At 42.7% G+C, this 144,179-nt stretch overlaps 1 protein-coding gene and 2 long non-coding RNA genes across 3 annotated transcripts; all 3 read right to left on the minus strand.

Moving 5' to 3' along the window:
- Positions 1-15,220: 15,220 nt before the first annotated feature.
- Positions 15,221-23,097, minus strand: LOC149974778 (uncharacterized). Its single transcript, XR_016488752.1, has 3 exons — positions 22,856-23,097; positions 15,764-15,793; positions 15,221-15,532 (listed from the first exon to the last, which is right to left on the minus strand). It is a non-coding gene; the product is annotated as an uncharacterized LOC149974778 (long non-coding RNA).
- Positions 23,098-25,656: 2,559 nt separating this feature from the next.
- LOC118936767 (uncharacterized) lies at positions 25,657-110,857 on the minus strand. Its single transcript, XR_016488754.1, has 2 exons — positions 110,688-110,857; positions 25,657-27,579 (listed from the first exon to the last, which is right to left on the minus strand). It is a non-coding gene; the product is annotated as an uncharacterized LOC118936767 (long non-coding RNA).
- On the minus strand, positions 86,397-90,447 carry LOC118941399 (CD5 antigen-like). The gene is made up of 6 exons (XM_090211769.1): positions 90,223-90,447; positions 89,489-89,794; positions 89,091-89,363; positions 86,873-87,193; positions 86,653-86,741; positions 86,397-86,531 (listed from the first exon to the last, which is right to left on the minus strand). The coding sequence occupies exons 1-6, from the start codon at positions 90,425-90,427 to the stop codon at positions 86,397-86,399; spliced, it is 1,329 nt and encodes a 442-aa protein (XP_090067895.1). The 5' UTR covers positions 90,428-90,447.
- Positions 110,858-144,179: the final 33,322 nt, after the last annotated feature.

The raw sequence follows: 144,179 nt of genomic DNA on the forward strand, positions 1-144,179 counted from the left end.
GAATATTAACCAATGAGGTGGGTCTTTCCACATTCTACCAACCCAACAGATGTTTATACTATGAACACTTTCAGGTTCATTGAAGTTAAATTCCCAAATAGCCTAAACAGGTTTGGTCATTATCAGGTATTGGAGCGTTGAAAGATGATGCACAACAACGGTTTCTTCCACGAAACCACGACTTCAATAACCACCGCGGTCAAAATAACTGCAAAGTTATTCTCCATCGAAATGACTACCGCTACAATCGACCTGTTCGCAATACATGCGTATTGGATCTGACCTCATTGATCTATCAGTAAGCTGTGTTTACATGTGTATTGGATCTAACCTCATTGATCTGTCAGTAAGCTATGTTTACATGGGTATTGGATCTAACCTCAGTGATCTATCAGTAAGCTATGTTTACATGGGTATCGGATCTAACCTCATTGATCTGTCAGTAAGCTATGTTTACATGGGTATTGGGATCTGACCTCATTGATCTGTCAGTAAGCTATGTTTACATGGGAAATTGGGATCTGACCTCATTGATCTGTCAGTAAGCTATGTTTACATGGGTATTGGGATCTTACCTCATTGATCCAGACAGTCCTCTGAGTAACCCCACTGTCTGAAACGCTCAGCCAGACAGTCGGCTTGTTTGTGATAGTCACTCTGTGTACCACAAAACCTGGCTGTCAACAATTAAAAACAAGAAAACACACGTATTTCTAAATATATATATTTTTAAAAATAGATATTAAAAAAAAAGTAACACTTTTTGTGTTTTGACAAGTAACAATAAATCACTGATATCAATTAGGGGGGACATCAGGTTGTAGGTGCTGTTGAAACTAACACAACTAAAAACACATGGAAATGGGAGATATATTTTACCTCCCTGGTTAGAGGACAAATCAGGTTGTAGGTGCTGTTGAAACTAACACAACTAAAAACACATGGAAATGGGAGATATATTTTACCTCCCTGGTTAGAGGACAACCTGCAGAAGACAGTCAGCTACATTTTGGAGAGATGCATTTACATTTAGAGGTCGTTAAACAAAGGAACACAACACTTATTTTTCATCCCTCATCGATATCATGTTGAAATCATTTGCGTGAGAGTGGGGAGATGAGGTTGTCCTGTTAAAACTAACAGCTCAAAAACCACATGGAATCTGGGAATAATGTGTACATCACTGGTTAGAGGACAACTTGTAGAAAACATCTAGCTACATTTTGATTCAAGTGGGTCACCAATGCTGTAAGTGTAACACAGCTCTTTTTTGTGTTAGTCACTTTCTGTTATATCATATAAATAGCACTCTTTCAATTCAGAGCCTGGATTTTCCCCCTGAGGCTAATATCCATATCATGCAGAAATCAATTGAACAGGGGGCCAACATTTAGTGTTCTACATTGTGACATCATTAAAATACTCCTTCTACCATGTTAAAACATTCTACATTGTGACATCATTAAAATACTCCTTCTACAATGTTAAAACATTCTACATTGTGACATCATTAAAATACTCCTTCTACAATGTTAAAACGTTCTACATTGTGACATCATTAAAATACTCCTACTACAATGTTAAAACATTCTACATTGTGACATCATTAAAATACTCCTTCTACAATGTTAAAACATTCTACATTGTGACATCATTAAAATACTCCTACTACAATGTTAAAACATTCTACATTGTGACATCATTAAAATACTCCTACTACAATGTTAAAACATTCTACATTGTGACATTATTAAATTAGAGTTTTGTTCCATCCAGCCATCTGACTATACACCAGAGAACACACACAGGAGATAAATCTTGTAGCTGTCCATATTGATACAGATACACTAAACCATGATTTAGATGTATTAAGAACAAGTTGATTGACAAAGTCATGAAAAATGGAATTAACCACATTTTGGCAATGATAAAAGACATGCCTCTGGGGTCAAAATGATCCATGTCAGAACTATGGTTCAATGTAAATATGTAGTGGGTCAAAATGATCCATGTCAGAACTATGGTTCAATGTAAATATGTAGTGGGTCTAAATGATCCATGTCAGAACTATGGTTCAATGTAAATATGTAGTGGGTCAAAATGATCCATGTCAGAACTATGGTTCAATGTAAATATGTAGTGGGTCTAAATGATCCATGTCAGAACTATGGTTCAATGTAAATATGTAGTGGGTCTAAATGATCCATGTCAGAACTCTGGTTCAATGTAAATATGTAGTGGGTCTAAATGATCCATGTCAGAACTCTGGTTCAATGTAAATATGTAGTGGGTCTAAATGATCCATGTCAGAACTATGGTTCAATGTAAATATGTAGTGGGTCTAAATGATCCATGTCAGAACTATGGATCAATGTAAATATGTAGTGGGTCTAAATGATCCATGTCAGAACTATGGTTCAATGTAAATATGTAGTGGGTCTAAATGATCCATGTCAGAACTATGGTTCAATGTAAATATATAGTGGGTCTAGAGTTTGTTTTAAATTCTCACTCATTAAACACGAATAAATCAACACGTGCTTCTCTTTGAATGACTTAATACAATATTACACTTTTATGAAATAAATGAAAATAAACTTTTGGTTCCTCAACTGTGTTTCCCCTCCAGTCAGCAGATGACGATGTGTCTTTTTATTTTAATTTAATTTTATATATTTATTTTTTGATTCAAAATACAGACCAACAATTTACATTGTTACATCATACAAAACAGAACTAGTATCAACTAGAAAATACTAAAACACACAAAATATCAATGAAGTAATAAAACATTAACTATTTTAGTGTAGTTGTTATCACTCTGAAAAAATCTATAATGATTCAGGAAAATGTTATTCTTGTTGTTATTCACTAGGGTTAATGTTTTAATAAAATATTTAAATTCAGTCAGAAAAATGTGTCATTTTGGTATAGAATTTTGGAATGATTGTTTGTGTATAAAGTATTTGGCAACAAGAATAAAAAAAATGCACAATCATTTCAATGGTCTTGTTGTCATTGCAATAGTAACATATTATATCCTCCATGTAGAACATGGGCAGTGTTCATAATGGTAACATATTATATCCTCCATGTAAAACATGGGCAGTGTTCATAATGGTAACATATTATATCCTCCATGTAGAACATGGGCAGTGTTCATAATGGTAACATATTATATCCTCCATGTTAAACATGGGCAGTGTTCATAATAGTAACATATTATATCCTCCATGTAGAACATGGGCAGTGTTCATAATGGTAACATATTATATCCTCCATGTAGAACATGGGCAGTGTTCATAATGGTAACATATTATATCCTCCATGTAAAACATGGGCAGTGTTCATAATGGTAACATATTATATCCTCCATGTAAAACATGGGCAGTGTTCATAATGGTAACATATTATATCCTTCATGTAAAACATGGGCAGTGTTCATAATGGTAACATATTATATCCTCCATGTAAAACATGGGCAGTGTTCATAATGGTAACATATTATATCCTCCATGTAAAACATGGGCAGTGTTCATAATGGTAACATATTATATCCTCCATGTAGAACATGGGCAGTGTTCATAATGGTAACATATTATATCCGCCATGTTAAACATGGGCAGTGTTCATAATAGTAACATATTATATCCTCCATGTAAAACATGGGCAGTGTTCATAATGGTAAATAAGTATCTTGCAAGGTTTTCACAAAATGCTGGCACAAATTTACATCAAAGAACAAGTGGGACAGATTCTCACCTTTTTCACAGAAAACACAGATATCATCAACAGCCACACATGTGGACATCATAGAATTACATGGATATATCTGATGTAACATGTTAAAGTGCCCTTCCTTAACGTTGTTTGTTCTACAGTATTTTTAAGGCCTTAACCAGCCACACATGTGGACATCATAGAATGACATGGATATATCTGATGTAACATGTTAAAGTGCCCTTCCTTAACGTTGTTTGTTCTACAGTATTTGTAAGGCCTTAACCAGCCACACATGTGGACATCATAGAATTACATGGATATATCTGATGTAACATGTTAAAGTGCCCTTCCTTAACGTTGTTTGTTCTACAGTATTTGTAAGGCCTTAACCAGCCACACATGTGGACATCATAGAATGACATGGATATATCTGATGTAACATGTTAAAGTGCCCTTCCTTAACGTTGTTTGTTCTACAGTATTTTTAAGGCCTTAACCAGCCACACATGTGGACATCATAGAATTACATGGATATATCTGATGTAACATGTTAAAGTGCCCTTCCTTAACGTTGTTTGTTCTACAGTATTTGTAAGGCCTTAACCAGCCACACATGTGGACATCATAGAATTACATGGATATATCTGATGTAACATGTTAAAGTGCCCTTCCTTAACGTTGTTTGTTCTACAGTATTTGTAAGGCCTTAACCAGCCACACATGTGGACATCATAGAATTACATGGATATATCTGATGTAACATGTTAAAGTGCCCTTCCTTAACGTTGTTTGTTCTACAGTATTTGTAAGGCCTTAACCAGCCACACATGTGGACATCATAGAATGACATGGATATATCTGATGTAACATGTTAAAGTGCCCTTCCTTAACGTTGTTTGTTCTACAGTATTTGTAAGGCCTTAACCAGCCACACATGTGGACATCATAGAATGACATGGATATATCTGATGTAACATGTTAAAGTGCCCTTCCTTAACGTTGTTATTCTACAGTATTTGTAAGGCCTTAACCAGGCACACATGTGGACATCATAGAATTACATGGATATATCTGATGTAACATGTTAAAGTGCCCTTCCTTAACGTTGTTTGTTCTACAGTATTTGTAAGGCCTTAACCAGCCACACATGTGGACATCATAGAATGACATGGATATATCTGATGTAACATGTTAAAGTGCCCTTCCTTAACGTTGTTTGTTCTACAGTATTTGTAAGGCCTTAACCAGGCACACATGTGGACATCATAGAATTACATGGATATATCTGATGTAACATGTTAAAGTGCCCTTCCTTAACATTGTTTGTTCTACAGTATTTGTAAGGCCTTAACCAGGCATGTTTCCAGACAAGGTCAGAAATAATAAACAGGTTCCACAAACACTTTCCTCTCGGTGGAAGTTGGTTTTGTGAACGGAGAATTTGTCTTATATATTTATTACAACAAGATCTCTCAAGTAAGCCCACGCCTTCCAATCTGAGTTCTGGATCAACTTTGAGATCATTACCAAAGATAAGATGAGTTTTCATTAGTGTAGTTAGACCCCTGGGAACGGCTCTGAGTTCTGGATGAACTTTGTGATCATTACCAAAGATAAGATGAGTTTTCATTAGTGTAGTTAGACCCCTGGGAACGGCTTTGAGTTCTGGATAAACCTTGTGATCATTACCAAAGATAAGATGGGTTTTCATTAGTGTAGTTAGGCCCCTGGGAACGGCTCTGAGTTCTGGATCAACTTTGTAATCATTACCAAAGATAAGATGAGTTTTCATTAGTGTAGTTAGACCCCTGGGAACGGCTCTGAGTTCTGGATCAACTTTGTAATCATTACCAAAGATAAGATGAGTTTTCATTAGTGTAGTTAGACCCCTGGGAACGGCTTTGAGTTCTGGATAAGCTTTGTAATCATTACCAAAGATAAGATGAGTTTTCATTAGTGTAGTTAGACCCCTGGGAACGGCTCTGAGTTCTGGATAAGCTTTGTAATCATTACCAAAGATAAGATGAGTTTTCATTAGTGTAGTTAGACCCCTGGGAACGGCTCTGACCACAGAAATAAACTCTCTGAAAGGTATTGGAAACCCTTCCAATGTTATAAATTGTTCATATGTGAGAATATTACCTCTGTTGTCAAAAACATCAAGGACAAAGTCGTTATTCCTCTCATGCCAGCTGGGGTAGAACAATGACTGATTCCGTACAGTCATGTCTGAATTATTCCCCAAAAGAGCTTTATGTGGGGAAAAATGTGCAGGAAACATATTTTAAAGGCCATTAAAGCTTGTTGGTGAAACCTAACTGACTTAGAGAGTTTACTTAGTGTAGAATAGCTTCAGTTATCTGGTGTTGAAAAGTCCCACACCACACCTTACCATCCCATGGGTAACGGCCAAGCAGAACGTCTGAATCGCACACTGGGTGGGCGAGACTACTGGGTTTCCACCCTTCTTCTTGATGTTCGGACACACCTCTAGGCTGCCGGTAGATGTTATGTTTGAAAGTGTGCTGTTGGATGGGGATACAGTAGATGTGGATAAGTAGATCCAGTCTCTGGGTGAATGAAATACCATATTGAATCAGTATTGATTCAACCAGTTGATCTTGAAAGTGTTATTTATGTCACAAAGTCCAACACTTCCAGACCTCCTTCAGCTCTTTTATTAGAGGACTGACTCTTTTAGTTGGTGAGATTTATTTTTCCAGATGAAGTCAAGAAAGGTCTTGTTGATCTCTTTACAAGTAGCAGGATTTACACATAAAGATAATGAGGGGTACACAAAACCAGACAGTCCCTCTGCCTTGGACAGAAGTACTCTCCCAAGTATAGAAAGATCTCTTTGTAGACAATTATTACATATATTTTGTGTTTTCTTAATTTTAGGAGGGAAATTCATGTGTTGTCTGACTAAGTGTTTTTTGACAGATGTATTCCTAAATATTTAACACAGTCCTTTACAGGAATATTTTATATTTCTTTATCATCAGAGTCAAATAAACATAAGATTTCTGTACTATATAAACACTGCTAATACAACAATAGTGCTAGGTGTCTGTACTATATAAACACTGCTAATCCAACAATAGTGCTAGGTGTCTGTACTATATAAACACTGCTAATCCAACAATAGTGTAGGTGTCTGTACTATATAAACACTGCTGATACAACAATACTGCTAGGTGTCTGTACTATATAAACACTGCTAATCCAACAATAGTGTAGGTGTCTGTACTATATAAACACTGCTAATACAACAATAGTGCTAGATGTCTGTACTATATAAACACTGTTAATACAACAATAGTGCTAGGTGTCTGTACTATATAAACACTGTTAATCCAACAATAGTGCTAGATGTCTGTACTATATAAACATTGCTAATCCAACAATAGTGCTAGATGTCTGTACTATATAAACACTGTTAATCCAACAATAGTGCTAGATGTCTGTACTATATAAACACTGCTAATCCAACAATAGTGCTAGGTGTCTGTACTATATAAACACTGTTAATCCAACAATAGTGCTAGGTGTCTGTACTATATAAACACTGTTAATCCAACAATAGTGCTAGATGTCTGTACTATATAAACATTGCTAATCCAACAATAGTGCTAGATGTCTGTACTATATAAACACTGTTAATCCAACAATAGTGCTAGATGTCTGTACTATATAAACACTGTTAATCCAACAATAGTGCTAGATGTCTGTACTATATAAACATTGCTAATCCAACAATAGTGCTAGATGTCTGTACTATATAAACACTGTTAATCCAACAATAGTGCTAGATGTCTGTACTATATAAACACTGCTAATACAACAATAGTGCTAGATGTCTGTACTATATAAACATTGCTAATCCAACAATAGTGCTAGATGTCTGTACTATATAAACACTGCTAATCCAACAATAGTGTAGGTGCCTGTACTATATAAACACTGCTAATCCAACAATAGTGCTAGGTGTCTGTACTATATAAACACTGCTAATCCAACAATAGTGCTAGGTGTCTGTACTATATAAACACTGCTAATACAACAATAGTGCTAGGTGCCTGTACTATATAAACACTGCTAATACAACAATAGTGTAGGTGTCTGTACTATATAAACACTGCTAATCCAACAATAGTGCTAGGTGTCTGTACTATATAAACACTGCTAATCCAACAATAGTGTAGGTGCCTGTACTATATAAACACTGCTAATCCAACACACTTTAATTAAAGGGGAACTACTCTCAAAAATGTACATTTCTTAGATTTTCCCCAAACCTCAAAGTGGTCTCCTGATGTGGTGTAAGTATCTCTGTTATGGATTTAGAACATACAATTGATTGTTTTTCTGTTTAAAAAAAGTCTGACTTTGAGAACACAAACCTGAAATTGAATTTGTGAATTTCTGACTCAGTTTCTCTGTTTCAATAAAAGGTCTACTATTATCCTACTGAACAGTACAGCTTGAGTTGGTCTACTATTATCCTACTGAACAGCACAGCTTGGGTTGGTCTACTATTATCCTACTGAACAGTACAGCTTGGGTTGGTCTACTATGATCCTACTGAATAGTACAGCTTGGGTTGGTCTACTATTATCCTACTGAACAGTACAGCTTGGGTTGGTCTACTATGATCCTACTGAACAGTACAGCTTGGGTTGGTCTACTATTATCCTACTGAACAGTACAGCTTGGGTTGGTCTACTATTATCCTACTGAACAGTACAGCTTGGGTTGGTCTACTATTATCCTACTGAACAGTACAGCTTGGGTTGGTCTACTATTATCCTACTGAACAGTACAGCTTGGGTTGGTCTACTATTATCCTACTGAACAGTACAGCTTGGGTTGGTCTACTATTATCCTACTGAACAGTACAGCTTGGGTTGGTCTACTATTATCCTACTGAACAGTACAGCTTGGGTTGGTCTACTATTATCCTACTGAACAGTACAGCTTGAGTTGGTCTACTATTATCCTACTGAACAGAACAGTTTGGGTTGGCCTGACTGTGAAAGACCAATATGAACAGTACAGCTTGGGTTGGTCTGACTGTGAAAGACCAATATGGGATTTATAGTTTTAGGTCATTCAGAGTGTATCACTGTTTCTCGTGCTTTTCACACAGGGTGCCTTTCTTTCACTGGGCCGTTTGGAAAATGTTTTACTAAATTAGAGTACTGTATACCCACTTCTCCAGGCACCACTACACCACTGACCTACACAACAGCTTTCAACATACCAGTATTTAGTTTGGAAAATGTTTCACTAAATTAGAGTACTGTATACCCACTTCTCCAGGCACCACGACACCACTGACCCACACAACAGCTTTCAACATACCAGTATTTAGTTTGGAAAATGTTTTACTAAATTAGAGTACTGTATACCCACTTCTCCAGGCACCACGACACCACTGACCCACACAACAGCTTTCAACATACCAGTATTTAGTTTGGAAAATGTTTTACTAAATTAGAGTACTGTATACCCACTTCTCCAGGCACCACGACACCACTGACCCACACAACAGCTTTCAACATACCAGTATTTAGTTTGGAAAATGTTTTACTAAATTAGAGTACTGTATACCCACTTCTCCAGGCACCACGACACCACTGACCTACACAACAGCTTTCAACATACCAGTATTCAGTTTGGAAAATGTTTCACTAAATTAGAGTACTGTATACCCACCTCTCCAGGCACCACGACACCACTGACCTACACAACAGCTTTCAACATACCAGTATTCAGTTTGGAAAATGTTTAGCTAAATTAGAGTACTGTATACCCACTTCTCCAGGCACCACGACACCACTGACCTACACAACAGCTTTCAACATACCAGTATTCAGTTTGGAAAATGTTTTACTAAATTAGAGTACTGAATACCCACTTCTCCAGGCACCACTACACCACTGACCTACACAACAGCTTTCAACATACCAGTATTTAGTTTGGAAACTGTCATAAGAAATGCTGGTATAAATTATACAATATTAAAATATTAAATTATCCATTTATTTGTTTCAAACGTCGTTGCAATGCTGTGAAAAACAGTTGTATTGAACTCCAGTGCTACAATAATAGATATTCTCAAATTTGAGCTTGTCCTTGCAGGGGGACTCTTATTTAGATGAAAAATAATAATATATATTTTTTTTTTATTGATTTATTATTATTTATGCTGTTATGCGGTCAGCATATTATCCCGCTGCTAGCAGAACGGTAATATAAGCGTTTAACTTTGAATATTTGTACGGTGTGCCGCGAGGTACAAATTGCACATATGCAAAGAGAAGGATAATATTACGTTCTTTTCACCAGGGGGCGAAAAACGCCAGTTAATATTCCAGAATAGAGCACCACAGAATTTTTGGCTCACTTTTTTTGCTCCATTTGGAAATCAGAGAAGACAGGCTATGTGCCCACAGCCCACAAAATGAGGTGAAAACTGAGATGCACTTCCTAACCTCCTGCCAAATGTATGACCAGTTAATTCATACTGTATGTTGTAGTCTGTCCAAGAGGGGAATCACATAGACTGATCTCAGTTAATTCATTCTGTATGTTGTAGTCTGTCCAAGAGGGGAATCACACAGACTGATCTCAGTTAATTCATACTGTATGTTGTAGTCTGTCCAAGAGGGGAATCACACAGACTGATCTCAGTTAATTCATTCTGTATGTTGTAGTCTGTCCAAGAGGGGAATCACACAGACTGATCTCAGTTAATTCATACTGTATGTTGTAGTCTGTCTAATAATTAAATCACACAAGACTGACAGCCTGTAATTTTATTAAAAACTTTCAGTTGATTACATGGCAGTTTAGAGAGCGACATCATAACAATAATCTACTTCATAATCAATAATCTATTTCATAACATTTATAATCAATAGCATCATTATCTCTATACTACTAACAAAATAACACTAATCTACATCATAATCAATATCATAACGTTTATAATCAATAACATCATGAGAGGTAAACAACAACAAACCCCTTTATTACATTTTTTTTCAAAATACAAAGAATGAACAGATGATTATAATAATACCTGGACTAATAATGGAAACACTTCAAGATAAAGAATCTAAGAGACACTAAATAAGATAAAGAATTTAAGAGACACTAAATAAGATAAAGAATCTCAGAGACACTAAATAAGATAAAGAATCTAAGAGACACTAAATAAGATAAAGAATCTAAGAGACACTAAATAAGATAAAGAATCTAAGAGACACTAAATAAGATAAGGAATCTAAGAGACACTAAATAAGATAAAGAATCTAAGAGACACTAAATAAGATAAAGAATCTAAGAGACACTAAATAAGATTAAGAATCTAAGAGACACTAAATAAGATAAAGAATCTCAGAGACACTAAATGAGATAAAGAATCTAAGAGACACTAAATCAGATAAAGAATCTAAGAGACACTAAATAAGATAAACAATCTAAGAGACACTAAATAAGATAAAGAATCTAAGAGACACTAAATAAGATAAAGAATCTAAGAGACACTAAATAAGATAAAGAATCTAAGAGACACTAAATAAGATAAAGAATCTAAGAGACACTAAATAAGATTAAGAATCTAAGAGACACTAAATAAGATAAAGAATCTCAGAGACACTAAATAAGATAAAGAATCTAAGAGACACTAAATCAGATAGAGAATCTAAGAGACACTAAATAAGATAAAGAATCTAAGAGACACTAAATAAGATAAAGAATCTAAGAGACACAAAATAAGATAAAGACATGAAGACAGAGTCAAAAATAAATACATTCTGGAACACAAACAGACGTAATTGAGCTTCTCTCTTAAAATAATCAAAACCCCATGTTACCCCAAACCCCCATGTTACCCCAAACCCCATGTTACCCCAAACCCCCATATTACCCCAAACCCCATGTTACCCAGAACCCCATGTTACCCCAAACTCCACGTTACCCCAAACCCCATGTTACCCAACCCCATGTTACCCCAAACCCCCATGTTACCCCAAACCCCATGTTACCCAACCCCATGTTACCCCAAACCCCCATGTTACCCCAAACCCCATGTTACCCCAAACCCCCATGTTACCCCAAACCCCATGTTACCCCAAACCCCCATGTTACCCCAAACCCCCATTTTACCCCTACCCCCATGTTACCCCATACCCCCATGTTACCCCAACCCCCCATGTTACCCCAACCCCCCATGTTACCCCAAACCCCATGTTACCCCAACCCCCCATGTTACCCCAAACCCCATGTTACCCCAATCCCCATGTTACCCCAAACCCCCATTTTACCCCATACCCCCATGTTACCCCAAACCCCATGTTACCCCACTCCCCCATGTTACCCCAACCCCCCATGTTACCCCAAACCCCATGTTACCCCAAACCCCATGTTACCCCAAACCCCCATGTTACCCCAAACCCCATGTTACCCCAAACCCCATATTACCCCAAACCCCATGTTACCCCAAACCCCATGTTACCCCAAACCCCATGTTACCCCAAAACCCCATGTTACCCCAAAACCCCATGTTACCCCAAACCCCATGTTACCCAAAACCCCATGTTAACCAAAACCCCATGTTACCCAAAACCTTTGTTACCCAAAACTCCATGTTACCAAAACCCCATGTTACCCAGAACCCCATGTTACCCAGAACCCCATGTTACCCAAAACCCCATGTTACCCAGAACCCCATGTTACCCAAAACCTTTGTTTCCCAAAACCCCATGTTACCCAAAACACCATGTTACCCAAAACACCATGTTACCAAAACCCCATGTTACCCAAACCCCCATCTTATCCAAAACCCCATGTTACCCAAACCCCATGTTACCCAGAACCTTTGTTACCCAAAACCTTTGTTTCCCAAAACCCCATGTTACCCAGAACCACATGTTACCCAGAACGCCATGTTACCCCATGATACCAAAACCCATGTTACCAAAACCAATGTTACCCCATACCACAATTTAGCCAATCCCCATGTTACCCAAAATCCCATGTTTTTCTGCTGGTTTGTCACCACATTTTAAACATCAGTCCACTGCTGACCATAGATTTAAAACGCAAAACTGACCTAAGATCAGCATGTAGGGTCAGCTTCATTCTACTCCTACTCCGTCCCCTGGGCTGCTCTCTCCTCTCCCGGTCCAGCTTCAGCTCTGGAGCTCAAAGAGACCATCTCCATGGCATTGACATAAAGATCCATGCTGCTCACCCTGTTCACTATATTCTGCCTCCTGGTGGGCTAGGGAGACACAGCACCAACAGTCAGACATTTACTCTCTAGTATCTCCATTCTCTCTCCCTCTAGTTTAAATGACTTGTAACGTCTGAGTAAATGTCTTTACCTTGTAGTACAGGTAGGAGGTGATGATTGTTGTCAGTAGAATCAGCAGCACTACAACGTGTCTGATGATGAAGGCTGGCAGAGGAGAGGCTGCAAACAGAAACACCTTTGATGAGGGGACTGATCATCATCACATAGATCTGTGGGAAATCTGTCAATGACAAAGTTATAAGTCTGGTTCATGTTCAGTTACCTGTGATGGTGAGGGAGAGGAGCTCACTCTCAGAGGAGAAGTTATGAGAGAAAACATAATTGTCATAAACACAGCTGTAGTTCCCTTGGTGGGAGTCATCTGCAGCAGGGAAGAGGAAGGCAGCAGAGTGATTGACAGCTGGCTGGGTCTGGGTTCTGTTGGAGCCGGTGAACGTGAGGAGGAAGGAGCCTCCTGGGTACTGTGGCTGAGTGGAGCAGGTGATGGTGAAGCTGTAGCCCCTAAACATCTCGGGCCCCTGGTGGCCCCTGAAGACCCCTCCCATTGAGTCAGTCAGGAAGATATCAGGCTGGACCAGGAGATCTGTAACAATGAAAGAGAACAAGAAAAACCTCTTCAACTAGTTTCCTATAGATATGACAATAACATCAGCATGTAACAGTGCCAGCCACCCTCCCTCACAGGGCAACATGAGTAGTGGGCCTACAGTCACTGAGACAACATATGTTGATATCAGGCTTAAGCAGGACATCTGGAACAAGAGGAGAGAAAAATAAAACGTAGCTCCTCAACTACTTTCCTCATTTAGATATGACAGTAACATGACATGTGACAGTGGTTGTGAGTAGAGACGTTCACTGAGATAACACTCACATACAAAAGCATTCTGGGATATTTAAGTTGTATTTGATTCCTACTTGACAGAGTGATCTATTTAGTAAAGCAGACTGACAAGTTAAACAGTCATCATGAGAGGTGCAGAGGAAGTTGTATGAATGAAGGAAATCAGTTGAATATAATTATAATATGTTGTTATTACCTGAGCAGATCACTGTGATTCCAGGATGGAGATCATAACTTCTGGAACACTCCCTCAGTGAAGACTCAGACCCAGAACAGTAAACTAAAAACCCTCTATTGGTGTTTCCAAGTAGTTCTGAAACAGTGGAACCACAACCCAGCTGTCGACACACTACTGCAGCTACATGCCAGTCCTCAGCTCCCACAATCCTCCACTCTCCCTGGTAGTACCACTCCACTCCACCAGCACAGCGACTGCCTCCTCCCACCAGCCTCACATCATCAGGCTCTGAGAAAAGAAAAGAGAGAGACAGTAATCTTGCTATTTTCTCACTAAAACACACCTATATTGTCTCTCATATTCTTCACTCCAGGTGAGAAACAATGTTGACTGAGTGACAAACTGTTTCTTACCTGAGCAGGTGAGTCCAACAGCATTACCAGGTAGGCAGGTCTTGTTTTCTCTGTCTGAGGTGTCACAGTCCAGGAGAAGGGACTCTTTGCCTTTACACTGGAACTCTTTATCCCAGGTCTGACCCTCACCTTCTCCATAGAGCCCCCCCTGTAGAGCTGCAGGAGCCCCACAGCCAACATCCCTACAGACTACCTCTGCATCCTGCCGGTCAAAGTCAGCTTCACACACTGAGGCCCAGGACTGATTGGACTTCACCTCCACTCTCCCAGAGCAGAGACCAGCTCCATCCACAAGCCGCACAGACTCTGGAGAAAAAGAGTTGGTTGAACATTCAATCAGTTTTGTTGATGACACTGTCAAGGACTGAACACAAATATGTTGGATAAAAGATTGTAGTTTGCTATGTTTGATACTGTAAGAGGTAGAAATGGGTTCTTAGTCACTCATGATCGGGTTGGGAATAACAGGAATAACAGGAGACAGGAATAAGTTCACTTCACTTTATAGAAAATAAACAGCTGGACATCCATCAGGCAGCTTCACTTCAGTACCATCTGAACTACAATGATCTGCCCATGAACATCTCCCATAAACCAATATGACAAACACAAATATAATGTTTAAATACATCTGACATCTCTCCCTCTATTTAAATGAATTAATAACACATAAAACATGATACATGGTAATATTGTATAATGTATAAATAAATCTCTCAATATGACCAGTCTCTTACCTGAACAGGTCACATGACGATAATATTTACCATCACAGACTCCAGGTCCTCCTCTTCTGATGCCACACCATCTAATAGAAGACTCATGTCCACTACATCTAAACATCGTGACTCCTCCTCTTACATCTTCAATCAGAGGTCCTCTAGATTCAGCTACAGGATTCCCACAGTCCAGCTCTCTACACACAACCTTAACCTGTCTCATTATGCTCCACCAACTAGTACATAGACCTGACCACTCTCCTCTGTAGAAGACTTCCACTGTCCCAGAACAGGAAGTGGTCCCATTCACCAGTCTGACTGAGAGTTCAGCTGTAAACAGCAGAGAGGAAAACACAGTGGTGAGGACAGATGATGACAGTGATTCTGTTATTCTAACAGCAGTAATGCTTTGTGGTTGACAAGTATTAGTAGTTCCATAAAACACTACTTGTTATTGGGGTTTAGAATGGTTTGTATGGACACATGAATTTCTCCATGTGGGATAATAAAGTTGACTAATATTGAACTGCTATAATCACTGTAGATTTATACTCTACCTACCTGGTGGACTGACGCTTTGAGCCTGGAGATCTGAGGAGAAAGAGAGAGACAGAGGAGAAAGAGAGAGAAAGATAGGAGAAAGGGAGGAGTCAGAGGAAGAGAGAGAGAGGTTAAATGAACATCAACATGACCTTTCATGATGTGATGGGGAAGACAGGCTTATCGTTGGTATGGTGCAACAACACCCATGTGTACATACACTATATATACAAAAGTATGTGGACACCCCTTCAAATTAGTGGACTCTATTTCAGCCACACCCCTTCTGACAGATGCATAAAATCAAGCGCTCAGCCATGCAATCTCCATAGACAAACATTGTCAGTAGAATTGAGTTAATGAACTCCCCCTCTCTTCTCCTCTTCTCCCCCTCTCTTCTCCTCTTCTCCCCCTCTCTTCTCCTCTCCTCGCCCCTCTCCTCCCACCTCTACTCTTCTCCCCTCCTCTTCTCCTCTTCTCCCCTCCTCTTCTCCTCTTCAACCCCTCTCCTCTTCACCCACCCCCTCTTCTTCCCCCTCTTCTCCCCTCTCGTCTCCCCTTCTCCCACCCCTCTCCTCTTCACCCAACCCCTCTTCTCCCCCTCTCCTCTTCTCCCACCCCCTCTCCTCTTCACCCACCCCCTCTTCTTCCCCCTTCTCCCCCTCTCTCTTCATTTTCTCCCCCCTCTCCTCTTCTCCCCCTTCTCCCCCTCTCTCTTCATTTTCTCCCCCCTCTCCTCTCGTCTTCTCCCCCTCTCTCTTCATTTTCTCCCCCCTCTCCTCTTCTCCCCCTCTCTCTTCATCTTCTCCCCCCTCTCCTCTTCTCCCCCTCTCTCTTAATTGTCTCCCCCCTCTCCTCTCCTCCCCCCACTCCTCTTCTCCCCCTCTCCCTTTCTCCCCCTCCTCCGTTTCGCCACCTCTCTTCTCCCCTTCTCCTCTTCTCCCCCCTCTCCTCTTCTCCCCCCTCTACTCTTCTCCCCCTCTCTTCTCCTCTCTTCCCCCCTCTTCTCTCCTCCTCCCTCTCCTCTTCTCCCCAATTCTACCCCTCCCCTCTCCTCGTCTCACCCCTCTGCTCTTCTCCCCCTCTCCATTTCTCCTCCCTGCTCCCTCTCCTCTTCCCCCCTCTCCTCTTCTCTTCTCCTCCTCTCATCTTCTTCCCCTCCCCTCCCACCTCTGATCTTCTCCCCCTCTCCTCCCTTCTCACCCTCTCTTATCCTCCCTCCCTTCTCCACTTCTTCCCCTTTCCTCTTCTCCTCCCCCTCTCCTCTCCTCCCAGTCTCTCTTCTCCTCTTCTTCCCCTTTCCCCTCCTTTCCTCTCCTCCCCCTCTCTTCTCCTCTTCTCCCCCTCTCCTCCTCTCCTTCTCTTCTCCTCTTCTCTTCTACTCCCCCTCTCCAACTACTACCGGAGGTTTATCCGGGGCTTTGGTCAAGTAGCCAACTACTACCGGAGGTTTATCCAGGGCTTTGGTCAGGTAGCCAACTACTACCGGAGGTTTATCCAGGGCTTTGGTCAGGTAGCCAACTACTACCAGAGGTTTATCCAGGGCTTTGGTCAGGTAGCCAACTACTACCGGAGGTTTATCCAGGGCTTTGGTCAGGTAGCCAACTACTACCGGAGGTTTATACGGGGCTTTGGTCAGGTAGCCAACTACTACCGGAGGTTTATCCAGGGCTTTGGTCAGGTAGCCAACTACTACCGGAGGTTTATCCAGGGCTTTGGTCAGGTAGCCAACTACTACCAGAGGTTTATCCAGGGCTTTGGTCAGGTAGCCAACTACTACCGGAGGTTTATCCGGGGCTTTGGTCAGGTAGCCAACTACTACCGGAGGTTTATCCAGGGCTTTGGTCAGGTAGCGACTCGCATTACCTCACTGCTGAAGGAGGGACCGGAGCGACTGCAGTGGACGGCTGAGGCGGACAGGGCTTTTGGTCACCTGAGGGCTCTGTTTACCTCGGCTCCCCTGCTGGCTCATCCGGATCTGGGATAGGAGCCGTGCTCTCTCAGCGCTCGGGTACACCACTAAAGCTCCGCCCCTGTACTCTCTTTTCGAAGAAGCTCAGCCCGGCGGAGCGAAATTATGATGTGGGGGACCGGGAGCTGTTGGCTGTTGTCAAGGCTCTGAATGCGTGGAGACATTGGCTTGAGGGGGCTAAACACCCTTTTCTCATCTGGACTGACCATCGCAATCTGGAGTACATCCGGGCAGCGAGGAGACTGAACCCTGAGGGCGTTCATGGAACGTCTGGGGCCTCGGTCAGCCAAACCTTCCCCTCCGCCTGCCCTGCCGGAAGCTGGGCCCGTGGATTGTGGGGCCATTCAAAGTCCTGAGTAGAGTGATCGAGGTTTGCTACATGTTACATCTTCCCCCCGATTACCGTATTAACCCCTCGTTCCATGTGTCTCTCCTCAGGCCGGTCGTGGCTGGTCCACTCCAGGAGTCTGAGGTGCAGGTGGTTCCTCCACCCCATCTGGACATCGAGGGGAACCCGGCGTATGCTTTTCAGGCGAAAGGCCTTCAGTACCTCGTGGAGTGGGAGGGGTATGGTCCGGAGGAGAGATGCTGGGTGTCGGTGGAGGACGTTTTGGACCCTTCGTTGCTGTGGGAGTTCCACCATCTCCATCCGGATCGCCCTGGCCTCAAGGGGGCGGTACTGTTACAACTTCCACAGAAGTCCGTCCCGCTCCTTGTTCGGGCAGCGACGCCACCGGCCTTCTAGCCATCGCCAATCCACTTTTCATTTTCCATTTGTTTTGTCTTTGTTTTACACGCCTGGTTCCAATTCCAAATGACATGTTCATTATTTAACCCTCTGTTTTCCCCATGGTTTTTGTGCGGGATTGTTTTATCTATGTTTGGTCTGTTACTGTGGGCTCGGTATTTACGACACGTTATTGGAATATTTGAGTAAAGTTACATGTGTTACTCATCTCTACTGTCCTGACTCCTCTGCACCAGCTACACCCAGAACATTACAGTAGGACTGTGAACAAAGTAGCTGAATTGTCAAAGACAGGTCACCCAAAGACAAGTAATCCAGAACTTTCTCTGGTAAAGAATTACAAATCTACCACTTTCATATAAACCCCTCGATACACAGCAGAACATCTACACTGAATCCATCCACCAAACATCTTGATTTGTTTTAATTAACACTTTTTATGACACTGAAATAACCTTCAACTACAGTATATATGAAGGGATTATTGTCATTGTTACATTATATAGGCTACAGTAAGTTATATTCTTCCATTTTAAATAACAGGTTCTCCCTCCATCTACAATCATCAGGGCTGCTTGCAGATGAACAGAATGTCTTGGAAAGCCAGACCTTTCGACCTCATAGTTCTGTCCAATACATTGTTGATTTTTTAAATATTTATTCTTTCATTACAAGTTGGGATTTAAATTGATGGACATGCCATGACGTCTCAGTGAAAAATGTATTACGGAGTATCTACCATTTCCATTACTATTTATCTCCTCCAGGTGTCCAACCGCGTGTTATGCAGATGTGATGCAGTCGGTGTGTTTGAAGCGTTAGGAAGTAGTTTGGGGCTGTATAAACAGTTAAACCTAGGGTATGGCTAAATGGGGTGTGTAGAAATACAGATAAACCTAGGGTAAGGCTAATTGGGGTGTGTAGAAATACAGATAAACCTAGGGTATGGCTAAATGGGGTGTGTAGAAATACAGATAAACCTAGGGTATGGTTAATTGGGGTGTGTAGAAATACAGATAAACCTAGGGTATGGCTAAATGGGGTGTGTAGAAATACAGATAAACCTAGGGTATGGCTAAATGGGGTGTGTATAAATACAGATAAACCTAGGGTATGGCTAAATGGGGTGTGTATAAATACAGATAAACCTAGGGTATGGCTAAATGGGGTGTGTATAAATACAGATAAACCTAGGGTATGGCTAAATGGGGTGTGTATAAATACAGATAAACCTAGGGTATGGCTAAATGGGGTGTGTAGAAATACAGATAAACCTAGGGTAAGGCTAATTGGGGTGTGTAGAAATACAGATAAACCTAGGGTATGGCTAAATAGGGTGTGTAGAAATACAGATAAACCTAGGGTATGGCTAAATGGGGTGTGTATAAATACAGATAAACCTAGGGTATGGCTAAATGGGGTGTGTATAAATACAGATAAACCTAGGGTATGGCTAAATGGGGTGTGTATAAATACAGATAAACCTAGGGTATGGCTAAATGGGGTGTGTATAAATACAGATAAACCTAGGGTATGGCTAAATGGGGTGTGTATAAATACAGATAAACCTAGGGTATGGCTAAATGGGGTGTGTAGAAATACAGATAAACCTAGGGTATGGTTAAATGGGATGTATATAAATACAGATAAACCTAGGGTATGGCTAAATGGGATGTATATAAATACAGATAAACCTAGGGTATGGCTAAATGGGTTGTGTATAAATACAGATAATTCTAGGGTATGGCTAAATGGGATGTATATAAATACAGATAAACCTAGGGTATGGCTAAATGGGGTGTGTAGAAATACAGATAAACCTAGGGTATGGCTAAATGGGATGTGTAGAAATACAGCTAAACCTAGGGTATGGCTAAATGGGATGTGTAGAAATACAGATAAATCTAGGGTATGGCTAAATGGGTTGTGTAGAAATACAGATAAACCTGGGGTATGGCTAAATGGGTTGTGTAGAAATACAGATAAACCTAGGGTATGGCTAAATGGGATGTGTAGAAATACAGATAAACCTAGGGTATGGCTAAATGGGATGTGTAGAAATACAGATAAACCTAGGGTATGGCTAAATGGGGTGTGTAGAAATACAGATAAACCTAGGGTATGGCTAAATGGGGTGTGTAGAAATACAGCTAAACCTATGGTATGGCTAAATGGGATGTGTATAAATACAGCTAAACCTAGGGTATGGCTAAATGGGGTGTGTAGAAATACAGATAAACCTAGGGTATGGCTAAATGGGATGTGTAGAAATACAGATAAACCTAGGGTATGGCTAAATGGGGTGTGTAGAAATACAGATAAACCTAGGGTATGGCTAAATGGGGTGTGTATAAATACAGATAAACCTAGGGTATGGCTAAATGGGGTGTGTATAAATACAGATAAACCTAGGGTATGGCTAAATGGGGTGTGTAGAAATACAGATAAACCTAGGGTATGGCTAAATGGGTTGTGTATAAATACAGATAAACCTAGGGTATGGCTAAATGGGATGTGTAGAAATACAGATAAACCTAGGGTATGGCTAAATGGGATGTGTAGAAATACAGATAAACCTAGGGTATGGCTAAATGGGGTGTGTATAAATATAGATAAACCTAGGGTATGGCTAAATGGGGTGTGTATAAATACAGATAAACCTGGGGTATGGCTAAATGGGATGTGTATAAATACAGATAAACCTAGGGTATGGCTAAATGGGATGTGTATAAATACAGATAAACCTAGGGTATGGCTAAAAGGGATGTGTATAAATACAGATGAACCTAGGGTATGGCTAAATGGGGTGTGTAGAAATACAGATAAACCTAGGGTATGGCTAAATGGGATGTGTATAAATACAGATAAACCTAGGGTATGGCTAAATGGGATGTGTAGAAATACAGATAAACCTAGGGTATGGCTAAATGGGATGTGTATAAATATAGATAAACCTAGGGTATGGCTAAATGGGATGTGTATAAATACAGATAAACCTAGGGTATGGCTAAATGGGATGTGTATAAATATAGATAAACCTAGGGTATGGCTAAATGGGATGTGTATAAATACAGATGAACCTAGGGTATGGCTAAATGGGGTGTGTAGAAATACAGATGAACCTAGGGTATGGCTAAATGGGGTGTGTAGAAATACAGATAAACCTAGGGTATGGCTAAATGGGGTGTGTATAAATACAGCTAAACCTAGGGTATGGCTAAATGGGGTGTGTATAAATACAGCTAAACCTAGGGTATGGCTAAATGGGGTGTGTAGAAATACAGATAAACCTGGGGTATGGCTAAATGGGATGTGTATAAATACAGATAAACCTAGGGTATGGCTAAATGGGATGTGTATAAATACAGATAAACCTAGGGTATGGCTAAATGGGATGTGTATAAATACAGATGAACCTAGGGTATGGCTAAATGGGGTGTGTAGAAATACAGATAAACCTAGGGTATGGCTAAATGGGATGTGTATAAATACAGATAAACCTAGGGTATGGCTAAATGGGATGTGTAGAAATACAGATAAACCTAGGGTATGGCTAAATGGGATGTGTATAAATATAGATAAACCTAGGGTATGGCTAAATGGGATGTGTATAAATACAGATAAACCTAGGGTATGGCTAAATGGGATGTGTATAAATATAGATAAACCTAGGGTATGGCTAAATGGGATGTGTATAAATACAGATGAACCTAGGGTATGGCTAAATGGGGTGTGTAGAAATACAGATGAACCTAGGGTATGGCTAAATGGGGTGTGTAGAAATACAGATAAACCTAGGGTATGGCTAAATGGGGTGTGTATAAATACAGCTAAACCTAGGGTATGGCTAAATGGGGTGTGTATAAATACAGCTAAACCTAGGGTATGGCTAAATGGGGTGTGTAGAAATACAGATAAACCTAGGGTATGGCTAAATGGGGTGTGTCGAATCCCTCCACCAGTTGAAGCTAATTTACTGTAGTATAAACTCGAAAGTAGTATTTGGAGAACAGCAAAAACTAACAGAAATGTCCCCAGACATTCACTTTTTAACTGTACTAGAATGCTTAAAAGGTCGCAAAATGTTTTATATCGGTTATTGGTATGGTTTCTTTTTGGCAAGGAAAATATTGGATATCGGTATCGGCCAAAAATGTACTATCGGTGCATCCCTAATAATAAGGTTGGTAACAAGATGGAAAATCGTTGTGGAAATCTGTTGCAGCTCAAATCGACTACAACATCCACAATGCAATGCTCTCTGAGTGGGCTGGCTGGCTGGCTAGCTAAATGTATCTACACACAATAATACCAAAGACAATATCAGCATGTGAAGTAGCTGTTAAATCACCTAAACAAACTGTACTATCAATTTAGGAGTCTCCAATCTCACCATGTTCAACCTGCAGATCGATGTGTCTCCCAGAGTGGAGTTTAAATCACATCGGCAGATTTCACGGAGTGAATGGAGTCTACTGGGCACTAGCTCAAAAACCCAACATTAACACGAATTTAGTCAACAAGAAGTACAACATTACTAGTCTTTACCGAGATGTGAGGTAATTAACTTGCTATCTGTAGTATCGTATAGCTTAGGAATCGTGGCATTACGTACTTTCGAAGAAAATAGGCACATTTCTCGACATGATCCACCTCTATGCAGACGACACCATTCTGTATACTTCCGGCCCTTCTTTGGACACTGTGTTAACAACCCTCCAGGCAAGCTTCAATGCCATACAACTCTCCTTCCGTGGCCTCCAACTGCTCTTAAATCCAAAGTTAAATCTAGAATTGGCTTCCTATTTCGCAACAAAGCATCCTTCACTCATGCTGCCAAACATACCCTTGTAAAACTGACCATCCTACCAATCCTCGACTTTGGCGATGTAATTTACAAAATAGCCTCCAATACCCTACTCAACAAACTGGATGCAGTCTATCACAGTGCAATCCGTTTTGTCACCAAAGCCCCATACACTACCCACCATTGCGACCTGTACGCTCTCGTTGGCTGGCCCTCGCTTCATACTCGTCGCCAAACCCACTGGCTCCAAATCTCTCTCCCCTCCACTTCTCCACCCTCCCTTCTCTCTCCACTCCCCTACCTAGACACATGACACCATCTCCCCAGACGCATGACACCATCACAACTTAACTGACATTAGTGCCTGTCCCCAGATGGACAGTTAGCCTACAGTAAAGTACATTTACAGGTGATCACATCATTGTCCTGCTTTGAGACACATTTTTACTGTCTGCTTCCAGTTGTATGTTATTTTACTAACCCTGCAAATTATAATATATCTTACAATATCAAATCATATCTCAGTAACTGTCACAAGTGTATATCAGTATAACAGCATCCTACCTCTGCTCCACAACAGGGTCATCAGTACCACTGCAGGTATCATATCTGTCTCTAACTGGGGCTCCACTGGCGAAACAAGTCTACTGTCATGAAGAGAGGACAGAAGAGTGGAACATACTGCTAGGCTTTTTGACTTGTCTCTCATTACTTCCTTATTTCAATGGTGTGAAAAACTTGTGTTAGATCAGTGGTTGAACTCAGCTAAATACAGCAAACTGATCTCTTCTGAAGAACCCCACAGGAAACTGCTGACAGAGCAGCAAAGTTGCACATACAGTTGAAGTTGGAAGTTTACATACACTTAGGTTGAAGTCATTAAAACACATTTTTCAACCACTCCACAAATGTCTTGTTAACAAACTACAGTTTTGGCAAGTCGGTAAGGACATCTACTTTGTGCATGACACAGGTCATTTTTCCAAAAATTGTTTACGGAGATTATTTCACTTATAATTCACTGTATCACAATTCCAGTGGGTCAGAAGATTACAAACACTAAGTTGACTGCGCCTTTAAACAGCTTGGAAATTTCCAGAAAATGATGTCATGGCTTTAGAAGCTTCTGATAGGCTAATTGACATAATTTGAGTCAATTGGAGGTGTACCTGTTGATGTATTTCAAGGCCTACCTTCAAACTCAGTGCTTCTTTGTTTGACATAATGGGAAAATGTAGACCTCCACAAGTCTGGTTCATCCTTGGAAGCAATTTCCAAACGCCTGAAGGTACCACGTTCATCTGTACAAACAATAATACGCAAGTATAAACACCATGGGACCACGCAGCCGCCATACCGCTCAGGAAGGAGACGTGTTCTGTCTCCTAGTGATAAACGTACTTTGGTGCGAGAAGTGCGAATCAATCCCAGAATAACAGCAAATGACCTTGTGAAGATGCTGGAGGAAACAGGTACAAATGTATCTATATCCACAGTCAAATGAGTCCTATATCGACATAACCTGAATGGCCGCTCAGCAAGGAAGAAGCCACTGCTCCAAAACTGTCATTAAAAAGCCAGACAGTTTGCAAATGCACATGGGGACAAAGATCATACTTTTTGGAGAAATGAGTTCATGAATACACATTAGACATGGGGGGGGGGGGGGGGGTCATGAGTAAAATATCATCAGTGAGGCTTTATACAGGGGTACTGGTACAGAGTCAATGTGGAGGCTATATACAGGGGGTACCAGTACAGAGTCAATGTGGAGGCTATATACAGGGGGTACTGGTACAGAGTCAATGTGGAGGCTATATACAGGGGGTACTGGTACAGAGTCAATGTGGAGGCTATATACAGGGGGTACCGGTACAGAGTCAATGTGGAGGCTATATACAGGGGGTACTGGTACAGAGTCAATGTGGAGGCTATATACAGGGGGTACTGGTACAGAGTCAATGCGGAGGCTATATACAGGGGTACCAGTACAGAGTCAATATGGAGGCTATATACAGGGGTACCAGTACAGAGTCAATGTGGAGGCTATATACAGGGGGTACCGGTACAGAGTCAATGTGGAGGCTATATACAGGGGGTACTGGTACAGAGTCAATGTGCAGGTCACCGGTTAGTTGAATTAATTGAGGTAATATGTAGGTAGAGTTAAAGTGACTATGTATAGATAGTAAACAGAGAGTAGCAGCAGTATGAAAGAGGTCTGGGTAGCCCTTTGATTAGCTGTTCAGGAGTCTTATGGCTTGGGGGTAGAAGCTGTTGAGAAGCCTTTTGGACCTCGACTTGGCGCTCCGGTACCGCTTGGTGAGTGGTAGTGTTGGTTTGTTGCTTACTTTTAACAAATAAGGAATAATCAAAATGTGAATATATAAAATTAAGATATTTTATTTAGAATACAGCTGTTGACAGAAGTCAAAGATCAACATACAACTGATGTCTCTCCTGAGTTGTGAACTAAAGAAAGACAGGATCTTCTATAGATCAAACCTCTTGTTGTCAAACCCTGCATGTGCAGTTTAAAGACCCAGTTATTCTAAACACAAGGTTTCTGAGAACCTGTCTCAGCAGTATGTAAATCTGCCCTGGTTTCAGAGAAAAACAGACAGTCACTCTGTCTCGCTGTCATCCACAGGCCCTTTTCTCACCTCTTCTCACAGACGCGGGTCTGCGGTTTTGGCAGAGAGCTACACACAGAGAGGTCTCAATATTCAGCTATACAGTGAGTATAAGTACAATGACACGTAAGCAAATGAATAACAACATAATCAATAGTGGGGTCTTTAGAAGACCCCCAGAATCAACTTGAACCCTTCAGTAGCAGAGAGAACAGTCCATGACTAGGGTGGCTGGAGTCTTTGACAATATTTAGGACCTTCCTCTGATACCGCCAGATATAGAGGTCCTGGATGGCAGGAAGCTTGGCCCCAGTGATGTTCTGTACTGACCCAGTCACTTGTGCTTCCTGCTTGTAAGCAGCAAACAGGAGGATAGAATGATGGTCAGATTTGCCAAATGGAGGGCGAGGGAGAGCTTTGTACGCGTCTCTGTGTGTGGAGGAAAGGGGGTCTAGAGGGAGAGCTTTGTACGCGTCTCTGTGTGTGGAGGAAAGGGGGTCTACAGTTTTTCCCCCTCTGGTTGCACATTTAACATGCTGGTAGAAATGAGGTAAAAGTGATTTGAGTTTCCCTGCATCCCCGGCCATTAGGAACACCTCTGGATGAGCGGTTTCCTGTTTGCTTACGGTGGTATACAGCTCACTGAGTGGTTTAAGTGCCAGCATCTGTCTGTGGTGGTATTCAGCTCACTGAGTGGTTTAAGTGCCAGCATCTGTCTGTGGTGGTATACAGCTCACTGAGTGGGTTAAGTGCCAGCATCTGTCTGTGGTGGTATTCAGCTCACTGAGTGGTTTAAGTGCCAGCATCTGTCTGTGGTGGTATACAGCTCACTGAGTGGGTTAAGTGCCAGCATCTATCTGTGGTGGTATACAGCTCACTGAGTGGGTTAAGTGCCAGCATCTATCTGTCTGTGGTGGTATACAGCTCACTGAGTGGGTTAAGTGCCAGCATCTGTCTGTGGTGGTATACAGCTCACTGAGTGGGTTAAGTGCCAGCATCTGTCTGTGGTGGTATTCAGCTCACTGAGTGGGTTAAGTGCCAGCATCTATCTGTCTGTGGTGGTATACAGCTCACTGAGTGGGTTAAGTGCCAGCATCTGTCTGTGGTGGTATACAGCTCACTGAGTGGGTTAAGTGCCAGCATCTATCTGTGGTGGTATTCAGCTCACTGAGTGGGTTAAGTGCCAGCATCTATCTGTCTGTGGTGGTATACAGCTCACTGAGTGGGTTAAGTGCCAGCATCTGTCTGTGGTGGTATATTTAAAAAAAAATTGTATTATATTTAACTCGGCAAGTCAGTCAAGAACAAATTCTTATTGACAATGTGTGTGAGTCATGTTCATTGTGTGTGTGGGAGAGAGAGGCATGTTTTCAACTCAGATAAAAAGCACATCATTTCCTCAAACTGTAAACATGAAGCCTTAGTCCTTTACAATATTATCAATCCCCCTTTAATTTGATATGGAGAGTAATTCTGTAGATTGAGAACGGACATGAAGGAGTAGATCTCTCCAATACTCAAATAAAATGCAGCAAAACATGAAATTAACAAGTCATTACAACGTATTTACATTGTGGATAATGTGTGTTGTGTTTTATGTTTCCTTGTCAGCCACCCATCTCTGCTTTGTCAGTCTAGAAAGGCCCAGTGTCTTCTGGGTGAGGCTGTCAGGCAGATCTGAAAGAGAGACACACAAAGTGACAGTACGTATACAGGTCAACAACATGTCTGTGTACATCTGTTGGTGTGACTGAGCATATAAAACAGAATTCTGAATTACAATTTTACAGATTATTATAAAGTTGACTCATCAGTATGCTGCTCTCTCGGGAAATAGAGTGAGGCACCCAGATATGAGGCTAGCGCCGTTAGCATTAGCTAGCTAGCAGAGACAGCATGTTAACTATGAAAGGATCGATCCAGCAACAATGTCGAGGTCAAAAACGAAAGGAACAATCAATCAAAGAAGCAAAATGTCGGTATAGGGAAAAAATTAAGTTGCAATTCAACGGCCCAGACAGGAGACGTATGTGGCAGGGTCTTCAGGCCATCACGGATTACAAAAAGAAAACCAGCCACATCACAGACACTGACATCTTGAGACACCGACATCTTGAGACACCGACATCTTGAGACACCGACATCTTGAGACACCGACGTCTTGAGACACCGACATCTTGCCACCAGACAAGCTAAACACCTTCTTCGCCCGCTTTGAGGATATACAATGCCACCGACACGGCTCGTTACCAAGGACTCCGGGTTCCCCCTCTCCTTCTCTGTGGCCGACGTGAGTAAGACATTTAAACGTGTTAACCCTCGCAGGGCTGCTGGCCTAGACGGCATCCCTAGCCGGGTCCTCAGAGCATGTGCAGACCAGTATAATTTTAAACCGTCCCCTCGCCCATACCCGGGCGCGAACCAGGGACCTTCTGCACACATCAACAGTCACCCTCGAAGCATCGTTACCCATCGCGCCACAAAAGCCGCGGCCCTTGCAGAGCAAGGGGAACTACTACTTCAAGGTCTCAGAGCAAGTGACGTCACTGATTGAAACGCTATTTAGCGCGCACCGCTAACTAAGCTAGCCGTTTCACATCCGTTACACATGAGCAGACCAGCTGGCTGGGGCGTTTACGGACATATTCAATCAATCCCTATCCCAGTCTGCTGTCCCCACGTGCTTCAAGATGGCCACCATTGTTCCTGTTCCCAAGAAAGCTAAGGTAACTGAACTAAATGACTATCGCCCCGTAGCACTCACTTCTGTCATCATGAAGTGCTTTGAGAGACTAGATCATTTCACCTCCACCTTACCTGACACCCTAGACCCACTTCAGTTTGAAGATCGCCCCAACAGGTCCACAGACGATGCAATCGTCATCACACTGCACACTGCCCTATCCCATCAGGACAAGAGGAATACCCATGTAAGACTGCTGTTCATTGACTACAGCTCAGCCTTCAACACCATAGTACCCTCCAAGCTCATCACTAAGCTTAAGGCCCTGGGTCTCAACCCCGCCCTGTGCAATTGGGTCCTGGACATTCTGACAGGTCGCTCCCAGGTGGTGAAGGTAGGAAACAACATCTCTACTTCACTGATCCTCAACACTGTGGCCCCACAAGGGTGCGTGCTCAGCCCCCTCCTGTACTCCCTGTTCACCCATGACTGCGTGGCCTCCAACTCGGTCATCAAGTTTGCAGACGATACAACAGTAGTGGGCTTGATTACAAACAACGACGAGACAGCCTACAGGGAGCAGGTGAGAGCAGGAAAGTGTGGTGAAAAAACCCCCACCTCTCACTCAACGTCAACAAAGCAAAGGAGATGATCGTGGACTTCAGGAAACAGCACAGAGGCGGTAGGGTAGCCTAGTGGGGTGGCAGGGTAGCCTAGTGTTGGACTAGAGTGTTGGACTAGTAACTGGAAGGTTGCAAGTTCAAAACCCCGAGCTGACAAGGTACAAATCTGTCGTTCTACCCCTGAACAGGCAGTTAACCCACTGTTCCTAGGCTGTCATTGAAAATAAGAATTTGTTCTTAACTGACTTGCCTGGTTAAATAAAGGTAAAATAAAGGTTAATCGATGGGACAGTAGCGGAGAAAGTTCCTCGGCGTCACGACATCACGGACAAACTGAAATGGTCCACTGAAGAAATTTGGCTTGTCACCTAAAACCCTCAAAATCTTTACAGATGCACAATCGAGAGCATCCTGTCGGGCTGTATCACCACCTGGTACGGCAACTGGACCGCTCTCAACCATAAGGCTCTCCAGAGCGTAGTGAGGTCTGCACAACGCATCACCGGGGGCAAACTACCTGCCCTCCAGGACACCTACACCACCCAATGTCACAGGGAGGCCATAAAGATCATCAAGTACAACAACCACCCGAGCCACTGCCTGTTCACCCCGCTATCATCCAGAAGGCGAGATCAATACAGGTGCATCAAAGCAGGGACCGAGAGAATGAAAAACAACTTATATCTCAAGGCCATTAGACTGTTAAACAGCCATCACTAACATAGAGAGGCTGCTGTCAACATACAGACTCAAATCTCTGGCCACTTTAATAAATGGATTTAATAAAGGTTTCACTAGTCACTTTAATAATGTTTACATACCCTACATTGCTCATCTCATATGTATAGACTGTACTCTATACCATCTACTGCATCTTGCCCATGCCGTTCGGCCATTGCTCATCCATATATTTATATGTACATATGGGACAGTAGCGGCATCTCTACATTTGTGTGTTAGGTAGTTGCTGAGAAATTGTTTGATTACTTGTCAGATATTACTGCACTGTCGGAACTAGAAGCACAAGCATTTGGCTACACTCACATTAACATCTGATACCATGTGTATGTGACCAGTAACATCTGATACCATGTGTATGTGACCAGTAACATCTGATACCATGTGTATGTGACCAGTAACATCTGATACCATGTGTATGTGACCATTAACATCTGATACCATGTGTATGTGACCAGTAACATCTGATACCATGTGTATGTGACCAGTAACATCTGATACCATGTGTATGTGACCATTAACATCTGATACCATGTGTATGTGACCAGTAACATCTGATACCATGTGTATGTGACCATTAACATCTGATACCATGTGTATGTGACCATTAACATCTGATACCATGTGTATGTGACCAGTAACATCTGATACCATGTGACCAGTAACATCTGATACCATGTGACCAGTAACATCTGATACCATGTGACCAGTAACATCTGATACCATGTGTATGTGACCAGTAACATCTGATACCATGTGTATGTGACCAGTAACATCTGATACCATGTGTATGTGACCAGTAACATCTGATACCATGTGTATGTGACCAGTAACATCTGATACCATGTGTATGTGACCAGTAACATCTGATACCATGTGTATGTGACCAGTAACATCTGATACCATGTGTATGTGACCAGTAACATCTGATACCATGTGTATGTGACCAGTAACATCTGATACCATGTGTATGTGACCAGTAACATCTGATACCATGTGTATGTGACCATTAACATCTGATACCATGTGTATGTGACCAGTAACATCTGATACCATGTGTATGTGACCAGTAACATCTGATACCATGTGTATGTGACCAGTAACATCCGATAACATGTGTATGTGACCAGTAACATCTGATACCATGTGTATGTGACCATTAACATCTGATACCATGTGTATGTGACCATTAACATCTGATACCATGTGTATGTGACCAGTAACATCTGATACCATGTGTATGTGACCATTAACATCTGATACCATGTGTATGTGACCATTAACATCTGATACCATGTGTATGTGACCATTAACATCTGATAACCATGTGTATGTGACCATTAACATCTGATACCATGTGTATGTGACCAGTAACATCTGATACCATGTGTATGTGACCATTAACATCTGATACCATGTGTATGTGACCATTAACATCTGATACCATGTGTATGTGACCATTAACATCTGATACCATGTGTATGTGACCATTAACATCTGATACCATGTGTATGTGACCAGTAACATCTGATACCATGTGTATGTGACCATTAACATCTGATACCATGTGTATGTGACCAGTAACATCTGATACCATGTGTATGTGACCAGTAACATCTGATACCATGTGTATGTGACCAGTAACATCTGATACCATGTGTATGTGACCATTAACATCTGATACCATGTGTATGTGACCAGTAACATCTGATACCATGTGTATGTGACCAGTAACATCTGATACCATGTGTATGTGACCATTAACATCTGATACCATGTGTATGTGACCAGTAACATCTGATACCATGTGTATGTGACCATTAACATCTGATACCATGTGTATGTGACCAGTAACATCTGATACCATGTGTATGTGACCAGTAACATCTGATACCATGTGTATGTGACCAGTAACATCTGATACCATGTGTATGTGACCAGTAACATCTGATACCATGTGTATGTGACCAGTAACATCTGATACCATGTGTATGTGACCAGTAACATCTGATACCATGTGTATGTGACCAGTAACATCTGATACCATGTGTATGTGACCAGTAACATCTGATACCATGTGTATGTGACCAGTAACATCTGATACCATGTGTATGTGACCATTAACATCTTATACCATGTGTATGTGACCATTAACATCTGATACCATGTGTATGTGACCATTAACATCTGATACCATGTGTATGTGACCAGTAACATCTGATACCATGTGTATGTGACCATTAACATCTGATACCATGTGTATGTGACCATTAACATCTGATACCATGTGTATGTGACCATTAACATCTGATAACCATGTGTATGTGACCATTAACATCTGATACCATGTGTATGTGACCATTAACATCTGATAACCATGTGTATGTGACCATTAACATCTGATACCATGTGTATGTGACCAGTAACATCTGATACCATGTGTATGTGACCATTAACATCTGATACCATGTGTATGTGACCAATAACATCTGCTAAACATGTGTATGTGACCATTAACATCTGATACCATGTGTATGTGACCAGTAACATCTGATACCATGTGTATGTGACCAGTAACATCTGATACCATGTGTATGTGACCATTAACATCTGATACCATGTGTATGTGACCAATAACATCTGCTAAACATGTGTATGTGACCATTAACATCTGATACCATGTGTATGTGACCAGTAACATCTGATACCATGTGTATGTGACCAGTAACATCTGATACCATGTGTATGTGACCATTAACATCTGATACCATGTGTATGTGACCAGTAACATCTGATACCATGTGTATGTGACCAGTAACATCTGATACCATGTGTATGTGACCATTAACATCTGATACCATGTGTATGTGACCATTAACAACTGATACCATGTGTATGTGACCAGTAACATCTGATACCATGTGACCATTAACATCTGATACCATGTGTATGTGACCAGTAACATCTGATACCATGTGTATGTGACCAGTAACATCTGATACCATGTGTATGTGACCATTAACATCTGATACCATGTGTATGTGACCATTAACATCTGATACCATGTGTATGTGACCAGTAACATCTGATACCATGTGTATGTGACCAGTAACATCTGATACCATGTGTATGTGACCAGTAACATCTGATACCATGTGTATGTGACCATTAACATCTGATACCATGTGTATGTGACCAGTAACATCTGATACCATGTGTATGTGACCAGTAACATCTGATACCATGTGTATGTGACCAGTAACATCTGATACCATGTGTATGTGACCATTAACATCTGATACCATGTGTATGTGACCAGTAACATCTGATACCATGTGTATGTGACCAGTAACATCTGATACCATGTGTATGTGACCATTAACATCTGATACCATGTGTATGTGACCATTAACATCTGATACCATGTGTATGTGACCATTAACATCTGATACCATGTGTATGTGACCAGTAACATCTGATACCATGTGTATGTGACCATTAACATCTGATACCATGTGTATGTGACCAGTAACATCTGATACCATGTGTATGTGACCAGTAACATCTGATACCATGTGTATGTGACCAGTAACATCTGATACCATGTGTATGTGACCATTAACATCTGATACCATGTGTATGTGACCAGTAACATCTGATACCATGTGTATGTGACCATTAACATCTGATACCATGTGTATGTGACCAGTAACATCTGATACCATGTGTATGTGACCAGTAACATCTGATACCATGTGTATGTGACCATTAACATCTGATACCATGTGTATGTGACCATTAACATCTGATACCATGTGTATGTGACCATTAACATCTGATACCATGTGTACGTGACCATTAACATCTGATACCATGTGTATGTGACCAGTAACATCTGATACCATGTGTATGTGACCAGTAACATCTGATACCATGTGTATGTGACCAGTAACATCTGATACCATGTGTATGTGACCATTAACATCTGATACCATGTGTATGTGACCAGTAACATCTGATACCATGTGTATGTGACCATTAACATCTGATACCATGTGTATGTGACCAGTAACATCTGATACCATGTGTATGTGACCAGTAACATCTGATACCATGTGTATGTGACCATTAACATCTGATACCATGTGTATGTGACCATTAACATCTGATACCATGTGTATGTGACCATTAACATCTGATACCATGTGTACGTGACCATTAACATCTGATACCATGTGTATGTGACCAGTAACATCTGATACCATGTGTATGTGACCATTAACATCTGCTAACCATGTGTATGTGACCATTAACATCTGATACCATGTGTATGTGACCATTAACATCTGATACCATGTGTATGTGACCAGTAACATCTGATACCATGTGTATGTGACCATTAACATCTGCTAACCATGTGTATGTGACCAGTAACATCTGATACCATGTGTATGTGACCAGTAACATCTGATACCATGTGTATGTGACCAGTAACATCTGATACCATGTGACCAGTAACATCTGATACCATGTGACCAGTAACATCTGATACCATGTGTATGTGACCAGTAACATCTGATACCATGTGTATGTGACCATTAACATCTGATACCATGTGTATGTGACCAGTAACATCTGATACCATGTGTATGTGACCATTAACATCTGATACCATGTGTATGTGACCAGTAACATCTGATACCATGTGACCAGTAACATCTGATACCATGTGTATGTGACCAGTAACATCTGATACCATGTGTATGTGACCAGTAACATCTGATACCATGTGTATGTGACCAGTAACATCTGATACCATGTGTATGTGACCAGTAACATCTGATACCATGTATATGTGACCAGTAACATCTGATACCATGTGTATGTGACCAGTAACATCTGATACCATGTGTATGTGACCATTAACATCTGATACCATGTGTATGTGACCATTAACATCTGATACCATGTGTATGTGACCAGTAACATCTGATACCATGTGTATGTGACCAGTAACATCTGATACCATGTGTATGTGACCATTAACATCTGATACCATGTGTATGTGACCATTAACATCTGATACCATGTGTATGTGACCAGTAACATCTGATACCATGTGTATGTGACCAATAACATCTGATACCATGTGTATGTGACCAGTAACATCTGATACCATGTGTATGTGACCAGTAACATCTGATACCATGTGTATGTGACCAGTAACATCTGATACCATGTGTATGTGACCATTAACATCTGATACCATGTGTATGTGACCATTAACATCTGATACCATGTGTATGTGACCAGTAACATCTGATACCATGTGTATGTGACCATTAACATCTGATACCATGTGTATGTGACCATTAACATCTGATACCATGTGTATGTGACCAGTAACATCTGATACCATGTGTATGTGACCAGTAACATCTGATACCATGTGTATGTGACCATTAACATCTGCTAACCATGTGTATGTGACCATTAACATCTGATACCATGTGTATGTGACCATTAACATCTGATACCATGTGTATGTGACCAGTAACATCTGATACCATGTGTATGTGACCATTAACATCTGCTAACCATGTGTATGTGACCAGTAACATCTGATACCATGTGTATGTGACCAGTAACATCTGATACCATGTGTATGTGACCAGTAACATCTGATACCATGTGACCAGTAACATCTGATACCATGTGACCAGTAACATCTGATACCATGTGTATGTGACCAGTAACATCTGATACCATGTGTATGTGACCATTAACATCTGATACCATGTGTATGTGACCAGTAACATCTGATACCATGTGTATGTGACCATTAACATCTGATACCATGTGTATGTGACCAGTAACATCTGATACCATGTGTATGTGACCATTAACATCTGATACCATGTGTATGTGACCAGTAACATCTGATACCATGTGTATGTGACCATTAACATCTGATACCATGTGTATGTGACCAGTAACATCTGATACCATGTGTATGTGACCATTAACATCTGATACCATGTGTATGTGACCAGTAACATCTGATACCATGTGTATGTGACCATTAACATCTGATACCATGTGTATGTGACCAGTAACATCTGATACCATGTGTATGTGACCATTAACATCTGATACCATGTGTATGTGACCATTAACATCTGATACCATGTGTATGTGACCAGTAACATCTGATACCATGTGTATGTGACCATTAACATCTGATACCATGTGTATGTGACCATTAACATCTGATACCATGTGTATGTGACCAGTAACATCTGATACCATGTGTATGTGACCATTAACATCTGATACCATGTGTATGTGACCAGTAACATCTGATACCATGTGTATGTGACCAGTAACATCTGATACCATGTGTATGTGACCAGTAACATCTGATACCATGTGTATGTGACCAGTAACATCTGATACCATGTGTATGTGACCAGTAACATCTGATACCATGTGTATGTGACCATTAACATCTGATACCATGTGTATGTGACCATTGACATCTGATACCATGTGTATGTGACCATTAACATCTGATACCATGTGTATGTGACCATTAACATCTGATACCATGTGTATGTGACCAGTAACATCTGATACCATGTGTATGTGACCATTAACATCTGCTACCATGTGTATGTGACCATTAACATCTGATACCATGTGTATGTGACCAGTAACATCTGATACCATGTGTATGTGACCAATAACATCTGATACCATGTGTATGTGACCAGTAACATCTGATACCATGTGTATGTGACCATTAACATCTGATACCATGTGTATGTGACCATTAACATCTGATACCATGTGTATGTGACCAGTAACATCTGATACCATGTGTATGTGACCATTAACATCTGATACCATGTGTATGTGACCAGTAACATCTGATACCATGTGTATGTGACCAATAACATTTGATACCATGTGTATGTGACCAGTAACATCTGATACCATGTGTATGTGACCATTAACATCTGATACCATGTGTATGTAACCAATAACATCTGATACCATGTGTATGTGACCAGTAACATCTGATACCATGTGTATGAGACCATTAACATCTGATACCATGTGTATGTGACCATTAACATCTGATACCATGTGTATGTGACCAGTAACATCTGATACCATGTGTGTGTGACCATTAACATCTGATACCATGTGTATGTGACCATTAACATCTGATACCATGTGTATGTGACCATTAACATCTGATACCATGTGTATGTGACCATTAACATCTGATACCATGTGTATGTGACCAATAACATCTGATACCATGTGTATGTGACCATTAACATCTGATACCATGTGTATGTGACCAGTAACATCTGATACCATGTGTATGTGACCATTAACATCTGATACCATGTGTATGTGACCAGTAACATCTGATACCATGTGTATGTGACCAGTAACATCTGATACCATGTGTATGTGACCATTAACATCTGATACCATGTGTATGTGACCATTAACATCTGATACCATGTGTATGTGACCAGTAACATCTGATACCATGTGTATGTGACCATTAACATCTGATACCATGTGTATGTGACCATTAACATCTGATACCATGTGTATGTGACCATTAACATCTGATACCATGTGTATGTGACCATTAACATCTGATACCATGTGTATGTGACCAGTAACATCTGATACCATGTGTATGTGACCATTAACATCTGATACCCTGTGTATGTGACCAGTAACATCTGATACCATGTGTATGTGACCAGTAACATCTGATACCATGTGTATGTGACCAGTAACATCTGATACCATGTGTATGTGACCATTAACATCTGATACCATGTGTATGTGACCAGTAACATCTGATACCATGTGTATGTGACCAGTAACATCTGATACCATGTGTATGTGACCATTAACATCTGATACCATGTGTATGTGACCAGTAACATCTGATACCATGTGTATGTGACCATTAACATCTGATACCATGTGTATGTGACCATTAACATCTGATACCATGTGTATGTGACCAGTAACATCTGATACCATGTGACCAGTAACATCTGATACCATGTGACCAGTAACATCTGATACCATGTGACCAGTAACATCTGATATCATGTGTATGTGACCATTAACATCTGATACCATGTGTATGTGACCAGTAACATCTGATACCATGTGTATGTGACCATTAACATCTGATACCATGTGTATGTGACCAGTAACATCTGATACCATGTGTATGTGACCAGTAACATCTGATACCATGTGTATGTGACCAGTAACATCTGATACCATGTGTATGTGACCAGTAACATCTGATACCATGTGTATGTGACCAGTAACATCTGATACCATGTGTATGTGACCAGTAACATCTGATACCATGTGTATGTGACCAGTAACATCTGATACCATGTGTATGTGACCATTAACATCTGATACCATGTGTATGTGACCAGTAACATCTGATACCATGTGTATGTGACCAGTAACATCTGATACCATGTGTATGTGACCAGTAACATCTGATAACATGTGTATGTGACCAGTAACATCTGATACCATGTGTATGTGACCATTAACATCTGATACCATGTGTATGTGACCATTAACATCTGATACCATGTGTATGTGACCAGTAACATCTGATACCATGTGTATGTGACCATTAACATCTGATACCATGTGTATGTGACCATTAACATCTGATACCATGTGTATGTGACCATTAACATCTGATAACCATGTGTATGTGACCATTAACATCTGATACCATGTGTATGTGACCAGTAACATCTGATACCATGTGTATGTGACCATTAACATCTGATACCATGTGTATGTGACCATTAACATCTGATACCATGTGTATGTGACCATTAACATCTGATACCATGTGTATGTGACCATTAACATCTGATACCATGTGTATGTGACCAGTAACATCTGATACCATGTGTATGTGACCATTAACATCTGATACCATGTGTATGTGACCAGTAACATCTGATACCATGTGTATGTGACCAGTAACATCTGATACCATGTGTATGTGACCAGTAACATCTGATACCATGTGTATGTGACCATTAACATCTGATACCATGTGTATGTGACCAGTAACATCTGATACCATGTGTATGTGACCAGTAACATCTGATACCATGTGTATGTGACCATTAACATCTGATACCATGTGTATGTGACCAGTAACATCTGATACCATGTGTATGTGACCATTAACATCTGATACCATGTGTATGTGACCAGTAACATCTGATACCATGTGTATGTGACCAGTAACATCTGATACCATGTGTATGTGACCAGTAACATCTGATACCATGTGTATGTGACCAGTAACATCTGATACCATGTGTATGTGACCAGTAACATCTGATACCATGTGTATGTGACCAGTAACATCTGATACCATGTGTATGTGACCAGTAACATCTGATACCATGTGTATGTGACCAGTAACATCTGATACCATGTGTATGTGACCAGTAACATCTGATACCATGTGTATGTGACCATTAACATCTGATACCATGTGTATGTGACCATTAACATCTGATACCATGTGTATGTGACCATTAACATCTGATACCATGTGTATGTGACCAGTAACATCTGATACCATGTGTATGTGACCATTAACATCTGATACCATGTGTATGTGACCATTAACATCTGATACCATGTGTATGTGACCATTAACATCTGATAACCATGTGTATGTGACCATTAACATCTGATACCATGTGTATGTGACCATTAACATCTGATAACCATGTGTATGTGACCATTAACATCTGATACCATGTGTATGTGACCAGTAACATCTGATACCATGTGTATGTGACCATTAACATCTGATACCATGTGTATGTGACCAATAACATCTGCTAAACATGTGTATGTGACCATTAACATCTGATACCATGTGTATGTGACCAGTAACATCTGATACCATGTGTATGTGACCAGTAACATCTGATACCATGTGTATGTGACCATTAACATCTGATACCATGTGTATGTGACCAATAACATCTGCTAAACATGTGTATGTGACCATTAACATCTGATACCATGTGTATGTGACCAGTAACATCTGATACCATGTGTATGTGACCAGTAACATCTGATACCATGTGTATGTGACCAGTAACATCTGATACCATGTGTATGTGACCAGTAACATCTGATACCATGTGTATGTGACCAGTAACATCTGATACCATGTGTATGTGACCATTAACATCTGATACCATGTGTATGTGACCATTAACAACTGATACCATGTGTATGTGACCAGTAACATCTGATACCATGTGACCATTAACATCTGATACCATGTGTATGTGACCAGTAACATCTGATACCATGTGTATGTGACCAGTAACATCTGATACCATGTGTATGTGACCAGTAACATCTGATACCATGTGTATGTGACCAGTAACATCTGATACCATGTGACCATTAACATCTGATACCATGTGTATGTGACCAGTAACATCTGATACCATGTGACCATTAACATCTGATACCATGTGTATGTGACCAGTAACATCTGATACCATGTGTATGTGACCAGTAACATCTGATACCATGTGTATGTGACCAGTAAAATGTGATTTGATGCAGTGCCTCCACCTAATAAGTAAAGATATATATTGACTGACTTCGGTCTATGGTGGAAAAATGGCTGTTATATTTATCTAGTGTATCTACGTACTTAACTAAAGTCTTATGTTTATCTAGTGTATCTACGTATTTAACTAAAGTCACATGATGTTCTGATGAGACTTGCTCCCTCTGCTAGAACACTTCCCCTTTGTCTACATGACTGACTCTTGGTTCCATATCCTGTTATTTAGCAGTAGACTGAACTAAACTGTGAGAGACGAGCAGGACAAATGGTTGTGGTTCTCTTGAGAAACAGTGTTGAGACATTGAGCGCTGAGAAATGGTGTGACATTTCTCAACAAGACCTCACCACAAAAGTCACAATGTGGAAAGATGAACATTTCTTTACAGAGGAGATTATATATCATTTAATTTATTAGCTTACATCAATTTTTGTTTATCTCAATCCCTCAGTTCCATAGGTCACGGTCAAGCTGAGCTGAGCCAATAGTGGAAGAGGTTACTGGTTGACTGTTGACTATATTCAGTTGACTGTATGTTACTATGTCAGCCCTCTGTCTTTTAACACCTCACTCCCTTTCTCTCACCCCCCCCCCCCCCCCCTCTCTTGTTCTCTCTCTTCCTACCATGTAGCATCAGGACCGTTGATCTTGACTCAAGTAACAGACCTCTAGCATCTACACCCCTCCCTTCTCCTGCTCTAACATAAGACCAATATTAAATATAATATATACTCTCCTTCCTTTACATAGAGACAGATACAATCAATCATTGACACACTGAATATACAACAGTCAGATGCATGACACCATCACCAATGTTCCCTCTAACTTTCTCCGTCACTGAGCAGATTTCAGGTCTGTTGAGCGCAAACTGTAATGTTGTGAAAATTCTGTACAACATCCAGTGTGTGTTTACTGTGAACACTGAGGCTGTACCCCCTTTAAGTTACAGTTCTAACAGTGTGTGTTTACTGTGAACACTGAGGCTGTACCCCCTTTAACTTACAGTTCTAACAGTGTGTGTTTACTGTGAACACTGAGGCTGTACCCCCTTTAAGTTACAGTTAACAGTGGACAAGTGGGCTACTGTGGCTATTTGATCATAATGTAGATCTACCAGAGTGACCTACCATCAAAAACTATGGAAAAAATACATCCCATAACATGTAAACAGCTGTTCTGTCATTCAGTCTACAGTAGCAGCCAATGTGTGGTGTTCAACGTAGACCTACATCCCATAACATGTAAACAGCTGTTCTGTCATTCAGTCTACAGTAGCAGCCAATGTGTGGTGTTCAACGTAGACCTACATCCCATAACATGTAAACAGCTGTTCTGTCATTCAGTCTACAGTAGCAGCCAATGTGTGGTGTTCAACGTAGACCTACATCCCATAACATGTAAACCGCTGTTCTGTCATTCAGTCTACAGTAGCAGCCAATGTGTGGTGTTCAACGTAGACCTACATCCCATAACATGTAAACAGCTGTTCTGTCATTCAGTCTACAGTAGCAGCCAATGTGTGGTGTTCAACGTAGACCTACATCCCATAACATGTAAACAGCTGTTCTGTCATTCAGTCTACAGTAGCAGCCAATGTGTGGTGTTCAACGTAGACCTACATCCCATAACATGTAAACAGCTGTTCTGTCATTCAGTCTACAGTAGCAGCCAATGTGTGGTGTTCAACGTAGACCTACATCCCATAACATGTAAACAGCTGTTCTGTCATTCAGTCTACAGTAGCAGCCAATGTGTGGTGTTCAACGTAGACCTACATCCCATAACATGTAAACAGCTGTTCTGTCATTCAGTCTACAGTAGCAGCCAATGTGTGGTGTTCAACGTAGACCTACATCCCATAACATGTAAACAGCTGTTCTGTCATTCAGTCTACAGTAGCAGCCAATGTGTGGTGTTCAACGTAGACCTACATCCCATAACATGTAAACCGCTGTTCTGTCATTCAGTCTACAGTAGCAGCCAATGTGTGGTGTTCAACGTAGACCTACATCCCATAACATGTAAACAGCTGTTCTGTCATTCAGTCTACAGTAGCAGCCAATGTGTGGTGTTCAACGTAGACCTACATCCCATAACATGTAAACAGCTGTTCTGTCATTCAGTCTACAGTAGCAGCCAATGTGTGGTGTTCAACGTAGACCTACATCCCATAACATGTAAACAGCTGTTCTGTCATTCAGTCTACAGTAGCAGCCAATGTGTGGTGTTCAACGTAGACCTACATCCCATAACATGTAAACAGCTGTTCTGTCATTCAGTCTACAGTAGCAGCCAATGTGTGGTGTTCAACGTAGACCTACATCCCATAACATGTAAACAGCTGTTCTGTCATTCAGTCTACAGTAGCAGCCAATGTGTGGTGTTCAACGTAGACCTACATCCCATAACATGTAAACAGCTGTTCTGTCATTCAGTCTACAGTAGCAGCCAATGTGTGGTGTTCAACGTAGACCTACATTCCATGAGACTTTTGAAAGAAACATGCAGGGCTTGACATGAACCTGTTTATCCACTTATAAATGCAATAGAATCCTACTCCTACAGCTGTAAACACAATCCAGTTCAAAGTAACTGGAACAGATCCATATATGCTTCAATAGAATCCTACTCCGATGCGTTAACTCTAGAACAGTGATGGTGTTAACAGGAGAAACTCTAGAACAGTGATGGTGTTAACAGGATAAACTCTAGAACAGTGATGGTGTTAACAGGGGAAACTCTAGAACAGTGATGGTGTTAACAGGGGAAACTCTAGAACAGTGATGGTGTTAACAGGAGAAACTCTAGAACAGTGATGGTGTTAACAGGGGAAACTCTAGAACAGTGATGGTGTTAACAGGAGAAACTCTAGAACAGTGATGGTGTTAACAGGAGAAACTCTAGAACAGTGATAGTGTTAACAGGGGAAACTCTAGAAACAGTGATGGTGTTAACAGGAGAAACTCTAGAACAGTGATGGTGTTAACAGGAGAAACTCTAGAACAGTGATGGTGTTAACAGGAGAAACTCTAGAACAGTGATGGTGTTAACAGGAGAAACTCTAGAACAGAGATGGTGTTAACAGGTGAAACTCTAGAACAGTGATGGTGTTAACAGGGAAACCTCTAGAACAGAGATGGTGTTAACAGGTGAAACTCTAGAACAGAGATGGTGTTAACAGGGAAACCTCTAGAACAGAGATGTGTTAACAGGAGAAACTCTAGAACAGTGATGGTGTTAACAGGGAAAACTCTAGAACAGAGATGTGTTAACAGGAGAAACTCTAGAACAGTGATAGTGTTAACAGGAGAAACTCTAGAACAGTGATGGTGTTAACAGGAGAAACTCTAGAACAGTGATGGTGTTAACAGGGAAAACTCTAGAACAGTGATGGTGTTAACAGGGAAACCTCTAGAACAGTGATGGTGTTAACAGGAGAAACTCTAGAACAGTGATAGTGTTAACAGGGAAAACTCTAGAACAGTGATGGTGTTAACAGGAGAAACTCTAGAACAGTGATGGTGTTAACAGGGAAACCTCTAGAACAGAGATGGTGTTAACAGGAGAAACTCTAGAACAGTGATGGTGTTAACAGGAGAAACTCTAGAACAGTGATGGTGTTAACAGGGAAAACTCTAGAACAGTGATGGTGTTAACAGGGAAACCTCTAGAACAGAGATGGTGTTAACAGGAGAAACTCTAGAACAGTGATGGTGTTAACAGGGGAAAACTCTAGAACAGTGATGGTGTTAACAGGAGAAACTCTAGAACAGAGATGGTGTTAACAGGGAAAACTCTAGAACAGAGATGGTGTTAACAGGATAAACTCTAGAACAGTGATGGTGTTAACAGGAGAAACTCTAGAACAGTGATGGTGTTAACAGGGAAACCTCTAGAACAGAGATGGTGTTAACAGGAGAAACTCTAGAACAGTGATGGTGTTAACAGGAGAAACTCTAGAACAGTGATGGTGTTAACAGGAGAAACTCTAGAACAGTGATGGTGTTAACAGGAGAAACTCTAGAACAGAGATGGTGTTAACAGGGAAAACTCTAGAACAGTGATGGTGTTAACAGGGAAACCTCTAGAACAGAGATGGTGTTAACAGGGGAAACTCTAGAACAGTGATGGTGTTAACAGGAGAAACTCTAGAACAGTGATGGTGTTAACAGGGAAACCTCTAGAACAGAGATGGTGTTAACAGGAGAAACTCTAGAACAGTGATGGTGTTAACAGGGGAAAACTCTAGAACAGTGATGGTGTTAACAGGAGAAACTCTAGAACAGAGATGGTGTTAACAGGGAAAACTCTAGAACAGAGATGGTGTTAACAGGATAAACTCTAGAACAGTGATGGTGTTAACAGGGAAAACTCTAGAACAGTGATGGTGTTAACAGGGGAAACTCTAGAACAGAGATGGTGTTAACAGGGGAAACTCTAGAACAGAGATGGTGTTAACAGGGGAAACTCTAGAACAGAGATGGTGTTAACAGGGGAAACTCTAGAACAGTGATGGTGTTAACAGGAGAAACTCTAGAACAGTGATGGTGTTAACAGGGGAAACTCTAGAACAGTGATGGTGTTAACAGGAGAAACTCTAGAACAGAGATGGTGTGAACAGGGAAAACTCTAGAACAGTGATGGTGTTAACAGGGGAAACTCTAGAACAGTGATGGTGTTAACAGAGGAAACTCTAGAACAGTGATGTGTTAACAGGGGAAACTCTGGAATAGTGATGGTCTTAACAGGGTAAACTCTAGAACGGTGATGTGTTAACAGGGAAAACTCTAGAACGGTGATGTGTTAACAGGGGAAACTCTAGAACAGTGATGGTGTTAACAGGAGAAACTCTAGAACAGTGATGGTGTTAACAGGATAAACTCTAGAACAGTGATGGTGTGAACAGGGAAAACTCTAGAACAGAGATGGTGTGAACAGGGAAAACTCTAGAACAGTGATAGTGTTAACAGGGAAAACTAGAACGGAGATCTAAAGCGAAGTTTTTTTTTGGATGATTGACAATTAATAACTGTGGCTGTAAATGCTACAAAATCCACCTTCTCCACAATAAGTGTTTCCAGATCACTTGATTGACGTACAACATTTACAACTGGTTGTGGTTCATCCACCTCCATCTCTTCTTCAGAACTGTGGCCTCTTTTCCCTTCAACTCTCTTCATCACCTCCACATAGGAGACTTACTGTACAGCCCTGATCCTTGACTCCTCAACCTCTTTCACCCTAACAGGGAATTCTGGGAATTCAGGAACATGATCCCAGCTGCATTCTCCATAGAGATCAAACAGCTACATTCTCCATATAGGTCAATAATACATAATGTCCAACGGTACGCCAGAGATATCAACATCATACCACTCCAGGTTACTATGACTAGACCATATCAACACCATACCACTCCTGGTTACTATGACTACAAAATATCAACACCATACCACTCCTGGTTACTATGACTGCACCATATCAACACCATACCAACCGGTTGGTGACCAGCTGCTCTAGAAAATTGAACGAAGTTCAATCTCGTGCTTCTCGCTATTGGCTGATTTATCTGCAGCTTAGGGAGAACATTGTGTCACACCCTGATCTGTTTCACCACTCTGCCTGTCCTGACTCTGAGCCCACCTGCCTGACCACTCTGCCTGTCCTGACTCTGAGCCCACCTGCCTGACCGCTCTGCCTGTCCTGACTCTGAGCCCACCTGCCTGACCATTCTGCCTGTCCTGACTCTGAGCCCACCTGCCTGACCACTCTGCCTGTCCTGACTCTGAGCCCACCTGCCTGACCACTCTGCCTGTCCTGACTCTGAGCCCACCTGCCTGACCGCTCTGCCTGTCCTGACTCTGAGCCCACCTGCCTGACCACTCTGCCTGACCACTCTGCCTGTCCTGACTCTGAGCCCACCTGCCTGACCACTCTGCCTGTCCTGACTCTGAGCCCGCCTGCCTGACCACTCTGCCTGTCCTGACTCTGAGCCCGCCTGCCTGACCACTCTGCCTGTCCTGACTCTGAGCCCACCTGCCTGACCCTGAGCCCACCTGCCTGACCACTCTGCCTGTCCTGACTCTGAGCCCACCTGCCTGACCACTCTGCCTGTCCTGACTCTGAGCCCACCTGCCTGACCCTGAGCCCACCTGCCTGACCACTCTGCCTGTCCTGACTCTGAGCCCGCCTGCCTGACCACTCTGCCTGTCCTGACTCTGAGCCCGCCTGCCTGACCACTCTGCCTGTCCTGACTCTGAGCCCACCTGCCTGACCCTGAGCCCACCTGCCTGACCACTCTGCCTGTCCTGACTCTGAGCCCACCTGCCTGACCACTCTGCCTGTCCTGACCCTGAACCCACCTGCCTGACCCTGAGCCCACCTGCCTGACCCTGTCCTGACTCTGAGCCCGCCTGCCTGACCACTCTGCCTGTCCTGACTCTGAGCCCACCTGCCTGACCGCTCTGCCTGTCCTGACTCTGAGCCCACCTGCCTGACCACTCTGCCTGTCCGGACTCTGAGCCCACCTGCCTGACCACTCTGCCTTTCCTGACTCTGAGCCCACCTGCCTGACCACTCTGCCTGTCCTGACTCTGAGCCCACCTGCCTGACCACTCTGCCTGTCCTGACTCTGAGCCCACCTGCCTGACCACTCTGCCTGTCCTGACTCTGAGCCCACCTGCCTGACCACTCTGCCTGTCCTGACTGAGCCCACCTGCCTGACCACTCTGCCTGTCCTGACTCTGAGCCCACCTGCCTGACCACTCTGCCTGTCCTGACTCTGAGCCCACCTGCCTGACCCTGAGCCTGCTTGCTGATCTGTACCTCTGCCCTCCTCTGGATTACAGATCTCTGCCTACCCTTAGGATGCCTGCCGTCCTGTACCTTTGCCCCCTTACTCTGGACTATCGACCCCTCCCTGCCTTGACCTGTCTTTGCCTGAAACCTGTTGTCTGCATTTGGGTCTTACCTTGGTTCTTATAAGACTGACCATCACACCTTAACTGATATTAGTGCCTGTCCGCAGATGGACAGTTAGACTACAGTAAAGTACATTTACAGGTGATCACATCATTGTCCTGCTTTGAGACACATTTTTACTGTCTGCTTCCAGTTGTATGTTATTTTACTAGCCACACAAATTGTAATATATCTTACAATTTCGAATCTTACCTGTGCTCCGGAACAGGATCATCAATATTACTGCAGGTATCATATCGTTCACTAACTGGGGCTCCACTGAGTGAAACAAGTCTACTGTCATGAAGAGAGGACTGAAGAGTGAGAAATACTGCTAGGCTATATGATTTCTATCTCATTACTTCCTTACTTCAATTATGTGGCAAACTGTTAAGCAAATCAGAAGGAAACACTGACATCAGAACAACTCCAAAGGAAACTGCTGACAGAGCAGCAGTTACACATAGTGTCCTATAGTATCTTACCTAATTGTCAGTGACTAACTTGGGAAAGTCACCTCTAACTTTCTGTGTTGTAGAAGCTAGAGGTCTGTTACCCAAGTCAACTCAACAGATATGGTGGTAAATGAGACATGCTATACTGTTTTATTACTTAGAGAATTGTCTGTTGTTAAATGCTAGTTTTATTCCACTGATACAAACTTGTCTTGTGTGACTTAGTGTTAAGTCTGGGCGGACAGCAAAGAGCTGTTTGGGTGTGACCACAGTGTGTGACACATCCTGTTTTTCACAATCTGCAGGGACTCCACTGTGTGGAAATCTGTTAGAAATCATCAATGACATCACATCAACTCACAAGTATCACAGTAGGATAGAAATGAACACTTGGTAGGCTATATTACTTAAACATTCATGGTGGTGACATTAACACTTGGTAGACTATATAACTTCTACATCCATGGGGGTGACATTAACACTTGGTAGACTATATAACTTCTACATCCATGGTAGTGACATTAACACTTGGTAGACTATATAACTTCTACATCCATGGTGGTGACATTAACACTTGGTAGACTATATAACTTCTACATTCATGGTAGTGACATTAACACTTGGTAGACTATATAACTTCTACATCCATGGTAGTGACATTAACACTTGGTAGACTATATAACTTAAACATTCATGGTGGTGACATTAACACTTGGTAGACTATATAACTTCTACATCCATGGTGGTGACATTAACACTTGGTAGACTATATAACTTAAACATTCATGGTGGTGACATTAACACTTGGTAGACTATATAACTTCTACATCCATGGTAGTGACATTAACACTTGGTAGACTATATAACTTCTACATCCATGGTGGTGACATTAACACTTGGTAGACTATATAACTTCTACATCCATGGTAGTGACATTAACACTTGGTAGACTATATAACTTCTACATCCATGGTAGTGACATTAACACTTGGTAGAATATATAACTTAAACATTCATGGTGGTGACATTAACACTTGGTAGACTATATAACTTAAACATCCATGGTAGTGACATTAACACTTGGTAGACTATATAACTTAAACATTCATGGTGGTGACATTAACACTTGGTAGACTATATAACTTAAACATCCATGGTAGTGACATTAACACTTGGTAGACTATATAACTTCTACATTCATGGTAGTGACATTAACACTTGGTAGACTATATAACTTAAACATTCATGGTGGTGACATTAACACTTGGTAGACTATATAACTTCTACATTCATGGTAGTGACATTAACACTTGGTAGACTATATAACTTCTACATTCATGGTAGTGACATTAACACTTGGTAGAATATATAACTTAAACATTCATGGTAGTGACATTAACACTTGGTAGACTATATAACTTCTACATCCATGGGGGTGACATTAACACTTGGTAGGCTATATAACTTAAACATTCATGGTAGTGACATTAACACTTGGTAGACTATATAACTTCTACATCCATGGTGGTGACATTAACACTTGGTAGACTATATAACTTAAACATCCATGGTAGTGACATTAACACTTGGTAGACTATATAACTTCTACATCCATGGTGGTGACATTAACACTTGGTAGACTATATAACTTAAACATTCATGGTAGTGACATTAACACTTGGTAGACTATATAACTTAAACATTCATGTAGTGACATTAACACTTGGTAGACTATATAACTTCTACATCCATGGTGGTGACATTAACACTTGGTAGAATATATAACTTAAACATTCATGGTGGTGACATTAACACTTGGTAGACTATATAACTTAAACATCCATGGTAGTGACATTAACACTTGGTAGACTATATAACTTCTACATCCATGGTAGTGACATTAACACTTGGTAGACTATATAACTTCTACATTCATGGTAGTGACATTAACACTTGGTAGACTATATAACTTCTACATCCATGGTAGTGACATTAACACTTGGTAGACTATATAACTTAAACATTCATGGTAGTGACATTAACACTTGGTAGACTATATAACTTAAACATCCATGGTGGTGACATTAACACTTGGTAGACTATATAACTTAAACATCCATGGTAGTGACATTAACACTTGGTAGACTATATAACTTCTACATCCATGGTAGTGACATTAACACTTGGTAGACTATATAACTTAAACATCCATGGTGGTGACATTAACACTTGGTAGACTATATAACTTCTACATCCATGGTAGTGACATTAACACTTGGTAGACTATATAACTTCTACATTCATGGTGGTGACATTAACACTTGGTAGACTATATAACTTCTACATTCATGGTAGTGACATTAACACTTGGTAGACTATATAACTTCTACATCCATGGTAGTGACATTAACACTTGGTAGACTATATAACTTCTACATCCATGGTAGTGACATCAACACTTGGTAGACTATATAACTTCTACATTCATGGTAGTGACATTAACACTTGGTAGACTATATAACATTCATGGTGGTGATGTCGGGGCAGGTTCCTTGTTCCTTGTCAATCATTTGCTTATTGGTGAAATCAGCAATCAGACAATATCTTTAAGTAAATAAATTGTTCATTTATTAATGTGGTTGCAGACAGAAGTTGACAACGGGAACACAGCATGTATGTTTCAGAGTAAGTTCTGCACCCCACCTAAGGGCACAGCTGATTATATACATGTGATCACTACCTGGTGGTATGATCACCTACGTCAATGTGTGTGTATCAATAAGCTGAGGTTACCTTATAAAGTAACCTGGTACAGTAGCTTCTCTGAATTCATTAGCATTGACCACTGTCACACAATATCAACATGTCAAAACCAGACAGTGGTTACTTCTCTTTATCTAGTTTCAGTCTGACTCAGACCCAGCCTGCAAGCCCACTCTCACAACAGTCAGGGCCTAACCACAAAGACTAATATAGACTCAGACCCAGCCTGCAAGCCCACTCTCACATCAACCAGGGCCTAACCACAAAGACTAATATAGATGGCTTGTACAACGTATAGTGGCAGAGTTTTAGACACATAGAAACAGTATCTATTATAAGGCCTGCAGCAAAACAGATGAATCTTCAAGTCCCCTTAATCACTAATGGGGAGGGTCTTTGGGACCCACCCTCTACAATCACATTAACACTTGGTAGAATATATAACTTAAACATATTGGTTGTTCCTGTTGCGTAGCAACTTCACCAGCTTGTTGTTGTTGTTGTCATGGTTGTTCCTGTTGCGTAGCAACTTCACCAGCTTGTTGTTGTTGTTGTCATGGTTGTCCTGTTGGGTAGCAACTTCACCAGCTTGTTGTTGTTGTCATGGTTGTTCCTGTTGGGTAGCAACTTCACCAGCTTGTTGTTGTTGTTGTCATGGTTGTTCCTGTTGGGTAGCAACTTCACCAGCTTGTTGTTGTTGTTGTCATGGTTGTTCCTGTTGGGTAGCAACTTCACCAGCTTGTTGTTGTTGTCATGGTTGTTCCTGTTGGGTAGCAACTTCACCAGCTTGTTGTTGTTGTTGTCATGGTTGTTCCTGTTGGGTAGCAACTTCACCAGCTTGTTGTTGTTGTTGTTGTCATGGTTGTCCTGTTGGGTAGCAACTTCACCAGCTTGTTGTTGTTGTTGTCATGGTTGTTCCTGTTGGGTAGCAACTTCACCAGCTTGTTGTTGTTGTCATGGTTGTTCCTGTTGGGTAGCAACTTCACCAGCTTGTTGTTGTTGTCATGGTTGTTCCTGTTGGGTAGCAACTTCACCAGCTTGTTGTTGTTGTTGTCATGGTTGTCCTGTTGGGTAGCAACTTCACCAGCTTGTTGTTGTTGTTGTTGTCATGGTTGTCCTGTTGGGTAGCAACTTCACCAGCTTGTTGTTGTTGTTGTCATGGTTGTTCCTGTTGGGTAGCAACTTCACCAGCTTGTTGTTGTTGTTGTCATGGTTGTTCCTGTTGGGTAGCAACTTCACCAGCTTGTTGTTGTTGTTGTCATGGTTGTCCTGTTGGTTAGCAACTTCACCAGCTTGTTGTTGTTGTCATGGTTGTTCCTGTTGCGTAGCAACTTCACCAGCTTGTTGTTGTCATGGTTGTTCCTGTTGGGTAGCAACTTCACCAGCTTGTTGTTGTTGTTGTCATGGTTGTCCTGTTGGGTAGCAACTTCACCAGCTTGTTGTTGTTGTTGTCATGGTTGTTCCTGTTGGGTAGCAACTTCACCAGCTTGTTGTTGTTGTTGTCATGGTTGTTCCTGTTGGGTAGCAACTTCACCAGCTTGTTGTTGTTGTTGTCATGGTTGTTCCTGTTGGGTAGCAACTTCACCAGCTTGTTGTTGTTGTTGTCATGGTTGTTCCTGTTGGGTAGCAACTTCACCAGCTTGTTGTTGTTGTTTTTCTGAAGCATCTTGTGTGATGTTGGTCTTAAGGGGAGAGGGGGAGAGAAGATGGATTCTATTCATATGCTGTACAGCTTCTGAAGAACGTATGGCGCTAGAATGGAGAGGTGAGGAGATCAATAAACAATATATTTAGATTATCTTCACAACTGGACAGTTACAGTACATTTTACCTTAAAGTAAAAACCTAATTGTATATATACTTACCTATATAGACACACTTCCCATGGTTTGACAGTAAAAACCTAGCTACAAAGACTATTTTCCTGACTGTCTCTACTGATGGCCTCTAACAGCAGAATAAAATAAGTGGGATATTTAAACAGCACTGAAACAGAGTAGGTTGCTAGTTGACGATGTGTTGTAAATTGTTTCAATGCCGCCGTCTACAGATCTTCTAATGTATTGTAATACCACATGTACCAATACAGTAGAATAGACAGGGACACTGTGTAATGATACAATGACCCTCCATCCAATGTTCTGCTGCTGTTGTGCAACATTGTGACGCCACTGACATGTTTACAGGTTGCCATGCCGACGAAAGAGAAGGTGTTTTCATTCTGTAACAAGGCCTTCACTTCAGTCTGGATGGCTGGTTGACTGCAGACAGGTTACACAGTATCAGTGGAGGTGTTAGGCTGTTTCTGCTCTCCTCCCAACTACTAATGGAATTGTCCTGCCAATGCAACGTCTGAAAATGTATCCAGTCACTACTGTAAGTCTCTCTGGATAAGAGCGTCTGCTAAATGACTCACATGTTCAATGTGTAACTGACAGTTAGACTTACAGGTTATGTCGTTGTCTTTTGTTTGAATTGTTTACGTGTCCGCTGTGCGGGGGAAATGATAATACAAGCGGAACTACGTAGCTAATTGTAATTGTTGTAACGGGGATCCTTATTGTAGCAACACACTTTTGGAGGGAAGGCAATCCTGCGCTGCGTTAGCTAAGTTTTCATGTCATCGGGTGTAGTTCATAAAGGTTGAAGAGTGTATGTTAGGATGAAGTGTGAATTCATGCCAGGAATAATAAGTGTGAAGTTTGATTTCCTCCCTTCTGTAATAAGCAGCCGTATTTTTTCAAGAGGTATTTTCTCCTTTATTCATGTGTTTAATCTGAACCCGTTATAACGCCGGTTAAACTGTTATGTATGTAGGCACTTCAGAGTTATACCAAGCTAATAAGTCACTCGTAAGATAAGGTTGTAAGAGTGTGCTTAACTGTATTTTTCATTTACTTTTAATCACGGAAGGTGATAATTCTGACTAAAACTACAGAATAAAGCCGCCAGTTAAAATCAAGGAACGGTTGTGCTCGTGGTTACTGAAGGGAGCTACACAATGTAATGTTCAGGTTGACAATATCAATGGAATAGACCAAAGCAGAGCCATGTATTTAGATATGAACAGATATCTCGATGGAGGATAATGTCAGTATTTAGCTACGTTATTAGCTGTTTTGCTCACAAAAGGTGGAACAAAGTGAAACTGTTGATGTCAAAGCCTCAGTTCCGGGAGAGTCGTGGGTGAAACCATTCACCTCAGGAGAAGGGGTGATATAAATAACGTTTCCTTTCATGATGTGTTACTGAATTCATTAAAATATTTGCTGCCATTGTAGTAATGTTGGTAATACGAGAGTTCTTCGGACTTACCATTTTTGTATAATTCTCTTTGAAAGAACAACTAGTGTGTTTTGAGTGCTTCTCCCCTATTTGGGAAGTTGGTCTGCCCGCTCCTCAGTCTGACAGATATTCTGAGAGCAGGTTCGAGTCCTCTTCCTCTGTACATAAAAACTGTTTCAAACTGTATAACACAATAGTGGTTTTGGAAAACTGGTTCACATATCCTAAAGTCAATAGCGAATGTGGCTCTGTAGATATTTATTTAGCCGTTCATGAATTGAAGACCTATTTCAGCCAGTTAACCAAGTTGTTGCTGTCTTAGCTAGCCGTGTTAATGACGAGCTAACGAGCACCGTTGGTCTCTGCACTACAATGTCACGCTAGTTATTACCAGCAGGTGATTTACTAGCAGGTGACTTATTGAAATATTAAGTTAATGTTTATTTTCTTATTACCTTAAAAGGTTTATATAAAAGGGTTGTACTTGTGCTCTGTATTTATGGATTAATATCACTTCACATTGAGGGTTTGAATCAATAACGTTACTGTTGCTCCTATCTAACAGATATCTTGTGTCCTACCTAACCATGTATCACTACTGTTGTTCCTATCTAACAGATATATTGTGTCCTACCTAACCATGTGACACTACTGTTGTTCCTGTCTAACAGATATATTGTGTCCTACCTAACCATGTATCACTACTGTTGTTCCTATCTAACAGATATATTGTGTTCTACCTAACCATGTGTCACTACTGTTGCTCCTATCTAACATATATCTTGTGTTCTACCTAACCATGTATCACTACTGTTGTTCCTATCTAACAGATATATTGTGTCCTACCTAACCATGTGACACTACTGTTGTTCCTATCTAATATATATCTTGTGTCCTACCTAACCAGTGAACGTGTGGCTGTGACCGTCCTGTCAATGTCTGTCATCACTGTTTGTTATCTTTTACTGCAGATAAAAACTGAGTCAACCTGAAGTGTGGGTGTCCGTGTGCCTTTCTTCTGGGGGGCGATGTGAAGTTGGTTCCACCAGGTGCCTGAACTATATAAACACTGCTAATACAACAATAGTGCTAGGTGTCTGTACTATATAAACACTACTAATACAACAATAGTGCTAGGTGTCTGTACTATATAAACACTACTAATACAACAATAGTGCTAGGTGTCTGTACTATATAAACACTGCTAATCCAACAATAGTGCTAGGTGTCTGTATTATATAAACACTGTTAATACAACAATAGTGCTAGGTGTCTGTACTATAGAAACACTGCTAATCCAACAATAGTGCTAGGTGTCTGTACTATATAAACACTGCTAATACAACAATAGTGCTAGATATCTATATAATAGATCTTCTCAAAATTGAGTTCGTCTTTGCAGGGGGACTCTTATTTAGAATAAAATAATCTACTGTTGTGTTGCCAGCATATTATCCTGCTGCCAGCAGAACAGTAATATAGGAGTTTAACCTCAAATATTTGTACGGTGTGCTGCAAGGTACAAACTGCACAAAAATATACAGAGAAGGAGATCAATAAGAGGTTATTTCCACCAGGGGGCAACAAACGCCAGTTAATATTCCAGAATAGAGCCTTAGAATTAATCGGCTCCCTTTGCCAAGTGGTCAATTTGGAGATGCTCCGGCCTGGGCCAGGGATGCGTCCCAAAAGTATTTACTGCTTCCTGAAGTGTGCACTCATTCACTACTCCTCATTAAGTGTAAAAACATTGGAATGGAGAAGACCAGGTTTCCCCAGCCAGGTACCACCACAACAAATACCAATCAGTCAATATATCATCAAATCCTTTATGATGAGACAATTTGACTTCAGGTGTTTCAGTGGTGGTCTGGAACAAAATCCTGCAAAGCCTGTATCTCTCCAGGGTTGGTGGGTGACTGTATCTCTCCAGGTTTGGTGTGTGACTGTATCTCTCCAGGGTTGGTGGGTGACTGTATCTCTCCAGGGTTGGTGACTGCTGGACCCTGATCAGACAGGAGTAGTTGGCTCTGCATTTACACTCACTCACCCACCTATCACCATCAATCACCACACACACACACACACACACACACACACACACACACACACACACACACACACACACACACACCAGGACAACAATACATCATAGTCTATGGAGGATAAATAACTACACACCAGGACAACAATACATCATAGTCTATGGAGGATAAATAACTACACACCAGGACAACAATACATCATAGTCTATGTGGAGGATAAATAACTACACACCAGGACAACAATACATCATAGTCTATGTGGAGGATAAATAACTACACACCAGGACAACAATACATCATAGTCTATGTGGAGGATATCTTCTCTCTTTCTGTTTGTTTGTAGTTTCTCACTGTTTGAATTATGCATCTGTTTGTGAGAGAGCGAGAAACACAGACAGAGAGAGAGACATACAGAAGAGTCCCCTAAGCAAGCTAGACCTGGTGCTCTGTTCACAAACAGACCCGGCAGAGCCCCAGGACAGCAAACACATTAGGCCAACCAAATCATGAGAAAAAAAAAAAATTACTTGACACATTGGAATTAATGATCAAAATCAGAGCAAACTAGAATGCTGTTTAGCCCTAAACAGAGAGTACACAGTGGCAGAATACCTGACCACTATGACTGACCCAAACTTAAGGAAAGCTTTGACTATGAACAGACACAGTGAGCATAGCTTTGCTATTGAGAAAGGCTGCCGTAGGCAGAACTCAAATCAAATGTTATTAGTTTCGAGCCCCTAACGAACAATGCAGATTGAAAAAATATGTACAAGAATAAGAAATGAAAGTAACAAGTAAATAAAGAGCAACAGTAAAATAACAACAGCAGGACTATATACAGGTCAGTACCTGGCTCTCCAGAGAAGACAGGCTATGTGCACACAACCCACAAAATGAGGTGGAAACTGAGATGCACTTCCTAACCTCCTGCCAAATGTATGACCAGTTAATTCATACTGTATGTTTTAGTCTGACCAAGAGGGGAATCACACAGACTGATCTCAGTTAATTCATACTGTATGTTGTAGTCTGTCTAATAATTAAATCACACAAGACTGATATCAGTTAATTCATACTGTATGTTGTAGTCTGTCCAAGAGGGGAATCACACAGACTGACAGCCTGTAATTTTATTAAAAGCATCCAGTTGATTACATGGCAGTTTAGAGAGCAACATCACAACACTAATCTACATCATAATCAATATCATAACATTTATAATCAATAACATCATTATCTCTATACTACTAACAACATAACACTAATCTACATCATAATCAATATCATAACATTTATAATCAATAACATCATTATCTCTATATACTACTAACAACATAACACTAATCTACATCATAATCAATATCATAACATTTATAATCAATAACATCATGGGAGGTAAACAACAACAACAAACCCCTTTATTAAAAAATGTTTAAAAATACAAAGAATGAACAGATGATTATAATAATACCTGGACTAATAATGGAAACACTTCAAGATAAAGAATCTAAGAGACACTAAATAAGATAAAGAATCTAAGAGACACTAAATAAGATAAAGAATCTAAGAGACACTAAATAAGATAAAGAATCTAAGAGACACTAAATAAGGTAAAGAATCTAAGAGACACTAAACAAGATAAAGAATCTAAGAGACACTAAATAAGATAAAGAATCTAAGAGACACTAAATAAGATAAAGAATCTAAGAGACACTAAATAAGATAAAGAATCTAAGAGACTAAATAAGATAAAGAATCTAAGAGACACTAAATAAGATAAAGAATCTAAGAGACTAAATAAGATAAAGAATCTAAGAGACACTAAATAAGATAAAGAATCTAAGAGACACTAAATAAGATAAATAAATGAGGACAAAAGCAAAAAGCAAGATATTCTGGACACAAAACAGACATTACTGAGCTACTTAAAAAACCCCATGTTACCAAAACCCCATGTTACCAAAACCCCATGTTACCCAAATCCCAATGATACCCAAAACCCCATGTTACCCAAAACCCCATGTTACCCAAAACCCCATGTTACCCAAAACTCCATGTTACCCAAAACTCCATGTTACCCAAAACCCCATGTTACCCCAAACCCCATGTTACCCAAAACTCCATGTTACCCAAAACCCCATGTTACCAAAACCCCATGTTACCCAGAACCCCATGTTACCCCAAACCCCATGTTACCCAGAACCCCATGTAACTAAAACCCCATGTTACCCAAAACCCCATGTAACCAAAACTCCTTGTTACCCAAAACCCCATGTAACCAAAACTCCTTGTTACCCAAAACCCCATGTAACCAAAACTCCTTGTTACCCAAAACCCCATGTTACCCAAAACCCCATGTTACCCAAAACCCCATGTTTCTCTGGTGGTAAAAACCAAACTAAATGAATAATGGTGGTTGCAGTCACTCCTTTTAGATTTCTTCCAAGGTTCTAGAAAGATAAACTCATTCTGAACTTGTTATTCAAATTAGAACCACTTCAGGTTTGTCACCACATTTTAAACACCAGTCCACTGCTGACCATCGATTTAAAACACAAAACTGACCTAAGATCAGCATGTAGGGTCATCTTCATTCTCCTCCTACTCCGTCCCCTGGGCTGCTCTCTCCTCTCCCGGTCCAGCTTCAGCTCTGGAGCTCAGAGAGACCATCTCCATGGCATTGACATAAAGATCCATGTTGCTCACCCTGTTCACTCTCTTCTGCCTCTTGGTGGGCTAGGGAGACACAGCACCAACAGTCAGACATATCTCCATTCTCTCTCCCTCCCCCTCACCCTCTCCCTCTAGTTTAAATGACTTGTAACGTCTGAGTAAATGTCTTTACCTTGTAGTACAGGTAGGAGGTGGTGATTGTTGTCAGTAGGATCAGCAGCACTACAACGTGTCTGATGATGAAGGCTGGCAGAGGAGAGGCTGCAAACAGAAACACCTTTGATGAGGGGACTGATCATCATCACATAGATCTGTGGGAAATCTGTCAATGACAAAGTCATAAGTCTGGTTCATGTTCAGTTACCTGTGATGGTGAGGGAGAGGAGCTCGCTCTCAGAGGAGAAGTTATGAGCGAAAACATAATTGTCATAAACACAGCTGTAGTTCCCTTGGTGGGAGTCATCTGCAGCAGGGAAGAGGAAGGCAGCAGAGTGATTGACAGCTAGCTGGGTCTGGGTTCTGGTGGAGCCGGTGAACGTGAGGAGGAAGGAGCCTCCTGGGTACTGTGGCTGAGTGGAGCAGGTGATGGTGAAGCTGTAGCCCCTGAACACCTCGGGCCCCTGGTGGCCCCTGGAGACCCCTCCCATTGAGTCAGCCAGGAAGATGTCAGGCTGGACCAGGAGATCTGTAACAATAAAAGAGAACAAGAAAAACCTCTTCAACTAGTTTCCTATAGATATGACAATAACATCAGCATGTAACAGTGCCAGCCACCCTCCCTCACAGGGCAACATGAGTAGTGGGCCTACAGTCACTGAGACAACATATGTTGATATCAGGCTTAAGCAGGACATCTGGAACAAGAGGAGAGAAAAAGAAAACGTAGCTCCTCAACTACTTTCCTCATTTAGATATGACAATAACATGACATTTGACAGTGGTAGTGAGTAGAGACGTTCACTGAGATAACACTCAAATACAAAAGCATTCTGGGATATTTAAGTTGTATTTGATTCCTACTTGACAGAGTGATCTATTTTGCAAAGCAGACTGACAAGTTAAACAGTCATCATGAGAGGTGCAGAGGAAGTTGTATGAATGAAGGAAATCAGTTGAATATAATTATAATATGTTGTTATTACCTGAGCAGATCACTGTGAGTCCAGGAAGGAGATCATCTGATCTTCCACACTCCCTCAGTGAAGACTCAGGACCATAACAGTAAACTCTAAACCCTCTAGTGGTGATTCCAGGTGGTACTGAAACAGTGGAGCCACAACCCAGCTGTCTACACACTACTGCAGCTACATCCTCCTGCTCCCAGTCTTGAGTTCCCACAGTCCTCCAAGCTCCCTGGTCGTACCCCTCCACTCCACCAGCACAGCGACTGCCTCCTCCCACCAGCCTCACATCATCAGGCTCTGAGAAAAGAAAAGAGAGAGACAGTAATCTTACTATTTCTCACTAAAACACACCTATATTGTCTCTCATATTCTTCACTCCAGGTGAAAAACAATGCTGATTGAGTGACAAACTGTTTCTTACCTGAGCAGGTGAGTCCAACAGCATTACCAGGTAGGCAGGTGTTGTGCTTTCTGTCTGAGGTGTCACAGTCCAGGAGAAGGGACTCATTGCCTTTACACTGGAACTCTTTATCCCAGGTCTGACCCCTACCTCCTCCATAGAGCCCCCCCTGTAGAGCTGCAGGAGCCCCACAGCCAAGCTCCACACAGACTACCTCTGCATCCTGCCGGTCAAAGTCAGCTTCACACACTGAGGCCCAGGACTGATTGGACTTCACCTCCACTCTCCCAGAGCAGAGACCAGCTCCATCCACAAGCCGCACAGACTCTGGAGAAAAAGAGTTGGTTGAACATTCAATCAGTTTTGTTGATGACACTGTCAAGGACTAAACACAAATATGTTGGATAAAAGATTGTAGTTTGCTATGTTTGATACTGTAAGAGGTAGAAATGGGTTCTTAGTCACTCAGGATAGGGTTGGGAATAATGCAGGCAGGAGACAGGAATAAGTTCACTTCACTTTATAGAAAATAAACAGCTGGACATCCATCTGGCAGCTTCACTTCAGTACCATCTGATCTACAAGGTCTGATGCTGTATGTCAGGGTCAGGATGGGCCAAGAGTAGAAAATGTTACTGGTTATGATGACATCATTGTTGAGAAGTCAGTGATCTAAATATATTCTCTCTCCATCTTCCTCTCCACCTCCCTCATTCTCTCTTTGTGACAGTGGTAGAGGGAAGAGACTTTCACTGAGATAACACTCAAATGCAAACGCATTCTGGGATATTTAAGGTGTATTTGATTCCTACTTGACTAAGTGAAATGTTTTGCGAAGCAGATTTACAAGTTAAACAGTCATCATTAGAGATGCAGAGGAAGTTGTATGAATTAATTATAATATCTTGATATTTCCTGATCAGATCACTGTGAGTCCAGGAAGGAGATATAATACATGGACTAAAGTATGTGGAACTCAGCAGTGAGTTTTTCATTCGAGGACAGACAATTCTTACACTCCAAGCACTTCAACACTCGGAGGTCCGTTCTGTGAGATTGTTTGACCTTCCACTTCACGGCTGAGCCGTTGTTGCTCCTAGATGTGCCACTTTGAAAGTCACTGAGATCTTCATTAAGGACATTTTACTGACTGTGTTTGTCTATGTGTTTGTATATGCAGATTGCATGGTTGTGTGCTTGATTTTATACACCTGTGGCTGAAATAGCCAAATAAACTAATGTCCACTTACTTTTGGCCATATAGTGTATCTTGTTAATACCTGAGCAGATTACTGTGAGTTCAGGAAGGAGATCATAACTTCTGGAACACTCCCTCAGTGAAGACTCAGACCCAGAACAGTAAACTCCAAACCCTCTAGTGGTGTTTCCAGGTGGTACTGAAACAGTGGAGCCACAACCCAGCTGTCTACACACTACTGCAGCTACATTCTCCTTGTTCCAGTCAGCTCCCACAATCCTCCACTCTCCCTGGTCGTACCGCTCCACTCCACCAGCACAGCGACTGCCTCCTCCCACCAGCCTCACATCATCAGGCTCTGAGAAAAGAAAAGAGAGAGACAGTAATCTTACTATTTTCTCACTAAAACACACCTATATTGGATCTCATATTCTTCACTCCAGGTGAGAAACAATGTTGACTGAGTGACAAACTGTTTCTTACCTGAGCAGGTGAGTCCAACAGCATTACCAGGTAGGCAGGTGTTGTTTTCTCTGTCTGAGGTGTCACAGTCCAGGAGAAGGGACTCTTTGCCTTTACACTGGAACTCTTTATCCCAGGTCTGACCCTCACCGTCTCCATAGAGCCCCCCCTGTAGAGCTGCAGGAGCCCCACAGCCAACATCTCTACAGACTACCTCTGCATCCTGCCGGTCAAAGTCAGCTTCACACACTGAGGCCCAGGACTGATTGGACTTCACCTCCACTCTCCCAGAGCAGAGACCAGCTCCATCCACAAGCCGCACAGAGTCTGGAGAAAAAGAGTTGGTTGAACATTCAATCAGTTTTGTTGATGACACTGTCAAGGACTAAACACAAATATGTTGGATAAAAGATTGTAGTTTGCTATGTTTGATACTGTAAGAGGTAGAAATGGGTTCTTAGTCACTCAGGATCGGGTTGGGAATAATGCAGGCAGGAGACAGGAATAAGTTCACTTCACTTTATAGAAAATAAACAGCTGGACATCCATCAGGCAGCTTCACTTCAGTACCATCTGAACTACAATGATCTGCCCATGAACATCTCCCATAAACCAATATGACAAACACAAATATAATGTTTAAATACATCTGACATCTCTCCCTCTATTTAAATGAAATAAAAACACATAAAACATGATACATGGTAATATTGTATAATGTATAAATAAATCTCTCAATATGACCAGTCTCTTACCTGAACAGGTCACATGATGATAATATCCACCATCACAGACACCACGTCCACCTATGATGTCACACTGTCTAATAGAAGACTCATTTCCATAGCAACTACTATATAGTGTGACTCCTCTTCTTCCATCTTCAAACAGAGGTCCTCTAGATTCATCTACAGGATTCCCACAACTCAGGTCTCTACACACAACATTAACATCTTTCATGTCCCACAACCTAGAACATAGACCTGACCACTCTCCTTCATTGAAGACTTCCACTGTCCCAGAACAGGAAGTGGTTCCATTCACCAGTCTGACTGAGAGTTCAGCTGTAAACAGCAGAGAGGAAAACACAGTGGTGAGGACAGATGATGACAGTGATTCTGTTATTCTAACAGCAGTAATGCTTTGTGGTTGACAAGTATTAGTAGTTCCATAAAACACTACTTGTTATTGGGTTTTAGAATGGTTTGTATGGACACATGAATTTCTCCATGTGGGATAATAAAGTTGACTAATATTGAACTGCTATAATCACTGTAGATTTATACTCTACCTACCTGGTGAACTGACGCTTTGAGCCTGGAGATCTGAGGAGAAAGAGAGAGAAAGAGACAGAGAGATAGAGAGAAACAAAGGAGAAAGGGAGGAGTCAGAGGAAGAGGTTAAATGAACATCAACATGACCTTTCATGATGTGATGGGGAAGACAGGCATATCGTTGGTATGGTGCAACAACACCCATGTGTACATACACTTTATATACAAAAGTCTGTGGACACCCCTTCAAATTAGTGGATACTATTTCAACCACACCTCTTCCTGCCAGATGCATAAAATCAAGCACTCCGCCATGCAATCTCCATAGACAAACATTGTCAGTAAAATGGCCTTAATGAAGAGCTCAGTGACTTTCAACATGGCAACATCATAGGATGCCACCTTTCCAAGTCAGATGGTCAAATGTCTCCCCTGATAGATTTGCCCCGGTTAGCTGTAAGTGCTGTTATTGTGAAGTGGAAACGTCTAGGAGCAACACCGGCTTTCCTCTGTTGCAACACTCACTAACGAGTTTCAAAACTGCCTCTGGAAGCAACGCCAGCACAAGAACTGTTCATTGGGAGCTTCATGAAATGGGTTTCCATGGCCGACCAGCCTCACACAAGCCTTAGATACAAATGGGAAACGCCAAGCGTCAGTTGGAGTGGTGTAAAGATCTCCGACATTGGACTCCGGAGCTTTGACCACATGTTCTCTGGAGTGATGAATCATGCTTCACCACCTGGCAGTCTGACAGACAAATCTGGGTTTGGCTAATGCCAGGAGAAAACTACCTGCCCGAATGCGTAGTGCCAACTGTAAAGTTTGGTGGAGGACAAATCATGGTTTGGGGATGTTTTTCATGGTTCTTAACGCTACAGCAAACAATTTGATAAAAATATATATTTTTAGTACTCACACATGAATCATATCCTGTTTTCAGGTCATGTGTTGTTTTAAGCCAGCAGTAAAAACACACTGACAGGACAGTTCCTCTTATGGCCACTAGGTGGTAATCTGGTGTCACAGACGCAGGACTGTAGACCAGAAAGAAGCATTGTCCCAATTATCTCTCCTTTCTCCTAATGTGTGCACTTGGTCCCTTCACTGAAATGACTGGTAAACTAAATATGGTAGAAACACATAATTGAACCGCTCTCCTTGAAGTTCTTGATGATCTGATAAATGATTTATTTAGGTGCAATCTTACTGGCAGCAATATCTTGCCTCTTTTTCTGCAAAGCAACGATGACGGCGCGTGTTTCCTTTTAGGTAACCATGGTTGACAGAGGAAGAACAATGATTCCAAGCACCACCCTCCTTTTGAAGCTTCCAGTGTGTTATTTGAACTCAATCAGCATGACAGAGTGATCTCCAGCCTTGTCCTCATCAACACACACCTGTGTTAACGAGAGAATCACTGACATGATGTCAGCTGGTCCTTTTGTGGCAGGGCTGAAATGCAGTGGAAATGTTGTTTTGGGATACATTTGCATGGCAAAGAGGGAATTGAATTAATTGGAAATCATCTGGTCACGCTTCATAACATTCTGGCGTATATGCAAATTGCCATCATACAAACTGAGGCAGCAGACTTTGTGAAAATTCATATTTGTGTCATTCTCAAAACTTTTTTTAGTTAATTACTTATATACATGATTAGCTCAATCAGGTGATATTAATTACGGATAAATTATTTTATAGAATAGCATGTCATAGCAATTATTCCGGCATAGCCAAAGACACGACAACACACACACACACACACACACACACACACACACACACACACACACACACACACACACACACACACACACACACACACACACACACACACACACACACACACACACACACACACACACACACACTGTTACATTGACAATTTACTTATTCTGCTCTGTTCTTCATGTACATATCTACCTCAAATACCTTATTATTATCTATCCTGATGTCTAGTCACTTTACCCTGCCTTCATGTACATATCTACCTCAAATACCTTATTATTATCTATCCTGATGTCTAGTCACTTTACCCTGCCTTCATGTACATATCTACCTCTAATACCTTATTTTTATCTATCCTGATGTCTAGTCACTTTACCCTGCCTTCATGTACATATCTACCTCAAATACCTTATTTTTATCTATCCTGATGCCTAGTCACTTTACCCTGCCTTCATGTACATATCTACCTCAAATACCTTATTATTATCTATCCTGATGTCTAGTCACTTTACCCTGCCTTCATGTACACGTGCATTCAGACCCTTTGTCTTACAGCCTTATTCTAAAATTAATTATATCAAGCTACACACAATACCCCATAATGACAAACAAAATTGTATTTAGATTTTTTTGCTAATTTATTAAATGTAAAAAAACAGAAATATCTTATTAACATAAGTACTCAGACCCTTTGCTATGAGACTCGAAATTGAGCTCAGATGCATCTTGTTTCCATTGATCATCCATGATTTGGAAAGGCACACACCTGTCTATATAAGGTCCCACAGTTCACAGTGCATGTCAGAGTAAAAATCAAGCCATGAGGTTGAAGGAATTGTCCGTAGAACTCTGAGAAAGGATTGTGTCGAGACACGGATCTGGGGAAGGGAACCAAAAAATGTCTGCAGCATTGAAAAGTCCCCATTTAAGTGACTCCATCATTGTTAAATGGAAGTAGTGTGGAACCACCAAGACTCTTCTTAGAGCTGGCCGCCGGCCAAACTGAGCAATCGGGGGAGAAGGGCCCTGGTCAGTGAGATGACCAAGAACCCGATCGTCACCCTGACAGAGCTCCAGTGTTCCTCTGTGGAGATGTGAGAACCTTCCAGAAGGACAATCATCTTTGCAGCACTCCACCAATTAGGTCATTATGGTAGAGTGGCCAGATGGAAGCCACACCTCAGTAAAAGCCACATGGCAGCCGCTTGGAGTTTGACAAAAGGCACATAAAGAATCTCAGACCATGAGAACTGAACTGAATGATGAGCATCATGTCTGGAGGAAGCCTGGCAAGTCAAGTATTATATATCTGTTGTTTATTTTTAATACATTTGCAAACATTTCTAAAAATCATTTTTTTGTTTGTTATTATGGGGAATAGTGATGTTGGTGATGGAGTATAGGGGCGGCAGGTTAGACTAATGGTTAGAGCGTTGGACTAGTAACCAGAAGGTTGCAAGTTCAAATCCCAGAGCTGACAAGGTACAAATCTGTTGTTCTGCCCCTGAACAGGCTGCAACAGAATAAACACTAAAAAACACATCACATTTAAATAGCTGTAATAACTTATCTCTCTGTACACTATTCTGATTAGATGCTATTTAATGCTGAGTTTGGACACAGGTTTCTATAGGAACACTAAGGCACCTGGACCACATATTGAGATGTGCCTTTTGTTAAGTATATCAGTTGTCACATAATGTGACAGTTGTAAGACTGTTAACAAAGTAGCTGAATTGTCAAAGATCGTAGCCCGAGGTCACCCAAAGATAAGTAATCCAGAACTTTCTCTTGTAAAGAATTACAAATCTACCAATTTCATATAAACCCCTCGATACACAGCAGAACACCTACACTGAATCCATCCAACAAACATCCTGATTTGTTTTAATGAACACTTCTTATGACACTAAAATAACCTTCAACTACAGTATATATGAAGGGATTGTTGTCATTGTTACATTATATAGGCTACAGGAAGTTATATTCTTCCATTTTAAATAATTTGAATCCATCCTCCTTTTATGAAAGAAGAACCCTGTTGGAAACCCTTTTTTCTAAGAGTGACATCACAATACCCCATAATGACATCACAATACCCCATAATGACATCACAATACCCCATAACAGCTGAATAACCCTGTTGGAAACCCTTTTTTCTAAGAGTGAATTCAACAAGTTCAACCTGTTCAGGTTCCACCATTTCATTCTGAACTCCAACATGACGTGACATTTTCTAAATTGTTTTCATATTTAAATTAAATATCCTGATTTGTTTAAACTAACACTTTTTATGACACTAAAATAACCTTAAACTACAGTATATATATGAAGGAATTATTGTCTGTTGTGACGTTGTATTAGTTAATGTGGCGACTGCTGCTCATCGAATGATTAACAGGTTATAATTGCGTGATTAAATTAATCAGGAAATGATTAACTCATTAACCTGTGGCACCATGGGAAAATTGTTTTTATTGAGTTTCTATTTCCCAAATGAACTCAAAGAATATCAGAATATCGATTTTACAACAGTCGCTGAACAATCAATTTCCTCTACAGTCTCATTCTGAACGTCGCATAATTCGGGAATCTGCACAAACCCGGGTCTCACCAATGAGTCTGGACCAATTTTAGTTGATTATTTATTTACTAGCAAGCTAAAATGATAATATTGTCAAGATCGTCGTATGAGTGAGACCAAGGCGCAGCATGGGAGGCGTACATTCTCTTTTAATGAATGAAACACTTAACAGAAACAACAAAACCAACAAAACGTGAAGCTATACAAAATAGTGCAGACAGGCATCTAAACATAGTCAAGATCCCACAAAAAAACAAAATGGAAATGGCTGCCTAAATATGATCCCCAATCAGGGACAATGATAAACAGCTGTCTCTGATTGGTAACCATATCAGGCCAACATAGAAATACAAAACCCTAGATGAACAAAACTAACCCTAGATGAACAAAACTAGAATACCCACTCTCGTCACACCCTGACCCAACCAAAATATTTAGAAAAAACAGAGGTCAGGGCGGGACAGTACCCCTCCTCCAAAGTTGCGGACCCCCCACCGCAAACCTGAACCTATAGGGTGAGGGTCCGGGTGGGCATCTACCCTCGGTGGTGGCTCCGGTTCGGGTGTAGCCCCCGCTCCCTACGCTGATCCCTCCGCTTCTGTTGAACTGGACCGTGGATCATCGCCAGTGGCTCTGAACTAGGAACCACCGCTGGAGGCTCTGAACTAGGAACCACCGCTGGAGGCTCTGAACTAGGAACCACCGCTGGAGGCTCTGAACTAGGAACCACCGCTGGAGGCTCTGAACTAGGAACCACCGCTGGAGGCTCTGAACTAGGAACCACCGCTGGAGGCTCTGAACTAGGAACCACCGCTGGAGGCTCTGAACTAGGAACCACCGCTGGAGGCTCTGAACTAGGAACCACCGCTGGAGGCTCTGAACTAGGAACCACCGCTGGAGGCTCTGAACTAGTAACCACCGCTGGAGGCTCTGAACTAGGAACCACCGCTGGAGGCTCTGAACTAGGAACCACCGCTGGAGGCTCTGAACTAGGAACCACCGCTGGAGGCTCCGGACCGCAGAACGTCGCTGGAGAAGCTCTGGACTGGAAACTGTCGCCGGAAGCTCTGGACTGGAAACTGTCGCCGGAAGCTCTGGACTGGGAACTGTCGCCGGAAACTCCTCTATTTGGCATAATATGCTTTCGCCATAAAGCCTTTTTGAAATCTGACACCGTGTTTGGATTAACAAGAAGTTCATCTTAAACCGATGTATAACACTTGTATGTTATTCATTTTTATGATGAGTATTTCTGTTTTTGAATTTGGCGCTCTGCAATTTCACTGGATGATGGCCAGGTGGGACGGTTGCGTCCCACACCCCTTAGAGAGGTTAAACGTAAAACACGTAGTTACATTCTAGCTGCGGGTCCAGTTCCAACACTATGTGTAGGCCTAGCTGAGGTGACCCCGAATCCCAAGTTTCGGCTCGATAGGTCATTCGAAGCCTGAGCAGCGACCTTAATTGGTGCTGAAAATCCACTTTTTCCGAGCTTTGCTACGGTCCGTCTGTATGGGCCGAGGTGGGTTCAATGCACCTAGTCCTGTGACTCTGGGACTTTTGTAAATGTTGTCATTTTCGCATTGGTCAAAATGATTTGAAGTTATTGCAAATGTACAAGGCTGTGTCTCGGTCTGAGAACCTAATAGGGCCACATAACTCACAGTGCACTATCGACTTAACCTCTAGAAAAGGGTTCTAAAGATTCAGAGCTCTAGGTCTGACGGTTCTTTGATAGTTCCAACGAAGAGAACTATTGCAGGCTCTGTGTGTCTCTAAGCCCCTCACTGTCACACCATCCTTGCTGTGTGTGTGTGAGAGTTTTTCTTGGAAATTTGATGGGAGAAATGACTGATTTACAGTTCATGAGGGTTGCCTAATCACACAATTTAAGTTTTGGAAAGATGTGACTTTTTGAACCCTTCAAAACAGCCCCTATGACCCCAATTTAAGGCACTTACGGTTGGCACAGGAAGCTTAAAGTAAACACATATCCTCGTTGGCGTAGGCTTTTACAGAATCCTGAGTTTTAAGTCTTTACGTTAAGAACTGACTGATTTACAGAGGGTTGAATGCAGTGTTTTCACAAATTGCAGGATGGGTATATCAAAACACCTTTAGGGTGAATTTAACCACTTCCGGTTGCTCCAGGAAGCTTAGAATCAACACAGGTAGACCTCATAGTGGCCTGATGGATGGTCATCGAAAACAGGTTCATAAGGCAATGATAACCCACATAGGCTTCAGGTTGAATTTAGGGGAGCAGGCAATGTATTCCAATGGGGAGAGAAGTCATTGCAAACTGTTTGATGTAAACACCCTGTTTTCACTGTTAAGGGTTAATTCCACACGGTCACGGTTAGGCTTGCACAGATCGGGAAGACCTTAGGAACGTTCCTGAGGTTGACTTGTGCTTCTAACCCTAACGTTTCTACCACTGCCACCCAAAAGCACCTGAAATTTAGGCCAGGCTTCATTTTGGGCCTTCTTATTTGCATGGTCGCTGCGGTCAGACTGAGTGAGCTATGGTCAAATGGGGCGTCTCATTGAACTCGGCACGGCCTAGAGACTATGGTGATGCCATTTGTTTCCCTTTCTATGATGATTTAAGCCTCTCCATTTGGGCATTTCAGCACTATTTGATGGTAAAGTTCACATTTCCCCTTTGGGATATGAAGGTGACAATAACATTTTCATGTTGATATCTGTAGAGGCACATGTGACCCTGAATACATGGCAAAAGGAATTTTGAAAATGGCCTGCACAAAAGCAGAGTTAGAGGATAACCTGTACACCCATGTTATCCTTAGGGATAAACTTGGATGTGTCAGGCTACATAAACCGGTGCACGCAGCCAGAATAACTCTGTGGCTAGTCCACCCCAACCTCCCCCCGATAAGCCCATTGAAAATGGCGTGTCTCTGTGTAACCCAGATGCCACAATATGTCCAAAACATCATTAAATCCCTACTAGTCAGGCTTCATTCCGGGCCTGTTATTTGCACGGTCGCTACGGTCAGACAGAGCGAGCTACGGTCAAATGGGGCATCTCCATGAACTTGGCACGGCCTAAAGACTACGGTGATGCCATTTTCCAAAACTTTTAGTGTTGACTTCAGTCTGTAATTTTGATGATGGTTGTTCACTGTTTAAACTTATTGCAAATGTACAAAAGTCAGCCAGCAAGTCAGCGTCCATCAGTCAATAAGATATCATTCTGACACCAAACTGATACAAACTGACACTAATCCCACTTTGTCCAACTCGTTTAAAAGCCAACTATCACATATTTCAGAGCAGGCCCAAAATTCACAGCGCCTTCTGTTTAAACCATAATAAAAAAATAGAACAATTAGTTACATTCTAGTTGCGGGTCCAGTTCTGACATTATGTTTAGGCCTAGCTGAGGCGACCCCGAATTCCGGGTTTCGGCTCGATAAGTCAGCTCCGAAACCCGCCTTAACGGATTAGTCTGAACAGTGACATTAATGGGTGCTGAAAATCCACTTTTTCCAGGATTTGCTACGGGGTCCTTGAATGAGATATCGGACAGAAACGTTAGGGTCCGTCTCTATGGGTCGAGGCGGTTTCAATGCACCTAGTCTTGTGACTCTGGGGCATTTGTAAATGTTGTCATTATTGCGATGGTCAAAATGAATTGAAGTCATTGCAAATGTGCAAGGCTGGTTCTCGGGCCCGAGAACCTTCTAGAACCACACAACTCACCGTGCACGATCGACTTAAGCTCTAGAACATGCATTTAAAGTGGTTCTTTGTGGTTCGAATGCAGGAAACTATTGCAGGCTCTGTCTGTCTGTCAGCCCCACACTGTGTCACTTCCCATTGACTGTGTGTGATTTCAGAAAATCACAGAAAGTCACAGAAATCACGTAGAGCTCCGAAACCCGCCTTAACGGATTAGTCTGAAACCCGCCTTAACGGATTAGTCTGAAACCCGCCTTAACGGATTAGTCTGAAACCCGCCTTAACGGATTAGTCTGAAACCCGCCTTAACGGATTAGTCTGAAACCCGCCTTAACGGATTAGTCTGAAACCCGCCTTAACGGATTAGTCTGAAACCCGCCTTAACGGATTAGTCTGAAACCCGCCTTAACGGATTAGTCTGAAACCCGCCTTAACGGATTAGTCTGAAACCCGCCTTAACGGATTAGTCTGAAACCCGCCTTAACGGATTAGTCTGAACACGCCGCAACAGGATCTGTCACTTTTTTGAAGAAAGAAAATACAGTTCTTTAACCATTGTGCGATGTCTCGTAAATTACGATAGATAAATGGCTTGTTGTCTTTTTCCTAACACCATAGGGTCATGTACTTTGACGTGAAGCGGTCAAATGAGCGCTGTTTTTTACCTTTAATCCCAGAAAATGGGCCATAACTCAAAAAGCGATGAGGCCTCGACGCCATCTTGTTTCTGGGCTCATAGCCCAATTGGCCAAACCCGTGCATACCGAGTTTAATCTTCAAAGTCTTTACCATTTAGGAGAAATGGCCATGTCAAATTGGTGATGTTTTGTACATTTGCAATAAGCAGCCAGTCTCCATCTGGTGGAATTTTCCGGAACAGCGGAACTCGTGGACGTCCAGTAAGGGACAGTACATTTGCAACATGGTCATCCTCATTGATCATATGGCTAATGCCGAAAAGTGCCCTTCATGTTGGAAAGGAAGCATTCTGTGAATACTGAAGCATTGCATCAACAAGGTGGCTCTGATAATATTGAAACATTGTTTAAACTAACAAGGCGGCCCGGAGAAACTGAAACACTTTGTATCAACAAGACAACTCACATTGCAACATAGTAGTCAACACAGAGGCAGCACACATTTTTTTCCCCCCCGGGCCAGCTTGTCTGTCTGATATTATTGTGTTGAATAAGCAGCATCTGGGTGCTCATTATACTCTAAAAATAGCCCTACATCCACACTATAGATAAATAATTTAGCAATATTTAATGACGTTATGCCAGCATTATTGATCTGGTCGTCTGTTAATTCAGGAAGGTGGACAAGCAACACTGATGTAGTGAGAGGTAGAAATACATTATACCAGAGGGAGGTAGACTACAGGTAGGGATTAGGATGCAGACAGACCAACACTGATGTAGTGAGAGGTAGAAATACATTATACCAGAGGTAGGTAGACTACAGGTAGGGATTAGGATGACAGAGGATGATGATGTAGGCCCATAGAAATAAGTTAATTTTTGGCTCCCTACAGAAGGCTATATCAAACCCCTGATACAGTACTGGACTGCTAGGGGGGAAATGGTTTTCCAGAAAATAAAAGTTTCAATTTAAATGTTTGTATTTTTTTGGGGTCACTGCAGCACCCTCATCACGCCTACTTCCCTTGGCCTGTCCCCTCCCCTCCTCTCTCTCTCCACTACTCTCTCATCTGTCCCCTCCCCTCCTCTCTCTCTCCACTACTCTCTCCTCTGTCCCCTCCCCTCCTCTCTCTCTCCACTAACCTCTCCTCTGTCCCCTCCCCTCCTCTCTCTCTCCACTACTCTCCTCTGTCCCCTCCCCTCCTCTCTCTCTCCACTACTCTCTCCTCTGTCCCCTCCCCTCCTCTCTCTCTCCACTAATCTCTCCTCTGTCCCCTCCTCTCTCTCTCTCCACTTCTCTCTCCTCTGCCCTTCCCTCTCTCTTCCTGACATATAGCATCAGGCCTGTTGAGTTTGACTCAGGTCACATCTATGACGTGATAAACTTTTAGGCAGATAAGATCAGTTAAACCCACATAACAACAGGAAACACTGACATTAGAAAAACTCCACAGGAAACTGCTGGCAGAGCAGCAAAGTTACACATATAGTGTGTGCTATAATATCACCTCTAACTTTCTACTGCCTGAGTTCACCTCTTATAAGGGTTTACTGGACAACTTGAATAAGGTCTGGATGTCTTATATTGAAAACACTGCAACAAAAGGAGTCTGTTTTGAAAAGATGCCCACTTCATGTTTTCAATAGCTGTTGGGTTGTTCAGTCCAGCCCTGGGGGTCTGCTGTCCTGTGGGTTGTCACTCTGGCCTTGACCTAATACACCTGAAACCAATAATGAATGTTTCACTCAGACCCTAAAACTGAGTGGGATGTGTTGGGTTGGGGCTCTGCAGGGCAGTGGACACATAGGGACAGAACAGGGAGACCCAGCTATATTGTGTGGATGTTAAAGAGCTCTACAGTTCTACTAGGTCATATGAGATGAATTATATGGAGGATGTAATGTAGTGTATATTGTGTGGATGTTAAACAGCTCTACAGTTCTACTAGGTCATATGAGATGAATTATATGGAGGATGTAATGTAGTGTATATTGTGTGGATGTTAAAGAGCTCTACAGTTCTACTAGGTCATATGAGATTAATTATATGGAGGATGTAATGTAGTGTATATTGTGTGGATGTTAAAGAGCTCTACATTACTACTAGGTCATATGAGATGAATTGTGATGTTTCTGTGTTAATATATGTGCAGGTGTTCCCAAACCTTTCCCTTGGGATGAAAACTAAATCAAAAGGTAGGAATGACATTTTGTTGGAGAGAGTTGAGTTATGTACTAGACTGGTGGGAGTAGGGGAGAGAGTTGAGTTATGTAGTAGACTGGTGGGGGTCGGGGAGAGAGTTGAGTTATGTACTAGACTGGTGGGAGTCGGGGAGAGAGTTGAGTTATGTACTAGACTGGTGGGGGTCGGGGAGAGAGTTGAGTTATGTACTAGACTGATGGGGGTCAGGGAGAGAGTTGAGTTATGTACTAGACTGGTGGGGTCAGGGAGAGATTTGAGTTATGTACTAGACTGGTGGGGGTCAGGGAGAGAGTTGAGTTATGTACTAGACTGGTGGGGGTCAGGGAGAGAGTTGAGTTATGTACTAGACTGGTGGGGGTCGGGGAGAGAGTTGAGTTATGTACTAGACTGGTGGGGGTCAGGGAGAGTTGAGTTATGTACTAGACTGGTGGGGACTGGAGAGAGAGTTGAGTTATGTACTAGACTGGTGGGGGTCAGGGAGAGAGTTGAGTTATGTACTAGACTGGTGGGGACTGGAGAGAGAGTTGAGTTATGTACTAGACTGGTGGGGGTCAGGGAGAGAGTTGAGTTATGTACTAGACTGGTGGGGGTTGGGGAGAGAGTTGGGTTATGTCCTAGACTGGTGGGGGTCAGGGAGAGAGTTGAGTTATGTACTAGACTGGTGGGGGTCAGGGAGAGAGTTGAGTTATGTACTAGACTGGTGGGGGTCAGGGAGAGAGTTGAGTTATGTACTAGACTGGTGGGGGTCGGGGAGAGAGTTGAGTTATGTACTAGACTGGTGGGGGTCGGGGAGAGAGTTGAGTTATGTACTAGACTGGTGGGGGTCAGGGAGAGAGTTGAGTTATGTACTAGACTGGTGGGAGTCGGGGAGAGAGTTGAGTTATGTGCTAGACTGGTGGGGGTCAGGGAGAGAGTTGAGTTATGTACTAGACTGGTGGGGGTCAGGGAGAGAGTTGAGTTATGTACTAGACTGGTGGGGGTCGGGGAGAGAGTTGAGTTATGTACTAGACTGGTGGGGGTCAGGGAGAGTTGAGTTATGTACTAGACTGGTGGGGGTCAGGGAGAGAGTTGAGTTATGTACTAGACTGGTGGGGACTGGAGAGAGAGTTGAGTTATGTACTAGACTGGTGGGGGTCAGGGAGAGAGTTGAGTTATGTACTAGACTGGTGGGGACTGGAGAGAGAGTTGAGTTATGTACTAAAATGGTGGGGTTCGGGGAGGGAGTTGAGTTATGTACTAGACTGATGGGGGTCGGGGAGAGAGTTGAGTTATGTACTAGACTGGTGGGGGTCGGGGAGAGAGTTGAGTTATGTACTAGACTGGTGGGGGTTGGGGAGAGAGTTGAGTTATATACTAGACTGGTGGGGGTTGGGGAGAGAGTTGAGTTATGTACTAGACTGGTGGGGGTCAGGGAGAGAGTTGAGTTATTGTCTAGACTGATGGGGGCCAGGGAGCGAGGACTGAATAGTGGAACATACTGCTAGTCTGTATGACTTTTATCTTGTTAGTTCTTTACTTCAATGATGTGTGATAAACTTCTCAGCAACTTATCTTTGATCAGTGGTTGAACCAAGCTACCAACAGCAAACTCATCTGTTCTGAAAACCCCCACAGGAAACTGCTCACAGGGCAGCAACGTTTCATAGTGTCTACCATAATATCACCTCTAACTTTCTACTGCCTGAGTTTACCTCTTATAAGGGTTTACTGGACAACTTGAATAAGGTCTGGATGTCTTATATTGAAAACACTACAACAAAAGGAGTCTGTATTGAAAAGATGCCCACTTCCTGTTTTCAATAGCTGCTGGGTAGTTCAGTCCTGCCCTGGGGGTCTGCTGTCCTGTGGGTTGTCACTCTGGCCTTGACCTAACACACCTGTAACCAATAATGAATGTTTCACTCAGACCCTAAAGCTGAGTGGGATGTGTTGGGTTGGGGCTCTGCAGGGCAGTTGACATATAGGGACAGAACCGGGAGACCCAGCTATATTGTGTGGATGTTAAAGAGCTCTACAGTTCTACTAGGTCATATGAGATGAATTATATGGAGGATGTAATGTAGTGTATATTGTGTGGATGTTAAAGAGCTCTACAGTTCTACTAGGTCATATGAGATTAATTATATGGAGGATGTAATGTAGTGTATATTGTGTGGATGTTAAAGAGCTCTACAGTACTACTAGGTCATATGAGATGAATTGTGCTGTTTCTGTGTTAATGTATGTGTAGGTGTTTCCAAACCTTTCCCTTGGGATGAAAACAAACAAAAGGTAGGAATGAAATTGTGTTGGAGAGAGTTGAGTTATGTACTAGACTGGTGGGGGTCAGGGAGAGAGTTGAGTTATTTACTAGACTGGTGGGGGTCAGTGAGAGAGTTGAGTTATGTACTTGACTGGTGGGTGTCAGGGAGAGAGTTGAGTTATGTACTAGACTGGTGGGGGTCAGGGAGAGAGTTGAGTTATGTACTAGACTGGTGGGGGTCAGGGAGAGAGTTGAGTTATGTACTATCTGCATAAACATTCTTAGAAAAAGACCCAAATAATGTTGGACAGAATAATTAATTAATATCCATCACTAATTAATATCCATCACTAATTAATACCCATCACTAATTAATATCCATCACTAATTAATATCCTTCACTAATTAATATCCATCACTAATTAATATCCATCACTAATTAATATCCCTCACTAATTAATATCCATCACTAATTAATATCCAGAAACAAGTCTTCAATGTCTATAACCACATAAAAACAAGAGAGCAGCACTGAAATACCAAGAGATGAACATAGAGAAAAGTCCCTTCATCCAGCTGGTCCTGAAGCTTAGTTCACAAACCACTACTAACCCAACAAAGCCTCAGGACAGAACTCAGACAGTCTGGCCCAAACAAATTATAACCAAACATATATAAATGATGGCAAACTATCTGACCACCGTGACTGAGAAAAAACTGAGAAAAAAATGGACAATTGACAGACTCAGTGAGCATCGCCTTGCTATTGAGAGAGGTAGGCAGAGAGAAGACAGGCTATGTGCCCACTGCCCACAAAATTAGTTGGATTCTGAGCTGTACTTCCTAACCTCCTGCCAAATGTACAACGATATAAGAGACACATATTTCCCTCAGATTACAAAGACCCCAAAATAATTTGAAAACAAATATAATATTGACAAGCTCCCGTATCTGTTGGGTAAAATAACACAGTGTGCAATCATGTAATTTGTATTTCTATGTTTTGTACACACATCTCACACTCTCCTACACACACCAGCTGGCTGAGAGGGCCCTAGTGGAGCCGGCAGGCTGAGAGGGCCCTAGTGGAGCCGGCTGGCTGAGAGGGCCTTAGTGGAGCCGGCTGGCTGAGAGGGCCCTAGTGGAGCCGGCTGACTGAGAGGGCCCTAGTGGAGCCGGCTGGCTGAGAGGGCCCTAGTGGAGCCGGCTGACTGAGAGGGCCCTAGTGGAGCCGGCTGACTGAGAGGGCCCTAGTGGAGCCGGCTGGCTGAGAGGGCCCTAGTGGAGCCGGCTGGCTGAGAGGGCCCTAGTGGAGCCGGCTGACTGAGAGGGCCTTAGTGGAGCCGGCTGACTGAGAGGGCCTTAGTGGAGCCGGCTGGCTGAGAGGGCCCTAGTGGAGCCGGCTGACTGAGAGGGCCCTAGTGGAGCCGGCTGGCTGAGAGGACTCTAGTGGAGCCGGCTGACTGAGAGGGCCCTAGAGGAGCCAGCTGGTTGAGAGGGCCCTAGTGGAGCCAGCTGGCTGAGAGGGCCCTAGTGGAGCCGGCTGACTGAGAGGGCCCTAGTGGAGCCGGCTGACTGAGACAATTTCTCTCTCCTCCACAAATGTCCCCTCCCTTCCTCTCTCCCCTCCCCTTCTCTATCATTCTCTCTCCTCCAAAAATCTCTCTCCCCTCCACTTCTCCACCCTCCCTTCTCTCTCCACTCCCCTTTTCTCTCCCCTACCTAGACACATGACACCATCTCCCCAGACGCATGACACCATCACAACTTAACTGACATTAGTGCCTGTCCCCAGATGGACAGTTAGACTACAGTAAAGTACATTTACAGGTGATCACATCATTGTCCTGCTTTGAGACACATTTTTACTGTCTGCTTCCAGTTGCATGTTATTTTACTAACCCTGCAAATTATAATATATCTTACAATATCAAATCATATCTCAGTAACTGTCACAAGTGTATATCAGTATAACAGCGTCCTACCTCTGCTCCACAACAGGGTCATCAGTACCACTGCAGGTATCATATCTGTCTCTAACTGGGGCTCCACTGAGCGAAACAAGTCTACTGTCATGAAGAGAGGACTGAAGAGTGAGAAATACTGCTAGACTATATGACTTCTATGTCATTACTTCCCTACTTCTATGACGTGACAAACTAAGCAGATAAGATCACTTAAACACACCTACCTACAGGAAACACTGACATTAGAAAAACTCCACAGGAAACTGCTGGCAGAGCAGCAAAGTTACACATAGTGTGTGCTATAATATCACCTCTAACTTTCTACTGCTTGAGTTCACCTCTTATAGAATATTGGCTTAATGTTCCAGCACCTAAATATAAACAGTACCAGCACCCAAAATGAGTACTGATGAGGTCTCATGTTAGAGCAGGAGAAGGGGGGCTGTGGTGTAGAAGCTAGAGGTCTGTTACCCAATTCAACTCAACAGGCCTGATGCTATATGTCAGGGTCAGGCTGGGCTGGGACAAGAGAGGAACAGGTTACTGGTTATGATGACATCACTGGTGAGAAGTCAGTGATGAAAATATATTCAGCTGATTTAAATGTCAGTTTTTCTCTCCCTCCTCCCCTGTCTCCTTCTACCAACTCAGTCTGTCAATAAGTCCTATCTCTCTCTCTCTCATCTCTCTCTCCCTCCTCCCCTGTCTCCTTCTACCAACTCAGTCTGTCATTAAGTCCTATCTCTCTCTCTCTCTCTCTCATCTCTCTCTCCTCCCCTGTCTCCTTCTACCAACCCAGTCTGTCAGTAAGAACTAAACTCAGCAAAAAAAGAAACGTCCTCTCACTGTCAACTGCCTTTATTTTCAGCAAACTTAACATGCGTAAACATTTGTATGAACATAACAAGATTCAACAACTGAGACATAAACTGAACAAGTTCCACAGACATGTGACTAACAGAAATATAATATGTGTCCCTGAACAAAGGGGGGAGGGGGTCAAAATCAAAAGTAACAGGCAGTATCAGGTGTGGCCACCAGCTGCATTATGTACTGCAGTGCATTTCCTCATGGACTGCACCAGATTTACCAGTTATTGCTGTGGGATGTTACCCCACTCTTCCACCAAGGCACCTGCAAGTTCCCAGACATTTCTGGGGGGAATGGCCCTAGAATGCTAGAATGGGGAGGAGGACAATAAACAACAGAACGTATGGTGCTAGAATGGAGAGGAGATCAGTAAACAATATATTTAGATTCTCTTCACAACTAGACAGTTACAGTACATTTGACCTTAAAGTAAAATCCTAATTGTATATATACTTACCTATATAGACACACTTCCCAGGTTTGACAGTAAAAAACCTTGCTACAAAGACTATTTTCCTGACTGTCTCTACTGATGGCCTCTAACAGCAGAATAAAATAAGTGGGATATTTAAACAGCACTGAAACAGAGTAGGTTGCTAGTTGACGATGTGTTGTAAATTGTTTCAATGCTGCCGTCTACAGATCTTCTAATGTATTGTAATACCACATGTACCAATACAGTAGAATAGACAGGGACACTGTGTAATGATACAATGACCCTCCATCCAATGTTCTGCTGCTGTTGTGCAACATTGTGACGCCACTGACATGTTTACAGGTTGCCATGCCGACGAAAGAGAAGGTGTTTTCATTCTGTAACAAGGCCTTCACTTCAGTCTGGATGGCTGGTTGACTGCAGACAGGTTACACAGTATCAGTGGAGGTGTTAGGCTGTTTCTGCTCTCCTCCCAACTACTAATGGAATTGTCCTGCCAATGCAACGTATGAAAATGTATCCAGTCACTACTGTAAGTCTCTCTGGATAAGAGCGTCTGCTAAATGACTCACATGTTCAATGTGTAACTGACAGTTAGACTTACAGGTTATGTCGTTGTCTTTTGTTTGAATTGTTTACGTGTCCGCTGTGCGGGGGAAATGATAATACAAGCGGAACTACGTAGCTAATTGTAATTGTTGTAACGGGGATCCTTATTGTAGCAACACACTTTTTGGAGGGAAGGCAATCCTGCGCTGCGTTAGCTAAGTTTTCATGTCATCGGGTGTAGTTCATAAAGGTTGAAGAGTGTATGTTATGATGAAGTGTGAATTCATGCCAGGAATAATAAGTGTGAAGTTTGATTTCCTCCCTTCTGTAATAAGCAGCCGTATTTTTTCAAGAGGTATTTTCTCCTTTATTCATGTGTTTAATCTGAACCCGTTATAACGCCGGTTAAACTGTTATGTATGTAGGCACTTCAGAGTTATACCAAGCTAATAAGTCACTCGTACGATAAGGTTGTAAGAGTGTGCTTAACTGTATTTTTCATTTACTTTATATCACGGAAGGTGATAATTCTGACTAAAACTACAGAATAAAGCCGCCAGTTAAAATCAAGGAACGGTTGTGCTCGTGGTTACTGAAGGGAGCTACACAATGTAATGTTCAGTTTGACAATATCAATGGAATAGACCAAAGCAGAGCCATGTATTTAGATATGAACAGATATCTCGAGTGAGGATAATGTCAGTATTTAGCTACGTTATTAGCTGTTTTGCTCACCAAAGGTGGAACAAAGTGAAACTGTTGATGTCAAAGCCTCAGTTCCGGGAGAGTCGTGGGTGAAACCATTCACCCCAGGAAAAGGGGTGATATAAATAACTTTTCCTTTCATTATGTGTTACTGAATTCATTAAAATATTTGCTGCCATTGTAGTAAAGTTGGTAATATGAGAGGTCTTCGGACCTACCATGTTTGTATAATTTTCTTTGAAAGAACAACTAGTGTGTTTTGAGTGCTTCTCCCCTATTTGGGAAGTTGGTCTGCCCGCTCCTCAGTCTGACAGATATTCTGAGAGCAGGTTCGAGTCCTCTTCCTCTGTACATAAAAACTGTTTCAAACTGTATAACACAATAGTGGTTTTGGAAAACTGGTTCATATATCCTAAAGTCAATAGCGAATGTGGCTCTGTAGATATTTATTTAGCCGTTCATGAATTGAAGACCTATTTCAGCCAGTTAACCAAGTTGTTGCTGTCTTAGCTAGCCGTGTTAATGACGAGCTAACGAGCACCGTTGGTCTCTGCACTACAATGTCACGCTAGTTATTACCAGCAGGTGATTTACTAGCAGGTGACTTATTGAAATATTAAGTGAATGTTTATTTTCTTACTACCGTAAAAGGTTTATATAAAAGGGTTGTACTTGTGCTCTGTATTTATGGATTAATATCACTTCACATTGAGGGTTTGTATCAATAACGTTACTGTTGTTCCTATCTAACAGATATCTTGTGTCCTACCTAACCATGTATCACTACTGTTGTTCCTATCTAACAGATATCTTGTGTCCTACCTAACCATGTATCACTACTGTTGTTCCTATCTAACAGATATATTGTGTCCTACCTAACCATGTATCACTACTGTTGTTCCTATCTAACAGATATCTTGTGTCCTACCTAACCATGTATCACTACTGTTGTTCCTATCTAACAGATATCTTGTTTCCTACCTAACCATGTATCACTACTGTTGTTCCTATCTAACAGATATCTTGTGTCCTACCTAACCATGTATCACTACTGTTGTTCCTATCTAACAGATATCTTGTGTCCTACCTAACCATGTGTCACTACTGTTGTTCCTATCTAATATATATCTTGTGTCCTACCTAACCAGTGAACGTGTGGCTGTGACCGTCCTGTCAATACCTGTCATCACTGTTTGTTATCTTTTACTGCAGATAAAAACTGAGTCAACCTGAAGTGTGGGTGTCCGTGTGCCTTTCTTCTGGGGGGCGATGTGAAGTTGGTTCCACCAGGTGCCTGAACTATATAAACACTGCTAATACAACAATAGTGCTGGGTGTTTGTACTATATAAACACTGCTAATCCAACAATAGTGCTAGGTGTCTGTACTATATAAACACTGCTAATCCAACAATAGTGCTAGGTGTCTGTACTATATAAACACTGCTAATCCAACAATAGTGTAGATGTCTGTACTATATAAACACTGCTAATCCAACAATAGTGCTAGGTGTCTGTACTATATAAACACTGCTAATCCAACAATAGTGCTAGGTGTCTGTACTATATAAACACTGCTAATCCAACAATAGTGTAGGTGTCTGTACTATATAAACACTGCTAATCCAACAATAGTGCTAGGTGTCTGTACTATATAAACACTGCTAATCCAACAATAGTGTAGGTGTCTGTACTATATAAACACTGCTAATACAACAATAGTGTAGGTGTCTGTACTATATAAACACTGCTGATACAACAATAGTGCTAGGTGTCTGTACTATATAAACACTGCTAATCCAACAATAGTGTAGGTGTCTGTACTATATAAACACTGCTAATACAACAATAGTGTAGGTGTCTGTACTATATAAACACTGCTGATACAACAATAGTGTAGGTGTCTGTACTATATAAACACTGTTAATACAACAATAGTGCTAGGTGTCTGTACTATATTAACACTGCTAATACAACAATAGTGCTAGGTGTCTGTACTATATAAACACTGCTAATACAACAATAGTGTAGGTGTCTGTACTATATAAACACTACTAATACAACAATAGTGCTAGGTGTCTGTACTATATTAACACTGCTAATACAACAATAGTGTAGGTGTCTGTACTATATAAACACTACTAATACAACAATAGTGCTAGGTGTCTGTACTATATAAACACTGCTAATACAACAATAGTGCTAGGTGCCTGTACTATATAAACACTGCTACTACAACAATAGTGTAGATGTCTGTACTATATAAACACTGCTAATCCAACAATAGTGCTAGGTCTCTGTACTATATAAACACTGCTAATCCAACAATAGTGCTAGGTATCTGTACTATATAAACACTGCTAATCCAACAATAGTGCTAGGTGTCTGTACTATATAAACACTGCTAATCCAACAATAGTGCTAGATATCTATATAATAGATCTTCTCAATATATCATCAAATCCTTTATGATGAGACAATTTGACTTCAGGTGTTTCAGTGGTGGTCTGGAACAACATCCTGCAAAGCCTGTATCTCTCCAGGGTGACTGTATCTCTCCAGGGTTGGTGGGTGACTGTATCTCTCCAGGGTTGGTGGGTGACTATCTCTCCAGGGTGACTGTATCTCTCCAGGGTTGGTGGGTGACTGTATCTCTCCAGGGTTGGTGGGTGACTGTATCTCTCCAGGGTTGGTGGGTGACTGTATCTCTCCAGGGTTGGTGTGTGACTGTATCTCTCCAGGGTTGGTGGGTGACTGTATCTCTCCAGGGTTGGTGGGTGACTGTATCTCTCCAGGGTTGGTGTGTGACTGTATCTCTCCAGGGTTGGTGGGTGACTGTATCTCTCCAGGGTTGGTGACTGCTGGACCCTGATCAGACAGGAGTAGTTGGCTCTGCATTTACACTCACTCACCCACCTATCACCATCAATCACCACACACACACACACACACACACACCAGGACAACAATACATCATAGTCTATGGAGAATAAATAACTACACACCAGGACAACAATACATCATAGTCTATGGAAGATAAATAACTACACACCAGGACAACAATACATCATAGTCTATGTGGAGGATAAATAACTACACACCAGGACAACAATACATCATAGTCTATGTAGGATAAATAACTATACACCAGGACAACAATACATCATCGTCTATGTGGAGGATAAATAACTACACACCAGGACAACAATACATCATAGTCTATGGAGGATAAATAACTACACACCAGGACAACAATACATCATAGTCTATGTGAAGGATAAATAACTACACACCAGGACAACAATACATCATAGTCTATGGAGGATAAATAACTACACACCAGGACAACAATACATCATAGTCTATGTGGAGGATAAATAACTACACACCAGGACAACAATACATCATAGTCTATGGAGGATAAATAACTACACACCAGGACAACAATACATCATAGTCTATGTGGAGGATATCTTCTCTCTTTCTGTTTGTTTGTAGTTTCTCACTGTTTGAATTATGCATCTGTTTGTGAGAGAGCGAGAAACACAGACAGAGAGAGAGACATACAGAAGAGTCCCCTAAGCAAGCTAGACCTGGTGCTCTGTTCACAAACAGACCCGGCAGAGCCCCAGGACAGCAAACACATTAGGCCAACCAAATCATGAGAAAAAAAAGATAATTACTTGACACATTGGAATTAATGATCAAAATCAGAGCAAACTAGAATGCTGTTTACCCCTAAACAGAGAGTACACAGTGGCAGAATACCTGACCACTATGACTGACCCAAACTTAAGGAAAGCTTTGACTATGTACAGACTCAGTGAGCATAGCTTTGCTATTGAGAAAGGCTGCCGTAGGCAGAACTCAAATCAAATGTTATTAGTTACGAGCCCCTAACGAACAATGCAGATTGAAAAAATATGTACAAGAATAAGAAATGAAAATAACAAGTAATTAAAGAGCAACAGTAAAATAACAACAGCAGGACTATATACAGGTCAGTACCTGGCTCTCCAGAGAAGACAGGCTATGTGCACACAACCCACAAAATGAGGTGGAAACTGAGATGCACTTCCTATCCTACTGCCAAATGTATGACCAGTTAATTCATACTGTATGTTGTAGTCTGTCTAATAATTAAATCACACAAGACTGACAGCCTGTAATTTTATTAAAAGCATCCAGTTGATTACATGGCAGTTTAGAGAGGAACATCAAAACACTAATCTACATCATAATCAATATCATAACATTTATAATCAATAACATCATTATCTCTATACTACTAACAACACAACACTAATCTACATCATAATCAATATCATAACATTTATAATCAATAGCATCATTATCTCTATACTACTAACATCATAACACTAATCTACATCATAATCAATATCATAACATTTATAATCAATAACATCATGAGAGGTAAACAACAACAAACCCCTTTACTAAAAAAAAATTCAAAATACAAAGAATGAACAGATGATTATAATAATACCTGGACTAATAATGGAAACACTTCAAGATAAAGAATCTAAGAGACACTAAATAAGATAAAGAATCTAAGAGACACTAAATAAGACAAAAAAAGAAAGATAAGAAGCAATACTGGAACATGAAACAGACGAAATTGAGCTACTCTCTTAAAATAATTAAAAACCGATTGTTACCAAAATCCCATGTTACCCCAAAACCCCATGTTACCCCAAAACCCCATGTTACCCCAAAACCCCATGTTACCCCAAAACCCCATGTTACCCCAAAACCCCATGTTACCCCAAAACCCCATGTTACCCCAAAACCCCATGTTACCCCAAAACCCCATGTTACCCCAAAACCCCATGTTACCCCAAACCCCATGTCACCCAAAACTCCATGTTACCCAAAACCCCATGTTACCAAAACCCCATGTTACCCATAACCCCATGTTACCCCAAACCCCATGTTACCCAGAACCCCATGTTACCAAAACCCCATGTTACCCATAACCCCATGTTACCCCAAACCCCATGTTACCCAGAACCCCATGTAACCAAAACTCCTTGTTACCCAAAACCCCATGTAACCAAAACTCCTTGTTACCCAAACCCCATGTAACCAAAACCCCATGTAACCCAAAACCCCATGTAACCCAAAACCCCATGTTACCCAGAACCCCATGATACCAAAACCCATGTTACCAAAAACCAAAGTTACCCCATACCCCAATTTACCCAATCCCCATGTTACCAGAACCCCATGTTTCTCTGGTGGTAAAAACCAAACTAAATGAATAATGGTGGTTGCAGTCACTCCTTTTAGATTTCTTCCAAGGTTCTAGAAAGATAAACTAATTCTGAACTTGTTATTCAAATTAGAACCACTTCAGGTTTGTCACCACATTTTAAACACCAGTCCACTGCTGACCATCGATTTAAAACACAAAACTGACCTAAGATCAGCATGTAGGGTCATCTTCATTCTCCTCCTACTCCGTCCCCTGGGCTGCTCTCTCCTCTCCCGGTCCAGCTTCAGCTCTGGAGCTCAGAGAGACCATCTCCATGGCATTGACATAAAGATCCATGCTGCTCACCCTGTTCACTCTCTTCTGCCTCCTGGTGGGCTAGGGAGACACAGCACCAACAGTCAGACATTTACTCTCTAGTATCTCCATTCTCTCTCCCTCCCTCTCCCCCTCACCCTCTAGTTTAAATGACTTGTAACGTCTGAGTAAATGTCTTTACCTTGTAGTACAGGTAGGAGGTGGTGATGGCTGTCAGTAGGATCAGCAGCACTACAACGTGTCTGATGATGAAGGCTGGCAGAGGAGAGGCTGCAAACAGAAACACCTTTGATGAGGGGACTGATCATCATCACATAGATCTGTGGGAAATCTGTCAATGACTGATCTGTGGGAAATCTATCAATCTGTCAAAGTTATAAGTCTGGTTCATGTTCACTTACCTGTGATGGTGAGGGAGAGGAGCTCACTCTCAGAGGAGAAGTTATGAGAGAAAACATAATTCTCATAAACACAGCTGTAGGTCCCTTGGTGGGAGTCATCTGCAGCAGGGAAGAGGAAGGCAGCAGAGTGATTGACAGCTGGCTGGGTCTGGGTTCTGTTGGAGCCGGTGAACGTGAGGAGGAAGGAGCCTCCTGGGTACTGTGGCTGAGTGGAGCAGGTGATGGTGAAGTTGTAGCCCCTGAACATCTCGGGCCCCTGGTGGCCCCTGGAGACCCCTCCCATTGGGTCAGTCAGGAAGATATCAGGCTGGACCAGGTGATCTGAAACAAATCAAATTAGAGTTTATTTGTCACGTGCACCGAATACAACGTGCACCTGACAGTGAAATCCTGAATACAGCAGCTGTAGACCTGACAGTGAAATGCTTACCTACAGGCCCTAACCAACAGTGCAATTTTTAAGTAAAAAATATATATTATGTGAGCAACAGATTAGTAAAAACAACAGTAAAAAGACAGTGAATATAACCTCTCTACTATATATAACCTCTCTACTGTATATAACCTCTCTACTGTATATAACCTCTCTACTGTATATAACCTCTCTACTGTATATAACCTCTCTACTGTATATAACCTCTCTACTGTATATAACCTCTCTACTGTATATAGCCACTCTACTGTATTTTGCCTCTCTACTGTATATAACCTCTCTACTGTATATAGCCTCTACTGTATACAGCCACTCTACTGTATTTTGCCTCTCTACTGTATATAACCTCTCTACTGCATATAACCTCTCTACTGTATTTTACCTCACTACATACAGTAGAGAGGTTATATTCAGTAGAGAGACTATATACAGTAGAGAGGCTATATACAGTAGAGAGGTTATATACAGTAGAGAGGCTATATACAGTAGAGAGGTTATATACAGTAGAGAGGTTATATACAGCAGAGAGGCTATATACAATAGAGAGACTATATACAGTAGAGAGGCTATATACAGTAGGGAGGCTATATACAGGTGAGTGATCGCTGTCCTGATATCCAGAAGCTCTTTGTCTAATCTGAGGTGAGTGATCGCTGTCCTGATATCCAGGAGCTCTTTGTCTAATCCGAGGTGAGTGATCGCTGTCCTGATATCCAGAAGCTCTTTGTCTAATCCGAGGTGAGTGATCGCTGTCCTGACATCCAGAAGCTCTTTGTCTAATCTGAGGTGAGTGATCTCTGTCCTGATATCCAGAAGATCTTTGTCTAATCCGAGGTGAGTGATCGCTGTCCTGACATCCAGAAGCTCTTTGTCTAATCCGAGGTGAGTGATCTCTGTCCTGATATCCAGAAGCTCTTTGTCTAATCCGAGGTGAGTGATCGCTGTCCTGATATCCAGAAGATCTTTGTCTAATCCGAGGTGAGTGATCGCTGTCCTGATATCCAGAAGCTCTTTGTCTAATCCGAGGTGAGTGATCGCTGTCCTGATGTCCAGAAGATCTTTGTCTAATCCGAGGTGAGTGATCGCTGTCCTGATATCCAGAAGATCTTTGTCTAATCCGAGGTGAGTGATCGCTGTCCTGATATCCAGAAGATCTTTGTCTAATCCGAGGTGAGTGATCGCTGTCCTGATGTCCAGAAGATCTTTTTTGCCGTAAAATACGGTGGCAGAAACATTATGTACAAAATAAGTTACAAATAACACACAAAAAAAACACATAATAGCACAACTGGTTAGTCTAGTAAAACTGCTGCCATTTCTTCAGGCGCCATTATATTTTATAACAATAAAAGAGAACAAGATAAACCTCTTCAACTAGTTTCCTATAGATATGACAATAACATCAGCATGTAACAGTGCCAGCCACCCTCCCTCACAGGGCAACATGAGTAGTGGGCCTACAGTCACTGAGACAACATATGTTGATATCAGGCTGAAGCAGGACATCTGGAACAAGAGGAGAGAAAAATAAAACGTAGCTCCTCAACTACTTTCCTCATTTAGATATGACAATAACATGACATGTGACAGTGGTAGTGAGTAGAGACGTTCACTGAGGTATCACTCAAATACAAAGCATTCTGGGATATTTAAGTTGTATTTGATTCCTACTTGATCTATTTAGTAAAGCAGACTGACAAGCTAAACAGTCATCATGAGAGGTGCAGAGGAAGTTGTATGAATGAAGGAAATCAGTTGAATATAATTATAATATGTTGTTATTACCTGAGCAGATCACTGTGAGTTCAGGACGGAGATAATAACTTCTGGAACACTCCCTCAGTGAAGACTCAGACCCAGAACAGGAAACTTCAATCCCTCTAGTGGTGTTTCCAGGTGGTACTGAAACAGTGGAGCCACAACCCAACTGTCTACACACTACTGCAGCTACATCGTCCCAGTAGTAAGTTCCCACAGTCCTCCACTCTCGCTGGTCGTACCACTCCACTCCACCAGCACAGCGACTGCCTCCTCCCACCAGCCTCACATCATCAGGCTCTGAGAAAAGAAAAGAGAGAGACAGTAATCTTACTATTTTCTCACTAAAACACACCTATACTGTCTCTCATATTCTTCACTCCAGGTGAGAAACAATGTTGACTGAGTGACAAACTGTTTCTTACCTGAGCAGGTGAGTCCAACAGCATTACCAGGTAGGCAGGTGTTGTTTTCTCTGTCTGAGGTGTCACAGTCCAGGAGACGGGACTCTTTGCCTTTACACTGGAACTCTTTATCCCAGGTCTGACCCTCACCTTCTCCATAGAGCCCCCCCTGTAGAGCTGCAGGAGCCCCACAGCCAACATCCCTACAGACTACCTCTGCATCCTGCCTTTCAAAGTCAGCTTCACACACTGAGGCCCAGGACTGATTGGACTTCACCTCCACTCTCCCAGAGCAGAGACCAGCTCCATCCACAAGCCGCACAGACTCTGGAGAAAAAGAGTTGGTTGAACATTCAATCAGTTTTGTTGATGACATTGTCAAGGACTAAACACAAATATGTTGGATAAAAGATAGTAGTTTGCTATGTTTGATACTGTAAGAGGTAGAAATGGGTTCTTAGTCACTCAGGATCGGGTTGGGAATAATGCAGGCAGGAGACAGGAATAAGTTCACTTCACTTTATAGAAAATAAACAGCTGGACATCCATCAGGCAGCTTCACTTCAGTACCATCTGAACTACAATGATCTGCCCATGAACATCTCCCATAAACCAATATGACAAACACAAATATAATGTTTAAATACATCTGACATCTCTCCCTGTATTTAAATGAAATAAAAACACATAAAACATGATACATGGTAATATTGTATAATGTATAAATAAATCTCTCAATATGACCAGTCTCTTACCTGAACAGGTCACATGATGATAATATCCACCATCACAGACACCACGTCCTCCTATGATGTCACACTGTCTAATAGAAGACTCATGTCCACTACATCTTCTATATAGTGTTACTCCTCTTCTTCCATCTTCAATCAGAGGTCCTCTAGATTCAGCTACAGGATTCCCACAGTCCAGCTCTCTACACAAAACCTTAACCTCTCTCATTATGCTCCACCAACTAGAACATAGACCTGACCACTCTCCTTCATAGAAGACTTCCACTGTCCCAGAACAGGAAGTGGTCCCATCCACCAGTCTGACTGAGTCTTCAGCTGTAAACAGCAGAGAGGAAGACACAGTGGTGAGGACAGATGATGACAGTGATTCTGTTATTCTAACAGCAGTAATGCTTTGTGGTTGACAAGTATTAGTAGTTCCATAAAACACTACTTGTTATTGGGGTTTAGAATGGTTTGTATGGACACATGAATTTCTCCATGTGGGATAATAAAGTTGACTAATATTGAACTGCTATAATCACTGTAGATTTATACTCTACCTACCTGGTGGACTGACGCTTTGAGCCTGGAGATCTGAGGAGAAAGAGAGAGACAGAGGAGAAAGAGAGAGAAAGAGACAGAGAGATAGAGAGAAACAAAGGAGAAAGGGAGGAGTCAGAGGAAGAGAGAGACAGAGGTTAAATGAACATCAACATGACCTTTCATGATGTGATGGGGAAGACAGGCTTATCGTTGGTATGGTGCAACAACACCCATGTGTACATACACCATATATACAAAAGTATGTGGACACCCCTTCAAATGAGTGGATTCTATTTCAGCCACACCCCTTCCTGCCAGATGTATAAAATCAATCACTCAGCCATGCAATCTCCATAGACAAACATTGTCAGTAGAATGGCCTTAATGAAGCGCTCAGTGACTTTCAACATGACAACGTCATCGGATGCCACCTTTCCAACTCATACGGTCAAATTTCATTATCCCCCAACTCTTCTCTTCTCCTCTTCTGCCCCTCTCGTCTACTCCTCTCCACCCACTCTTCACCTCCCACTCTCTTCTCCCTCTATTCTCATCTCTTCCCCCCCTCTCTTCTCTCTTCTCCTCCCCCTTTCCTCTCCTCTTCACCCCCACTATTCTACTCTTCTCCCCCTCTTCTCCCTGTCTTTTCTCCTCTTCTCCCCCTGTCCTCTCCTCTTACTTATCTTCTCCCCCACTCTTCTCCTCTTCTCCCTCTCTTCTGCCCCTCCCTTCTCCACCCCGCTTTCCTCCCCCTCACCCTCTCTTCCCCTCTCCGTTCTCTTCTCCTCTTCTCCACCTCTACCCTTCTTCTCCTCTCTTCTCCCCATCTCTTCTCCTCTCCTCCCCTCTCTTCATCTCTTCTCCTCTTCACCCCCACTCTTCTCCTCTTCTCCCCCTCTCTTCCTCTCCTCTTTCCCCCATCTCTTCTCCTCTCCTCTTCTCCTCTCTCCCCCATCTCTTCTCCTCTCTCCCCCATCTCTTCTCCTCTTTCCCCATCTCTTCTCCTCTCCTCTTCTCCACCTCTTCTCTTCTCCCCTCTTCTCCCTCTCTTCTCCTCTTTCCCCCATCTCTTCTCCTCTCCTCTTCTCCTCTCCTCCCCCTCTCTTCTCCTCTCCTCCCCCTCTTTTCTACACCCTCATCTCTTCCCCTCCCCCTCTCCTATTATTTTCTCTCCTCTCTTCTCCCCTCTCCTCTTCTCCACCTCTACCCTTCTTCTCCCCTTTTCTTCTTCCCCCATCTCTTCTCCTCTCTCCCCCATCTCTTCTCCTCTTTCCCCCCTCTCTTCTCCTCTCTCCCCCATCTCTTCTCCTCTTTCCCCCATCTCTTCTCCACCTCTCATCTTCTCCCCTTACCCACTTCTCCCCTCTCTTCTCCTCTCCTCTCCTCTCCTCTTCTCCAACCCTCTCCTCTTCTCCCCCTCTCATCTTCTCCCCTTCCCCACTTCTCCCCTCTCTTCTCCTCTCCTCCCTTCTCCACCTCTCCTCTTCTCCCCTCTTCTCCAACCCTCTCCTATCCTCTTCTCCCCCTCTCATCTTCTCCCTTTCCCCACTTCTTCTCCTCTTTTGACAATCTCTTCTCCTCGTCTGCCCCTCCCTTCTCCACCCCGCTCTCCTATCCTCTACACTCCTCCCCCTCTCCCAGCTCCCCCTCTCTTCTCCTCTCCTCCCTCTCCTTCCTCTCTCTTCTTCCCTCTCCTCTTCTCCCCTCTCCTCTTCTGCACCTCTCCTCTTCTCCCCTCTCCTCTTCTCCCCTCTACTCTCCTCTTCTCCACCTCTCCCCCTCTCCCCTCCTCTTCCCCTCTCATCTCCTTCTCCCCCTCTCATTCTCCCTCCACTCCACTCCTCTTCTCCCCCTCTCATTCTCCCTCCACTCCACTCCTCTTCTCCCCCTCTCTACTCCTCTCCCTCCCCTCTCTTCTCTTCCCTCTCCTCTCCACCTTTCCTCTTCTCCCCTCTCCTCTTCTCTCCTCTCCTCTTCTCCCCCTCTCATCTCCTCTTTTGACACTCTATTCTCCTCTTCTCCCCCTCTCATTCTCCCATCCAATCAGACGTGTCTCACCTCAATATGGATCTAGTCCAATCAGATGTGTCTCACCTCAAAATGGATCTGGTCCAATCAGATGTGTCTCACCGCAACACGGATCTAGTCCAATCAGACGTGTCTCACCACAACATGGATCTAGTCCTATCAGATGTGTCTCACCTCAACATGGATCTAGTCCAATCAGATGTGTCTCACCTCAACATGGATCTGGTCCAATCAGATGTGTCTCACCGCAACATGGATCTAGTCCAATCAGACGTGTCTCACCGCAACATGGATCTAGTCCAATCAGATGTGTCTCACCTCAACATGGATCTAGTCCAATCAGACATGTCTCACCTCAACATGGATCTAGTCCAATCAGACGTGTCTCACCTCAACATGGATCTAGTCCAATCAGACGTGTCTCACCTCAACATGGATCTAGTCCAATCAGATGTGTTCACACTGATATTGATCTAATAGACAACAGTGATTTTTTTAATGACACAGAATAAACACTAAAAAACACATTACATTTAAATAGCTGTAATAACTTAGCTCTGTACACTATTCTGATTAGATGCTATTTAATGCTGAGTTTGGACACAGGTTTCTATAGGAACACTAAGGCACCTGGACCACATATTGAGATGTGTCTTTAGTTAAGTAAATCAGCTGTTACATAAGGTGACAGTTGTAGGACTGCTGAGATGGGAGACTCTGTCCATAGGACAACAATCAGTCGTATATTGCACAAATCTGGCCTTTATGGAAGAGTGGCAAGAAGAAAGCCATTTCTTAAAGATATCCATAAAAAGTGTCGTTTAAAGTTTGCCACAAGCCACCTGGGAGACACACCAAACATGTGGAAGAAGGTGCTCTGGTCAGATGAAACCAAAATTGAACTTTTTGGCAACAATGCAAAACGTTATGTTTGGCGTAAAAGCAACACAGCTGAACACACCATCCCCACTGTCAAACATGGTGGTGGTAGTATCATGGTTTGGGCCTGCTTTTCTTCAGCAGGGACAGGGAAGATGGTTAAAATTGATGGGAAGATGGATGGAGCCAAATACAGGACCATTCTGGAAGAAAACCTGATGGAGTCTGCAAAAGACCTGAGACTGGGACGGAGATTTGTCTTCCAACAAGACAATGATCCAAAACATAAAGCAAAATCTACAATGGAATGGTTCAAAAATAAACATATCCAGGTGTTAGAATGGCCAAGTCAAAGTCCAGACCTGAATCCAATCGAGAATCTGTGGAAAGAACTGAAAACTGCTGTTCACAAATGCTCTCCATCCAACCTCACTGAGCTCAAGCTGTTTTGCAAGGAGGAATGGGAAAAAATGTCAGTCTCTCGATGTGCAAAACTGATAGAGACATACCTCAAGCGACTTACAGCTGTAATCGCAGCAAAAGGTGGCGCTACAAAGTATTAACTTCAGGGGGCTGAATACTTTCGCAAGGCACTGTAAATGATATTCTTCCATTTTAAACAGCCTACCAGGCTCTTCCACCATCTCTACTGATCTGGTCTGCTTGATGATGAACAAAATGTAGACCACAGCATGATTATTATATGACTACCACATCTCTGTACCCCTCACACACAATCCATGTTTGGCAGAAGCTCTTTTCAATTACAAATGAACCCTTCGCCTACAATTTCTGCGAACGTGTGGAAATCTGTAACGTCCGATCAGTTTGGCCTGTAAACGATGGAAATATGAGACTCAGGAACACGATGATGTTCTCCGTTTTGTCCTACGACCCCATAAGCATCGTCTGAAGTCATACAGTCCATCTGTCAACTTCTGTCTGTAGTGTCAGAACCGTTTGGGCGACACGCTAACATGACCCCACTATGGAAAGGTGAGTCTCTCAGGAAGACATACAGGTTGTTGTGATCTAGGACACACTAACATGACCCCACTATGGAAAGGTGAGTCTCTCAGGAACACATACAGGTTGTTGTGATCTAGGACACACTAACATGACCCCACTATGGAAAGGTGAGTCTCTCAGGAAGACATACAGGTTGTTGTGATCTAGGACACACTAACATGACCCCACTATGGAAAGGTGAGTCTCTCAGGAACACATACAGGTTGTTGTGATCTAGGACACACTAACATGACCCCACTATGGAAAGGTGAGTCTCTCAGGAACACAGACAGGTTGTTGTGATCTAGGACACACTAACATGACCCCACTATGGAAAGGTGAGTCTCTCAGGAACACATACAGGTTGTTGTGATCTAGGACACACTAACATGACCCCACTATGGAAAGGTGAGTCTCTCAGGAACACAGACAGGTTGTTGTGATCTAGGACACACTAACATGACCCCACTATGGAAAGGTGAGTCTCTCAGGAACACATACAGGTTGTTGTGATCTAGGACACACTAACATGACCCCACTATGGAAAGGTGAGTCTCTCAGGAACACAGACAGGTTGTTGTGATCTAGGACACACTAACATGACCCCACTATGGAAAGGTGAGTCTCTCAGGAACACAGACAGGTTGTTGTGATCTAGGACACACTAACATGACCCCACTATGGAAAGGTGAGTCTCTCAGGAACACAGACAGGTTGTTGTGATCTAGGACACACTAACATGACCCCACTATGGAAAGGTGAGTCTCTCAGGAACACAGACAGGTTGTTGTGATCTAGGACACACTAACATGACCCCACTATGGAAAGGTGAGTCTCTCAGGAACACAGACAGGTTGTTGTGATCTAGGACACACTAACATGACCCCACTATGGAAAGGTGAGTCTCTCAGGAACACAGACAGGTTGTTGTGATCTAGGACACACTAAAATGACCCCACTATGGAAAGGTGAGTCTCTCAGGAACACAGACAGGTTGTTGTGATCTAGGACACACTAACATGACCCCACTATGGAAAGGTGAGTCTCTCAGGAACACAGACAGGTTGTTGTGATCTAGGACACACTAACATGACCCCACTATGGAAAGGTGAGTCTCTCAGGAACACAGACAGGTTGTTGTGATCTAGGACACACTAACATGACCCCACTATGGAAAGGTGAGTCTCTCAGGAACACATACAGGTTGTTGGGATCTAGGACACACTAACATGACCCCACTATGGAAAGGTGAGTCTCTCAGGAACACATACAGGTTGTTGGGATCTAGGACACACTAACATGACCCCACTATGGAAAGGTGAGTCTCTCAGGAACACATACAGGTTGTTGGGATCTAGGACACACTAACATGACCCCACTATGGAAAGGTGAGTCTCTCAGGAACACAGACAGGTTGTTGTGATCTAGGACACACTAACATGACCCCACTATGGAAAGGTGAGTCTCTCAGGAACACAGACAGGTTGTTGTGATCTAGGACACACTAACATGACCCCACTATGGAAAGGTGAGTCTCTCAGGAACACAGACATGTTGTTATCTAGGACACACTAACATGACCCCACTATGGAAAGGTGAGTCTCTCAGGAACACAGACAGGTTGTTGTGATCTAGGACACACTAACATGACCCCACTATGGAAAGGTGAGTCTCTCAGGAACACAGACAGGTTGTTGTGATCTAGGACACACTAACATGACCCCACTATGGAAAGGTGAGTCTCTCAGGAACACAGACAGGTTGTTGTGATCTAGGACACACTAACATGACCCCACTATGGAAAGGTGAGTCTCTCAGGAACACAGACAGGTTGTTGTGATCTAGGACACACTAACATGACCCCACTATGGAAAGGTGAGTCTCTCAGGAACACAGACAGGTTGTTGTGATCTAGGACACACTAACATGACCCCACTATGGAAAGGTGAGTCTCTCAGGAACACAGACAGGTTGTTGTGATCTAGGACACACTAACATGACCCCACTATGGAAAGGTGAGTCTCTCAGGAACACAGACAGGTTGTTGTGATCTAGGACACACTAACATGACCCCACTATGGAAAGGTGAGTCTCTCAGGAACACAGACAGGTTGTTGTGATCTAGGACACACTAACATGACCCCACTATGGAAAGGTGAGTCTCTCAGGAACACAGACAGGTTGTTGTGATCTAGGACACACTAACATGACCCCACTATGGAAAGGTGAGTCTCTCAGGAACACAGACAGGTTGTTGTGATCTAGGACACACTAACATGACCCCACTATGGAAAGGTGAGTCTCTCAGGAACACAGACAGGTTGTTGTGATCTAGGACACACTAACATGACCCCACTATGGAAAGGTGAGTCTCTCAGGAACACAGACAGGTTGTTGTGATCTAGGACACACTAACATGACCCCACTATGGAAAGGTGAGTCTCTCAGGAACACAGACAGGTTGTTGTGATCTAGGACACACTAACATGACCCCACTATGGAAAGGTGAGTCTCTCAGGAACACAGACAGGTTGTTGTGATCTAGGACACACTAACATGACCCCACTATGGAAAGGTGAGTCTCTCAGGAACACAGACAGGTTGTTGTGATCTAGGACACACAAACATGACCCCACTATGGAAAGGTGAGTCTCTCAGGAACACAGACAGGTTGTTGTGATCTAGGACACACTAACATGACCCCACTATGGAAAGGTGAGTCTCTCAGGAACACGTACAGGTTGTTTTGATCTAGGACACACTAACATGACCCCACTATGAAAAGGTGAGTCTCTCAGGAACACAGACAGGTTGTTGTGATCTAGGACACACTAACATGACCCCACTATGGAAAGGTGAGTCTCTCAGGAACACATACAGGTTGTTGTGATCTAGGACACACTAACATGACCCCACTATGGAAAGGTGAGTCTCTCAGGAACACAGACAGGTTGTTGTGATCTAGGACACACTAACATGACCCCACTATGGAAAGGTGAGTCTCTCAGGAACACAGACAGGTTGTTGTGATCTAGGACACACTAACATGACCCCACTATGGAAAGGTGAGTCTCTCAGGAACACAGACAGGTTGTTGTGATCTAGGACACACTAACATGACCCCACTATGGAAAGGTGAGTCTCTCAGGAACACAGACAGGTTGTTGTGATCTAGGACACACTAACATGACCCCACTATGGAAAGGTGAGTCTCTCAGGAACACAGACAGGTTGTTGTGATCTAGGACACACTAACATGACCCCACTATGGAAAGGTGAGTCTCTCAGGAACACATACAGGTTGTTGGGATCTAGGACACACTAACATGACCCCACTATGGAAAGGTGAGTCTCTCAGGAACACAGACAGGTTGTTGTGATCTAGGACACACTAACATGACCCCACTATGGAAAGGTGAGTCTCTCAGGAACACAGACAGGTTGTTGTGATCTAGGACACACTAACATGACCCCACTATGGAAAGGTGAGTCTCTCAGGAACACAGACAGGTTGTTGTGATCTAGGACACACTAACATGACCCCACTATGGAAAGGTGAGTCTCTCAGGAACACAGACAGGTTGTTGTGATCTAGGACACACTAACATGACCCCACTATGGAAAGGTGAGTCTCTCAGGAACACAGACAGGTTGTTGTGATCTAGGACACACTAACATGACCCCACTATGGAAAGGTGAGTCTCTCAGGAACACAGACAGGTTGTTGTGATCTAGGACACACTAACATGACCCCACTATGGAAAGGTGAGTCTCTCAGGAACACAGACAGGTTGTTGTGATCTAGGACACACTAACATGACCCCACTATGGAAAGGTGAGTCTCTCAGGAACACAGACAGGTTGTTGTGATCTAGGACACACTAACATGACCCCACTATGGAAAGGTGAGTCTCTCAGGAACACAGACAGGTTGTTGTGATCTAGGACACACTAACATGACCCCACTATGGAAAGGTGAGTCTCTCAGGAACACAGACAGGTTGTTGTGATCTAGGACACACTAACATGACCCCACTATGGAAAGGTGAGTCTCTCAGGAACACAGACAGGTTGTTGTGATCTAGGACACACTAACATGACCCCACTATGGAAAGGTGAGTCTCTCAGGAACACAGACAGGTTGTTGTGATCTAGGACACACTAACATGACCCCACTATGGAAAGGTGAGTCTCTCAGGAACACAGACAGGTTGTTGTGATCTAGGACACACTAACATGACCCCACTATGGAAAGGTGAGTCTCTCAGGAACACAGACAGGTTGTTGTGATCTAGGACACACTAACATGACCCCACTATGGAAAGGTGAGTCTCTCAGGAACACAGACAGGTTGTTGTGATCTAGGACACACTAACATGACCCCACTATGGAAAGGTGAGTTTCTCAGGAACACATACAGGTTGTTGGGATCTAGGACACACTAACATGACCCCACTATGGAAAGGTGAGTCTCTCAGGAACACATACAGGTTGTTGGGATCTAGGACACACTAACATGACCCCACTATGGAAAGGTGAGTCTCTCAGGAACACATACAGGTTGTTGGGATCTAGGACACACTAACATGACCCCACTATGGAAAGGTGAGTCTCTCAGGAACACAGACAGGTTGTTGTGATCTAGGACACACTAACATGACCCCACTATGGAAAGGTGAGTCTCTCAGGAACACAGACAGGTTGTTGTGATCTAGGACACACTAACATGACCCCACTATGGAAAGGTGAGTCTCTCAGGAACACAGACAGGTTGTTGTGATCTAGGACACACTAACATGACCCCACTATGGAAAGGTGAGTCTCTCAGGAACACAGACAGGTTGTTGTGATCTAGGACACACTAACATGACCCCACTATGGAAAGGTGAGTCTCTCAGGACGTCCACAAGCTTTACAAGACTCATCTGAGGGTCTCCTGGTACCAGTTTAACACATTTATAGAAGTAGATATGGAGATAGTTTAGTTCTTAACAATAAGGGGTTACATTCAAGTAAAAAATTATAGTTTCCTGATCTGTCTTATATCTCTCAGATAAAGAACATGATTAAAAAAACAACAACTAAAATCCAAGGTTTAAAAATGTCACAGTAGGATGAAAGACAGAGGACACTAAAGTCTCTTCATATCTGGGCTTAACAATAAGATATACGGGCCATTTCTGCTTGGCTGTCAATCAACTGAAAGAGGAAGGAAGAGGGACTTTTTGAGCTATCAAAAGACAAATTCAAATTGACATAACAATTAGAACCTCACACAAAGTATCCAAATCTACACTTGAACCAATTGCCCTTTGTGGGAGTGAAGTGTTAGGTCCACTAACCAATCAAGATTTTTTAAATGGGGCCAACATCCAATTGACATTCTGCAAAAACATTCTCATAGAAAAAGGCCCAAATAATGCATGTAGGGCAGAATAGGGCCAATATCCATCACTAATTAATATCCATCACTAATTAATACCCATCACTAATTAATATCCATCACTAATTAATATCCATCACTAATTAATATCCATCACTAATTAATATCCATCACTAATTAATATCAATCACTAATTAATATCCATCACTAATTAATATCCATCACTAATTAATATCAATCACTAATTAATATCCATCACTAATTAATACCCATCACTAATTAATATCTATCACTAATTAATATCCATCACTAATTAAAATCCATCACTAATTAATATCCTTCACTAATTAATATCCATCACTAATTAATATCCATCACTAATTAATACCCATCACTAATTAATACCCATCACTAATTAATATCTATCACTAATTAATACCCATCACTAATTAATATCTATCACTAATTAATATCCATCACTAATTAAAATCCATCACTAATTAATATCAATCACTAATTAATATCCATCACTAATTAATACCCATCACTAATTAATATCTATCACTAATTAATATCTATCACTAATTAATATCCATCACTAATTAATATCAATCACTAATTAATATCTATCACTAATTAATATCAATCACTAATTAATATCCATCACTAATTAATACCCATCACTAATCAATATCTATCACTAATTAATATCAATCACTAATTAATATCCATCACTAATTAATACCCATCACTAATCAATATCTATCACTAATTAATATCCATCACTAATTAATACCCATCACTAATTAATACCAATCACTAATTAATATCCAGAAACAAGACTTCAATGTCTATAACCACATAAAAACAAGAGACCAGCACTGAAATACCAAGAGATGAACATAGAGAAAAGTCCCTTCATCCAGCTGGTCCTGAAGCTTAGTTCACAAACCACTACTAACCCAACAAAGCCTCAGGACAGAACTCAGACAGTCTGGCCCAAACAAATTATAACCAAACATATATAAAATGATATTACCTATTGGGAAAACATTACAAATTCTCAATTTGAACTTAAATGCTATTTGGCCCTAAACAGACAGTACATGATAGCATACATAGAGACAATGTACAGACTTATTGAGCTTAGCCTTGCTATTGAGAGAAGTTGCCATAGGCAGAGAGAAGACGGGCTATGTGCCCACTGCCCACAAAATGAGTTGGATACTGAGCGGTACTTCCTAACCTCCTGCCAAATGTAAAACGATATAAGAGACACATGTTTCCCTCAGATTACAAAGACCCCAAAATAATTGGAAAACAAATATAATATTGACAAGCTCCTGTATCTGTTAGGTGAAATACCACAGTGTTCAATCATGTCAGCAGAATGTGTGACCTGTTATGATGAGAACAGGGTAACCAGTGGAGAACAAACACCATAGTAAATAAAACCTAGGACTAGATTTATCACTTTAGTTAATACCCCTTGACATTTGTACTTCTACTTTCTGTACACACATCTCACACTCTCCTACACACACCAGCTGACTGAGAGGGCCCTAGTGGAGCTCTCCTATAGACACCAGCTGACTGAGAGGACCTTAGTGGAGCCGGTTGACTGAGAGGGCCCACATAGAGCAGGCTGGCTAAGAGGGCCCTAGTGGAGCCGGCTCGTTGAAAGGGCCCTAGTGGAGCCAGGTGGCTGAGAGGGCCCTAGTGGAGCCAGGTGGCTGAGAGGGCTCTAGTGGAGCCAGGTGGCTGAGAGGGCCCTAGTGGAGCCAGGTGGCTGAGAGGGCTCTAGTGGAGCCAGGTGGCTGAGAGGGCCCTAGTGGAGCCAGGTGGCTGAGAGGGTTCTAGTGGAGCCAGGTGGCTGAGAGGGTCCTAGTGGAGCCAGGTGGCTGAGAGGGTCCTAGTGGAGCCAGGTGGCTGAGAGGGCACTAGTGGAGCCAGGTGGCTGAGAGGGCCCTAGTGGAGACAGCTGGCTGAGAGGGCCCTAGTGGAGACAGCTGGCTGAGAGGGCCCTAGTGGAGCCAGGTGGCTGAGAGGGCCCTAGTGGAGCCTGGTGGCTGAGAGGGCCCTAGTGGAGCCTGGTGGCTGAGAGGGCCCTAGTGGAGCCTGGTGGCTGAGAGGGCCCTAGTGGAGACAGCTGGCTGAGAGGGTCTATGGTGGCAAAATTATGTTTATGTTTATCTATAATGTGTATCTAGTGTATCTATGTATTTAATTATAGTCTGTTATGTTTAACTAGTGTATCTCTGTATTTAACTAAAGTCACATGATGTTCTGATGAGATTTGCTCCCTCTGCTAGAACACTTCCCATTTGTCTACATGACTGACTCATGGTTCTGGACTCACAGCCAAATGCTGTTTCTCCATATCCTGTTATTGAGCAGTAGACTGAACTAAACTGTGAGAGACGAGCAGGACAAATGGTTGTGGTTCTCTTGAGAAACAGTGTTGAGACATTGAGCACTGAGAAATGGTGTGACATTTCTCAACAAGACCTCACCACAACAGTCACAATGTGGAAAGGTGGACCTCTCTCTGCAAAGGAGTTTATATATAATTTAATACATTTGCTTTCTTATGTTTCTGTTTTCTCAATTGTTCAGCTCCATAGGCCAGGGGTCAAGCTGAGCTGAGCCAATAGTGGAAGAGGTTACTGGTTATGATGACATCACTACTGGTTATGATGACATCACTACTGGTTATGATGACATCACTACTGGTTATGATGACATAACTGGTGAGAAGCCTGTAGTGAAAAGATATTCAGTTGACTTCATGTTAGTCTGTCAGCCCTCCCTCTCCTCCCCTTATCTCTCACCCTCCCCACCCCCTCCTCTCTCTCTTTTGACATCTCCCTCCTTCTCCTCCCCTTATCTCTCACCCTCCCCACCCCCTCCTCTCTCTCTTTTGACATCTCCCTCCCTCTCCTCCCCTTATCTCTCACCCTCCCCACCCCCTCCTCTCTCTCTTTTGACATCTCCCTCCCTCTCCTCCCCTTATCTCTCACACTCCCCACCCCCTCCTCTCTCTCTGCTCCTCTCAATTAAATTCAATTGAAGGGCTTTTTTGGCATGGGAAACATATTAACATTGCCAAAGCAAGTTAACTAGTTAATATACAAAAGTGAACTAAACAATGAAAATGAACAGTAAACATCACACTGACAGAAGTTCCCAAAGAATAAAGACAGGTCAAATGTCATATTATGTATATATATACAGCGTTGTAACGATGTGCAAATGGTTAAAGTCCACAAGGGAAAATAAATAAACAAATATGGGTTGTATTTACAATGGTGTTTGTTCTTCACTGGTTGCCCTTTTCTTGTTGCAACAGGTCACACATATTGCTGCTGTGATGTCACACTATGGAATAGCAAGGCTATGCTCACTGAGTCTGTACATAGTCAAAGCTTTCCTTAAGTTTGGGTCAGTCACAGTGGTCAGGTATTCTGCCACTGTGTTCTCTCTGTTTAGGGTCAGTCACAGTGGTCAGGTATTCTGCCACTGTGTACTCTCTGTTTAGGGTCAGTCACAGTGGTCAGGTATTCTGCCACTGTGTTCTCTCTGTTTAGGGTCAGTCACAGTGGTCAGGTATTCTGCCACTGTGTACTCTCTGTTTAGGGTCAGTCACAGTGGTCAGGTATTCTGCCGCTGTGTTCTCTCTGTTCAGGGTCAGTCACAGTGGACAGGTATTCTGCCGCTGTGTTCTCTCTGTTCAGGGTCAGTCACAGTGGTCAGGTATTCTGCCACTGTGTACTCTCTGTTCAGGGTCAGTCACAGTGGTCAGGTATTCTGCCGCTGTGTTCTCTCTGTTTAGGGTCAGTCACAGTGGTCAGGTATTCTGCCGCTGTGTACTCTCTGTTCAGGGTCAATCACAGTGGTCAGGTATTCTGCCGCTGTGTTCTCTCTGTTCAGGGTCAGTCACAGTGGTCAGGTATTCTGCCGCTGTGTTCTCTCTGTTTAGGGTCAGTCACAGTGGTCAGGTATTCTGCCGCTGTGTACTCTCTGTTTAGGGTCAGTCACAGTGGTCAGGTATTCTGCCACTGTGTTCTCTCTGTTTAGGGTCAGTCACAGTGGTCAGGTATTCTGCCACTGTGTACTCTCTGTTCAGGGTCAGTCACAGTGGTCAGGTATTCTGCCACTGTGTACTCTCTGTTTAGGGTCAGTCACAGTGGTCAGGTATTCTGCCACTGTGTACTCTCTGTTCAGGGTCAGTCACAGTGGTCAGGTATTCTGCCACTGTGTACTCTCTGTTTAGGGTCAGTCACAGTGGTCAGGTATTCTGCCGCTGTGTACTCTCTGTTTAGGGTCAGTCACAGTGGTCAGGTATTCTGCCACTGTGTTCTCTCTGTTTAGGGTCAGTCACAGTGGTCAGGTATTCTGCCACTGTGTACTCTCTGTTCAGGGTCAGTCACAGTGGTCAGGTATTCTGCCACTGTGTACTCTCTGTTTAGGGTCAGTCACAGTGGTCAGGTATTCTGCCGCTGTGTTCTCTCTGTTTAGGGTCAGTCACAGTGGTCAGGTATTCTGCCACTGTGTACTCTCTGTTCAGGGTCAGTCACAGTGGTCAGGTATTCTGCCACTGTGTACTCTCTGTTTAGGGTCAGTCACAGTGGTCAGGTATTCTGCCACTGTGTACTCTCTGTTCAGGGTCAGTCACAGTGGTCAGGTATTCTGCCACTGTGTACTCTCTGTTCAGGGTCAGTCACAGTGGTCAGGTGTTCTGCCACTATGTACTCTCTGTTTAGGGCCAAATAACATTCTAGTTTGCTCTGTTTTTTGTTGTTGTTAATTCTTTCCAATGTGTCAAGTAATTTTATTTGTGTTTTCTCATGATTTGTTTGCGTCTAATTGTGTTGCTGTCCAGTTCTCTCTCTCTTCCTGACATATAGAATCAGGCCTGTTGATCTTGACTCAGGTCACAGACATCTAGGTTCCCCCTGATCTAACATAACCCCAATATAATATATAATATATACTCTCATTAATTTACATAGAGACAGATACAATCAATCATTGACACACTGAATATACAACAGTCAGATGCATGACATCATCACCAATGTTCCCTCTAACTTTCTCCGTCACTGAGCAGATTTCAGGTCTTCCAGTGTGTGTTTACTGTGAACACTGAGGCTGTACCCCCTTTAACTTACAGTTCTAACAGTGTGTGTTTACTGTGAACACTGAGGCTGTACCCCCTTTAACTTACAGTTCTAACAGTGTGTGTTTACTGTGAACACACAGGCTGTACCCCCTTTAACTTACAGTTCTAACAGTGTGTGTTTACTGTGAACACTGAGGCTGTACCCCCTTTAACTTACAGTTAACAGTGGACAAGTGGGCTACTGTGGCTATTTGATCATAATGTAGATCTACCACAGTAAAGGGACACGTTGACGGTGTGAACAGGAGAAACTCTAGAACAGTGATGGTGTGAACAGGGGAAACTCTAGAACAGTGATGGTGTGAACAGGGGAAACTCTAGAACAGTGATGGTGTTAACAGGGGAAACTCTAGAACAGTGATGGTGTTAACAGGAGAAACTCTAGAACAGTGATGGTGTTAACAGGGGAAACTCTAGAACAGTGATGGTGTTAACAGGAGAAACTCTAGAACAGTGATGGTGTGAACAGGAGAAACTCTAGAACAGTGATGGTGTTAACAGGAGAAACTCTAGAACAGTGATGGTGTGAACAGGAGAAACTCTAGAACAGTGATGGTGTTAACAGGAGAAACTCTAGAACAGTGATGGTGTGAACAGGAGAAACTCTAGAACAGTGATGGTGTTAACAGGAGAAACTCTAGAACAGTGATGGTGTGAACAGGAGAAACTCTAGAACAGTGATGGTGGGAACAGGAGAAACTCTAGAACAGTGATGGTGTTAACAGGGAAAACTCTAGAACAGAGATGGCGTTAACAGGGAAAACTCTAGAACAGAGATGGTGTTAACAGGGAAAACTCTAGAACAGTGATGGTGTTAACAGGGGAAACTCTAGAACAGTGATGGTGTTAACAGGGGAAACTCTAGAACAGAGATGGTGTTAACAGGGAAAACTCTAGAACAGTGATGGTGTTAACAGGGGAAACTCTAGAACAGTGATGGTGTTAACAGGGGAAACTCTAGAACAGAGATGGTGTTAACAGGGAAAACTCTAGAACGGTGATGTGTTAACAGGGGAAACTCTAGAACAGTGATGGTGTTAACAGGGGAAACTCTAGAACAGAGATGGTGTTAACAGGAGAAACTCTAGAACACTGATGGTGTGAACAGGATAAACTCTAGAACAGAGATGGTGTTAACAGGTGAAACTCTAGAACAGTGATGTGTTAACAGGGGAAACTCTAGAACAGTGATGGTGTTAACAGGAGAAACTCTAGAACAGTGATGGTGTTAACAGGAGAAACTCTAGAACAGTGATGGTGTTAACAGGAGAAACTCTAGAACAGTGATGGTGTGAACAGGATAAACTCTAGAACAGAGATGGTGTTAACAGGGGAAACTCTAGAACAGTGATGGTGTTAACAGGGGAAACTCTAGAACAGTGATGGTGTGAACAGGAGAAACTCTAGAACAGAGATGGTGTTAACAGGGGAAACTCTAGAACAGTGATGGTTTTAACAGGAGAAACTCTAGAACAGTGATGGTGTGAACAGGAGAAACTCTAGAACAGAGATGGTGTTAACAGGGGAAACTCTAGAACAGTGATGGTTTTAACAGGAGAAACTCTAGAACAGTGATGGTGTGAACAGGAGAAACTCTAGAACAGAGATGGTGTTAACAGGGGAAACTCTAGAACAGTGATGGTTTTAACAGGAGAAACTCTAGAACAGTGATGGTGTGAACAGGAGAAACTCTAGAACAGAGATGGTGTTAACAGGGGAAACTCTAGAACAGAGATGGTGTGAACAGGGAAAACTATAGACCAGTGATGGTGTTAACAGGAGAAACTCTAGAACAGTGATGGTGTTAACAGGGGAAACTCTAGAACAGTGATGGTGTGAACAGGGAAACTCTAGAACAGAGATGGTGTTAACAGGGGAAACTCTAGAACAGTGATGGTGTTAACAGGGGAAACTCTAGAACAGAGATGGTGTGAACAGGGGAAACTCTAGAACAGAGATGGTGTGAACAGGGAAAACTCTAGAACAGTGATGGTGTTAACAGGGGAAACTCTAGAACAGTGATGGTGTTAACAGGGGAAACTCTAGAACAGTGATGTGTTAACAGGGGAAACTCTGGAATAGTGATGGTGTTAACAGGGAAAACTCTAGAATGGTGATGGTGTTAACAGGAGAAACTCTAGAACAGAGATGGTGTTAACAGGGAAAACTCTAGAACAGAGATGGTGTTAACAGGGAAAACTCTAGAACAGAGATGGTGTTAACAGGGAAAACTCTAGAACAGTGATGGTGTTAACAGGAGAAACTCTAGAACAGAGATGGTGTTAACAGGGAAAACTCTAGAACAGAGATGGTGTGAACAGGAGAAACTCTAGAACAGTGATGGTGTTAACAGGAGAAACTCTAGAACAGAGATGGTGTTAACAGGGAAAACTCTAGAACAGAGATGGTGTTAACAGGGAAAACTCTAGAACAGAGATGGTGTGAACAGGAGAAACTCTAGAACAGTGATGGTGTTAACAGGAGAAACTCTAGAACAGAGATGGTGTTAACAGGGAAAACTCTAGAACAGAGATGGTGTGAACAGGAGAAACTCTAGAACAGTGATGGTGTTAACAGGAGAAACTCTAGAACGGTGATGGTGTTAACAGGGAAAACTCTAGAACAGTGATGGTGTTAACAGGAGAAACTCTAGAACAGTGATGGTGTTAACAGGGGAAACTCTAGAACAGTGATGGTGTTAACAGGGGAAACTCTAGAACAGAGATGGTGTTAACAGGGAAAACTCTAGAACAGTGATGGTGTTAACAGGGGAAACTCTAGAACAGAGACCTAAAGCGAAGTTTTTTTTTGGATGATTGACAATTAATAACTGTGGCTCTAAATGCTATAAAATCCACCTTCTCCACAATAAGTGTTTCCAGATCACTTGATTGACGTACAACATTTACAACTGGTTGTGGTTCATCCACCTCCATCTCTTCTTCAGAACTGTGGCCTCTTTTCCCTTCAACTCTCTTCATCACCTCCACATAGGAGACTTACTGTACAGCCCTGATCCTTGACTCCTCAACCTCTTTCACCCTAACAGGGAATTCTGGGAATTCAGGAATATGATCCCAGCTACATTCTCCATAGAGATCAAACAGCTACATTCTCCATAGAGGTCAAACAGCTACATTCTCCATAGAGGTCAAACAGCTACATTCTCCATAGAGGTCAAACAGTTACATTCTCCATAGAGGTCAAACAGCTACATTCTCCATAGAGGTCAAACAGCTACATTCTCCATAGAGGTCAAACAGCTACATTCTCCATAGAGGTCAAACAGCTACATTCTCCATAGAGGTCAAACAGCTACATTCTCCATAGAGGTCAATAATACATAATGTCCAACGGTACGCCAGAGATATCAACCCCATACCATTCCAGGTTACTATGACGACACCATACCATTCCAGGTTACTATGACTAGACCATATCAACACCATACCACTCCTGGTTACTATGACTGCACCATATCAACACCATACCAACCGGTTGGTGACCAGCTGCTCTAGAAAATTGAACGAAGTTCAATCTCGTGCTTCTCGCTATTGGCTGATTTATCTGCAGCTTAGGGAGAACATTGTGTCACACCCTGATCTGTTTCACCACTCTGCCTGTCCTGACTCTGAGCCCACCTGCCTGACCGCTCTGCCTGTCCTGACTCTGAGCCCACCTGCCTGACCACTCTGCCTGTCCTGACTCTGAGCCCACCTGCCTGACCACTCTGCCTGTCCTGACTCTGAGCCCACCTGCCTGACCACTCTGCCTGTCCTGACTCTGAGCCCGCCTGCCTGACCACTCTGCCTGTCCTGACTCTGAGCCCACCTGCCTGACCCTGAGCCCACCTGCCTGACCACTCTGCCTGTCCTGACTCTGAGCCCACCTGCCTGACCACTCTGCCTGTCCTGACTCTGAGCCCACCTGCCTGACCGCTCTGCCTGTCCTGACTCTGAGCCCACCTGCCTGACTACTCTGCCTGTCCTGACTCTGAGCCCACCTGCCTGACCACTCTGCCTGTCCTGACTCTGAGCCCACCTGCCTGACCACTCTGCCTGTCCTGACTCTGAGCCCACCTGCCTGACCACTCTGCCTGTCCTGACTCTGAGCCCACCTGCCTGTCCTGACTCTGAGCCCACCTGCCTGACCACTCTGCCTGTCCTGACTCTGAGCCCACCTGCCTGACCACTCTGCCTGTCCTGACTCTGAGCCCACCTGCCTGACCACTCTGCCTGTCCTGACTCTGAGCCCGCCTGCCTGACTACTCTGCCTGTCCTGACTCTGAGCCCACCTGCCTGACCCTGAGCCCACCTGCCTGACCACTCTGCCTGTCCTGACTCTTAGCCCACCTGCCTGACCACTCTGCCTGTCCTGACCCTGAGCCCACCTGCCTGACCCTGAGCCCACCTGCCTGACCCTGAGCCTGTCCTGACTCTGAGCCCGCCTGACTGACCACTCTGCCTGTCCTGACTCTGAGCCCACCTGCCTGACCACTCTGCCTGTCCTGACTCTGAGCCCACCTGCCTGACCACTCTGCCTGTCCTGACTCTGAGCCCGCCTGCCTGACCACTCTGCCTGTCCTGACTCTGAGCCCACCTGCCTGACCCTGAGCCCACCTGCCTGACCACTCTGCCTGTCCTGACTCTGAGCCCACCTGCCTGACCACTCTGCCTGTCCTGACCCTGAGCCCACCTGCCTGACCCTGAGCCCACCTGCCTGACCCTGAGCCTGTCCTGACTCTGAGCCCGCCTGCCTGACCACTCTGCCTGTCCTGACTCTGAGCCCACCTGCCTTACCGCTCTGCCTGTCCTGACTCTGAGCCCACCTGCCTGACCACTCTGCCTGTCCTGACTCTGAGCCCACCTGCCTGTCCTGACTCTGAGCCCACCTGCCTGACCACTCTGCCTGTCCTGACTCTGAGCCCACCTGCCTGACCACTCTGCCTGTCCTGACTCTGAGCCCACCTGCCTGACCACTCTGCCTGTCCTGACTCTGAGCCCACCTGCCTGACCACTCTGCCTGTCCTGACTCTGAGCCCACCTGCCTGACCACTCTGCCTGTCCTGACTCTGAGCCCACCTGCCTGACCCTGAGCCTGCTTGCTGATCTGTACCTCTGCCCTCCTCTGGATTACAGATCTCTGCCTACCCTGAGGATGCCTGCCGTCCTGTACCTTTGCCCCCTTACTCTGGACTATCGACCCCTCCCTGCCTTGACCTGTCTTTGCCTGAAACCTGTTGTCTGCATTTGGGTCTTACCTTGGTTCTTATAAGACTGACCATCACACCTTAACTGATATTAGTGCCTGTCCGCAGATGGACAGTTAGACTACAGTAAAGTACATTTACAGGTGTACACATCATTGTTCTGCTTTGAGACACATTTTTACTGTCTGCTTCCAGTTGCATGTTATTTTACTAACCCTGCAAATTATAATATATCTTACAATTTCGAAACATACCTGTGCTCCAGAACAGGATCATCAATATTACTGCAGGTATCATATCTTTCACTAACTGGGGCTCCACTGAGTGAAACAAGTCTACTGTCATGAAGAGAGGACTGAAGAGTGAGAAATACTGCTAGGCTATATGATTTCTATCTCATTACTTCCTTACTTCAATTATGTGGCAAACTGTTAAGCAAATCAGATCAGTTAAACCCACCTTCCTAAAGGAAACACTGACATCAGAAAAACTCCCCAGGAAACTGCTGACAGAGCAGCAGTTACACATAGTGTCCTATAATATCTTACCTAATTGTCAGTGACTGACTTGGGAAAGTCACCTCTAACTTTCTGTGTTGTAGAAGCTAGAGGTCTGTTACCCAAGTAAACTCAACAGGTGTGGTGGTAAATGAGACGTGCTATACTGTTTTATTACTTAGAGAATTGTCTGTTAAATGCTAGTTTTTTTCCACTGATACAAACTTGTCTTGTGTGACTTAGTGTTAAGTCTGGGCGGACAGCAAATAGCTGTTTGGGTGTGACCACAGTGTGTGACACATCCTGTTTTTCACAATCTGCAGGGACTCCACTGTGTGGAAATCTGTTAGAATCATCAATGACATCACATCAACTCACAAGTATCACAGTCGGATTGAAATTAACACTTGGTAGACTATATAACTTCTACATCCATGGTGGTGACATTAACACTTGGTAGACTATATAACTTAAACATCCATGGTGGTGACATTAACACTTGGTAGACTATATAACTTAAACATCCATGGTGGTGACATTAACACTTGGTAGACTATATAACTTCTACATTCATGGTGGTGACATTAACACTTGGTAGACTATATAACTTCTACATCCATGGTGGTGACATTAACACTTGGTAGACTATATAACTTCTACATCCATGGTGGTGATATTAACACTTGGTAGACTATATAACTTCTACATCCATGGTGGTGATATTAACACTTGGTAGACTATATAACTTAAACATCCATGGTAGTGACATTAACACTTGGTAGACTATATAACTTAAACATCCATGGTAGTGACATTAACACTTGGTAGACTATATAACTTCTACATTCATGGTGGTGACATTAACAATTGGTAGACAATATAACTTCTACATCCATGGTGGTGATATTAACACTTGGTAGACTATATAACTTCTACATCCATGGTGGTGACATTAACACTTGGTAGACTATATAACTTAAACATTCATGGTGGTGACATTAACACTTGGTAGACTATATAACTTCTACATCCATGGTAGTGACATTAACACTTGGTAGACTATATAACTTCTACATTCATGGTGGTGACATTAACACTTGGTAGACTATATAACTTAAACATATTGGTTGTTACTGTTGGGTAGCAACTTCACCAGCTTGTTGTTGTTGTTTTTCTGAAGCATCTTGTGTGATGTTGGTCTTGAGGGGGGAGAGGAGATGGATTCTATTCATATGCTGTCCAGCTTCTGAAGAACGTATGGTGCTAGAATGGAGAGGAGATCAGTAAAAAACAGAACGTATGGTGCTAGAATGGAGAGGAGATCAGTAAACAACAGAACGCATGGTGCTAGAATGGAGAGGAGATCAGTAAACAACAGAACGTATGGTGCTAGAATGGAGAGGAGATCAGTAAACAACAGAACGTATGGTGCTAGAATGGAGAGGAGATCAGTAAACAACAGAATGTATGGTGCTAGAAGGGAGAGGAGATCAGTAAACAACAGAACGTATGGTGCTAGAATGGAGAGGAGATCAGTAAACAACAGAACGTATGGTGCTAGAATGGAGAGGAGATCAGTAAACAACAGAATGTATGGTGCTAGAATGGAGAGGAGATCAGTAAACAACAGAACGTATGGTGCTAGAATGGAGAGGAGATCAGTAAAAAACAGAACGTATGGTGCTAGAATGGAGAGGAGATCAGTAAACAACAGAACGCATGGTGCTAGAATGGAGAGGAGATCAGTAAACAACAGAACGTATGGTGCTAGAATGGAGAGGAGATCAGTAATCAACAGAACGTATGGTGCTAGAATGGAGAGGAGATCAGTAAACAACATATTTAGATTCTCTTCACAACTAGACAGTACTTTTGACTCATGTTGGTTCCATGTAGAACCCTCTGTTAAATGGAACCCCAAAGGGTTCTACCTGGAACTAAAAGGGTTCTTCAAAGGGTTCTCCTATGGGGACAGTGGAAGAATCCTTCTAGGTTCTAGATAGCACCTTTTATTTAAGAGTGCAGGCCTATATTCTAATCCACCGAGCTGACAAGGTAAAAATCTGTTGTTCTGCCCCTGAACAAGGCAGTTAACCCACTGTTCCTAGACCGTCATTGAAAATGAGAATTTGTTCTTAACTGACTTGTTAAATAAAGGTTAAAACATAAATAAAACAACTAGACAGTTACAGTACATTTGACCTTAAAGTAAAATCCTAATTGTATATATACTTACCTATATAGACACACTTCCCAGGTTTGACAGAAAAAACCTTGCTACAAAGACTATTTTCCTGACTGTCTCTACTGATGGCCTCTAACAGCAGAATAAAATAAGTGGGATATTTAAACAGCACTGAAACAGAGTAGGTTGCTAGTTGATGATGTGTTGTAAATTGTTTCAATGCTGCCGTCTACAGATCTTCTAATGTATTGTAATACCACATGTACCAATACAGTAGAATAGACAGGAACACTGTGTAATGATACAATGACCCTCCATCCAATGTTCTGCTGCTGTTGTGCAACATTGTGACGCCACTGACATGTTTACAGGTTGCCATGCCGACGAAAGAGAAGGTGTTTTCATTCTGTAACAAGGCCTTCACTTCAGTCTGGATGGCTGGTTGACTGCAGACAGGTTACACAGTATCAGTGGAGGTGTTAGGCTGTTTCTGCTCTCCTCCCAACTACTAATGGAATTGTCCTGCCAATGCAACGTCTGAAAATGTATCCAGTCACTACTGTAAGTCTCTCTGGATAAGAGCGTCTGCTAAATGACTCACATGTTCAATGTGTAACTGACAGTTAGACTTACAGGTTATGTCGTTGTATTTTGTTTGAATTGTTTACGTGTCCGCTGTGCGGGGGAAATGATAATACAAGCGGAACTACGTAGCTAATTGTAATTGTTGTAACGGGGATCCTTATTGTAGCAACACACTTTTGGAGGGAAGGCAATCCTGCGCTGCGTTAGCTAAGTTTTCATGTCATCGGGTGTAGTTCATAAAGGTTGAAGAGTGTATGTTAGGATGAAGTGTGAATTCATGCCAGGAATAATAAGTGTCAAGTTTGATTTCCTCCCTTCTGTAATAAGCAGCCGTATTTTTTCAAGAGGTATTTTCTCCTTTATTCATGTGTTTAATCTGAACCCGTTATAACGCCGGTTAAACTGTTATGTATGTAAGCACTTCAGAGTTATACCAAGCTAATAAGTCACTCGTAAGATAAGGTTGTAAGAGTGTGCTTAACTGTATTTTTCATTTACTTTATATCACGGAAGGTGATAATTCTGACTAAAACTACAGAATAAAGCCGCCAGTTAAAATCAAGGAACGGTTGTGCTCGTGGTTACTGAAGGGAGCTACACAATGTAATGTTCAGGTTGACAATATCAATGGAAAAGACCAAAGCAGAGCCATGTATTTAGATATGAACAGATATCTCGATTGAGGATAATGTCAGTATTTAGCTACGTTATTAGCTGTTTTGCTCACCAAAGGTGGAACAAAGTGAAACTGTTGATGTCAAAGCCTCAGTTCCGGGAGAGTAGTGGGTGAAACCATTCACCTCAGGAAAAGGGGTGATATAAATTACGTTTCCTTTCATTATGTATTACTGAATTCATTAAAATATTTGCTGCCATTGTAGTAAGGTTGATAATACGAGAGGTCTTCGGACTTACCATTTTTGTATTATTTTCTTTGAAAGAACAACTAGTGTGTTTTGAGTGCTTCTCCCCTATTTGGGAAGTTGGTCTGCCCGCTCCTCAGTCTGACAGATATTCTGAGAGCAGGTTCGAGTCCTCTTCCTCTGTACATAAAAACTGTTTCAAACTGTATAACACAATAGTGGTTTTGGAAAACTGGTTCATATATCCTAAAGTCAATAGCGAATGTGTCTCTGTAGATATTTATTTAGCCGTTCATGAATTGAAGACCTATTTCAGCCAGTTAACCAAGTTGTTGCTGTCTTAGCTAGCCGTGTTAATGACGAGCTAACGAGCACCGTTGGTCTCTGCACTACAATGTCACGCTAGTTATTACCAGCAGGTGATTTACTAGCAGGTGACTTGTTGAAATATTAAGTGAATGTTTATTTTCTTATTACCTTAAAAGGTTTATATAAAAGGGTTGTACTTGTGCTCTGTATTTATGGATTAATATCACTTCACATTGAGGGTTTGTATCAATAACGTTACTGTTGTTCCTACCTGAAGTGTCCGTGTGCCTTTCTTCTGGGGGGCGATGTGAAGTTGGTTCCACCAGGTGTACTACAGGAATACTGCTAATACAACAATAGTGCTAGGTGTCTGAACTACAGAAATACTGCTAATCCAACAATAGTGCTAGGTGTCTGTACTATATAAACACTGCTAATCCAACAATAGTGATAGGTGTCTGTACTACATAAACACTGCTAATCCAACAATAGTGCTAGGTGTCTGTACTATATAAACACTGCTAATCCAACAATAGTGCTAGTTGTCTGTACTACATAAACACTGCTAATCCAACAATAGTGCTAGGTGTCTGTACTATATAAACACTGCTAATACAACAATAGTGCTAGGTGCCTGTACTATATAAACACTGCTAATCCAACAATAGTGCTAGGTGTCTGTACTATATAAACACTGCTAATCCAACAATAGTGCTAGGTGCCTGTACTATATAAACACTGCTAATCCAACAATAGTGCTAGGTGTCTGTACTATATAAACACTGCTAATCCAACAATAGTGCTAGGTGCCTGTACTATATAAACACTGCTAATCGAACAATAGTGCTAGGTGTCTGTACTATATAAACACTGCTAATACAACAATAGTGCTAGGTGTCTGTACTATATAAACACTGTTAATACAACAATAGTGCTAGGTGCCTGTACTACAGGTACACACTTGAATTAAAATCTACATTTCTTAGATTCTTCCCAAAACTCAAACGTGGTCTCCTGATGTGGTTTAATTGTGTACTGTTTTATACTGTTTAACAATTGTATTGTTTTTCTGTTTAAAAAAGTCTGACTTTGAGAACGAAAACCTGAAATAAAAATGAGATAAATTCTGAAACCTGTTTCTTCGTCAGTTTCTCTGTTTCAATAATAGTAATACTATTATCCTACTGAACAGTACAGCTTGGGTTGGTCTACTATTATCCTACTGAACAGAACAGCTTGGGTTGGTCTACTATTATCCTACTGAACAGTACCACTTGGGTTGGTCTACTATTATCCTACTGAACAGTACAGCTTGGGTTGGTCTACTATTATCCTACTGAACAGTACCACTTGGGTTGGTCTACTATTATCCTACTGAACAGTACCACTTGGGTTGGTCTACTATTATCCTACTGAACAGTACAGCTTGGGTTGGTCTACTATTATCCTACTGAACAGTACAGCTTGGGTTGGTCTACTATAATCCTACTGAACAGTACAGCTTGGGTTGGTCTACTATTATCCTACTGAACAGTACAGCTTGGGTTGGTCTACTATAATCCTACTGAACAGTACAGCTTGGGTTGGTCTACTATAATCCTACTGAACAGTACAGCTTGGGTTGGTCTACTATTATCCTACTGAACAGTACAGCTTGGGTTGGTCTACTATTATCCTACTGAACAGTACAGCTTGGGTTGGTCTACTATTATCCTACTGAACAGTACAGCTTGGGTTGGTCTACTATTATCCTACTGAACAGTACAGCTTGGGTTGGTCTACTATTATCCTACTGAACAGTATAGCTTGGGTTGGTCTACTATTATCCTACTGAACAGTACATCTTGGGTTGGTCTACTATTATCCTACTGAACAGTACAGCTTGGGTTGGTCTACTATGATCCTACTGAACAGTACAGCTTGGGTTGGTCTGACTGTGAAAGACCAATATGGGGATGTATAGTTTTAGGTCATTCAGAGTGTATGTCACTGTTTCCCATATAATTTTTCACACAGGGTGCCTTTCCTTCTCTGGGCCGTTTGGAAAGTGTTTTGCTATATTAGAGTACTGTATACCCACTTCTCCAGGCACCACGACATCACTGACCTACACAACAGCTTTCAACATACCAGTATTCAGTTTGGAAAAAGTTTTACTAAATTAGAGTACTGTATACCCACTTCTCCAGGCACCACGACACCACTGACCTACATAAAAGCTTTCAACATACCAGTATTCAGTTTGGAAAATGTTTTACTAAATTAGAGTACTGTATACCCACTTCTCCAGGCACCACTACACCACTGACCTACACAACATCTTTCAACATACCAGTATTTAGTTTGGAAACATTCTAAATAAATGCTGGTATAAATTATACAATATTAAAATATGTCAAATTATCCATTTATTTGTTTCTAAAGTGGTTTCAATGCTGTGAAAAACAGTTGTACTGAACTTCATTGCTAAAATAATAGATATTCTCAAAGTTGAGTTTGTCTTTGCAGGGGGACTCTTATTTAGAAAAAAATTATCTGATGATGTGCTGCCAACATATTATCCTGCTGCTAGCAGAACGGTAATATAAGCGTTTTTTCTTTGAATATTTGTACGGTGTGCTGCGAGGTACAAACTGCACAGAAATATAGAGAGAAGGAGATCAATATTACGTTCTTTCCACCAGGGGGCGACAAACGGCAGTTCATTTTCCAGAATAGTGCACCACAGAATGTATAGGCTACCTTTGACAAGGGTCAATTTGGAGATCCTCGGGCCTGGGTCAGGTGTGTGTCCCAAATGTCTTTCCTGCTTCCTGAAGTGTGCACTCGTTCACCACACCCCATAAAGTGTAAAAGCATTGGATTGTTGTAGTAGGCATAGGTCATAAAATTAGTATGCTTATTAATTTCATGTCAAATCCTGTCCATGAAGGGAAGTGAACAAGTGCACACTTTGGGAGGAAGGAGAGATTATTGGGGCAGAGACCAGGTATGCAGATGTTTCCCCAGACAAGCACTACTTCAACCAATCAATATATCATCAAGTCCTTTATGATCAGCCAATTTAACTTTAGGCGTTTCAGTGATGGTCTGGAACAAAATCCTGCAAAGCCTGTATCTCTCCAGGGTTGGTGGGTGACTGTACCTCTCCAGGGTTGGTGGGTGACTGTATCTCTCCAGGGTTGGTGTGTGACTGTATCTCTCCAGGGTTGGTGGGTGACTGTATCTCTCCAGGGTTGGTGGGTGACTGTATCTCTCCAGGGTTGGTGGGTGACTGTATCTCTCCAGGGTTGGTGACTGCTGGACCCTGATCAGACATGGAGTAGTTGGCTCTGCATTTACACTCACAGCACAACCACCTATCACCAAACACACACATCATAGTCTATGGAGGATAAATAACTACACACCAGGACAACAATAAATCATAGTCTATGTGGAGGATAAATAACTACACACCAGGACAACAATACATCATAGTCTATGGAGGATAAATAACTACACACCAGGACAACAATACATCATAGTCTATGGAGGATAAATAACTACACACCAGGACAACAATACATCATAGTCTATGGAGGATAAATAACTACACACCAGGACAACAATACATCATAGTCTATGTGGAGGATAAATAACTACACACCAGGACAACAATACATCATAGTCTATGTGGAGGATAAATAACTACACACCAGGACAACAATACATCATAGTCTATGTGGAGGATAAATAACTACACACCAGGACAACAATACATCACAGTCTATGGAGGATAAATAACTATACACCAGGACAACAATACATCATAGTCTATGGAGGATAAATAACTACACACCAGGACAACAATACATCATAGTCTATGTGGAGGATAAATAACTATACACCAGGACAACAATACATCACAGTCTATGGAGGATAAATAACTATACACCAGGACAACAATACATCATAGTCTATGTGGAGGATAAATAACTACAGTGATGTCTTATCTTCTCTCTTTCTGTTTGTTTGTAGTTTCTCACTGTTTGAATTAGCAGGTGATATTATTAGCCCCTCATCTGTGTGTGAAAGAGAGACAGACAATAAGAGTCCCCTAAGCCAGTTCACAAACAGACCCCACAGATCCCCTGGACAGCAAACATATTAGGCCAATCATGAGAAAACAAGATAATTACTTGACACATTGGAAATAATTATCAAAAAAAGAGCAAACTAGAATGTTATTTAGCCCTAAACAGAGAGTACACAGTGGCAGAAGAATACCTGACCACTCAGACTCAGTGAGCATAGCTTTGCTATTGAGAAAGGCCACCGTAGGCAGAACTCAAATCAAATGTTATTAGTTTCGAGCCCCTAACCAACATTGCAGTGAAAATAATATGGATAAGAATAAGAAATGAAAGTAACAAGTAATTAAAGAGCAGCAGTAAAATAACAACAGCAGGACTATATACAGGTCAGTACCTGGCTCTCCAGAGAAGACAGGCTATGTGCCCACAGCCCACAAAATGAGGTGGAAACTGAGATGCACTTCCTATCCTCCTGCCAAATGTATGACCAGTTAATTCATACTGTATGTTGTAGTCTGTCCAAGAGTGGAATCACACAAGACTGATCTCAGTTAATTCATACTGTATGTTGTAGTCTGTCCAAGAGGGGAATCACACAAGACTGATCTCAGTTAATTCATACTGTATGTTGTAGTCTGTCCAAGAGGGGAATCACACAAGACTGACCTCAGTTAATTCATACTGTATGTTGTAGTCTGTCCAAGAGGGGAATCACACAGACTGATCTCAGTTAATTCATACTGCATGTTGTAGTCTGTCCAAGAGGGGAATCACACAAGACTGATCTCAGTTAATTCATACTGCATGTTGTAGTCTGTCCAAGAGGGGAATCACACAGACTGATCTCAGTTAATTCATACTGCATGTTGTAGTCTGTCCAAGAGGGGAATCACACAAGACTGATCTCAGTTAATTCATACTGTATGTTGTAGTCTGTCCACGAGGGGAATCACACAAGACTGATCTCAGTTAATTCATACTTTATGTTGTAGTCTGTCCAAGAGGGGAATCACACAGACTGATCTCAGTTAATTCATACTGTATGTTGTAGTCTGTCTAATAATTAAATCACACAAGATTGACAGCCTGTAATTTTATTAAAAGCATTCAGTTGATTACATGGCAGTTTAGAGAGCAACATCATAACAATAATCTACTTCATAATCAATATCATAACATTTATAATCAATAACATCATTATCTCTATACTACTAACAACATCATAACAATAATCTACATCATAATCAATATCATAACATTTATAATCAATAACATCATTATCTATATACTACTAACAACATCATAACAATAATCTACATCATAATCAATATCGTAACATTTATAATCAATAACATCATGAGAGGTAAACAACAACAAACCCCTTTATTAAAAAAGAATTCAAAATACAAAGAATGAACAGATGATTATAATAATACCTGAGACACTTCATATAATGGAGACACTTCAACATAAAGAATCTAAGAGACACTAAATAAGATAAAGAATCTAAGAGCCACTAAATAAGACAAAGAATCTAAGAGACACTAAATAAGATGAAGATTCTAAGAGACACTAAATAAGATGAAGAATCTAAGAGACACTAAATAAGATAAAGAATCTAAGAGACACTAAATAAGATAAAGAATCTAAGAGACACTAAATAAGATAAAGAATCTATGAGACACTAAATAAGATAAAGAATCTAAGAGACACTAAATAAGACAAAGAATCTAAGAGACACTAAATAAGATAAAGAATCTAAGAGACACTAAATAAGATAAAGAATCTAAGAGACACTAAATAAGATAAAGAATCTAAGAGACACTAAATAAGATAAAGAATCTAAGAGACACTAAATAAGACAAAGACAAAAGCAATACATTCTGGAACAAAAAACAGATGTAATTGAGCTACTCTCTTAAAATAATTAAAACCCCATGTTACCCAGAACCCCATGTTACCAAAACCCCATGTTACCCAAAACCCCATGTTACCAAAACCCCATGTTACCCAAAACGCCATGATATCCAAAACCCCATGTTACCAGAACCCCATGTTACCAAAACCCCATGTTACCCAAAACCCCATGTTACCAAAACCCCATGTTACCCAAAACCCCATGATATCCAAAACCCCATGTTACCAGAACCCCATGTTACCCAAAACCCCATGATATCCAAAACCCCATGTTACCCAAAACCCATGTTACCAAAACCCCTTGTTACCCAAAACCCCTTGTTACCCAGAACCCCATGTTACCCAGAACCCCATGTTACCAGTACCCCATGTTACCCAAAATCCCATGTTACCAAAACCCCATGATACCCAAACCCCCATGTTACCCAGAACCATATGTTACCCAAAACCCCATGTTACCAAAACCCCATGTTACCCAAAACCCATGTTACCAAAACCTCTTGTTACCCAAACCCCTTGTTACCCAGAACCCCATGTTACCCAAAAGCCCATGTTACCAGAACCCCATGTTACCCAAAACCCCATGTTACCAGAACCCCATGTTACCCAAAACCCATGTTACCAAAACCCCTTGTTACCCAAAACCCCTTGTTACCCAGAACCCCTTGTTACCCAAAACCCCATGTAACCAGAACCCCATGTTACCCAAAACCCATGTTACCAAAGCCCCTTGTTACCCAGAACCCCTTGTTACCCAGAACCCCTTGTTACCCAGAAACCCATATTCCCAAAACCCATGTTCCCAAAACCCCATGTTACCCAAAACCCCATGTTACCAAAACCCCATGTTCCCAAAACCCCATGTTCCCCAAAACCCCATGTTTCTCTGGTGGTAAAAACCAAACTAAATGAATAATGGTGGTTGCAGTCACTCCTTTTAGATTTCTTCCAAGGTTTTAGAAAGATAAACTATTTCTGAACTTGTTATTAAAAGTAGAACCACTTCAGGTTTGTCACCACATTTTAAACACCAGTCCACTGCTGACCATCGATTTAAAACACAAAACTGACCTAAGATCAGCATGTAGGCTCAGCTTCATTCTACTCCTACTCCGTCCCCTGGGCTGCTCTCTCCTCTCCCAGTCCAGCTTCAGCTCTGGAGCTCAGAGAGACCATCTCCATGGCATTGACATAAAGATCCATGCTGCTCACCCTGTTCACTCTCTTCTGCCTCCTGGTGGGCTAGGGAGACACAGCACCAACAGTCAGACATTTACTCTCTAGTATCTCCATTCTCTCCCTCCCTCTACCCCTCACCCTCTAGTTTAAATGACTTGTAACGTCTGAGTAAATGTCTTTACCTTGTAGTACAGGTAGGAGGTGGTGATGGATGTCAGTAGGATCAACAGCACTACAACGTGTCTGATGATGAAGGCTGGCAGAGGAGAGGCTGCAAACAGAAACACCTTTGATGAGGGGACTGATCATCATCACATAGATCTGTGGGAAATCTGTCAATGACAAAGTTATAAGTCTGGTTCATGTTCAGTTACCTGTGATGGTGAGGGAGAGGAGCTCACTCTCAGATGAGAAGTTATGAGAGAAAACATAATTGTCATAAACACAGCTGTAGTTCCCTTGGTGGGAGTCATCTGCAGCAGGGAAGAGGAAGGCAGCAGAGTGATTGACAGCTGCTTGGGTTCTGTTGGAGCCGGTGAACGTGAGGAGGAAGGAGCCTCCTGGGTACTGTGGCTGAGTGGAGCAGGTGATGGTGAAGTTGTAGCCCCTGAACATCTCGGGCCCCTGGTGGCCCCTGAAGACCCCTCCCATTGAGTCAGTCAGGAAAATATCAGGCTGGACCAGGAGATCTGTAACAATAAAAGAGAACAAGAAAAACCTCTTCAACTAGTTTCCTATAATTATGACAATAACATCAGCATGTAACAGTGCTAGCCACCCTCCCTCTCAGGGCAACATGAGTAGTGGGCCTACAGTCACTGAGACAACATATGTTGATATTGATGTTGCTTAAGCAGGACATCTGGAACAAGAGGAGAGAAAAAGAAAACGTAGCTCCTCAACTACTTTCCTCATTTAGATATGACAATAACATGACATGTGACAGTGGTAGTGAGTAGAGACGTTCACTGAGATAACACTCACATACAAAAGCATTCTGGGATATTTAAGTTGTATTTGATTCCTACTTGACTGAGTGATCTATTTGGTAAAGACGTCTGACAAGCTAAACAGTCATCATGAGAGGTGCAGAGGAAGTTGTATGAATGAAGGAAATCAGTTGAATATAATTATAATATGTTGATATATTTCCTGAGCAGATCACTGTGAGTCCAGGAAGGAGATATAATACATGGACTAAAGTATGTGGAACTCAGCAGTGAGTTTTACAACAGAGGATTATTTTTACGCTCTACGTGGTTCAGAACTCGGCGGTCCGTTCTGTGAGCTTGTGTTGTCTACCACTTCAAGGCTGAGCCGTTGTTGCTCCTAGACGTGCCACGTTGAAAGTCACTGAGCTCTTCAGTAAGAACATTTTACTGCCAATGTTTGTCTATGGAGATTGCATGGCTGTGTGCTCGATTTTATACACCTGTCAGTAACAGGTGTGGCTGAAATAGCCGAATCCACTAATGTCCACATACTTTTGGCCATTCAGTGTATCTTGTTATTACCTGAGCAGATCACTGTGAGTCCAGGACGGAGATCATACGTTCTTCTACACTCCCTCAGTGAAGACTCAGACCCAGAACAGGAAACTCCAAACCCTCTAGTGGTGTTTCCAGGTGGTACTGAAACAGTGGAGCCACAACCCAGCTGTCTGCATACTACTGCAGCTACATCCCAGTCATCAGCTCCCACAGTCCTCCACTCTCCCTGGTCGTACCACTCCACTCCACCAGCACAGCGACTGCCTCCTCCCACCAGCCTCACATCATCAGGCTCTGAGAAAAGAAAAGAGAGAGACAGTAATCTTACTATTTTCTCACTAAAACACACCTATATTGTCTCTCATATTCTTCACTCCAGGTGAGAAACAATGTTGATTGAGTGACAAACTGTTTCTTACCTGAGCAGGTGAGTCCAACAGCATTACCAGGTAGGCAGGTGTTGTTTTTTCTGTCTGAGGTGTCACAGTCCAGGAGAAGGGACTCATTGCCTTTACACTGGAACTCTTTATCCCAGGTCTGACCCTCACCTTCTCCATAGAGCCCCCCCTGTAGAGCTGCAGGAGCCCCACAGCCAAGCTCCCCACAGACTACCTCTGCATCCTGCCGGTCAAAGTCAGCTTCACACACTGAGGCCCAGGACTTATTGGACTTCACCTCCACTCTCCCAGAGCAGAGACCAGCTCCATCCACAAGCCGCACAGACTCTGGAGAAAAAGAGTTGGTTGAACATTCAATCAGTTTTGTTGATGACACTGTCAAGGACTAAACACAAATATGTTGGATAAAAGATTGTAGTTTGCTATGTTTGATACTGTAAGAGGTAGAAATGGGTTCTTAGTCACTCAGGATCGGGTTGGGAATAATGCAGGCAGGAGACAGGAATAAGTTCACTTCACTTTATAGAAAATAAACAGCTGGACATCCATCAGGCAGCTTCACTTCAGTACCATCTGAACTACAATGATCTGCCCATGAACATCTCCCATAAACCAATATGACAAACACAAATATAATGTTTAAATACATCTGACATCTCTCCCTCTATTTAATTGAAATAAAAACACATAAAACATGATACATGGTAATATTGTATAATGTATAAATAAATCTCTCAATATGACCAGTCTCTTACCTGAACAGGTCACATGACGATAATATCCACCATCACAGACACCAGGTCCTCCTATGATGTTACACTGTCTAATAGAAGACTCATCTCTCCTACATCTCCACATCGTGACTCCTCTTCTTCCATCTTCAATCAGAGGTCCTCTAGTTTCAGCTACAGGATTCCCACAGTCCAGCTCTCTACACACAACCTTAACCTCTCTCATCATGTCCCACCACCTAAAACATAGACCCAACCACTCTCCTCTGTAGAGGACATCCACTGTCCCAGAACAGGAAGTGGTCCCATTCACCAGTCTGACTGAGTATTTATCTGTAAACAGCAGAGAGGAAAACACAGTGGTGAGGACAGATGATGACAGTGATTCTGTTATTCTAACAGCAGTAATGCTTTGTGGTTGACAAGTATTAGTAGTTCCATAAAACACTACTTGTTGTTGGGGTTTTAGAATGGTTTGTATGGACACATGAATTTCTCCATGTGGGATAATAAAGTTGACTAATATTGAACTGCTATAATCACTGTAGATTAATACTCTACCTACCTGGTGGACTGACGCTTTGAGCCTGGAGATCTGAGGAGAAAGACAGAGACAGAGGAGAAAGAGAGTGAAAGAGACAGAGAGATAGAGAGAAACAAAGGAGAAAGGGAGGAGTCAGAGGAAGAGAGAGACAGAGGTTAAATGAACATCAACATGACCTTTCATGATGTGATGAGGAAGACAGGCTTATCGTTGGTATGGTGCAACAACACCCATGTGTACATACACTACATATACAAAAGTATGTGGACACTCCTTCAAATGCTGTCCCCATCTGGTCGTGCTGCTGCTCCAGTTTCAACTGTTCTGCCTGCAGCTCTGGAACCCTGACCTGTTCACGGACGTGCTTCCTGTCCCAGACCTGCTATTTTCAACTCTCTAGAGACAGCAGGAGCGGTAGAGATACTCTGAAGGATCGGCTATGAAAAGACAACTGACATTTACTCCTGAGGTGCTGACCTGTTGCACCCTCAACAACCACTGTGATTATTATTATTTGACCCTGCTGGTCGTCTCTGAACGTTTGAACATCTTGGGTTCTAGGTTTCTGTACAGCACTTTGTGACATCAGCTGATATAAGAAGTAAATAAATAAATGTGATTGATTAGTGGACTCCATTTCAGCCACACCCCTTCCTGACAGATGTATAAAATCAAGCACTCAGCCATGCAATCTCCATAGACAAACATTGTCAGTAGAATGGCCTTAATGAAGATCTCAGTGACTTTCAACATGGCAACATCATAGGATGCCACCTTTCAGATTGTACAATATCCCCCAACTCCTATTCTCCCCATATCCCCTCCCTCTCCCCCTCTCCTCTCCCTCTCTCCTCCATTTCTCCCCCTCTCTTCTCATCTTTTCCCCCTCGCCTCTACACTCCTCCCCCTCTCTCTTCTACTCTTCTCCTATTCTCTCCCTTTCTTCCCCTCTTCTCCCCCTCTCCTCCCCCTCTCCTAATCTCCCCCGTCTCCACTCCTCCTTCTCCCCCTCTCTTCTCCTCTTATTCCTCCCCATCTCTTCTGCCGCTCTCCACCTCTCTCATCTCTTCTCCTCTTCTGCCGCTCTCCACCTCTCTCATCTCTTCTCCTCTTCTGCCGCTCTCCACCTCTCTCATCTCTTCTCCTCTTCTGCCGCTCTCCACCTCTCTCATCTCCTCTTCTCTCCCTCTCCTCTTCCTCCACCTCCTCCCTTCATCTCTTCTCCCCTTTCTTCTACTCTTCTACTCTTCTCCCCCACCCTTCTACTCTTCTCCCCCACTCTTCTACTCTTCTCCCCCACTCTTCTACTCTTCTCCCCCACTCTTCTACTCTTCTCCCCTACTCTTCTCCCCTACTCTTCTCCCCCACTCTTCTACTCTTCTACCCACTCTTCTACTCTTCTCACACACAGAGATGCATATAAAGCTCTCCCCCGCCCTCCAATTGGAAAATCTGACCATAATTATATCCTCCTGATTCCTGCATACAAGTAAAAACTAAAGCAAGAAGAACCAGTGACTCGCTCAATACAGAATTGGTCAGATTATGCGGATGCTACGCTACAAGTTAACTTCTTGACGCTACCTATCCCGTTAGTGGGATAATTGTCATCAACAACCGCTGAATTGCATAGCGCCACATTCAAATAATATTACTAAAAATATTTATACTCATGAAATCACAAGTGCAATATAGCAAAACACAGTTTAGCATTTTGTTAATCCACCTGTCGTGTCAGATTTTGAAAATATGCTTTACAGCGAAAGCAATCCAAGCTTATCAATCGCTCAACAAAACATTATGAACACCTAGCATCAAAGTAGCTTGGTCACGAAAATCAGAAAACCAATCAAATTAATCGTTTCCCTTTGATGATCTTCGGATGTTTTCACTCACGAGAGTCCCAGTTACACAATAAATGTTATTTTTGTTCCATAAAGATTATTTTTATATCCAAAATATCTCCGTTTGTTTGGCGCGTTATGTTCAGAAATCCACAGGAATGAGCGGTCACGACAACGCAGACGAAAATTCCAAATAGTATCCGTAATGTCCACAGAAACATGTCAAACGTTTTTATAATCAATCCTCAGGTTGTTTTAAAATATATAATCGATAATATATCAACCGCAACTGTATTTTTCAGTAGGAGAGGGAAAGGCAATGGCTTCCCAAGCTCTGTTGCGCATACAAAACGCTGCTGGTACCCAGCCATACAATGATGCGATGTTATCTTTCTCACTAATTTTTCTAAATAAAAGCCTGAAACTATGTCTAAAGTCTGTTGACACCTTGAGGAAGTGATAGGAAAAATAATCTGGTTGATATCCCTTTAAATGGAGCAAAGGCAGGCTATGGAACATGGAGTTTTCAAAATAGAAACCACTTCCTGGTTTGATTTTCCTCAGGGTTTCGTCTGCAATATCAGTTCTGTTATACTCACAGACAATATTTTGACAGTTTTGGAAACTTTAGAGTGTTTTCTATCCTAATCTGTCAATTATATGCATATTCTAGCATATGGGCCGGAGAAATAGGCCGTTTACACAGGGAACGTTATTTTTCCGAACATAAAAATAGCTGAAAGAGGTTAAAGGAAATAATAAGCAAACATAAATGGTGTTCACCAAAAGGCAGGTGGGAGACTCCCCGAACATATGGAAGAAGGTACTCTGGCCAGATGAGACTAAAATTGAGGTTTTTGGCCATCAAGGAAAACGTTATGTCTGGCGCAAACCCAACACCTCTCATCACCCCGAGAACACCATCCCCACAGTGAAGCATGGTGGTGGCAGCATCATGCTGTGGGGATGTTTTTCCATTGGCAGGGACTGTGAAACTGGTTATAATTGAAGGAATGATGGATGGAGCTAAAGACAGGGAAATTCTTGAGGGAAACCTGTTTCCGTCTTCCAGAGATTTGAGACTGGGACGTATGTTCACCTTCCAGCAGGACAATGACCCTAAGCATTCTGCCATCCAGGAACATTTTACCAGGCATTGTCAGAGGAAGGCCCTAAAAAAGGTCAAAGGCTCCAGCCACTACAGTCATGCTGTTCTCTCTGCTACCACACGGCAAGCGGTTCCGGAGCGCCAAGTCTAGGTCTAAGAGGCTTCTAAACAGCTTCTACACCCAAGCCATAAGACTCCTGAACATCTAATCAAATAGCTACCCAGACTATTTGCATTGCCCCTCCCCCCTCTTTTACACCACTGCTGCACTCTGTTATCATCTATACATAGTCACTTTAATAACTCTACCTACATGTACATATTACCTCTACGAACCAGTGCCCCCACACATTGACTCTACACCAGCACCCCCCTGTATATAGTCTCACTATTGACTCTACACCAGCACCCCCCTGTATATAGTCTCACTATTGACTCTACACCAGCACCCCCCTGTATATAGTCTCACTATTGACTCTACACCAGCACCCCCCTGTATATAGTCTCACTATTGACTCTACACCAGCACCCCCCTGTATATAGTCTCACTATTGACTCTACACCAGCACCCCCCTGTATATAGTCTCACTATTGACTCTACACCAGCACCCCCCTGTATATAGTCTCACTATTGACTCTACACCAGCACCCCCCTGTATATAGTCTCACTATTGACTCTACACCAGCACCCCCCTGTATATAGTCTCACTATTGACTCTACACCAGCACCCCCCTGTATATAGTCTCACTATTGACTCTACACCAGCACCCCCCTGTATATAGTCTCACTATTGACTCTACACCAGCACCCCCCTGTATATAGTCTCACTATTGACTCTACACCAGCACCCCCCTGTATATAGTCTCACTATTGACTCTACACCAGCACCCCCCTGTATATAGTCTCACTATTGACTCTACACCAGCACCCCCCTGTATATAGTCTCACTATTGACTCTACACCAGCACCCCCCTGTATATAGTCTCACTATTGACTCTACACCAGCACCCCCCTGAATATAGTCTCACTATTGACTCTACACCAGCACCCCCCTGAATATAGTCTCACTATTGACTCTACACCAGCACCCCCCTGTATATAGTCTCACAATTGTTATTTTACTGCTGCTCTTTAATTACTTGTCACTTTTATTTCTAATTCTAATTCTTATTTCTTGTTTTAACTGCACTGTTGGTTCGGGGCTTGTTTGTAAGCATTCAGGTCTACTACACCTGTTGTAGTCAGCATTTCATTGTATGGTCTTCACCTGTTGTAGTCAGCATTTCATTGTATGGTCTTCACCTGTTGTAGTCAGCATTTCATTGTATGGTCTTCACCTGTTGTAGTCAGCATTTCATTGTATGGTCTTCACCTGTTGTAGTCAGCATTTCATTGTATGGTCTTCACCTGTTGTATTCAGCATTTCATTGTATGGTCTTCACCTGTTGTAGTCAGCATTTCATTGTATGGTCTTCACCTGTTGTAGTCAGCATTTCATTGTATGGTCTTCACCTGTTGTATTCAGCATTTCATTGTATGGTCTTCACCTGTTGTATTCAGCATTTCATTGTATGGTCTTCACCTGTTGTAGTCAGCATTTCATTGTATGGTCTTCACCTGTTGTAGTCAGCATTTCATTGTATGGTCTTCACCTGTTGTATTCGGCGCATGTGACGAATAACATTTGATTTGATTTGATTTGAGGTATCACATCTGTCTCTAACTATGGCTCCATTGATCTATACCAGTCTACTGTCATGAAGACTGTAAAATACTGCTGGGCTATATGACTTCTATGTCATTAGGTCTTTGATGTGAGATAAACTTCTTAGTAACTTATCCCAGATCAGTGGTTGAATGCAGCTTAAATGATAAAACATAAAAACATTGGCCATGCTGTCAATCCATCATGATAGTGCAATTAATGTATTGTTTAGTGTTGTGTAGTGGCTTTGCTGACATCCCACATTTTTTGATGGTTGGCATCAAATATTTATATGCTACAATCGCCACCACATCTGGCTGAGAGGGCCCTAGTGGAGCCGGCTAGCTGAGGGGGCCCTAGTTGAGCCAGGTGGCAGAGGGGGCCCTAGTGGAGCCAGGTGGCTGAGAGGAAGCTAGTGGAGCCAGGTGGCTGAGAGGGCGCTAGTGGAGCCAGCTTGCTGAGAGGGCCCAGAGGTCAAGCTGAGTTGGGCCAATAGTGGAAAAGATTACTGGGTGGATGACATCACTGGTAAGAAGTCGGTTATAAAAATATATCGCCCTTCTTTTACTCTTTCTCTCTCTTCCACAGAATGTCTCTCCCCTACACTCCTTTCTCCCCTCCTCTCTCCTCTACCATTCTCTCTCACCTACCCTCCTCTATGCCCTACCCTACCCTCCCTCCTCCCTTCCCCACCACTCCCCCATCCCATTCTCTCTCACCTACCCTTCTCTCCCCTCACCTTCTCTCAAACCTACCCTTCTCTCTCACTCTCTCCTCTTTCTTAAATCTCTCCCCATACCTCCTCTCTCTTCCCTCTCTCTGTCCTCACTTCTCTCTCTCTCGTTCTCTCTCTTGCTCTCTCTCTCGTTCTCTCTCTCATTCTCTCACTCTTCCTGACATATAGCGTTGGACCTGTAGAACTTGACTCAGCTCAGAGACCTCTAGCATCTAGCAGTACACCCCTCCCTTCTCCTACTCTAACATTAGACCATTATAATGTTAACGTTTCAGCATCTGGCAGTTCGAACCACGAACCTGGGTTTGGCAGACCCAGGAGAACGCTACCTGCCCCAAATCATAGTGCCAACTGTAAAGTTTGGTGGAGGAGGGATAATGGTCTGGGGCTGTTTGTCATGGTTTGGGCCCCTTAGTTTCAGTGAAGGGAAGTCTATTCGCTACAGTGACATTCTAGACGATTCTGTGCTTCCAACTTTGTGGCAACAGTTTGGGGAAGGCCCTTTCCTGTTTCAGCATGACAATGCCCCTGTACACAAAGCGAGGTCCATACAGAAATAGTTTGTTGAGATCGATGTGGAAGAACTTTACTGGCCTGCGCAGAGCCCTGACCTTAACCCCATTGAATACCTTTAGGGATAAATTGAAACATTGACTGTGAGCCAGGCCTAATTGCCCAACCTCACTAATGCTGTTGTGGCTGAATGGAATCAAGTCCCCGCAGCAATGTTCCAACATCTAGTGGAAAACCTTCCCAGAAGACTGGAGGCTGTTATAGCAGCAATGTTCCAACATCTAGTGGAAAGTCTTCGCAGAACAGTGGAGGCTGTTATAGCAGCAAAGGGGGACCAACTCCATATTAATACCCATGATTTTGGAATGAGATGTTAGATGAGCAGGTGTCCACATACTTTTGGTCATGTAGTGTACATTCCCCTTCCATGCAAATGTGTAACTCTCTTTGCAGATGAGATTAAATCTAATTTAATACATTTGCTTTTGTCAGTTTTCTAAATCATTAATTTCAGAGGTCAGGGGTCAAGCTGAGCCGGACCAAGAGTGGAAATGGTTGCTGGTTATGATGACATCACTGGTGAGAAGTCAGTAAAGACAAGATATTCAGTTGGCTGCATGTTAGTCTGTCAGCCCTATCTCTGTTGACATCTCACTTTCTCTCCACGCCTTCTCTCTCTCTCTCTCTGTTCCTCTCTCTCTCTTCCTGACAGATAGCATCAGACCTGTTGCCTTGGTAACAGACCTCTATCATCTACACCCCCCTTCTCCTACTCTAACATCAGACCAATATAATATATAATATGTCAAGTATAAGTAGTTCCATAAAACACTACTTGTTATTGGGTTTTAGAATGGTTTGTATGGACACATGACTTTCTTCATGTGGTATAATAAAGTTTACTAATATTGAACTGCTATAATCACTGTAGATTTATACTCTACCTACCTGGTGGACTGACGCTTTGAGCCTGGAGGTCTGAGGAGAAAGAGAGAGACAGAGGAGAAAGGGAGAGAGAGACAGAGATAGAGAGAAAGGGAGGAGTCAGAGGAAGAGAGAGGCAGAGGTTAAATGAACATCAACATGACCTTTCATGATATGATGGGGATGACAGTGGTATGGTGCAACAACACCCATGTGTAAACACATTCCCCATCTCTCCTCCACCCTCCTCTCTCCCCTACCCTCTTCTCTCCTACGCAAATCTCTCTATCCCCTCCCATCGTCTCTACTCTACCCTTCTCTCTCCTACCCTCCACTCTCCCCTTCCCTCTGTTCTCCCCTCCCCTTCTCTCTACCCTACCCTCTATCCCCTACCCTCCTCTCTACTCCACCCTTCTCTCTACCCTACTCTCGCTTTCCTACCCTCTTCTCTCACCTATCTTGCTCTATGCCCTCCTTTCCCATCGCCCCTCCCTTTCTCTCTCCCCTCCCTTTTTCTCTCCCTACCCTCTCTCTCTCTCCCCTCCCTTTCTCTCTCCCCAACCCTCCTCTCTCCCTACCCTCTCTCTCACCTCCTCCTCAAATCTCTCTCCCCACCCTTCCTCTCTTCTCATCTCTCTCTCTCTCATTCTCTCTCTCTTCGTGACGTATAGTGTTGAACCTGTTGATCTTGACTCAGCTCATAGACCTCTATCATCTACACCCCTCCCTTCTCCTACTCTAACATAACACCAATATAATATATAATACATAATATATACTCTCATTCATTTACATAGAGACAGATACAATCAATGATTGACACACTGAATATACAACAGTCAGACGCATGACACCATCACAACTTAACTGACATTAGTGCCTGTCCCCAGATGGACAGTTAGACTACAGTAAAGTACATTTACAGGTGATCACATCATTGTCCTGCTTTGAGACACATTTTTACTGTCTGCTTCCAGTTGTATGTTATTTTACTAACCCTGCAAATTATAATATATCTTACAATATTAAATCATATCTCAGTAACTGTCACAAGTGTATATCAGTATAGCAAAACCTACCTGTGCTCCACAACAGGGTCATCAGTATCACTGCAGGTATCATATCTGTCTCTAACTGGGGCTCCACAGTCTGCTGTCAAAAAGAGTGGACTGAAGAGTGGAAAATACTGCTAGGCTATATGACTTCTCTCTCATTACGTCCTAACGTCAATGATGTGAGATTAACTTCTTAGCAACTTATCTTGGATCAGTGGTTGAACACACGACAGCAAACTGATATGTTAAAAAAACTCCACAGGAAACTGCTGACAGAGCAGCAAAGTTACACATAGTGTGTCCTATAATATCACCTCTAACTTTCTACTGCTTGAGTTCACCTCTTATAGAATATTGGCTTAATGTTCCAGCACCTAAATATAAAATATAAACAGTACCAGCACCCAAAATGGGTACTGACGAGGTCTCATGTTAGAGCAGGAGAAGGGGGGATGTGGTGTAGAAGCTAGAGGTCTGTTACCCAAGTCAACTCAACAGGCCTAATGCTATATGTCAGGGTCAGGCTGGGCTGGGACAAGAGAGGAACAGGTTACTGTTATGATGACATCACTGGTGATAGTCAGTGATAAAATATGAAGAGGAGAGGAGAGGAGAGGAGAGGAGAGAGAAAAGAGGAGAGGGGGGAGAAGAGAACAGGGGGAGAATAGAGTGGAGAAGAGGAGATGGGGAGAAGAGGAGAGAGAGAAGAGGGGAGAAGGGGGAAGATGAGAGGGGGGGAAGATGAGAGGGGGAGAAAAGGGGAGAGAGAGAAGTGGAGAGGGGAGAGAAGAAGAGTATGGGAGATGGGGGGGGGGGGGGGGGGTCCTGTTTGTCTCCCACCGTTCCACTCAGAGGACTATCAAATCAATCATCAAATCAATTTTATTCATAAAGCCCTTCTTACATCAGCTGATGTCTCAAAGTGCTGTACAGAAACCCAGCCTACAACCCCAAACAGCAAGCAATGCTAGTGGCCATAAGAGGAACTGTCCTGTCAGTGTGTTTTTACTGCTGGCTCAAAACAACACAAGACCTGCAAACAGGATATGATTCATGTGTGAGTACTAAAAGCACCTGAATGTAGTATATTATAGTATATTTATTATATATGTGGGTCTGATAAGTAAACACTCTTAATGTTTGCTGTTTTATCACTCAGAAGAACAATGGGCACTAAGTAACCAAACACATGTGAAACCTCATGATATGAGTGATAAGAAGTGTTTAAAAAGGTGAGTTCTGAACCCTGTAGACTACTGCACTACCTCTGAAGAAGACCAGAGTCATTTCAGAATGAAGACTGCTATAGTTCTGACGGTGTTGCTGTTCTGTATGTCTGGGGCCTGGACTCAGGGAGAGAGTGGAGGGGTGACTAGTAGTTCTGTCTGTCTGTCTGTCTGTCTGTCTGTCTGTCTGTCTGTCTGTCTGTCTGTCTGTCTGTCTGTCTGTCTGTCTGTCTGTCTGTCTGTCTGTCTGTCTGTCTGTCTGTCTGTCTGTCTGTCTGTCTGTCTGTCTGTCTGTCTGTCTGTCTGTCTGTCTGTCTGTCTGTCTGTCTGTCTGTCTGTCTGTCTGTCTGTCTGTCTGTCTGTCTGTCTGTCTGTCTGTCTGTCTGTCTGTCTGTCTGTCTGTCTGTCTGTCTGTCTGTCTGTCTGTCTGTCTGTCTGTCTGTCTGTCTGTCTGTCTGTCTGTCTGTCTGTCTGTCTGTCTGTCTGTCTGTCTGTCTGTCTGTCTGTCTGTTTCTTCCTGCGGCTCTGGAACCCTGACCTGTTCACCGGACGTGCTTCCTGTCCCAGACCTGTTGTTTTCAACTCTCTAGAGACAGCAGGAGCGGTAGAGATACTCTGAGTGATCGGCTATGAAAAGCCAACTGACATTTACTCCTGAGGTGCTGACCTGTTGCACCCTCGACAACCACTGTGATTATTATTATTTGACCCTGCTGGTCGTCTCTGAACGTTTGAATATCTTGGGTTCTAGGTTTCTGTACAGCACTTTGTGACATCAGCTGATATAAGAAGTAAATAAATAAATGTGATTGATTAGTGGACTCCATTTCAGCCACACCCCTTCCTGACAGATGTATTTGGCCTTCCTAGGGAGTTTTTCCTAGCCACCGTGCTTCTACACCTGCATTGCTTGCTGTTTTGGGGTTTTAGGCTGGGTTTCTGTACAGCACTTTGAGATATCAGCTGATGTACGAAGGGCTATATAAATAAATTTGATTTGATTTGATTTGATGTATAAAATCAAGCCCTCAGCCATGCAATCTCCATAGACAAACATTGGCAGTAGAATGGCCTTAATGAAAAGATCAGTGACTTTCAACATGCAACATCATAGGATGCCACTTTTCCAAGTCAGATGGTCAAATTTGATTTGATTTGATTTCCCCCAACTCCTCTTCTCCCCCCTCTTAGCTTCTCCACCATCTCCTCTTCTCCATCCTCTCCACTTCTCACTTACTATTCTCCCCCTCAATTCTCCTCCCCCTGTCCCCCTCTTGTCCCCCCTCTCCCCTACTCCCCTCCCCTGTTCTCTTTCCCCCCCTCTCCTCTTCTCTCTTCTCCTCTTCTCCCCCCTCTCCTCTCCTTCTCCTTTTCTCTACACTCAGCTCGCTTCTCCTCCCCCTTTCCTCTTCACCCCCTCCTTTCCTCCCCCTCCCACATCTCTTCTTCCACTTCCGCTCTCCTCCAATCCCCCCTCTCTTCTCTTCTCGCCCCTCTCTAATTCTCTATCTTCTCCTCTTCTCCCCCTCTCTTCTCCTCTTCTCCCCCTCTCCTACCCCATCTCCGCTCATCCCCCCACTCCTCTCCTCTCCCACTTCTACTCTCCCTCTCCTCTCCACAATGTCAGCTTCTCCCCCTCTCTTCTCCACTTCTCCCTCTCCTCTTCTCCCCCCTCTCTTCTCATCTACCTCGCCTCCTCTCCTTTTCTCAACTCTCTTCTCTTCCCCTTTCCTCTTCTCAACATCTCTCCCCTTCTCCTCTCCTCTCCTCTTCTCCCTCCTCCTCTCTTCTCCCCCTCTTCTCCTCTTATGCCCCCATAGTCTGCTCTTCTCCACCTGTCTTCTCCTCTCTCTCTCTCTCCTCTCCTCCCCTTTCTTCTTTTCTTCTCCCCTTTTCCCTTCTCCCCCTCTTCCCTTCTCCCTCTCTCTTTTCCCCATCTCCTCTCCTCTTCTCCCCCTCTTCCCTTCTCCCCCTCTTCCCTTCTCCCTCTCTCTTTTCCCCATCTCCTCTCCTCTTCTCCCCCTCTTCCCTTCGCCCCCTCTTCCCTTCTCCCTCTCTCTTTTCCCCATCTCCTCTCCTCTTCTCCCCCTCTTCCCTTCTCCCTCTCTCTTTTCCCCATCTCCTCTCCTCTTCTCCCCCCGTCTCTCACTCTCTTCTCCCCCTTTCCTATTCTCCCCTCTCTTTCCCCTCTTCTCTTCTCCCTTAATCACTTCTCCCCCTCTCCTGTCCTCCCCCGTCCCCTCTCCTCTTTCTCTCTTCTCCCCCCTCTTCTCTTCTCCCCCTCTCTTCTCCCCTTTCCTCTCCTCTTCTCCCACCTCCCCACTCTCCTCTTCCTCTTCTCCCCCTATCCTATAATCCCTCCTCTCCAATCTTCCCCCTCTCTTCTCCCCCTCTCCTCTCCTCTTTTTCCTGTTCCTTCCCCCTCTTCTCTTCTCCCCCTTCCCTCTCCCTCTCCCCTTCTCCCCCTTCCCTCTCCTCTTCTCCCCCTTCCCTTCCCTCTCCTCCCCCTTCCCTTCCCTCTCCTCTTCTCCCCCTTCCCTCTCCCTCTCCCTCTCCTCTTCTCCCCCTTCCCTTCCCTCTCCTCTTCTCCCCCTTCCCTTCCCTCTCCTCTTCTCCCCCTTCCCTCTCCTCTTCTTCCCTCTCCCCTTCTCCCTTCCCTTCCCTCTCCTCTTCTCCCCCTTCCCTCTCCTCTTCTCCCCCTTCCCTCTCCTCTTCTCCCCTCTCCCCTTCTCACCCATCTCCTCTTCTGCCCCTCTCTTCTCCTCTTCTGCCCATTTCTTCTCCTCCTCACCCCTCTCTTCTCCCCCTCTCCTCTCCTCTTCTTCCTGTTCCTTCCCCCTCTTCTCTTGTCCCCCTCTCTTCTACCCTCTCCTCCTCCTCCCCCTCCACTCTTCTCCCCCTTCCCTCTCCCTCTCCTCTTCTCCCCATTCCCTCTCCTCTTCTCCTCCTTCCCATCCCTCTCCTCTTCTCCCCCTTCCATCTCCTCTTGTCCCCCTTCCCCTTCCCTCTCCCTCTCCCTCTCCTCTTCTCCCCCTTCCCTCTCCTCTTCTCCTCCTTCCCTTCCCTCTCCTCTTCTCCCCCTTCCCTCTCCTCTTCTCCCCCTTCCCCTTCCCTCTCCTCTTCTTCCCTCTCCCCTTCTCCCCATCTCCTCTTCTGCCCCTCTCTTCTCCTCTTTTCCTCTTCTGCCCCATTACCTTTGATGAGCTTCGGATGTTTTCACTCACGAGACTCCCAGTTAGATAGCCAATGTTCCTTTTTTCCAAAAATATTATTTTTGTAGGCGAAATAGCTCCGTTTGTTCTTCACATTTGGCTGAGGAATCTCCCGGAAATTGCAGTCACGAAAACTCCTAAAAATATTCCAAATTAGCGCCATAATATCGACAGAAACATGGCAAACATTGTTTATAATCAATCCTCAAGGTGCTTTTCAAACATCTATTCGACAATATATCAACCGGGACAATTATTTTTTTGTAGGACCGATTGGAATAATGGCTACCTCTGTATTTTACTCGAGAATCACTCTGGGAGTCATCAGGTGACCAGTTGCGCAATGTAGCCGCTTACGGGTATTCTTCAACATAAATGCGTAAAACTACGTCACAATGCTGTAGACACCTTGGGGAATACGGAGAAAAAGTAATCTGGTTGATAGCCCATTCACAGCTCAATAGGGACTCATTGGAACGCAGAGCTTTCAAAACATGAGGCACTTCCGGATTAGATTTTTCTCAGGCTTTCGTCTGCAACATCAATTCTGTTATACTCACAGACAATATTTTTACAGTTTTGGAAACTTTAGAGTTATTTATCCTAAGCTGACAATTATATGCATATTCTAGCATCTTGTCCTGACAAAATATCCCATTTACTAAGGGAACGTTATTTTTCCAAAAATACTGCTCCCTAGACACAAAATTATATTCTTCCATTTTAAATAACAGGCTCTCCCACCATCTATAATCATCAGGTCTGCTTGCAGATGAACAGAATGTCTTGGAAAGCCAGACCTTTAGACCTCATAGTTCTGTCCAACTCATTGTGGATGTTTTATTATTTATACTTTAGTTACAAGTTGGGATTTAAATTGATGGACACACCATGACGTCTCAGTGAAAATGTATAAAATATATTTATTATAAAACAATTGAGAAAACGTCACTCAAATCCTGTTAAAATGTATATTGAGGTATTAGTCTCATGCTACAGTATATAAATGATATTCTTCCATTTTAAAACAGCCTAACAGGCTCTTCCACCATCTCTAATGATCTGGTCTGCTTGATGATGAACAAAATGTAGACCACAGCATGATTATTATATGACTACCACATCTCTGTACCCCTCACACACAATCCATGTTTGGCAGATGCTCTTTTCATTTACAATTGAACCCTTCGCCTACAATTTCTGCGAACGTGTGGAAATCTGTAACGTCCGATCAGTTTGGCCTGTAAACGATGGAAAGATGAGACTCAGGAACACGATGATGTTCTCCGTTTTGTCCTACGACCCCATAAGCATCGTCTGAGGTCATACAGTCCATCTGTCAACTTCTGTCTGTAGTGTCAGAACCGTTTGGACGACACACTAACATGACCCCACTATGGAAAGGTGAGTCTCTCAGGAACACATACAGGTTGTTGTGATCTAGGACACACTAACATGACCCCACTATGGAAAGGTGAGTCTCTCAGGACCACATACAGGTTGTTGTGATCTAGGACACACTAACATGACCCCACTATGGAAAGGTGAGTCTCTCAGGAACACATACAGGTTGTTGTGATCTAGGACACACTAACATGACCCCACTATGGAAAGGTGAGTCTCTCAGGAACACAGACAGGTTGTTGTGATCTAGGACACACTAACATGACCCCACTATGGAAAGGTGAGTCTCTCAGGAACACAGACAGGTTGTTGTGATCTAGGACACACTAACATGACCCCACTATGGAAAGGTGAGTCTCTCAGGAACACATACAGGTTGTTGTGATCACGGACACACTAACATGACCCCACTATGGAAAGGTGAGTCTCTCAGGAACACATACAGGTTGTTGTGATCTAGGACACACTAACATGACCCCACTATGGAAAGGTGAGACTCTCAGGAACACAGACAGGTTGTTGTGATCTAGGACACACTAACATGACCCCACTATGAAAAGGTGAGTCTCTCAGGAACACAGACAGGTTGTTGTGATCTAGGACACACTAACATGACCCCACTATGGAAAGGTGAGTCTCTCAGGAACACATACAGGTTGTTGTGATCTAGGACACACTAACATGACCCCACTATGAAAAGGTGAGTCTCTCAGGAACACATACAGGTTGTTTTGATCTAGGACACACTAACATGACCCCACTATGGAAAGGTGAGTCTCTCAGGAACACATACAGGTTGTTGTGATCTAGGACGTCCACAAGCTTTACAAGACTCGTCTGAAGGTCTCCTGGTACCAGTTTAACACATATATGGAAGTAGATATGGAGAGAGTTTAGTTACAAAAAACAAGGGGTTAAATACAATTAAAAACAATATGCCACCAGACATGATATATTTAACTGTACTAGAATGCTTAAAAGGCCTCTAATAATGTTTGTATCAGTTATCGGTAAAGGTTTTTCTTTGGCAAGGAAAATAACGGATATCGGTATCATACGCCAAGAGCCGGGCCACCGCAGGGGGGCAGGAAAGCAGAGAATTAAAAATAATTCCAAGCCTGAGGTAGTAGCCCTACAAGGAAACGTTGCCTCAGCCTCGTCTGGATCAGAGGAAGAAATACAGACCCAGCGCCCCCGAATCCTCTGATGAAGACACCTGTGAAGGGTTATACACGATGGAGGAAGGAAGGAGCCACCAGAAGGAATATATTTGAAGCCCCATCAGAGGAGGGAACATGTTTCACGTCCTGACCTTAGTTCCTTTTTTTATGTCTCTATTTTAGGTTGGTCAGGGCGTGAGTTGGGGTGGGCATTCTATGTTTTTGTTCTATGTTTTGTATTTCTGCTTTTGGCCTGTTATGGTTCCCAATCAGAGGCAGCTGTCAATCATTGTCTCTGATTGAGAAACATACTTAGGTAGCCTGTGTTCCCACTATGATTTGTGGGTAGTTGTTTTCTGTGTATGTGTTTTCCATACAGAACTGTTTCGGTTTTCATTTATTTCTCTTGTTTTTGTTGGTATTCTGTGTTCAGTTGAATAAATACATTATGGACACTTACCACGCTGCGCATTGGTCCGATATTTCATACTCCTCGTCAGAGGAAGAAGAAAATCATTACAACATGGTAGGGATTCTCCTAGGGCACCCCCGACGGGGATGGGGAACAACCTCCACACCCCTCTACCGAGGTCGACCTGCCCCAAGGGACAGTTCGGTACCTCTCAGCATAGAGACCCACCATGAGGAAGGTAAAGATGAAAAATGGGAGGAATGTCGGCAGATCAGGTGAGTCCTCTCTTCCCTACTATGCAATTAGGCGGGGCCTCTTGTATTGGGTCGGGCAACGAAGGTGGGAAAACAGGAATTACTTATGGTGCCTAGACCATACAGCTAGCCCATTCCCACATCCTATGAGGACACCTGGCACAGGACAGAAGGATCGACAGAATCAAGCAGAGGTTCTATTGGCCCCGTGTCACCCGAGATGTGGCCAGGTATTGTAGGAAGTGTGATCTATGTCAGCGCATGGCCCCACAGCCACACCAGCGTAATCCTTTGATTCCACTCCCCATTATAGAGACTCCCTTCGAACGCAGAGCTATGGACCTCGTGGGACCCCTCCTGTATTCCGCCAAAGGACACGAGTACATCCTGGTTGCCATAGATTACGCCACCAAGTTCCCAGAGGCCATACCCCTTCGCAACATGTCGTCAATGGGAATCGCCAAGGAATTGTTCATGCTGTTCTCCCGGGTGGGCCTTCCCAAGAAGTTCCTAGCCAACCAGGGTACCCCATTCATGTCCTGGTTGATGAAGGATTTGTGTCGGTTATACCAGGTTCAACAGATACGCACTAGCATATTCCACCCGTAGGCAGACGGTTTGTGCGAATACCTGAACAAAACGATTAAAAGCATGTTGAAGAGTAGTGTCCAGAGATGGGAAAATCTGCCCCACTTAATGTTTGCCCTGCCCCAGGCGTCCACTGGGTTCTCCCCATTCAAATTGCTCTATGGCAGGCCATCTTGAAGGATCCTCGACTTACCCAAGGAGACCTGGGAGGCCCAACCATGCCCTTTCCTGTCGAGGATAGAACATGTTACCCTGATGAGGGACTGCCTGTTGGCAGTCTGGCCCATAGTAAGGGAACACCCCCCTGAAATTGACAAAAATTAATGGGACCTTATTGGCACCATACGAAACATATACACGATGTACAATACCACTCAATTGGACACTGTTTCATTCAAAACATATTGCAAATGCCATTTTGTAAATGCCAAGTGTAACACAGCAAAAATCCAATAGATGCTCCACTGTACATTTTCTTATTGCAAATGTAACACAAGTCAAGACCCAAGAGTAAAATTCTGAAAATGTGAATTTTCTTTCAAAAACTTATCACCCCCTTAAAAAATCTGGACCGTTTTTTGAAATTCTTTAGATTTTTGGGGGCAATTACACATGTATAAGTACTTGAACATACTTTTGTCATATTTTATTGTCATAATTTTTTAATTGTCCATAAGGCATATGTTTTGTCTATTTGCTATATGATTTCATAGGAAGTCAAAAGTCAAAGTCAAAAGTCAGTGAACCATTGCCAAATGCCATAAGAAATGTACAAATGCAATATGAAAGTATTGAATGTGCCAAATCAGGATGTTTTGTCCATTTGCCAAGTACGATCATAGGAAGTTGGTTTCCAAACCCAAAAGTCAGTGAACCATGTCCAAATGGCATTTATATTGCCCAAATGATATATAGCCCTATGTTAAGCCATGAATCAACCTAGATGGTCTATTTGTCATGTATGATGAGGGAGAAGTGGGACTGTTGTTTTTATTTTATTTTATTGAAAACATCCAAAATGATATCCCATTCCAATCACCAGGTGCACGGCTGTCCATTTGCAATATGTTTCAATGGGCATTTACCATCACGAATTAGACATGCTCAAAAATACTGCAGAAATGCAAAATTGACTGGCCCGATAAACTCGGGATGTCCGGGCAGTGCTAGTGGTTCCTCTCCATTGCTCGATGGTGACATGAGGGAAGTGGGACTCTGTCGTTCTTTAATGATTTTTTAAAAAAATGTCAAAAATTACTAGGGGCGCCCCCTATTGGATGGGCACGGATGGGGGGTGCTCCCTAGTGGACACCTTGCAACCTCCTAAAGGCATTTAAAACCATTATAAAAATGTTATCCTGGAAACCCTTCCCAATCACCAGGTGCATGGCTGTCCACGAATTTGACATACTCAAAAAAAACTGCAGGAATGTGAAATTGACTGGCCCGATGAACTCAGAATGGCCGGGGAGTGATTCTGGTTCCTCTCCTTCCTCTCTGCTCGTTGGTGTTGATTTCAGAAAGTCATTTTGGTAATGGTTTATCACTGTTTAAACATATTGCAAATGGACAAAAGTCACGTAGAGCTCCGAAACCCGCCTTAACGGATTAGTCTGAACACGTCGCAAAAGGATCTGTCACTTTTTTGAAAAAAAAACACATTTCTTTAACCATAATCAATTGTACGTTGTGTGATGTCTCGTAAATTACGATAGATAAATGGCTTGTTGTCTTTTTCCTAACACCATAGGGTCATGTACTCTGACGTGAAGCGGTCAAATTAGCTCTGTTTTTTACCTTTAATCCCAGAAAATGGGCCATAACTCAAAAAGCGATGAGGCCTCGGCTCAAAGCCCAATTGGCCAAACCCATGGTCACCGAGATTAATCTTCAAAGTCTTTATCATTTAGGAGAAATGGCCATGTCAAATTGGTGATGTTTTGTACATTTGCAATAAGCAGCCAGTCTCCATCTGGTGGAATTTTCCGGAACAGCGGAACTCGTGGACGTCCAGTAAGGGACAGTACATTTGCAACATGGTCATCCTCATTGATCATATGGCAAATGCTGAAAAGTGCCCTTCATGTTGGAAAGGAAGCATTCTGTGAATACTGAAGCATTGCATCAACAAGGTGGCTCTGATAATATTGAAACATTGTTTAAACTAACAAGGCGGCCCGGAGAAACTGAAACACTTTGTATCAACAAGACAACTCACATTGCAACATAGTAGTCAACACAGAGGCAGCACACATTTTTTTCCCCCCCGGGCCAGCTTGTCTGTCTGATATTATTGTGTTGAATAAGCAGCATCTGGGTGCTCATTATACTCTAAAAATAGCCCTACATCCACACTATAGATAAATAATTTAGCAATATTTAATGACGTTATGCCAGCATTATTGATCTGGTCGTCTGTTAATTCAGGAAGGTGGACAAGCAACACTGATGTAGTGAGAGGTAGAAATACATTATACCAGAGGGAGGTAGACTACAGGTAGGGATTAGGATGCAGACAGACCAACACTGATGTAGTGAGAGGTAGAAATACATTATACCAGAGGTAGGTAGACTACAGGTAGGGATTAGGATGACAGAGGATGATGATGTAGGCCCATAGAAATAAGTTAATTTTTGGCTCCCTACAGAAGGCTATATCAAACCCCTGATACAGTACTGGACTGCTAGGGGGGAAATGGTTTTCCAGAAAATAAAAGTTTCAATTTAAATGTTTGTATTTTTTTGGGGTCACTGCAGCACCCTCATCACGCCTACTTCCCTTGGCCTGTCCCCTCCCCTCCTCTCTCTCTCCACTACTCTCTCATCTGTC

Source organism: Oncorhynchus mykiss, chromosome 19 (genome assembly GCF_057628025.1).
Source record: "Oncorhynchus mykiss isolate SJ-2025 chromosome 19, ASM5762802v1, whole genome shotgun sequence".
NCBI lineage: Eukaryota > Metazoa > Chordata > Actinopteri > Salmoniformes > Salmonidae > Oncorhynchus > Oncorhynchus mykiss.

Excerpts from the sequence above, each read along its gene's own strand:
- LOC118941399 (XM_090211769.1), bottom strand. The coding sequence starts at position 90,427 with ATGAGAGAGGTTAAGGTTTTGTGTAGAGAGCTGGACTGTGGGAATCCT. Across the intron at positions 89,364-89,488 it reads TGTTGGACTCACCTGCTCAG|AGCCTGATGATGTGAGGCTG; the intron begins GTAAGAAACAGT and ends TTCTTTTCTCAG. Across the intron at positions 87,194-89,090 it reads ACTCACAGTGATCTGCTCAG|ATCACCTGGTCCAGCCTGAT; the intron begins GTAATAACAACA and ends GATTTGTTTCAG.